General features: G+C 43.5%; 1 protein-coding gene across 2 annotated transcripts; it reads left to right on the top strand.

Moving 5' to 3' along the window:
• Positions 1-32,673: 32,673 nt before the first annotated feature.
• SNX31 (sorting nexin 31) lies at positions 32,674-109,817 on the top strand. Of its 2 annotated transcripts, XM_021675738.2 has the most exons (14): positions 32,674-32,888; positions 32,989-33,063; positions 45,277-45,391; positions 51,653-51,717; positions 65,707-65,817; positions 70,016-70,106; positions 71,333-71,420; positions 75,948-76,017; positions 83,910-84,002; positions 87,471-87,674; positions 94,646-94,759; positions 99,371-99,448; positions 105,947-106,003; positions 108,731-109,802. In XM_021675738.2, exons 1-14 carry the CDS (start codon positions 32,823-32,825, stop codon positions 108,824-108,826), a joined length of 1,323 nt encoding a protein of 440 aa, XP_021531413.2. In that variant the 5' UTR covers positions 32,674-32,822; the 3' UTR covers positions 108,827-109,802. The 2 variants fall into 2 exon arrangements, with proteins under 2 accessions (XP_021531413.2, XP_064240199.1); XM_064384129.1 differs by lacking the exons at positions 32,674-32,888; positions 32,989-33,063; positions 45,277-45,391; positions 51,653-51,717 and adding an exon at positions 65,037-65,107 and having other exon boundaries at positions 108,731-109,817.
• The last annotated feature ends 3,543 nt before the right edge of the window (positions 109,818-113,360 follow it).

The following is a 113,360-nucleotide window of genomic DNA, read 5'->3' as shown; positions in this document are numbered from 1 at the left end:
CCCACCTCAGCCTCCAAAAATGCTGCGATTACAGAAGTGAGCCACTGCACCCAGCCGCAAACCCCTGCTTTCACATAGACCCTGTTACCATCGTGCCAACTATTCCTATCTTCTGCCTGGCCCCAAACTGGACCCAGGGCCAAAATTCAAGAAGCAATAAGGTAGAAAAGAATGTTTGGAAGGCACTGTTTTGCACAGTAGCTCAGCCAGCAGACTCTGGAAACAGACTGCCCAGGTTCAAATCCCAGTGCCACCACTTAGCAGCTGTGGGGCTTTCAGTAAGTTATAGCTCTTTGCTAGGGCTCAGTGTACCTGTGTTAAAATGGGGATGAGGATGGGTGCAGTGGCTCATGCCTGTAATCCCAGTGCTTTGGGAGACCAAGAGGGGGTGATAGCTTGAGCTCAGGAGTTTGAGGCCAGCCTGGGCAACATAAGGAGATCCCATGTCTACTAAAAAAAAAAAAAAAAAAAAGGGGGACGAGTATAGAGCTACCTCACAGGTTGTTGTGAAGATTTGATGGAAATAACAATTATGCAGAGCTCTTGGAGCACCTGGCCCACAGCGAGCTCCCATACACATTAGTTCTTATTACTAAGTAGAGATACCATAGCAAAGATAGCACTGCCCTGGAGGCGGCTGCCAACGCTGAGGGTGGGCTCGGGCCCAGAGACCTGTTCCACAGGAAGTACAGAAACCACCAACTTGGAAATGCCATCCGTTTACTTAGTACTAAAGTATTAAGTAAAAAACCCCAGTATTTCCACCAGTTTGGAGAGGATTGCAGCCAGCTTTATTTGCCATTCTACCTCTGTGGCAGATACCCAGGGCTTTCCTGATTTGTTATTGTGTAGACAGTGTATTTTCTTTCCCTGAGTTTGCTTTTTTTTTGACTGCTTAAACTATTTCCAACAGATTTTTTTTTCTTTTTATGAGACAGAATCTCGCTCTGTCACCCAGGCTGGAGTGCAGTGGCGTGATCTCAGCTCACTGCAACCTCTGCCTCCCAAGTTCAAGTGATTCTCCTGTCTCAGCCTCCCAAGTAGCTGAGATTACAGGCATCCGCCACCACGCCCGGCTAATTTTTGTATCTTTAGTAGAGACGGGGTTTCATCATGTTGGCCAGGCTGGTCTCGAACTCCTGACCTCATGATCCTCCCACCTCGGCCTCCCAAAGTGCTGCAATTACAGGCCACTGCGCCCAGCCCTTAAACAGTATTTTTTGGGGGAAAAAACCAAGCAAGGATAGAAGTCGACCTGCCAGATAGAGCATCTGACTTTGTACACGTCCTCTCCATGACAAAGCCTGCAGCCCCCCTGCCCCTTTACAAGAACTCAGCAAACCCTCGCAAGTCTGCATCCGTCACTGGATACGTGAAAAGTGGCACTATCATTTTCTTAGACAAACATCCTGGGCAATTTGGCTTCTTTTACTTTGTCATTAATACAGCCGGTTTGGCTGAGTACCTTAGGGCACCTTGAAAGACCAGTTCTTATTATTCTAACTTCCTCCCTGGCTTATCATTTTGGTTTATAATTCAAAGATATTTGCCAGTGGCCTCTAGGTACCACTGACAGAAATTCCTAAGATAAACAAAGACCATCTTTTCTTCTTAGATCATCATCTCCATGTCATGATGGGGAAAGATTTTAAGAATGCCAAAGAATGCCTAAGTGTGTGTCTTTGTGGGTCTTCATGCAAAACTAGTTCCTGTGCAGAATGACAGTAGCTCCTCCTGCCACTTCCAAGGCTGGCTGAAACCCTTGGAACTAATCCCTCTGCCCTTTTAGCCTCCGATTCAAGCTGGGGCCAAGATGCCACCTGGTTGGCCACCTCAGGGGCCAGGGAAGTGGCTGAGAAGAGTAACAGTGCCCCTACCGGTGAGTGCTTACGACAGTGAACTTGGCAGCAGGAAACTTCCCCCGGGGGCTCCTGAAGCAGCCGGACTGTGACCCTCGGTGTCTTGCCCTACGGCATAGGCAAACTGATGTTTAATGGCAAATATCGATGTAGCACATACTGCTAGTATCCCAGGGCGGCCAGAGACCGGCCACTCTGTGTTATCCCGGCAGTGGCTGTGGTAGCTACAGCTGGGATCTCTTCAGCCGGGTTTCCCGTTTGATGAGCCGCAGTGCCTGATCCTGTCCATAGGGGCGAGAATGGGACCCAGCCAGGCCAAACTTAGTCCCGCATCCCTTTGGACATTGCTGAGTAAGCTAGAAAGCTGCAGGTTATCCTGGACAACAACCTCTCCCTTACCTGCCCTATCCAAGCTCCCCCATCTGCCAATTTTGCCTCCTGGATCTCTTTCCCGTCCATCTCCTCAATCACTCAAGTCCCAGCTGTTATCATTTAACTCCTGAACAACTGGGTGTCCTCCTAACTGATGTTCTCATGTTCGCTCTGGGCCACCTCCATGCAGCTGGAGTCATTCTTTCAAAGGACAAATAGGATTGTGTCACCTTACACCCCCAATTTTGTTCTTGGCTTCCTACGGCCTTAGGATAAAGACAAAATTCCTTCATGTGGCCCACAAGCCCCATGGACTGTCCTCCTGCCTCTCCTGTCCCACCTTGTCCTGCTCTCTGCTGTTTAGCTACCAGCCATGCTTGCAGCCCCAGTTTCTGGTGTTAACTTGCTGCTTTGTGCATAGCGGTTCTTCCATCCCATGCTGTTTCCCTAACCCTCCGCCTAGGTAACTCATCCTTTTTGTCTTAGTGCAAACATCATTTTCTTAGGGAAGTTTTCCCCACCTTCCAAGGTCAAATCCTCCATGTACACTCTCAAAGTACCATCTGCCTCCTTTGCAAAGCACATGCCACAGTGCAGTTTCACACTGGCTGGCTACTTGAGCTATGTTTGTCTCCCCAGTGATTATGAACTCCGTGAGGCTAGGCCTAGTACCATTTTTGCTCATATTTGTTGAATGATTGGCAGCGAATGAAGTGGTCCAAGAGGTGGGCATCCAACATTAGGCCAACTGGAGCCTTTCCCCCAAATTTCCCAAATCAAAGTGGGAGGAGAGTTGCTCTCCTTTCCTCTGGGATCATAAGATACAAGGAGGCAGGTTCTGGGTTGCATATGACTCTCTTTCCTGCCTCATGTGCTCAGCTGTCTGCAAAATAAAACCTGGCAAGTGGAGAGGAGAGAAGGCCCTGCCGGGTAGGGGCCCTCATTCCATCCCCGGGTCCCCTGGGCTCAGGAGCTCCTCCTGCAGTTCTCCAAGCCTCCCAAGTCATTCCCAGTTGTGAAAGCCAGTAACTCTCCAGTTTATGCAAGTTGTTTGAGTTGGGATTTTGTCACTCACAAAAGAAAGATCTCTGGCTAAGGCAAGTCAATGCAGTGGCCTGAGCCTAGAGATCCAGGACTGGAGAGACATTAGGTTAGGACATTAGGAAAAAATTGGCTTAAAGGTAAGTTAAAAATTGTATATGATGTAGCTAACTTGGCCTACTACAATTAGACTGCACAGATGCCCATTGCTATCTGCCATAGGAAAGGTGTTCCTAGCCTGCTGGCAAGCATTTGTGGCATGGCTGCAATATTTCATTTGAATACTGAGTACATGAGTGGCAACAAACAAGGAGCCACGTGTCTAAGCAGTCATCCAGTGATGCAACACACACGCATTGTGCACCTATGAGCAACACAGATGCTACAGGAAACAGTGAATACGCTTCAGTCCCCTGGAGAGGTTGATAGCATAGTTTGTTAGGGAGTGTGGCATAGACATAAATAGAAAGACAAAAAGTGCCCAGACCTCCTCTCAGGGAGCTCACTCCTGAAAGGCTGCAGGGGGGCGCCACACAGCATGCTCGGGAGCACAGGCTTCGGAGCCAAGAAGACCTGGGTGTGAATGTTGGCTCTGCTGCTCACCGCCACTTGGCCTTACCTCGTTTCCTCTGCTGTAAAATGGGGACAATCATGCCCTTGTGGGTAATCAGGAGAATTAACAGAGATAAATACATAAACTGCCCAGCAGAGAGGCATTCGGCAAATTGAAGTAAGTGTTACTATGTGCCCAGGTGATACTTTGCAGACCCCCTGGAAAGTCCCCATCCCAGATCGTACTGTTTCACGGCCATGAAAGACATAGCTCTTGAAATCTCAGTATTAGGGATTCAGTTTGGGGTTTATGTTTGATTGCTGGAAGACCCCTGTTAAAATGCATACATGCTATTTAAAAGTGCTAATACTTTCATTGGTATTTTTTTTTTTCTCTTTGAGACAGAGTCTTGCTCTGTTGTCCAGGCTGGAGTGCGGCGGCGTGATCTCGGCTCACTGCAACCTCTGCCTCTCAGGTTCAAGCGATTCTCCTGCCTCAGCCTCCCGAGTAGCTGGGATTACAGGCATGTGCCACCATGCCCAGCTAATTTTTGTGTGTTTAGTAGAGATGCGGTTTCACCTTGTTGGGCAGATGGTCTCGAACTCCTGACCTCAGGTGATCTGTCCACCTCGGCCTCCCAAAATGCTAGGATTATAAGCATGAGCCACCCTGCCTGGCCTTTATTTGTGCTTTTTAATTAGTCATTGGGAGACATGAACACTTATCAAGGGTCAGTTAAATTGATCAGCAAAGAGCAGAATAGGACTTGGAGAACGAGGGAAATGATAACGCAACCCTGCTGCACACCATGCACTGGGGCGTGTGATTCTCACACCCAATTGACCTAAGCTCTTGGTGGCCCAATTTCCTCATTCGAGGTCCCTAAGAACAATTTAGCCAGGTATGATGGCACGCACCTGTGTTCTCAGCTACTCAGGAGGCTGAAAAAGGAGGATCACTTGAGCCAGGAGGTCAAGGCTGCCTACTGCATGGGTGGCAGAGTGAGACCTTGTCTTAAAAAAAAGACCCAGGCACAGTGGCTCAAACCTGTAATCCCAGCACTTTGGGAGGCCGAGGCAGGGGCATCACGAAGTTAAGAGATCGAGACCATCCTGGCTAATTTTAGTAGAGATGGGGTTTTAGTAGAGATGTGGATATACTAAACCGCATCTCTACTAAAAAATACAAAAATTAGCTGGGCATGGTGGCGCACACCTATAGTCCCAGCTACTTGGGAGGCTGAGGCAGGACAATTGCTTGAACTTGGGAGTTGGAGGTTGCAGTGAGCTGAGATTGTGCCACTGCACTCCAGCCTGGAGTTGGACAGAGCGAGACTTCGTCTCAAAAAAAAAAAAGGAAAAAAAAAAACAACCCGGCTCCTCTCTCATAGGATTGTTTTGATAATTAATTAGGATAACGCACGAAAAGCACTTGCCACAGTGCTTGATCAAGTCAGCCTTGGAGCCCAGGTCTGTCTGAGTGGTTAGGAAGCACCTGAAGCCAAGGTCCATTTGGTGAGGGAACAGAGAACAAAAGAGAAGAGAGGGCACTAAGGTTCCACTCCGCCAGGAGCAGGTAAGGATGCTGGGCTAACACCGGCATGTTGTGCTGCGTCGCCAACTGAAAAGCCCTCTGATGCAGCTGGAGCCTTTTACAGTGGCGACCTGAAAGAAAACAGCGTGACCAGACCTCACTTACCTTCAAGAAATCTGTTCCTGAACTTTCACCAGTTCTGGGAATGTCACCTCTCAAAGTGCGTTCTCTCCTCTTGTGCTTTCCGAGACCTAAGATGTGCTCTCTATCTGGATTCTAAGACCACTGAACTGATGGTAAAATGATGCAGGCAGGAAGGATACTTGGTTAAAAGATCTAAAAGCAATGTCAGCACTGGGACTTCTTATTGCAACAGTCCACAGGGGGGCATTGCATGCCAGTTCATAATGTGTGGAATTTTCCATTGCATTGCTAGACACCAGAAAACGAAAACAACTCCTGCACACAGACAAATGACAACTCCATTATTACCTCAATGGAGAAACTTCCTGGTCTTCATGAATTTATGCTTCTCTTCTGACTAACAGGCAAGGGTTGATTAAAAAATAAAGAAATAAAGATTAGTTACTGAGTCTGAGTCACTCCCCGGGTTAGAGGAGGCTCCCCAAATGCATCAGGGTCCTCTGGGGAACTGTGACATGTGCTCAATTCCCAGGGCCTGTCGCTTGGAGAACCTGATTCAATAGGCCTGAGGCTGGAGGTTGGGGCTATGGTAGAGACATTTTTTCTTTTTTATTTTGTCGGTAAACAACTTTATTAAGATACAATTCACATACCATACAATTCACCTATCTAAAGTGTAAAATTAAATGATTTTTAGTATATCCACAGAGTTATGCCAACAGCACCATAATCAATTTTAGGACATTTTAACCACCCCCAAAAAGAAGCCTTGTGACCATTAGCTGTCACTCTCCATTCACCCCGTCTCCCCAGTCTCTCCAGGCCTAGGCAGGGCAGCCACTTACCTACACATTTTTTTTGTTGAGACAGAGTTTCACTCTTATTGCCCAGACTGGAGTGCAGTGTTGCAATCTTGGCTCACTGCAACCTCTTCCTCCCAGGTTCAAATGATTCTCCTGCATCAGCCTCCCGAGTAGCTGGGATTACAGGTGCCCACCACTATGCCTGGTTAATTTTTGAATTTTTAGTACAGATGGGGTTTCACCATGTTGGCTAGGTTGGTCTCGAACTCCTGACCTCAGGTGATCCACTCGCCTTGGCCTCCTAAAGTGCTGGGATTACAGGTGTGAGTTGGAGTTTATGTTATTAATCCAGGTGAGAGAGAATGGTGGTTACACAGGGTGGGTGTAGGAGAAGGTGAAAGGGAGTGGTATTCTGGATGTATTTAAAGATAGAGCCACCAGGCTTTGTCAATGCATGAGTTATGGAGTATGTGTGTGAGAGAGAATCCAGCCTGTCTCCAAAGCAAATGCTTGCTCCCTTCTACAACACAGTTCAAGTCCTTTAAATACTAATGTCTTAAGCTATGTTTACACATTAAACATATTCAACTTTAAGCTTCTCAAATGCTGGGCTAAGAAGCTTTCCCAAATACTTAAACTACCATAGAAAAGCTAATGAATTAAGTGAGTAACAACAGTGATTTGCCAGTTATCTCAACATTACAGTATTGTTAATAAACTTGAATAAATACCATTTTATTTTTCAACTTAAACGTTAGTCTACAACTGAATACTGAATTACACATTTTATGCTGGACTCACAAGGCTAGTATGTTGCATACCCTAACATGCCAAGTCCTCTTAAATAACACAAACATTGCATCACTGTAGGTGCCTATTGATAAATATTATGTAGACCAATTCTAAATGTAACACAAAAACATTGATACAATGGATATATCTTTATTATCTCTAAGACTAAGTCTAAGAGTTTCCAGGGATAAAGTCACATACCCAGGAAGGAAACATTCCAGGCAAACTAGGGGGTTCCTTCTAATGACAAGGCTAACATTTCCGACCAATCGGATAGTTTTGGCCAGGACACAACTATTCTGTATGCTGAACATCTCTGTATTCTGAAGATACAGAGATGTAAACAGAGTTTTGTGTGTTTTTCTTTCAGTTTGATTTTTTTTAATGACAAGGAGGAGCAAGTTGAGTCTACAGGGAAGGATTTCTTGCTCTCCCAGAAGGTTGTAGTGGGTTGGAGTTTAACAGTCCCCAAATTAAAATTACTCAAATACTCTTTGCTTAATTCTTTTGTAACTTTTGTTGACTTTATCCCCAGATTTGAGGAGACAATATTTTATAACTCCACCCAGGTTGCTGTACCACTTGATGGAATTCAACTATGAGCATGGTTCTCAAACTTGGCTGCACAGTGGAATCAATGGAGCTCTGTAAACACTGAGACTGGTGTCCCACCCAGAGACCCTGAATTGATCGATCTATGGTGAGGTCAAGGCATTGGCATTTTAACAGCTTCCAGGTGATGCTGATGTGCAGCCAACCTTGAGATCTGTTGGTGGAAAGTGGTACTCTTGTTAAGTGTGAGACCACAGCTTCCCAAGTCCTGATCATGTGGTGATTCAGAGAACTCTTTAGGGTCTTGGAGTATCTCGGGGATCAGGGCCAGAATATTCGCCAATGTTGAAATGAAGCAGGATATTTTTTATTACTGCTTTGCCAGCTGGAGACCTCTATAGCTGGCAATGCCCCTGCTCACTTGGACTGCTGGACTGCACCTGGCTTGCACTCTTGGGTGGATCCCATGGCCTCTGGAACTCCACACTCAGCCTGCAGTGGGAGGGAATGTGTGAGCAAGTGAATGTAGAGTCTGGCTGGCTGTTCCAAGCACCAGCACAGGAATGGGCTCCATGCAGAGCTTGCGACTGGACCAGGAGTGTTGTAAGCGACTTCCATAGTGGACTCCAATGTCTAGAAGAGAATGCAGTATGCAGTGGCACCTGAACAAGGATGCCCACGGCCCCAAAGCTCTAGAGGGGGTGTTACAGCATGCTAATAGCTCTTTTAGTCCTGCCATCTATGGCCCGACAAACAGGGGCATATTAACACCTCTGTCAGTCCCGTTGTTCCACTCCGGTCCTAGGCTCCAGGACTGGCCCAGCCCCACCACTGCTTCCTGCCATGTAAGGCAGCTGCCCTCTGCCAGCAGAGGCCAGGAGGGTTACAGTGTTACAGACTTCTTCATATCCATGTTTGGTGGGTCTTAAACTCTTGTCCTGCATCCAAGAAGAATGAGATTTATGTTGACAACTGGATGGTGAGGAGGGCAGAGAAGAGTTTTATTGAGTGATAAAACAGCTCTCAGTGGAGAGGGGACTTGCGGGTGGTCTCTCTCAGTGTGGCTAGGTCTGGGGCTTTTATGGGCTCAGAATCAGAGAGTCCTTGCTGATTGGTTTGTGAGTATGCAAAAAAGGCTAAAACAAAACTGCCACTCAAAGGTGGGCATGACAGTTAAAAAACCAATTAGGGAAGGGCAGGTATGTGTAAAATAGGTGAAGAGTGGGGATCAATCAGAGGAAGGCATGCCAAACAGGAAGAAAGGTTCTCAATCCAGTCTGTGGATTTGTCTGGGACGTGTAGCTAGGATTCAATCTGTCTTCAGCTTGAAGGTGGGTCTCACTGGGGACCTGTCCCTGTCTGCCTAGAATTTGTCTGCCTCCTGCCACTATCCATTCATTCCTCTAGGGTATGTTGAGTACTAACTCTGTGCCAGCCACTCCCCAAGGCACTGCAGGTACAGCAGTGGAGCAGCCAAATCTCTGCCATGTTGGAGATTATATTCTAGAGGGGAGGTAGTTGGCAGCCAAATGATGTCAATAGAATAGTGACAATGTGGAGAGCAGCTGTGGAGCCTGGTGGTTCAGAGCCTGGACCCAACCTAGCTGGAGTCCAAACCCTGGCTGTGTGTGACCTTGGGCAAGTTACTTAGCCCCTTTTGCCTCAGTTTCCTCTTTTTTTTCTTTTTTTGAGATGGAGTCTCGCACTGTCCCCCAGGCTGGAGTGCAGTGGCATGATCTTGGCTCACAACACCCACCCTCTGCCTCCCTTGTTCAAGCGATTCTCCTGCCTCAGCCTCCTGAGTACCTGGGATTACAGGTGCCTGCCACCACATCCAGCTAATTTTTTGTATTTTTAGTAGAGATAGCATTTCACCATGTTGGCCAGGCTGGTCTTGAACTCCTAACCTCATGATTTACCCACCTCGGCGTCCCAAAATGCTGGGATTACGGACATAAGCAACTATGCCCGGCATCCTCATTTGTAAAAAGAAGATGATGAATATACAGCATTAAGAGTGAGCTCTAATATAAACAATGAACTTTGGATGATAGTAATGTGTCAGTGTAGACTCATCAATTATAACAAAAGTACCACTCTGGTCAGGGAGACTGTGGGTGGGCAGCACAGTGTATACGGATGGAAACTCTCTGCACTTTACATTCAATTTTGTTGTGAACCTAAAACTGATCTAAAAAGTAAAGTTTGTCAATTTTTAAAAAATTATTTACCTATTTATTGAGACAGGGTCTTACTATATTGGCCAGGCTGGTCTCAAGCTCCTGGCCTCAAGCAATCCTCCCAACTTGGCCTCTCAAAGTGCTGGGATTTCAGGCATGAGCCACCACACCCAGCCTATTATTTTTTTCAAAAAAGATAATAAGAACAAGTCCAGTACCAACTTATAAAGTTATTAGGGGAGAGTTAAATGTTAATGCCCTTAATTAGCTGAGTATGGTAGCATGTGCCTGTAATCCCAGCTATTTGGGAAGCTGAGGCCAAAGTATCTCTTGAGCTCAGGAGTTCAAGGCTTCTGTGAGTTATGATTGTGCCTCTGCACTCCAACCTGGGTGACAGAGTGAGACCCTGTCACAAAAAAGAAAAAAGAAAAGTTAATGTGCTTAAAACACAGCAATTTCAGATACACACACACACACACACACACACACACACATATATATTTTGAGACGAAGTTTTGGTCTTGTCACCTAGGCTGGAGTACAATGGTGCCATCTTGGCAACCTCTGCCTCCCAGGTTCAAGCAATTTTCATGCTTCAGCCCCACGAGTAGCTGGGATTACAGGTTTGCACCACCTGCCTGGTTTTGTATTTTTAGTAGAGATGGGTTTTCACCATGTTGGCCAGGCTGGTCTTGAATGCCTGACCTCAGGTGATCCGCCCGCCTCGGCCTCCCAAAGTGCTGGGATTACACGTATGAGCCACCGCTCCTGGCCTACATAGAAAATGTTTAATAAGAAGTAACCATTATTTTAACATAAGATACTGATAATATTTTCTTCTCCAGCTTTATTAATGAGACTATTTTGATGAAAAATCAAACTAGGTTAGGGGATAAAACAGGTGGGAATAAGAGAATAAGGGCTGGGAGGAGAAGTGAGAGGAGTTCTTTTAGCTGGGGTGGTTAGAGAAGAGGAGGCCTCTGTGGAGGTGGCAATTATGCAGAGACCTGACAGAAGAGAGGGGTGGACTCATAAAATATCTACGGATGAGAAAACAGCCAAATACAAGGGCCTGAAGTGGGAGTTGGCTTGAAAGGCCCAAGAAGGAGAGGGCAGCAATGCATGGGGTGGAGTGAACGCAGAAAGAGCCCACGATGCCCCCCAGCACTTCTGCTGGTGGAACATGGTCTCACACTAGCTGTGAGTCTCAAGTCTTTTTATCACTTGGTCCTGTACCAGGCTATGGAATATGCTGTATTAATGTTTACTGAATAAAGAAAAAAATAATGATTAACCTGTATAGCCCCTCCATCAGCCAATTAGAATATCAATATTCTAAGCTCAAATGTTTACTCCCTAGCTCCGCGCACAACCCAACTGAAAGAAGTGATATTTATGGAGCTCTCTTAAGGTTTTTTTTTTTTTTTTTGTAAAAAAATATAGAGTGTAGCCCACAAGGAGGACGTCCAGATGGGCCACCAGTTGATGAGAACAACACAAATCCTTTGCTTGATTCTTCCAAGTGAGTGGATACAATTCCCTGGAGTGCCATTATTATGTACAACTGTTTATATGCAGTCAGGGGTTACCAAAATTAGTGCTCTGCTAGCGTTTCCCGGCGACTGATTCAACATTCAGCCAGAGCTTGGCTGCCAAGCCCCACTCCGGCATGGCCATCTCCCACTGTGCACAGCATAGCTGGAATTCCTGCCAGTCCTAGGCAGGACGCTTTGTTATTGTTGCATCAATGATGTTGATTAGAGGGGATCGTGGCTTTCCCTTGCAGTTTTCTTGCATTTTAATGATCATTTTCTATTTCTCTTCATCTTTAGCAATTTGGTGCGTTGTGGGTTTGTTCTGTAAGCCCTGCAGGCTGTGGTAGGGAATGTTTTGTCAACACTTTTCCATTTCTTAGGATTCTAAATCATGTATGTGTTGGGTTTTTGTGCATAATTGTCACTTTAGCCTGTCCAGCTTTCCTTCTGCCTTCATGTGGTAACAGCACCCCATTTTCCCTTTAGGGAGCCCCTCCCCACTCCATGTTGCCTTGAGGGCCTATGTATCTTGGGGTCCTGCCTGTTCTGCCTCTCTCCTTACCCCTTTCCCAAGGGTGCCCCACTAGCCAAGCTAGCCAGCAGCACTTCCTTTCCTGGTCACAGAGAAGACCCTTGGGTTCCGGGGTGGACTATGATCCACACTAGACCATTGGGGCCATCCTTGCAAGTTGGCAAGGTGATGCTCATTGGGAGGGAATACACAGCCCTCTTGCTCTAAGAAGACAGTGGTTCTAAAATCTAATGCTTTCTTTTTATAAACAAATATATTATTATCCTTTTGATATACTGAAAGCTAATTCATAATGTACATGTTATTTAAAACATCAGGCAGGGCGCAGTGGCTCACACCTGTAATCCTAGTACTTTGAGGGTGAGAGAATGGCTTGAAGCCAGGAGTTTAAGGCCAACCTGGGCAACAACAAAAAAAAGACCCGATCTATACAAAAAAAAATTAAAAACCGTGATGTTTTAACTGTAGTACAACACAAATTAAAATAGCTTATAATAAAAATCATTTCCAAAATAGCATATAGTAAAATAATAATGCATCATGTGTAAATGCATTGTTATGCCCACACTAGAAGACACAATGAGGTGTCGGATGCTTGCTCAAAAGTGTAGAATCACCGTGAGTGTGACAGCCACAGATGAAGCCACATGCAGATGTGCTGTCTGATTCCTCCAATACATATTCATAAGTGGCATTGCCATCGGCGATATGTTTTCTGAAACAGTGAAATAATGAACAGCCCTTGGCAACATTTCGAACAAAGAAAATACAACTTTCCCTTGTTTTACACAAGGTAGTATTTATGGACAATTCAATGTATATTAAAACTGAGCAAGAATACTTTATATATAAAATGGGGTTAAGTCTAGGCTCAGTGACAAATAGGCTTTCCACCTACATAAATGTCCAGTTGGACATTAGAAATTTGTGTGGGACACAGGATAATTCTTTGTATATGAATGTTCCATGCATCACAGCATGTCTAGCATAAAATTTAAGCAATAGCTTTTCACCATCATTGTGACAACCAAAACCATTCCCACAAATTCCCAAAATGCTCTTCAGGGGGCGCTCCTGCCCTCCCCTTCCCCACATGAAGAAGCACTGTTCCCGGAATGAGTGACTGCAACTGCTGGTAAACCGGAGCTACTTGAAGTCAAGCAGCCATCTATAGAAAAAGCAAATGAAGTCAACATGGAGAGGAAGGCAGAAATGAGAAGTGGTAAGAGAGGCAGAGCCCCGAAGATACTGAGTTCCCAGATCCATGTATGCATGATGTCAGATTACATCTGTATTTCCCAGTTTGCATGTGTTCAATTTCCTTTTTGCTTGAGTTACATTGAGTTTAGTTTCTAACATATGCAACCAAAAATAAAATCAGACTAATACATATTTCAAAAGGCTGCTGTACATATAATTTAATCTTTTTTGTTTTGCTTCTTTAATGATATTTTATTATTATCGCAAATACGTCCTAGCAGGTCAGACTTAATAAAGCCCGTGAGGGCACATGGCCCTACCTTTTCTTTTTCTCATGGAACTGCTATACACACACACAGGCATATTCATGTAGGTTGGCCACATTCTCTGCTGATTAGACCATGCATGGACAAATCAAATTCTCTTTTCCAGGAACTTCAAACCAGGGTGCTAGCAGACTGAATCACTCTCTAATGCTGGAAATGTTACAGGTAACATGAAAACGAGGATAGAGAAGGGTGAGTGTTAGATAGTGACTGAGTCTGCCACGTAATTTTGGGAAAAAGAGAAACGGATTAGCAGGTGTACAGAGAAAAGGGATACAGAGAGTTTCAGAAACTTTCCAGTTTCAAGATTCATCCCTTCTCAAGACTCAACTATATATATATATATATATATATATATATATATATATATATATATATATATATATACTACAGTTCTTAAAAGAACCCCCCCATGGGCTAAGTACATTCCCCTTTTTATTCTGGATATCTCTGCTGGGGGCAGTGGCTCAAGCCTGTGATCCCAGCACTTTGGGAGGCCGTGGTGGGCAGACTACTTGAGTCCAGGAGTTTGAGACCAGCCTGGGCAACATGGCAAAACTTCATCTTTACAAAAAAAAAAAAAAAAAAAAAAGGATATTTCTAGTGAGTTTCTATGACTAGTGTCTAAAGAGTTCTAAGCTCACACCTGACTTCTTTTTTTTTTTTTTTTTTTTTTTGAAAGAGAGAGAGAGAATAGGAAGGAGGAAAAAGGAAGAGAAAGAGAGAGAGAGAATGGGGAGGAGGGAGAAGGAAAAGAAAGAGGGAGAGAGAATGGGAGTATTGCTTTCTTGCCCAGGCTAGAATGCAATTTAGTAATGGGTATTGAAAACCTCTTTTATACTGATAATTATACTTAATGATGTAGTCAGGAAGGAATAAGGGAAGAAGATAACAAACAAACAGCCAACCAATATTTCATTTAAACCTATGAAATGCTATGCGATTACTGAGGAGTGATTTACTTCCAATTATATAGTCACCTTTGGAATAGGTGTGAGGTGGTAATGTATGTTTTGTGTATTTGAAGTGGAGAGTTCTATAAATGTTTATTAAGTTTACTTGTTCCGGGTCTGAGTTCAAGTTCTGAATATCCTTGTTAATTTTCTATCTTGTTGATCTATAGAATCGTTAGCTCTTCTTGTTACATTGATCCTTTTGCCATTATGTAATGTCATTCCTCGCCTCTTTTGATCTTTGTTGCTTTAAAGTCTACTTTATCAGAGGCGAGAATTGCATCTCCTGCTTTTTGTTTATTAGTTTATTTTTACTCTCTGTTTGATTGGTAAATCTTCCTCCTTCTCTCTGAGTCTTTGTGTATTGTTGCATGTAAGATGGGCCCGGATGCAGCATACCGATGGGTTTTGGCTTTTTATCCAATTAAAATATATATAAGTTTAATACCGGCGTTTGATGCTAGCTGGCTGTTTTGCTCATTAGTTGATGTAAATTTTTTATTGTGTTAAAGTTCTTTGCTTTTTGATATATTTTTGGAAAGGCTGATATTGGTTGTTCCTTTATATGTATAGTGCTTCTTTCAGAAGCTCTTGTAAAGCAGGCCTGGTGGTGGTGAACTCTCTAAGTACTTGTTTGTTCGCAAAAGATTTAATTTTTCCTTCGCTCATAAAGTTTAGTTTGGCTGGATAGGAAATTCTGGGTTGAAAGTTCTTTTCTTTAAGGATGTTAAATATTGGTCCCCACTCTTTTCTGGCTTGTAGGGTTTCTGCTGAGAGATCTGCTGTAAGTCTGATAGGTTTCCCTTTATGGGTAACCTGACCTTTCTCTCTGGCTGCCCTTAGTATTTTCTCCTTCATTTCAACCCTAATAAATCTGGCGATTATGTGCCTTGGGGTTGGTCTTCTTGAAGAATATCTTTGTGGTGTTCTCTGTATTACCTGGAGTTGAATATTACCCTGCCTTGCCAGGTTGGGAAAATTTTCCTGAATGATATCCTGAAGAGTATTTTCCAACTTGGATTCATTCTCTTCATCACATTCAGGTACACCTATCAAACGTAAATTAGGTCTTTTCACATAGTCCCATATTTCCTGGAGACTTTGCTCATTCCTTTTCATCCTTTTTTCTGCATTCTTGTCTTCTCGTTTCATTTCACTGAGCTGGTCCTCGACTTCTGATATCCTTCCTTCTGCTTGATCAATTCGACTGTTTAAACTTGTGCATGCTTCGCGAAGTTCTCGTGTTGTGTTTTTCAGCTCCATCAATTCACTTATATTCTTCTCTAAATTGTCCATTCTCGTTAACAGTTCGTCAAACCTTTTTTCAAGGTTCTTAGTTTCTTTGCATTGGGTTAGAACAAGTTCTTTTAATTCACAGAAGTTTCTTATCACCCACATTTTGAAACCTACTTCTGTTATTGGAACACACTCGTAATCTATTAAGCCTTGTTCCGTTACTGATGAGGAATTGCGATCCCCTGTAGAGGGAGAGGCATTCTGATTTTGAGTATTCTCTACCTTTTTACGCTGGTTTCTTCCCTTCATTATATGTTTGTCCGTCTGTCGTCTTTATAATTATCGGCTTTCCAACTGGGTCTCTGATGTCCAAATTGTTGATTCCCTGCGCCAAGATCTGAGCAATCCACTGAGCCGGCCAAAACAGTGGTGTTAAGATTGATGGTGCTTTTCTGCCCGGGAATCTCCGGACTCTGCACCAAGAACTGGCGTGCTAAGGCACCAGCAAAACCACCACGCCGGCCACAAGAGTCGCCCTGGCGACCCGTGGGGCTCCTCCACTGGGAATCTCCTGGTCCGTGAGCAACAAATATTCGTCTGAAAGTGTGGCGTCCTCTCGTTCTTTGAGATTTCACTGGGAGGTACGTGCCCGAGCTGCTAATCATCAGCCATCTTGGATCTCTCTGCTCACACCTGACTTCTATAGGTATTCTAAGTTTTCTCCTCACATCAAATTAGATAGAATTATATCATAAAGCCACACCACATAGCAGGATCAGCTTCTGCAAAATTGCCTTCAAGGGGTTTGGCTGGGGTTGGGCAGGTAATGTGATGCCACTGGGTTCAAATGTCAACACAAGAAACTATCAGAGCTGTGGTTCCAATTCAGGCTCGGACTCTCATCAGCTGTGTTTCTTTAGGTAAAATTACTTCAGATTCTTCTGATCGTTAAACTTAGGACAATAACAACCATGACAGTTAATTGAAATGAAGACAAATGTGCTTAGCACAGCACCTGGCCTAAGTCAGTGTCCAAATATTGCTTCTCCTATGCCTTCCCCTTTCCTCCTTACCACATTTCAAGAAAGGGGAAGTGGGCCAGGCGCAGTGACTCATACCTGTAATCTAGCACTTTGGGAGTCTGAGGAGGGCGGATCACTAGAGGTCAGGAGTTCGAGACCAGCCTGGCCAACATAGTGAAACCATGTCTCTGCTAAAAATACAATGCAGCTGGGGGTGGTGGCATGTGTCTCTAATCCCAGCAACATCGGAGGCTAAGGCAGGAGAATCGCTTGAACCTGGGAGGCAGAGGTTGCCGTGAGCCAAGATCATGCCACTGCACTTCAGGCTGGGTGACGGAGCGAGACTCCATCTCAAAAAAATAGGAGGGGAAGTGGGGAGGTGAACTCTAGGGTGTATAACTATAACCAGTTATTCTCGAAGCATTAGCACAATAGGCAGTATCTTAGATCTGATTTTTTTTTTTTTTTGAGATGGAGCCTCACTCTGTTGCTCAGGCTGGAGTACGGTGGCACAATCTCGGCTCACTGCAACTTCCGCCTCCCAGGTTCAAGCAGTCCTCCTGCCTCATTCTCCCAAGTAGTTGGGATTACAGGCACGTGCCACCACACCCAGCTAATTTTTTGTTTTTAGTAGAGACAGAGTTTCACCATGTTGGCCAGGCTGGTCTCAACCTCCTGACTTCAGGTGATCCGCCCGCCTCAGTCTCCCAGAGTGCTGGGATTACAGGCGTGAGCCACTGCACCCAGCCTGAAGCTTTCTTACATTTGCTGTTTTTTTCTGCCCAAACTCCCTTTGTTACTGATCACCAGCGGTTCGGTCTAGGTCCTGTTGCTTGCTACACAGAAAACCAATGAGAGGGACAGCAGTATTGCCAGGTAAGAAGCCTTCGTTGTATTACAGGTAACGTCAGCCAAAGAGATAGGAGCTAAACCTCAAATACATCCCACAGTTCCAGTGAAAGGCAGGCAAGGACGTGGCATTGGCCAGCAGGCAGCGGGTAGTTGAATGAGGGGTCTAGAGTCTCACTGTAACCGTGTATAGGAAAACAGGAGTTAGGGAGGGGTGAGGAAGGGGAGTGGGTCAACAGGCAGCAGGTGCATCTCACTGGGTGACTGTGCAAGTTTTTCAAGCTTCAGTTCTATGGGTAACCAGCTTGTTGGAAAATTGGACTGGTTTCACCTTTGCTCTCACCTTCTACGGGGGTTCTTCATCTAGCTAATCTCGACTCGTGCTTCAGGCATTGGTTAAATGTCCCTAGCCCGGGTAAGCCTTCCCTGTCCTCAGACTCAGGGCTGACCCCCCAGAGCTGCTCCCACTCTGTGCTCTGTGCTTACCCTTCATAGAATGCATCATGCTTGGAATCTAATCCACTTATGTTCTTTGTTGATGAGTATCTGGCTTCCCCATAAGACTGTACAAGCACAGAGATGTCTACTGCAGGACCCACAGCCCATGCACAATGCCAGACCCGCCGTAGCTGTCCACTATATATTCATTCTCCCCTCTCTTGGCTGAATACCAGGCCACCTTGCTTGGCCAGCTCACTGCCAGCGCCACCAGCTCAACCTTGCTACAACTCCCTGACCTGAGATGCAGAAAAGCTGGTTGTCTCCAAGTTCATGTTTACTTAACCAAAATAAAAGTCTGGTAGCTGAATAGTAAGACAAGCTCAGCAGGCAGGATGTACCCAGGCACATTTTTATTTACAGTTCACCCTGGTGTGGCTGAAAATGCCTTTCCTTTATTCCCCAGCCATGGACCGTGGCTCTCATTTCTGCTGAAGAAACAAAATCTTCTTTATAGGACCTTTTACTCGATAGGGTTTCCAGAGGATCCCACTCTGACTGCTTCAGAGCTGGGGGACATGGCCATCATCATTCACACGATATCCTCGCAGCTGAGGAAGAGGAGCCAAAAAGAATCAAAAGCAGAAACAAAACAACTCTGAAAAAGCATTCCTCAAAAGCCCCGCACATTCAAAAAAGTGTTGGTTGGGTTATTTCCAGTTGTACTGTCAAGTAAAGAGCTATTTCTGTCTTCTAACTCTCAAAGACAAAGATACACTCAGTGGCAATCAAATATTCCTGATTTTCATTTATTGTTTTTCTTTATTTTTATTTTTTTTTTTTGAGATGGAGTCTCACTCTGTCATCCAGGCTGGAGTGTAGTGGCATAATCTCTGCTCACTGCAATCTCCACCTCCCAGGTTCAAGCGATTCTCCTGCCTCAGCCTCCCGAGTAGCTGGGACTACACGCATGCGCCACGACGCCTGGCTAATTTTTTGTGTATTTAGTAGAGACGGGGTTTCACCGTGTTAGCCAGGATGGTCTCGATCTCCTCACATCGTGATTCACCCACCTCAGGCTCCCAAAGTTCTGGGATTACAGGCGTGAGCTACTGTACCCAGCTATTTCTTTTTTCATTTTAATTTTGATCGGGGGTACCTGTGCAGCTCTGTTACACAGAGTCTATTGCATGAGGCTGAGGGCTGGGCTTCTCATGATCCTGTCACTCAGGTAGCAAACACAGTACGCAACAGGTAGTGTTTCAACCTCAGCTCCTTTTGGAGGCCCCAGTGTTTTGTCGTTCCCACCTTTGTGTCTGTGTGGACCCAATGTTTACCTCCCATCTACAAGTGAGGACATGCGGTACTTTGTTTCCTGTTCCTGCGTTAATTCGCTTAAGATGATGGCTTCCAGCTATACCCATGTTGCTTCAAAGAACATGATTTTGTTCTTTTTTTTTCTACAGCTGAGCATTGATTTATTTTCAAAAGTCAAAAATATATATTTTTAAATTAGGCCAAGTGTGTTATGATACTCTATTTTTGGGAACAAAAATTTCTAATGCTGAGCAAATTCCTACCTCGAAATGTTCTCCATTCAAGCAACAGCTGAAACAGATGTTTTAGAGGGGACTTACACATCTGTAGGACAGTTTAGATGAGACAGTATGGCAGTTATTTATTTTTATTTTATTTTTTTGAGACAGAGTCTCACTCTGTCTGAAAAAAGGCTCACTCTGGCTGCACTCTGGAGTGCAATGGCATAATCCTGGCTCATTGCAACCTCTGCCTCCTGGGTTCAAGTGATTCTCCTGCCTCAGCCTCCCGAGTAGCTGAGACTACAGGTTCCTGCCACCATGCCCGGCTAATTTTTGTATTTTAATAGAGATGGAGTTTCACCATGTTGGCCAGGCTGGTCTTGAACTCCTGACCTCAAGTCATCTGCCTGCCTCCACCTCCCAACGTTCTGGGATTACAGGCATGAGCCACCATGCCCGGCCCAGGATGGCAGTTCTTAAGAGCTTGGGTGCTGCAAATACATGGTACAAGTGCCATCTCTCCCCACCTCTCCCCCTGACAGGCGTTGCTAAGTGATCATAGCAGTTTAGCATGACAGTTGACAATATTGGCTCTAGAATCACACTGTCTGGGTTCAAATCCTGGCTCTGACATTTAACAAACAGCTGCATAGCCTTGGGCAGTTTTCTCAATCAGGCAGTTCTTCAGTTAGCTCATCAATAAAGGGAGGAGCAGAAGAGTACCTACTACATGTCAAGAGGTTAAATGATTTAATATGGCCTAGCACGGTGGCTCATGCCTATAATCCTAGCACTCTGGGAGGCCAAGGCAGGTGGATCACTTGAGGCCAGGAGTTTAAGACCAGCCTGGCCAACATGGCGAAACCCTGTCACTACTAAAAATACAAAAAATTAGCTGGACGTGGTGGTGCCTGTCTATAATCCCTGCTACTCCATAGGCTGAGGCAAGAGAATCACTTGAACCTGGAAGTCGGAGGTTGCAGTGAGCCAAGATCACACCACTGCACTTCAGCCTGGGCAACAGAGCAAGACTCTGTCTCAAAAAACAAACTAACCAAAGAAAAAACAGTGGCTGGATGCAGTGGCTCACACCTGTAATCCCAGCTTTGGGAGGCTGAGGCAGGAGGATTGATAGAGCCCAGGAGTTTGAGACGAGCCTGGGCAAAATAGTTAGACCTTTTCTCTACAAAATTAAAAAAAAAAATTGGCCAGGTGTGGTGGTGCATATTATAGTCCCAGCTACTTGGGAGGCTGAGGTGAGAGGATGATGAGCCCAGGGGGTCGGGGCTGCAGTGAACCATGATCGTGCCACTGCACTCCAGCCTGGGTGACAGAGTGAGACCCTATTAATTTTAAAAAAAGAGAGATTAGCTATCATTGTTTCCCACTAACCTCATTCTTTTTAACACAGGGCCTCAGGTGTTAACTACCTGAATCAGAGTCAACACTCCGTTCTAGTCTTGTTGGTTATCCCTGGTTGTGATAGACTTTTCTGATACTCTTGCATTTATGAGAATTTATGATTCTATAACTTTCTAGTCCTCTGAACCTCTTTGGGCCTTAGTGTTTTTCACCAGTAATATGGAAATTATAAAATCTACCTGCTTTTCTGGCAGGTAGGATTGTTCTGAAGATTGAATGTTCATCAAAATGCTCCTAAGAACTCTGTGGTGTCAGGAAAATATGAAGGGGTGGATCCACGCTGCATTAGCCCGAAGGTATGTTTGCCAGGGCTTGGTCTGCCAGCAGACTGGGATTACAGGTGTGAGCCACCACTCCAGGCCAAAGCAGCCCTTTTGAAAATATTATTCAGATTTATGATTTTAGTGTAAATGCCATTGTGAGCTCATTTTATGGCTAATCATTGGCATCTGTGGAGAGGAGGGATTCAGAGCAAGGATGCTGGAGTTTGACAGGCCCAGGCCAGGCTGCTAGGAGAGGCCAGGCCAGTGTTAGTGGGGCTGGATGAATATAGGAACTTTCTGGGCATTGAGTTTGACCCCTACAGAACCTTCTCCCATCGGGTTGGGGACCCCTGGTCCTTGAGTTAGAGCCCAGTGCTGAGTGCTGCTGTAGGACCTGGCTTGACCGCTTGTGTAATATAGGATTGTTTAGTATCACTCTCAAGAGCCTCGGGCATGGGTAAAACATTGTGTTTACAGGAAACAGCATACATGAGTCTCTAATAACTCAAATGAGGTAAATTTAAAATAAATAATAAAAATTACTGTGACGAGTTTAGGCTTAAAGAGCCTGGATTCAATTTCTGGCCCTACCACTTTTAAGTGGACAAGCTCACCTCTTTCTGCTTCAGTTTCTTAATCTGAAAATCAGCATTCTACTGATATTACTACTGCTAATACCATTAGCTAATCTGTGGGTAGGTGTGAAAACTGAACACAGTAGTTCATGTAAAATGGTTCTCTGGAAGATGGTAAGTGCTCAAAGAAAGGTAACTAATAATCATAATAACTGATATATAATTTAAGCAAAATCATTTCCACTGGTATAATTTACCTTCAGCCAAAGAGTGATCTTAATTATATTTTGATTCTTTTCCCCCCATGGTTCCTACATCATTTTTCTATTGTTAATCCTTCTATTGTTATTTTTTTCATTATATGGGAGAAATGGTACAGTAATCAGTACATCAAAGAGTTTGTCTCATTTTACCTGTGAAAGCAGACAGAATAAGGAGAAAAAGGAAGAGGATTATTAAGTGAAAAAACAAAACAAAAACAAAAACCAAGTTCTAAAACCGTATGTCCTGAAAGACTTCATTTTGTGGGTGGGAGGTAACTTATAATGCCAGAGTTAAAAAGACTAGAAAAATACAAACTAAAATTGTACCAAATGTTTGCCAGAAGGTCCAAACCAAAACATGAACAGTAGCTACTCTTTGTCTTGGGGTTGGGGAAGCTTTTTACTCTCTTCTTTTAGTTTATCTGTATTTTCTAAACTTTATACAATGAGTGGATATTGCTTTTATAAAAAGAACACTTAAAAAATAGTTCTGATGTCTCTGGAGTTGCTCCCTTTGTTCAGAAAAGCAGGAAACATTCTTGTGACTTGTAACCAATAAAGATAGCCATCAACTGTAAGCAACAAAAATAATTAAAATGCCTCAACCAAATATCTTAGGTATCTGTCTCTGAGGCCTGTACATGGGACAGCCTCAACAATGTCCTGCTGTGCTCCTTGACCAGTGATGTCCCCTCATGCCTTCTTTTATTTTTCTTTGAAACAGAGTCTCACTCTATTGCCCAGGTTGGAGTGCAGTGGCACGATCTCAGCTCCTGCAACCTCTGTCTCCCAGGTTCAAGCGATTCTCCTGCCTCAGCCTCCTGAATAGCTGGGATTACAGGTTCCCACCACCAGGCCTGGTTAATTTTTGTATTTTTAGTAGAGACGGGGTTTCACCACGTCGGCCAGGCTTGTCTCGAGCTCCTGACCTCATGTGATCCACCCACCTCCACCTCCCAAAGTGCTGGGATTACAGATGTGAGCCACCGCGCCTGGCCAGTCCCCATGCCTTCTTATGTCCCTTACTTAATTCTTGATCCTGCTCTGTAATCCATATATGGATCCTACATGAATCTAAGTTCTTCTTAAATCAACATATTTCCCACCCCAAGCCTAGCAGCCAGTGGGCAGAGTAGGTCCCACCAAGAGTGATCAAACAGCAGTCACTGGTTCACCCCTAACTGAGACCTTGACTCATCACAAAGAACTTCTTAAAAAGTATGGTGATCTGGGAAGCATCTCACGTGTGCTTACGCAAAGTCCACATTGGCCACGCCCCACTGGTCCTAATGTCCCACAGATTACTGCAGAGGCTGGGCACTCAAGTTTCAAATCCTGGCTGTGGGACTTACCAGCTGTGAACTTTGGGCAAGATACTTAACCTCTCTGTATCTCAGTTTCCTTATCAGTAAAGTGCACACAATAGTACGTATTTCATAGGGTTGCTGTGCGGATCAAATGCAGTAATATTGTAAAGTGCCCTGAATAGTGCCTGACACATGGGAAGCATGACTAGAGGTTAACTATTCTTGTTAATGCCGGCTAATGCCTCTGCAGCAGCATTTGAGCATCCACTCACTGTCGCTCAATAGGTTCCTAGCAGTACAAGAAACAAACTTTCATTCTACAAATGAATGAAAAAGGGTTGGAATAAAATCCCAGCCAATGTTTCACAGACTGTAGTTTTGTCCCTGCAAGCTACTTGGATGAGATTCTAACACAGCTTCCCAGAGAGGCATTTTGCCAACAGCAGCCTCCATCTCCTGGACAGCAAGCTGGAGCCAAAATTGCAGCCTTCAGAATCTTCAGAGCTGCGAGGGGCTTTGACCATGGTGAGTTTTATTCACTCTCCAGTAGCTCTCACACTTGGGGAGCATTAGCATCCTGATGCCCAGGCTATCCTCCAAAAAACAATTAAATCAGGATTCTCGAAGGTGGGACCCGGACATTGGCATTTTTTTAAAGCTTCCCAGGTGATTCCCGCGGGCAGTCCAGGCTGGGCTGAGTGACCTGCCGAGGCCTAAACAAAATGCCAGGGATTTGTCATTTTTCACAGTGGTAACAAATCACAGGTGGTGACCAGTTTTTTAGTTTATTTTGTTTTGTTTTGTTTTTTGTTTTTGTTTTTTGAGACGCAGTCTCCCTCTGTCACCCAGGCCAGAGTGCAGCAGGGTGATCTCGGCTCACTGCAACCTCTGCCTCTCAGGTTCATGCGATTCTCCTGCCTCAGCCTCCCAAGTAGCTGAGACTACAGGCACACACCACCACGCCTGGGTAATTTTTTTCTATTTTTAGTAGGGACGGGGTTTTACCATGTTGGCCAGGCTGGTCTCAAATGCCTGACCTCAGGTGATCCATCTGCCTTGGCCTCTCAAAGTGCTGGGATTACAGGCGTGAGCCACCGTGCCCTGCCATGGTGACCAAGGTTACTATTGAAAAACATCAGCAGATGTTAGTTTCATAAACTGACAAGAATGAAGGGCAGAAAAAGCTCAGATATGAGACGCTTAAGACACCAAAGCTGCATGGTATTCTCGGCCAGGCACAGTGGCTCCTGCCTGTAATCCCAGCACTTTGGGAGGCCGAGGCAGGTGGATCATGAGGTCAGGACTTCAAGACCAGTTTGGCCAATATGGTGAAACCCTGTCTCTACTAAAAATACAAACATTAGCTGGGCGTGGTGGCACGTGCCTATAATTTCAGCTACTCAGGAGGCTGAGGCAGGAGAATCGCTTGAACCTGGGAGGCAGAGGTTTCAGTGAGCCAAGATCACACCACTGTACTCCAGCCCAGATGACAGTGTGAGACTCCATCTCAAACAAAACAAAACAAACGAAAAAACAAAAACACAAAAGCTGCATGGTATTCTCTTGCCTTTGTGAAAGACACATAGTTTTGAGGGGTCCCCAAGTAGTAATACTTGTGTACTGGTATTTTACAGAGTTTTAGAGGAACAGCGCCTTCCATCTGCCTTACTCTCAGTAGAATCCCCCAGGAGTCCAAAGAGAAGACCAAGCTGGGTGAGCCCCACATCTCTGAAGAGGCCCTGCTCTCTCAGGTCTTCTGGTGTCTCACTGAGGGGAGTTGATGGATGAAAGGTAAATAACCAGCCTCCAGCGGTGCTGAAGGAGAGACAAGAAGCCAGGCCCGGAATCATGGAGCGGGGAGCTGTGGACAGTCCCAGAGGAGCTGTGGAGTGGCGCAGGGGAGGCCACCAGGGAGGGAGAGTAGGGAATGTCCCTGGGGAAGCTCCTTCACCTCACTGTGCTTCTGTTTCTTCAAATATAAAATAGGTATAATAGTACCGATTTCAGGGTCACTGTGAGGAGTGAATGAGTCAGTACAGAATATGAAAAGCAGGTAGTGCTTGGCCCTGAGAAAATCTTCCAAGGGTTAGCTGTACTTACTAAGATTATCAAAAGTAGCGATGATGATTTAGATTCTTCTACATCTTGGCTGAAATTTTCCTCAATAACATTCCCATCGCCTTTGGGAGGCAGAAAACTCCTTTCCATTATAGCTTTTGGGTAATGTTTTGAGTGGTTTTTAGAACGATGGTCAAGATTTGTATTTATAACCATGACTGACATTCATATGACAGCAATAGCATGTGTTCACTTTTATCTCATTTCTTGGAGAAAGGTCATCTGTCTTGTATCCTTCTCGTTAAAACCATTCATCTTTTCACACACACACAAAAGCCTGTGCTGCCCTTTGGGCAGCTACCATAGTGGGTGCTTGCTTCCTGCCCGCTCTGGGGAATAGGTCAGGCTCAGAAAGGACATATGGACCAGGTTCCCAGGAGGCCTATGTGCCAGCCAGGCTCTGACTCATTAAGGTGCCAGGAGGATGGGCACTTTCCGTGACAGGATATTCCTGTCTGGGCTCTGCAGAGCACACCCCCTTCCTGGTATTCTCAGGAACCCGAGTGATTAATCAGAGGTTGTTTGGTGAACATCAGTTCAAAGCAGAGAAAACTGGATGGTCATGAATGAAATTTTACCCTGGCTGTACAGATGCCTGCTGAACTTTCCCTGCACCCATACTAAGGACTAGAATCCCCGTCTACAAGATGCACCTCCTCCTCTGAACAGACCTCGGAGCAGCCTTGGCTTATTGGGAGCCCCTCCTAGGCACTCCACCGACTCCTCAGGACCCTGAGTATTCACGTCCTTTCCCAGACACTCACATGACAGTGGCATTGGCTAGAGCACAGGTTTAATTGCACTTCGCTCCCAAAGAAGTCTTCCGGTTGCCTTGGCCACACCTGGCAGACTTTGACCAAGCCTCAAGAGCGTAAGTCCACTTCATTCCTCACCTCTGGGTCTTCGCCAGGTGACTGCACCCTCTCCTGTGACCCTGACCTTCACCCATATTCCCAATCCCAGTCTTGTTCCTCCACTTCAGATTGGCTCCCAAGCCCTCCAGCTGGACCTCCTTCCTGTGCATCCAAGCTCAGTCTGGACTCCACGGCTACCCCTGCTGCCTCCCCAAATGAGGCCTCAGCAAGCCTGTCCACCCAAACTCCACAGGCAGCCTCAGGGCTCCCTTCCCTCCATTTTCTTTACTTCCCATGCCTGATTAATTCAAGTCTTGTGTCACTTTCCCTCCTCATTTTTTTTTCCACAATTATATTTTAACAAAATATCAATTTACTGCAAGGTTCGCTCTCCAGTGGCATGCCTCTTCCTGTGTAAGCTTCACTAGCATGGTGAATGACTGTCCAATGTTTGCTCTTGCTCCTGTGTTTCTTCAGGATTCAGTGCCGGCTTCAGTTTTTCTATACTTCTTCGCTGCCAGACTGGGACAGAGCAGGGTCACATCTGGGAATCATTGTCGAAAGCCACCGTTAACGCATGAAGAGAAGATCCGAGAGAAAGGACATGAAACCTCCAGAATGTGGATCAAGTACAAGTAGCCAAACTTTGCAACACTCTGTGAAAGGATCACAAAGTGATTTAGGGTCAAACAAATCATTAAACCCTAAATGGTTATCTTTTGGTTTTTTAAGGACGGGAGTCATTTCCAGCTAATTACATAGTTTGTGCTGTGCTCTTTTTTTTTTGAGACAGAGTCTTGCTCTATTGCCAGGCTGGAGTGCAGTGGCGCAATCTCGGCTCACTGCAACCTCTGCCTCCTGGGTTCAAGCGGTTCTTCCGCCTCAGCCTCCCGAGTAGCTGGGACCACAGGCACACGCCACCATGCCCGGCTATTTTTTGTATTTTTAGTAGAGACAGGGTTTCACCATGTTGGCCAGGATGGTCTCGATCTCTTGACCTCGTGATCCACCCGCCTCGGCCTCCCAAAGTGCTAGGATTACAGGCGTGAGCCACCGTGCCCAGCCTGTGCTGTGCTCTTATATATTAGTCTTTGATTTCTTTTCCCAACCATTTAAAAATGTAAAAAAAATCTATCTATCTATCTATCTATCTATCTATCTATCTATCTATCTATCTCTATATATATTTGAGGCAGAGTCTCACTCCGTTGCCCAGACTGGAGTGCAGTAGCATGATCTCGGCTCACTGCAACCTCTGCCTCCCAGGTTCAAGTGATTCTCCGGCCTCGGCCTCCCAAGTAGCTGGGAATACAGGCACCCACCACCACGCCTGGCTAATTTTTGTATTTTTAGTAGAGATAGGGTTTTGCCATGTTGGACCAGGCTGGTCTCAAACTCCTGACCTCAGGTGATCTGCCTGCCTTGGCCTCCCACAGTGCTGGCATTACAGGTGTGAGCCACTGTACCCAGTTATTTTTATTTATTTTTCAGAGCAGGAGTGGACATTTCTTAAAAAGCTTTAGATTAGTAAGGAAAGAAAAAAAGGAAGGAAAGTAAACTTGGAAGAGGGGCAAGAGGGTGACCTGAGAGACAAAGTGTGCTTCTTAAATATTTTTAAATCCGTCCCTTTTGACACTGCCCTAGCCTAGCCTCTGTCTTCTGTTGACAGTCATTCCTGGGACATTAGCCCCTGTGATGTGAACAGGAATATAAAACAGAGACCCAGGTTTCCTTGCTGCAGACAGCTCAGAGCCCTGCATACACTAAAGCTCTTCGTGAACATCCAAGAGGGGTCATCACAGATGATGTCACCCAGGTGTCTCACCCAGTTTTTGAGGAGCACCTTACAAGATTCATGTTCTACAATCTTTTCTCTCAAAAAACTTTCTTGCTGGTCTGACTACCTCTAGTTGATCCAATAGCCTCTGCACATAGCCACAGTGATCTCCATCTGGTACGCACACTGCCCACACCTTCTCCCATATGTAGCTCTTCTTCATCTAAAGGGCAAAATCCAAGCTTCTTGGCCCAGCAGCAGCAACCTTAAAAAGATCAGGCCACTTCCCTCCCCAGCCTCACTGTCCACTTCTTAGGCCTCACCTGTGCTTCTCCATAACAACAAACCCCTGCTGATAAAGACATACCTGAGACTGGGTAATTTATAAAGAAAAAGATGCTTAGTGGACTTACAGTTCCACTTGGCTGGGGAGGCCTCACAATCACGGCAGAAGGCAGAAGGTGAAAGGCACTTCTTACATGGTGGCAGACAAGAGAGGCTGAGCCAAGTGAAAGGGGTTTCCCCTTATCAAACTATCCAATCTTGTGAGACTTATTTGCTGCCACGAGAACAGTGTGGGGAAAGCCACCCCATGATCCAATTATCTCCCCCAGGTCCCTCCCACAACATGTGAGAATTATGGGAGCTACAATTCAAGATGAGATTTGCGTGGGGACACAGCCCATATCACCTGACTTTTTGTTTTTGTTTCTTTTAATCATCCCAGGCCTTTGCTGTGTTGCCTTCCTAAAATGCTCTTACCAGTTAACTCATCCTGAAGAATCTCTCTCAAACATCACCTTCTCCAGAAAGCCTTTCCCGCCCCCTCCTCCCTTCATGCCTGGTGGGTCAATATCCCTCCTGTGTGGTCGTGGCAGACTGGACGTCACCGTGCCCCCTCCACAAGGTGCTGGTATTTAGCAGTTTTTGAGTATTGTCTGCCTCCCCTTACTAGGCAGTGAGGCTGTTGTAGCTGGCCCCACATTCCATCTTCACTTTTTTTTTTTTTTGAAATGGATTCTCACTCTGTCCCCAGGATGAAGCGCAGTGGCACAATATCAGATCACTGCAACCTCTGCCTCCTGGGTTCAAGCGATTCTCTTGCCTCAGCTTCCCGAACAGCTGGGATTACAGGCATGTACCACCACATCTGGCTAATTTTTGTGTTTTTAGTAGAGACAATGTTTAACCATGTTGGCCAGGCTGGTCTCAAACTCCTGACCTCAAGTAATCCACATGCCTCGGCCTCCCAAAGTGCTGTGGTTACAGGCGTGAGCCACCACACCCAGCCCCATCTGCACTTTTTCCATCTTCATCTTTCAATTCCCGCATCAAATGCAGTGCCTATACAGAGGCCCTGGCAGCGATGCGCGCTTCTCAGCTGTGTATTCCCAGGTCCTCTGGGGCGGGGGTCACTTCTGCCATGGCTCAATTCCCAGCAGTTTCATTTCCACAGAGTGGTATTTTCCTGACGTCATCTCCTAAATCTGGGGACTCTTGACTTTCTAGAATTTCTCACATGAGTAAGTACGGACTGAAAAGTTATTTTTGTTTGGAGAAGTGATTAGGGAGCAAGGGCTTTGGAGATTTTCCAGACAGCCTGGATTTGAACCCTGATTCTTCTATTACAAACTGTGTGACTTCAGGCGAGTTATTGATTTCCCTCAACCTCAGTTTCCTCTCCTGTAAAATAGGGATAACAATCACATGAAAGGCCGGGGCGGTGGCTCATGCCTGTAATCCCAGCACTTTGGGAGGTTGAGGTGGGAGAAGTTCTTGAGGCCAGTGGATCTGAGACAGACCTGGGCAACATGGGCAAAACCCCATCTCTACCAAAAAATCAAAAAATTAGCCGGGTGTGATCGTGCATGCCTGTAATCCCAGCTACTTGGGAGGCTGAGGTTGGAGGATCACCTGAGCCTGGGAAAGTCAAGGCTGCAATGAGCCATGATCACATCACTCCACTCCACCCTGGGCAACAGAGCAAGGCCCTGTCTCAAAAACAAAAACAAAACCCACCAAGCGCAGATGGTTGTTGCAAGCATTAACTGAGTTTGGGCAAGTTACACAGAGTCGCGTCTGGTCTGGCCCAGAGGGAGTGCTGCGTAGGATTGGCCAGTCTTGTTACTACATTCAGGACACTGTCCCTCGGATCGCAGGTCTCCTTTCCTCTGGGCTGCTCTTTCTCTGTTCCATTCTCCTCCCAGATACACACGCAGCTGGGGGCTCAGCCCTCTGTTCTCTGGCATGAGGCTGACTGTGGCCACAGTATCAGAGTAGGTTTTTCTCATGGCTGCCATAACAAAGTGCCACAAACTGGGTGGCTTATGACCACAGAAGCGAATTCTCTCATAGTTCTGGAGGCTGGAAGTCCAAAATCAAAGTGCCGGCAGCGCCATGCTCCCTCTCAAGGCTCTAGGGCTGGCTCCTTCCTTGTTCTCCTGAGCTTCTGGTGGCCCGAGGTGCTCCTTGGCTTTTGGAAGCATAACTCCAGCTCTGCCTCCGTCTTCACGCGGCCTTCTCCTCTGTGTGTCTGTGTATCCTTTTCTGTGCCTTATAAGGACATGCTAATTGGATGTAGAGCAGCCCTAATCCAGTAGGATCTCATCTTGAGCCTTACCTTAATGATGTCTGCCAACATCCTATTTCCAAATCAGAATACTATTCAACCAACTGCAGTCAGTCTCTGAGTTGAGGTGTTCTGGACCAGAAAATCCTCCAGGAACCATGGACATTTTAGAACCACTGGTGTGATTTTGTAGTTTTCCTATGTATTGTATAGTTTTGTATATTTCCTCAAATTCCCAAAGACCCTAGAGCACTCAGTGCAGACCAATACAGGTAAAGACAGAGAAAGACACACATCCCAAGTCCTCCAGCCTTACCCTTCTGACTCACCGGTCTAAACCTCAAAGGAGTGAGGAGGACACGGGCAGGTGAAGAAAGACACACAGGATGTGAAGGCTTAACTCTGCATGCCCCACCTTCCAGCTCCTCTCCCTTTTGGGATTTGCTCAAAATAGGTGTCCACCACCCAGGAATCTCTTCCATGTTTGCTCAGTACCCTTGTTTTCATATGGCCACAGCTTTGACTCTTGGGGTGATGTACCCAAAGCCTGAGCTATAAGAAAAGATGCAGCAAAGGACACCCATAATGCACATCGGCTGGGCTCCTGCGGTGTAAAGCACCAGCCATTAGGATCCACCTCCCTGGCTCCCTCGTGGACCCCACTGCCTTCCCCATCCCAGAGCCCCAAGGGTGGGAAGGACTCAGGAGAGGTGGAAAGTTCGACAACAAGACAGAGCCATACCTCATTATCCATACCTCCGAAAGAATATGGGTACCAGATATCAAAGAGCCAAAAAGATTACACACCAGGAAGATGAGAGGTGACATGCAGATAATGCCTAAAGGTTTGAAATTGGTGAATAGTGCACTTGTTCTGTATACTATGGACCACATCACAGAAATTGCCTCTTTTTTTAATCTGTAAATAAGCTTAGGCTCTCCTACTACTAGATGATACAGCTTCCCTAACTTAATGGCCCTATATCTCAATTCCCTTTTCTGTAAGACCAGAACTGTTAATGGTTCCTAGCCCACAGGTGATTGTGAAAGTTAAATGGCATAGCATACATCAGGTCCTGGCACACAGCAAGCATGCAGGAGGCACCGGTGTTTGGCTGGCGTCGCTTCTCCTTCCCTAGTCTCAGATTCCCGTTTCAGGCATGCAGCTCTGAACCCAGGGATGACTGGCATTTGAAAGGACTTTCAATGATCCTGATGACATCCTGCAGTAAACGACTCAGAACCATGGAAAAAAAAAAAAAGCCCCGTGAGCTTGGCCAAGTTTCTCCACTCCCTGGGCCTGTTTTGTCCATGGTAGGATGTCCTCTGTTTACCTGGAAGAGTTATGGGTGGATTAAAGGAGAGAAGGAAGAATGGAGCCAGCCCAGGGCTTGCTACCAACAGAACAGGCTGGCGAGAGCTGCAGCATCACTGTGCTTACTGATCACTGCAAGGCAGGAGGAATTCCAATCTCATTTAATTAAAATAAGAGAATCAGGAGGATTATTTTCCACAGCAACTAAAAATGAGAGACTGTTGAAAGAACTTGGGCTGGGTAGCCCAGAGAACCAAGTGTTTATGTGAATACACCTGTCCAAAAACTAGGGCTTCTCAGGGATCCAGAGACCCAAGTCATTTCCATTTTGTGTGTGTGTGTGGGGGGGGTGCTGGGGAGGAAGTGTTCTGGTATTTTAAGGGGAAAAAAAAAGATTGAAAGAATACTAAAGCAGGGTTGTAGATATTGCTGCATGTCTTGTGTTACATTTAACAAATGTCAACGCAAAAAACTGACCAAAAGAATTCTGCTAATCATAAGGCAGTCACTACTTCTACGTAATTAAAGAAATCTTATTTAGTGCCCTGCAGGCAGTGTTGGCAGGTAATGAGACACAAACTGTTTTCAAGCCCCTCCTGGGCCTCCTTGGAGAAAATGCCAACAGTGGCCTATGGGGTTGCCGTGGGCGCGCCCCAACCCCGGGCGCCACCTGTCCCGAGACCGAGGGGCGGAGCTGGATGGGGCGGGAACTGGGAGGCCGCGCGACGCAGCCCCGGCTCCACCTGTGGACGCCACGGCCAGGGCGAGCGGGCTCGGATATTCGCCCTGAGTCGCGTGGCGGGCCCCGCAGCGAACACCGCTGCCGAACTCAGAACCGCGCACCGCGCCACCGCCGCCGCAGGTCGGGCCCCCAGCGCTGCTCCGGGGCCACGACCCAGCCATGAAGATGCACTTCTGTATCCCGGTGTCCCAGCAGCGGCTCGACGCGCTGGGGAGCCGCTATGTGGTGCGCCCAGGGCCGGGGTCGGGCTGGCCAGGGAGGGGGCCGGTGACCATGCTCACCTATCCTTCGGCTCACCCGGGACGGGCTGTCTGTGTGTTTGCAGCTGTACTCCGTGTACCTGGACGGCTTCCTCTTCTGCAGGGTGCGCTACAGCCAGCTGCACGGTTGGAACGAACAGGTGAGCGGGTTGGAGGCGGGTATGAGCCTCCACTGAGACGGGTCGAGAAAGCTGTCTTCAAAGCGCTCTGTTCCCGTGACTCTGGCAAGACACTGAGCCGTTCAGGGCCTCGGGCTTCCTATTGTGAAACAGGGTCGTGGTAAGGATGAACTGAATTGCTTGGCATACAGTTGGATGAATGCGCGCTGCGGCTCCGGGTCGCCTACAGCTGTGAGATGAGAGAACCTGGTGCAGGTGATTCTCCCAAGCCCCTCGCAGCCGGGTGACCCCCACAGCCCTGCCTGGCAGGGCGCTGGGGCTATGCTGGGCCCCATTTCAGTGCCCGCTGTTCCCCAGGATGATGTCTCCCTCCAAAATGAGCAAACCGGGTCTAAACCAAGGCCTAGAGTCTTTGGCATCTTGTACATGGGTGTTTAATCTCCTTTGTCTCCAGATCTAAAGTTTGCCCCCTTTAAAAAGGCGTGTCTCTAGTTTTGCATGCGAACAGTCATGAGGCTTCAAGTACTGGCAGGTTGGGAACCAGGAAACTTGACTTACCAAGCTAGGATAGTTTCTCACCCTGCTGTATTTTCTCTGGGAGGCAGACTGATTTAATAGTCTGCTTTAATGGGTTTCATCGTTCTTACAAGGAGGTCTTATAAGTCTTCAAAATGGGTTAGAGAAGTAAATGAAAGTTTGGAAATAAACTTTACCCTCCTCCTCCACTCCCCGGTGAACAGTGCCTTTTGTTTTCTGTTTTAGATTTTAGGTTATGAAGAGCATATACCCAATGTTAAAGAAAAGTTTAGGCTAGGGACTGAAGCAGGAGGGTTACTTGAGTCTCAGAGTTTGAGACCAGCCTGGGTAACATAGCTGAGACCTTGTCTCTATTTAAAAGAAAAAAATTAGTAGAGAGAAAACAGGAAAAAAATTGCCCAGAGGCAATGGCTGTTAATGTTTTTTTTTTTTTTTTGAGAGTTTTTTCAGACAGTCTCTGGGTTTCTAGTGAGTTGGATACACCGTGTTTCATTTAACCATCTTCTGTTGACCCATGGCTTAGCTTTTTTTTTTTTTTTTTTTTTTTTTTTTTTTTTTGAGATGGTGTCTCACTCAGTCAGTCACCCAGTCTGGAGTGCAGTGGTGCAATCTTGGCTCACTGCAACTTCTGCCTCCTGGGTTCAAGCAATTCTCGTGCCTCAGCCTCTCAAGTCACTGGGATTATAGGAGCGTGCCACCACGCCTGGCTAATTTTTGTATTTTTAGTAGAGACGGGGTTTCACCATGTTGGTCAGGCTGGTCTCAAACTCCTGACTTCAAGTGATCCACCTACCTTGGCCTCCCAAAGTGCTGGGATTACAAGCGTGAGCCACCTCGCCCGGCCAGTTTGTTTTTTCTGCTATTGAAATGGTCTCTGTAGCAAGCCTTCTTGTTCATACATCATAGTGCATTGGAAAAGTCCATTTTCAAGGTGTGATTAAGTATCTTTGGAGTCAACCAAGAACAGTTGTAATGTCGTTACTAGTTAATTTGAGTAGTCATCTTGGTGACTAGTGCTGTGACCCAGTAGGTCCTCAAATGACTGAATGAAGAATGGCATGGATTCAGACTTCTGGAAGATAAGAAGCTACTTGTGACTGAAACACATGGGGACTCGTGAGGACTGCAGAGATCCTTCTCAAAGGAAGGGAAAGGATGGGTGTCTTAGGCATTGGCAGGGGGAGGCAGGGTATCCTCTCCTACCCTCCTCTGTCTTCCTGCAGCGTGAGGTGGGGAAGGGGAAGGAGCAGAGCAGGAGGCAGCGAGAGAGCCTGTAACTGACCGACTGCATCCTGGCTGATTGCTTCACCTCTTCTCTGACCTTCAATTTTCTCTTCAGAAATAATAAGCAAATAGGTCCTTATGGATGGTGCTTGTGAAGATCAGGTGCTTCACAGGGTGCTTGTGAAGATCAGGGGCCAGCTGCTCACAGAGCCTGGTACATAATATATGCTCAGCAAACATTTGTGGACTCAGAGGCTTCAAGTATTCCTGAATCTGGCTCTCCTTACCCAACAGACTCCGGCAAATGCTTATTTTCAGGAAAACTCAGATGAACCAAATCCTAGCAGGTCCAGAAGCAGAAGCATATAATGTGAACAAATTTTATTCTTGACCGTCTATTTAGTAAGACATGAAGTAGAAATTGTCTGTTATTTACTATCGGGGCCTTTATAAATTTTGAATTACCACAGCTCATATCCTCAGTAAGGTATACAATAGATTTTAATAAAATAAATTTTAATAAAAATTTCATATTTGTCCCAGATTTTTCAAAATCCTAAAAATGGAAATTTCTTTGTCTAGTTTCCAACTTCCATATACTTTATATTATTTATCATTTTCTCCCTTGCTATACAAACTGCTATATTTTAAAAGAAACTATTTAGATCCTAGATGGCTACTGGCATTTATTATTAATTTGAAATAATAAGCTGTTACTGTGTGCTGAGTTGGTACCAAACACTTTACCTGTGATAGCTTAACTTTTACAATAGCCTTTTGAACTAGCCCCTACATCCTTTTTGCTCTCAATCCCCTCTACTCACCCCTGACCCCAGGCATCCAACATCTACTCTTTGTCATAAGAGTTCCAGGCACAGGATTTTGCTCCAGCAAGCCCCAGTAAGGTCAGCATTCAATCATCATCGTCATCACTCTCATTTTATAGGTAAAGAGTCTGAGGCCGGATGTGGTGGTTCACACCTGTAATCCCAGCACTTTGGAGGCCAAGGAGGGTAGATTAGACTGCCCAAGCACGGGATTTCAAGACCAGCCTGGGCAACATGGCAAAACTCTGTCTCTACCAAAAATATAAAAAATTAGCCAGGCATGGTGGTGCTCCTGTAGTCCCAACTGCTTAGCAGGCTCAGGTGGGAGGATTGCTTGAGCCTGGGAGGTGGAAGTTGCAGTGAGTCCGGATTGTGCCACTGCGCTCCAACGTGGGTGACAGAGTGAGGCCCTGTCTCAGGAAAAATAAAAGAGTCCGAGTAGGGTTGCTAGATTTAGCAAATAAAAATACAATATCCCCCAGTTAAATTTGAATTACAAGTCAACAACAAACAAATTTTTTTGGTATAAGTATGTCCCATGCACCACTTGGTACATATTTAACTGGGCATCGTGTATTTTATCTGGCCACCCTAAGCCTGCTACTGAAAGGTTGGGTGCCCTCTCCCAGATACTTCTCAGCTAGTTTTTATTCCTCCTATTTCGAAACGGCTCAGAATTCTTAATCTGATTTAATATAAAGCACTATAAAAAAGGAAACAGAAAGGTCCCATCTGTGTGTATGTGTTTGGGGAATATGAGTTTATTTCCAGTTTATTTTCTGGGAAGTTCTAAATCCTGATAGAATAGTTTTCATCTGTAGAATTAACTGATCATTTCCTTAAGAAATATTTACTAAGTTTTTATTGTATGCCATGCATTCTGTTAAATTAGGACTATTATTTTAGCATGTGTAATCTTTAAGAATTAGACTTATATTTTGCATGTTGGATAACTGAGATGGAGGGGCAGTACATGGCACAGGTGAGGTGGCCTCCAGTCCATCTCAGGCAGGGTATGTGGAGAGCGAATGCACAAAACTGGACCTGGGTTGGCCAGATGCAGTGGCTCACACCTGTAATCCCAGCACTTTGGGAGGCCAAGGTGGGTGGATCACTTCACTCAAGAGTTTGAGACCAGCCTCGGCAACACGGTGAAACCCTGTCTCTACTAAAATACAAAAAATTAGCCAGATGTGGTGGCACATGCCTGTCATCCCAGTTACTTGGGAGGCTGAGGCATGAGAATTGCTTGAACCTAGGAGGCAGAGATTGCAGTGAGCTGAGATCCCACCACTGCATTCCAGCCTGGGCAACAGAGGGAGACTCCGTCTCAAAACAAAAACAAAAACCAAGAAAAACTGGACCTGGGGAAGAGGTGGGTGTGTTTCTACAGGCTCAGCTGTGACCTGAGTCCCCTGTTGTCCTCACCTGCAGTCCTGTGCCCAGTGAGGCTCTGTCGAGGACTGGCAGCTTGCCCCTCGGCTGCTCAGTGCTGCCCATCTTCCTGCGGTGTGAACTGGCTGGCCCAACCTTTTTCTGTGCCTTTAGATAAACAAAACCAGTTTGATTTAAGCCCCTGCCCTTGCCAGCACCACCCCACCCAAATAGATTTAAAGAAATCTGTGAGGGAAACATTTAATCAACTCATTTCGACCAAGTTAGAGATGAGGTCATCCTGTGTAAGTGCCATGGGGCTCTGTTTCTTTGCATTCTGCCAGCACCAGACATGGCAATGCGGACAAGTTGGGAAAGCTTGCAAAGGACTCGCCAGCAGGAGGGAAGGGCTGTGCAGCCTGTATGCACTGGTTCAGTTGTCCTCCCTGCCAAGTGCTGACCACCTGGCTGCTTCCCCTCTGACCTAACTTGATCTCCTCTTTCCCTACCCATACCTCCTGTTCCTATCAGGCTGGCTCACTCTTTGTCTCTGCCTGGCTCACTTCCTCTGCCTGGAATGATGCCTGGTTTTTGTCTACCTGTCAAGGGAGCAATTGTTTCTCAAAGCCCACCTCAGCCCCACCTCCTCTAGGAAGTCCCCTTTGATTGCATGAAATGCCTTTCTCTGATTCCTGTGCCACTTGGTGCTTAAACCTTGTCATGCTCCTTCCTCTTTTTGTGTGTATATTTTGTCTCCTCTGATTATTTACAAGCAAAACTCAAATATTTGAATGAAGGGACAAAAATGAAGGTTTGTGGGTATGGAATGCCCAGCATGGAATTCTGCCTTGGTAGTTGCTCAACAGAGATTTGGTGGAAAAGATGATGGTGATGATGACGACAGCAGTGAGAAGACAGAGTGCATCTTCTGCCAGTCACTGGCGGGGATGTCCTAGTTTTAAGTCACTTCATCTCTCTGAGTCTGGGGTTGCTCCTGCTCAAGGTGGCAGATGACAATGTTCATGGAGCTGATGATCTAGCTACCTCATCGTACTGTTTTGAGGAACAAATGGGATAATATACAAGCTCTAGGCCATGCTCTTGGGTACTAGACACCACCACACATACTCTTTGAGCTGTGGCCCTTTATCTGGTGAATTTGGGCTTTTAACTATAAGGGGACTTGGAGAGGTGGGGTGAATGAGTCGACATTAGAAACAAACACCGTTTGTGTCTATAATTCTACTTGTTCCAGGCCATTGCCATTTTGGCATAGGTGTGGGGGTGGGGCTGTGCATGAATGCAGTAAGATGGGAGAAGTAGGTGACATTCTCAACTGGCCTGTAAAGACCTCTTCATGTTAAAAGGCAGAGCTGTACAAAAGGGAAGTTCGTGCAGGAGATTGTTCAGGGATTTTTTTTTTTTTTTTTTTTTTTTGAGATGGAGTCTCGCTTTTTTACCCAGGCTGCAGTGAAGTGGTGTGATCTTGGCTCGCTGCAACCTGTACCCACGAGGTTCAAGCAATTCTCCTGCCTCAGCCTCCCGAGTACCTGCCACCACACCTGGGTAATTTTTGTATCTTTAGTAGAGATAGGGTTTTGCTATGTTGGCCAGGCTGGTCTCGAACTCCTGACCTCAGGTGATCTGGCCGCCTCAGCCTCCCAAAGTGCTAACATGACAGGCATGAGACACCACACCTGGACTGTTCTGGGATTTAAAAAAATATATTTTTATTCTTAAGCCCCTCAATACCCCAAACAAACAAAAACACCACATAATAAAAGAGCAGAATAGATATGTTTTCCTTTTGACCTCTTTAAATAGTTTTTTGAAAGACAGATGGGGCTTAACTGTAGTACCAGGTAATTCTCAGTACACTCATCGTTTTGATAGCTCAACTGTGTGCTGAGACTCACAGAAAAGGTCCTTTTTTGGTGGGGTTGAATTTGGATTTGATTGTTGACCTTTGGCATATTTAACTACCTAGTTTCCTTTATGTTCATCATCCCCCTTAGATTAGTATCAGAGAAGGGAGGGGAACGATCCCTTGAGAAGTCAGTTCAGGTTGCGAAACCTGCTGGGAGGGTTTCTGCTTGGTGATAGGTATTAGAACCATAATCCTTGTTGACTTTTCCCCAGATCTTGGCCTCAGATCTTCCCCAAGATACTGCCTTGCAGATGGATAACTCAGGCAGCCCTGTTGACTCAGGGCTGCTGTGATTAGAACCAATTCGGGAACATCTGTGACATTTATGAACACAGGCCAAGGAAGACAATTGCCTTTTAAAGACCACTTAATCAGTTAGCCAAGAAATAATTGCATGCAAAGAAGTTAAATTTCTACTTCTATTTAATGAAATTAGCAGAGATGGGTGCATCAGTCCCAGGTTGTTTCCGCAGCCCTGCCTGGGACGATGCTCCTACTGGAGTTCCTTTTGACAGTCTCTGGAATTTCCTTGAGTTTAAAAGAAACAGAATTATCACTATCATATTTTATACTAAGTTTAACCATACTCTAGCCTAGGCCACAGGAGTGAGATCCTGTCTCAAAAAAAAAAAAAAATGCCCAGCACTTTAAAAAAAAAAAATGCCCAGCACTTAAAAAAAAAAAATGCCCAGCACTTTGGGAGGCTGAGGGCGGGCAGATTACCTGAGGTCAGGAGTTTGAGACCAGCCTGACCAACACGAAGAAAGTCTGATTCTACTAAAAAAAAAAAAAAAAAATTACAAAATTAGCTGGTCATGGTTGTGCATGCCTGTAATTCTAGTTACTTGGGAGGCTGAGGCAGGAGAATCACTTGAACCCAGGAGGTGGAGGTGGCAGTGGGCCGAGATGGTGCCATTGTACTCCAGCCTGGGCAACAAGAATGAAACTCCATCTCAAAAAAAAAAAATATTAGGTTTAGATGAGAGATTACAAACTTAAATGGCTACAGGCAACTAAAATATATACATATTTTTTTTTTTTGGAAATAAGGTCTCACTCCTGTGGCCCAGGCTGGAGTGCAGTGGTGTGGTTTCGGCTCACTGTGGCCTTAGGCTTGATGTCACTAGCTAAGATTTTTCTCCCACCTCAACCTCCTGAGTAGCTGAGACTACAGGCACACGCAACCACACTTGGCTAATCTTCTGTATTTTTAGTAGAGACAACATCTTGCCCTGTTACCCAGGCTGGTCTCAAATTCATGTGCTCAAGCAGTCTGCCCACCTAGGCCTCCCAAAGTGTTGGGATGATAGGCATGAGCCACCGCAGCCAACCAGCAAGTACTTTAAATGAGAGATGAGGATCAGGTGAAAGACAGTGGAGCGTGGGCGGAATGGCGTACGTCCCCTCACAAGACAGTTGCCTAATGGGATTTCAGATCTTCTCAGTTTTCAAGAGAAGTCAGAACATCAGTTATTTTTTTTTTAAAGCTTTATTTTTTGAAACAATTTTATTTTGCAGAAAAGATAGTACAGAGGGTTTTCACATAGTCTACACGAGTTTCCTCTATTATTAAGGTTTTATATTAATATGGTACCTTTATTACAATTAACAAATCAGTATTGATACATTCTTTTTTTTTTTTTTTGAGACGGAGTTTCACTCTTGTTACCCAGTCTGTAGTGCAATGGCGCGATCTCGGCTCACCGCAACCTCCGCCTCCTGGGTTCAGGCAATTCTCCTGCCTCAGCCTCCTGAGTAGCTGGGATTACAGGCACGCACCACCATGTCCAGCTAATTTTTTGTATTTTTAGTAGAGACGGGGTTTCACCATGTTGACCAGGATGGTCTCAATTTCTTGACCTCGTGATCCACCCGCCTCGGCCTCCCAAAGTGCTGGGATTACGGGCGTGAGCCACCGCGCCCAGCCTGATACATTCTTATTAACTACGATTTATACTTCTTCAGACTTCCTTAGTATTTACCTAATGTCCTGTTGCTTTTCCAGGATCCCGGCCATGGCACCACATTACATTGAGTTGTTAGATCTCAAGTTCCTCTTGACTGTGACAGTTACTTGGATTTTTTTTTTTTTTTTTTTAATTTTTAATGACCTTGCTAATTCTAAGATGTACTTGTCAGATATTTTGTAGAATATCCTTCTTGGAATTTATCTTATATTTTTCACATGATTAGATGGAGGTTATGGGTTGTGGGGGATGAAGACCCCAGAGATAAAGTACCACTCTAATCACGTCGTATCAAGGGTACCTACTATCATCTGACTTACACTCTTGATGTTGATCTTCATCACCTGGGCGAGGTAGTGTTTGTCAGGTTTTGATCTTCATCACCTGGGCGTGATAGTGTTTGTCAGGTTTCTCCACAATGAAGTTACTCTTTCATCCTCTCCTTCCATAGTGTCCTCTTTGGAAGGAAGTCACTACATGCAGCCCATACTTAGAGTGGGGATTTATGTTCCCCCTCCTGGAGGAGTGAGTATCTATAGACATTATCTGATGTTCTTCTGCCCAAGAGATTTGTCTAGTTGCTCCTGTTTAATAACAAGTCTATAAGGACTCATGGATATTCACTTTATGCTTTGGGTATGTATTTCACTACTACTTGGTTGGTCAAATTGTTCCATCTTGTTCCATGGAAGCTCTTTCATTTTGCTCCTTTGTTTCTGGCATACTCCCATTCCTGGTTTTTTTTTTTTTTTTTTTTAAATTTGTTTTGACTGTTTCCTTACTTTCTGGAGCTACAAGGTACTCCAGGCTCATCTTGTATATTTCCTGTCTCAGTCCTAGAGTCGGTCATTTTTCCATGGATCCTTGGTTCTATTTATTGTAGAATGGTGTTGGAAACTAAGATCTGGGCACTGGAGATGTTCATTGCTACTGGAGTGTTGTTGCATCTAGGTCCTCTCAGCTGACAGAGCAAGGAAATAGATGTGTGTATACTAACCCGTGTATACAGACATATGTATAAATATTTCTGTATGTAATCATCTGTATCTATATTAAACTAAACACGAGGTTATACTAATATATTCAACTCTAGTGCGTTACCACGTGGATCATTCTAGCCTCTTCCCCTTATGTGTAAATTCCCACTGTAATGGTTGGAAACCTGACTCCCACTATCTGCCATTCATTTACTTAATTGTTTGATTCTGTATACACACCTAGTAGGATAGTGCTGTTAACCTATACTCCTGTGGGAAACAACTTTAGCAACCAGAGTTCGATGCCTGCATACAGTTACTTTCTTTGCCTTTCGTTTTACAGACTTCGCTCATTTTCAAAGTGACTTAGGTCAGCACTTTGTTCCTCACCACGTTTGGTGAGTTGGTTTCATACATTTGTAATATAGTTTTATCACATTCTACATTCCATCCTCAGATTCTCACAACCTCCTAAATTATTTCTAAAAATATTTGGAAACATTAAGCTTCTGTTGTAAAGTTCAGTTAATTTTGACTAATGCATAGTGTCATGTATCCACAATTGTAGTTTTATATACACTAGTTACATTGCCCTAAAAAATGCCGTGTATTTCAGCTATTCAGTACCTCCCTACCCCAAAAGCTGGTGGCTGTTGATCTTTTTATAAAGTCTCTATACTTTTGCCTTTTCCAGAATGTCACATAATTGAAATTGTATAGTATATAACTTTTTCAGACTGACTTCTGTCACTTAGCAATATTTATTTATGTTTCATTCATGTCTTTTGTGTTTTGATAGCATATTTTCTTTTTATTTCTGAATAACACTTCATTGTATGGGCATATCACAATCTGCTTATTCATTCACAGATTGAAGGATGTCTTTGTCGTTTAAGTTTTGGGGGTTATGAATAAACTTACCATAAACATTTGGGGGTTATGAATAAAGTTGCCATAAACATTTTGTATGGACAGTTTTCAAATCATTTGGGTATTTATTGCTGGATTATGTAGTGAGACTATATTTAGCTTTGTAAGAAATTGCCAAACTGTCTTCCAAACTGTTTGTAATATTCTGTATTCTCTTCAAGACACAAGTTTTTAAAATTTTAAATCACATGAATAACTGCTGGCACCAAATTCCAGTTATCTAAAAATCAAACAACCACCAAAAAAATGCATCAAGGAACTATGTTTTGCCCCCAGGCAGGCAGTTAATAACCTCTCCAGATGTTAGACCAATGTTTTCCAATGGAACTTTTGTGCTAATGGAAATGCTACATATCTGCTTTGCCCAACTCAGTAGCAAATTACAATATTTCGAGTGGCTATTAAGCATTTGAAATGTAGCTAGCAAGACTGAAGATAGAATTTTAAATTTTTACATTATTTTAATTAGGTTTAAATTTACTCACAGCTGGCAAATGCCCACCATATTAGATGGCACAGTTTTAGGTTATTGTAAGAATTTTGGGTTTACTTGAGTGAGATGAGAAGTTGAGGAGGATTTTGAGCAGGGCAGTGGAATGTTCTGACTTACTTATTTTAAGAGATAATAGAGTCTTGCTATATTGCCCAGGCTAGAGAGCAGTGGCTGTCATAGTGCATTACAGCCTTGAACTCCTGGGCTCAAGCAACCCTCCTGCCTCAGCCTCCCAAGTAGCTGGGACTACAGGTGTGCATGACTGCACCTGGCTGACTTAGATTTTTAAAGCATCACTTCAGGCTGGGTGCAGTGGCTCACACTTGTAACCCCAGCACTTTGGGAGGCCGAGGTAGCCAGATTACCTGAGGTCAGGAGTTCAAAACCAGCTGGGGCAACATGGCAAAACCCTGTCTCTACCAAAAACACAAAAAATTAGCTGGGAAATGGTGGCATACACCTGTAATCCCAGCTACTCAGGAGGCTGAGGCAGGAGAATCACTTGAACCTGGGAGGCAGAGGTTGCAGTAAGCCGAGATCATGCCACTGCACTCCAGTCTGGGGTGACAGAGCAAGACTCTGTCTCAAAAAAATAAAATAAAAAAATAAAGTATCACTTTAAATGCTGTGTTAGGAATAGACTGAAGGAGTCAAGGGTAGAAGCAGAGAGACTTGTTAGAAGAATACTGCAATAATCTAGAAAGGAGATGACAGTGGCTTGGACCAGGGTGATGGTGGTGGGCATGGAGAGAAGTCATCAGATTCTTGACTTTTTTGAAGTGAGGGTCTATGCAAGGTAAATATTTGCCAAATACTCACCATATTTGTGACAAAGGCCATGGAATTAAAAATTCTTACTGTTTGCAGCCTCATTTTTCTTATTCCATCTTTCATTTTCTTTAAACCACTGAGGATGGTGATGGTAAGATTTCAGCCTTCCTGCTTCAGAGGTACTATGTTAAAACCTGACTGGGTTTCTGAGTGGTTTCCTTTCTTTTATTTTCAAGACAATGATTCTGTGCCTTACCTTTAAGCTGCCACTGCAAGCGTGGGGCTGGTATAAAGAAGCACACTTTTAGTTCTTAATTTTAAAATTATTTTTTAACGCATCCACTTTTTAGGTTTCATAAAAATAATTACGACCATGGTCATGGGTCATATATGAGTAAGTGGGGAGAAGGACCTGGCTGGTTTCTACTGGGATCATATGTCAGCCTTATAGGAATTCTGTAACCAGCACTGTCCAATAGAAATATAATGCGAGTCACCTATGCAATTTAAAATTTTCTGATAGGCGTGTTAGAAAGAGTAAAAGGAAATGGATGAAATTGATTTTAATAATATATTTTATTTAATTCAATATATCCAAAATATTATTTCAACATGTAATCAATATAAAAAATTATCAGCGAGATGTTTTACATTCTCTTTTCTTTGAAATTTGGAATGTATTTTACACCTACAATACATCTCAATCCAACTAGCCATGTTTCAAGTGCTCATTCACCACAGATGTCTGGTGGCTACCGCAATGTTACTAATGTTACCACATTAGGTAACGCAGGTGTAAGCATTTGTCAAGTTCAGCTTTGGTGGAGGTAGGGTTGAGGAATTAATTTCCTGTTGTCATTGATATCACAGACACTAATGTGTAATAAATCAAGATAATATTGTATAATGTGAGCAGTGGCTAGTCTTATAAAACAAATGAAAAATAAAAATACATCTCAGCTCTACCAAACTTAGACCAGAGCTGCTGGTCCGTGATCTGTCTAGTAACATCTCCAGGATATATACTGAAATAAATTCCTCCTTAAGAAAATCAAATTGTCCTCTTTTCCTCCTTTGGGCCACCAGGAAGGCTTAATCTGAAATAAAGTGCTGGGATGGGGCTTGCCCTAAGAGAAGGCTTTAGTTATCTCATCAACTCTGAATTGGAGGCTTGCCTACCTTAACTGTATTTTTCTGGATCTTTCAGCTAAGGCGGGTCTTTGGAAGTTGCCTGCCACCTTTCCCACCAAAGTACTATTTGGCGATGACCACAGCTATGGCTGATGAGAGGAGGGACCAGCTGGAACAATATTTGCAAAATGGTATGTATTTGCAGGTTTTTTTTAAAAAAACAGATTTATTGCAGTGTAAGTAAAGCCACAAAATTCACCTGCTAAAGTGTACAATTCAATGCTTTTAAAATATATTTATATAATTTATTGTGCAACCATTACCATAATTTAATTTTAGAATATTGTCATCACCCTCAAAAGAAACCTCATACCCACTGGCAATCACTTCCTCTTTCCCTCCGCACCAGGCCCTGGCAACTACTACTCTAATTTCTATCTCTAAAGATTTGCCTATTCTGGACATTTCATATATAAGGGATCATATAATATGTGTTCTTTGTATTTGGTTTTTAAAATACTTTTTTGTATAAAAGAGATGAAATCTGGCTGAGCATGGTGGCTCACACCTGTAGTCTCAGCACTTTCGGAGACCGAGGCAGTAGGATCACTTGAGGCCAGGAGTTTGAGACCAGCCTGAGCAACATAGAGAGATCCTGTTTCTAAACAAAATTTAAAAAATTAGCCAGGTGTGGTGGTGCATGCCTGTAATCCCAGCTACTCAGGAAGCTGAGGTGGGAGGATGGCTTGAGCACAGGAGGTCAAGGCTGCAGTGAGCCATAATTACACCACTGTACTCCAGCCTGGGTGACACAGCAAGACACTGACTCTAAAAAAAATAAAAAGAGATGAAGTCTCACTATGTTGCCCAGGCTGGTCTCAAATTCCTGGGCTCGAGTCATCTTCCTGCTTCAACTTCCTAAAGTATTAGCATTACAGGTATGAGCCACCACACCCAGCCTAAATGTCTCAGCAGTTATATGTTTGCTGATTTGATTTGATTTGATTTTTTGAGACAGGGTCTTTCTCTGTTGCCCAGGCTGGAGTTCAGTGGCATAATCATGGCTCACTATAGCCTTGATCTCCTGGGCTCAAGCAATCCTCCCACTGCAGCTTCCCAAGTACCTGGGACTGTATGTGCAACACACCATGCCTGGCCAATTAAAAAAAATTTTTTTTAATAGAGATGGGGTCTTACTATATTGCCCAGGATGGTCTCAAACTCCTGGCTTCAAGCAATCCTCCCATGTCAGCCTCCCAAAGTACTGGAGTGCTGTGATTATGAACCACTGCACCCAGACAATATTTAATTTAATTTTATCATTATTACTATTATTATTGTTTTTAGACAGAGTCTCGCTCTATTGCCTAGGCTGGAGTGCAGTGGCATGATCTCAGCTCACTGCAACCTCTGCCTTCCAGATTCAAGTGATTCTCCTGCCTCTCGAGTAGACTGGGACTATTGGCACTTCCCACCGTGGTCAGCTAATTTTTTTTTTTTTTTTTAAGTAGAGATGGGATTTCACCATGTTTGCCAGGCTGGTCTCGAGCTGCTGACCTCAAGTGATCTGTCCACTTCAGCCTCCCAAAGTGCTGGGATTACACGGGTGAGCTACCACACCCAGCCTACTTTATGTTTAGAGTCATACTGGGTGCTGTATTTTGGCTCTGGTTGGGAGGTTAAAAAAAAAAAGTTTCTCAATTAGGAATGAACAAAATGATGAGATGAACCACTTACAGGAAAGCTCTTAAGAGACCTTGGAGGTCTTTCTTAGCAGTGCCAGAGCTTGTTCCTCCATCTTAGTCCTTACCAGGAAGCCATGCTAAGGTACCAAGGACATTCAGCTCTGGCCCCCGTGAAGCGTGGTATAACAGCTTGCCCATCACCTGGGTCCTAGAAATGCTGTACACAGCTCTCACGGAAAAGAGTATGTCGAGGGGAAATGGAAAAACTGGCACTTTTACTTAAACTTTTTAAAATTGGGAAAGTGTATACACATAATATATTTTTTTTAAATATAAATTACCCCAAAGAATATACAATGGGAGGCCAGGCACAGTGGCTCACACCTGTAATTCCAGCACTTTAGGGGGGGCAAGGTGGGTGGATCACGAGGTCAAGAGATCAAGACCATCCTGGCAACATGGTGAAACCCTGTATCTACTAAAAATACAAAAATTAGCTGGGCATGATGGCACGCACCTGTAATCTCAGCTACTCGGGAAGCTAAGGCAGGAGAATCGCTTGAACCACAGAGGCAGAGGTTGCATGAGCCAAGGTCACCCCACTGCACTCTAGCCTGGCAGCAGAGCAAGATTTTGTCTCAAAAAGAAAAAAAAAAGAAAAAGAAAAGGAATATACAATGAAAGCTAAGTGCCCCTTCCACCCCAGGCTGTTTGTATATTCCCTAGCAGTGATTTGCGTTTATGTAGGTCCCTTTTTGCTCAACACAAATTGAGGTTTACTATACATACTTTTCCGTACCTGAATTTTGGAGCTTTTTATTCTGAAAGTTTGATTTACAGAAAAATTGAAAAACATAATGCAAAGAATTTCTATATACTCCACTCATATTTCCAAGATATCCACATTTTACATTTATTTTATCATTCTTTTTTCCTTCTGTGTATATGTGTATATATTAATTCCTATATATCTTTTTTAAAAACTCACTTGAATGTTACATACCTCAGTCATCTTATTTTAAAATACTTTGTGACTTTGGGAGGCTGAGGTAAGCAGATCACCTGAGTCCAGGAGTTCAAGACCAGCTCGGCCTATATGGCAAAGCCCTGTCTCTACTAAAAGTACAAAAAATTAACCAGGTATGGTGGCATGTGCCTGTAATGCCAGCTACTTGGGAGGCCGAGGCTGGAGAATCACTTGAACCCAGGAGGTGGATGCTGCAGTGAGCCCAGATTGCGCCATTGCACTCCAGCCTTGGTAACAAGTGAAACTGCATCTCAAAAAAGTAAATAAAATAAAATACTTTGTGTATTTCCTAAGCTCACAGAGACTCTCTTGTATAACCACAGTGTAGTTATCAAAATCAGGAACCAACATTGATACAATAATGTTCAATGTATCAAAACTAGTAACCAACATTGATACAATAATGTTCAGTGTATCAAAACCAGAAAACAACATTGATACAATAACGTTCAATGTGTCCAAATCAGGAAACAACATTGATACAATAACATTCAATGTGTCCAAATCAGGAAACAACATTGATACAATAATTTATCTAGAGACCTTATTTAGACTTCACCAACTATTAGGCTGGGCATGGTAGCTCATGCCTGTAATTCCAGCACTTTGGGAGGTTAAGTCAGGAGGATCCCTTGAGCCCAGGAGTTCAAGGTCAGCCTGGGCAATATAAGAAGACCCCGTCTGTACCAAAAAATAAAAATAAAATAAAAATCAGCTGGGTATAGTGGCATATGCCTGTAGTCCCACCTACTTGGAAAGCTAAGATGGGAGGACTGCTTGAGCCCAGGAGTTTCAGGCTGCAGTAAGCTCTGATCATACCACTGCACTTCATCCTGAGCAATAAAGACCCTCTCTCAAAAAATAAAATAAAGTCAGCAAACATATAACTGCTGAGACATTTAGGCTGGGCATGGTGGCTCATACCTGCAATCCCAACACTTTGGGAAGCTGAGGCAGGAGGATCCCTTGAGCCCAGGAACTTCAGACCAACCTGGAAACATAGACCTCATCTCTTTTTATTTTTTTAAGAGTCAGTGTCTTGTTTGTGACCCAGGCTGAAGTGCAGTGGTGCAATCACAGCTCACTGCAGGTCTCTACCTCCTGAGCTATGATTTGGGCAACTGCACTCCAGCCTGGGCGACAGATGGAGACCCTGTCTCTAAAAATAAACAAAATGTCGCCAACTAGTATACTAATGTCCTTCATAGCTAAAGAAAGACTTTGTCTTGTAAGTTGACTTTTTCTCTTAAAATATATAACTTAGAGATCAGTCTACATCAGCAGTCATAGATTTATCTCATTATTTTTCATGGCTGCATATTTTTCTTAAACATAGTAAAATTTCTTGAAGCCATCTATTTCCCATTAATTTTTTCTTTTTCTTTCTTTCTTTTTTTTTTTTTTTTCCTTTTTGTCAAGGAGACCATACTTCTTTTTATACCTGCTGAGTGAGCTCTTTCAAAGTTCAAGTTCAAAATGCAATATCTTTTGAATTTTCGTTCTCCCTTGACTGGTTTTCTCATGTCTTAGCAAAATGCTCCTTTAATACCTGGCTTTTTTACAGATGATCACAGTGCTTAAGGGCTCACTTTTCCAGGCCTGGTCTTTATTCACATCATCAAGATGACTTGCGTACCATCTTTGACAAGGTCAAGTAAGGAGACGGTGCAGCTTAGCCTCATGACTCAGAGCACAGGTTCTAGAATCAGACCCAGGGTCAAATCGCACTTTAGCTCCTCATCAGCTGTGTGGCCTTGGGCAAGATATCTACCTTCTCTGAGCCTCAGTTTCTTTATTCGTGAAACAGAGATAATATTTACCTTGGAGTTTGTTATTAAGATTAGATAAGCTAAAATATGCAAAGTTTTTTATCCTGGTACTGGTACTTAATAGTCATGCAGTGAATACCAGTTGGGTGAATGCCTTTTTCAGCAGCTTTCCCCATTCCCAAGAATTTATGTTAATGAATATAGTTATTCATAGTTTGCCTATATGCCCCATTATATTTCAGAAAATAAGGCAAGGGCTCTCCCTGCCCCCCACCTTCCACCAGAATTACCCCTCAGAAAAGACAAAATGCCTTTTTTTTTTTCTTTTTGAGATGGAGTCTCTCACTGTCACCCAGGCTGGAGTGCAATGGCACGATCTTGGCTCACTGTAACCTCCACCTCCCAGGTTCAAGCGATTCTTCGGCCTCAGCCTCCTGAGTAGCTGGGATTACAGTTGCATGCCACCATGCCCAGCTAATTATTTGCATCTTTAGTAAAGATGGGGTTTCACCATGTTGGCCAGGCTGGTCTCTAACTCCTGACTTTGTGATCTGCCTGCCTTGGCCTCCCAAAGTGCTGGGATTACAGGCGTGAGCAACTGTGCCCAGCGTGGAAAGCTTTTTATAAATAATTTCTCGTGTTGCAGGGACTTTCTCTCTTAGTTTATTTTGAAAAGCATGACATCATTTGGGAAAGGCACAGCTTGCAGTGAAGTCAGTGATAGTTTTGAATGCTGGTAGAGGATGTTTGATGAAATTAGTAAAACAGGTCAGGTATGGTGGTGCATGCCTATAATCCCAGCTACTTGGGCGACTGAAGCAGGAGAATTGCTTGAACCCGGGAGGTGGAGGTTGCAGTGAGCTGAGATTGAGCCATTGTACTCTAGCCTGGGTGACAGAGCAAGACTCTGTCAAAAAAAAAAAAAAAAAATTGGTAAAACAGCAATGAAAACAGAAGGAAATTTGGGAGCATTTAGTAAGTATGTAAGTGTAGCTGAAGCACAGGAGATAGGAGAGGACCTGTGGCAATGGGGGTGAACCAGGAGGAACCAGGCTGGGCCATACCTTGTGGGCTTGCAGTTCTCATGGGGGTGTGTCTGCCTCATCTGCTCTTCCCATAGCTCCTGACTGTTTGTATCAGGAGCTTTAAAACTAAGGGTGAAAATATTTTCATTAAATATAGAAGAATGAAATATTTTAAATCTCTTTGACTGCCTTATCATTGCTTCTTTTCGGTAACGTCTTGAGAACTCTTATCATTCAAAGAGGTGCTCTCAGCCAGGCACTGTGGCTCATGCCTGTAATCTCAGCATTTTGGGAGGCTGAGGTGGGTGGATCACCTGAGACTGGGAGTTTGAGACCAGCCTGGCTAACATGGCGAAACCCCATTTCTACTAAAAATAAAAAAATTAGCTGGGCATGGTGGTGGGTGCCTACAATTCCAGCTACTTGGGAGGCTGAATCAGGAGAATCACTTTAACCCAGGGGGCAGACATTGCAGTGAGCCAAGATCACGCCACTACACTCCAGCCTGAGAGTCAGGGCAAGACTCCAAAGAGGTGCTCTCAATCGATGTTTCTTGGTTAAATCAAAATTTCAAATTACCCCGTGTCTTGCTAGGCTGGGAGTCTAGATGCAGGTTTTAAGATCTTTCTGCTTCTTCATATAAACTTCATTATCATGCTGGTAAGGCAGCAAAATGGATGTTGAGTAGTATGGGTATGTATAAATACAGTGAGATGCCTGGGAACACTGTCACCCTGAATGGGTGTCATGGGTTCCTGTTGGTAAGGCTGCCTGTAGGAGGCAAGCTTTGGGGGTTTTCCTGTATCTGAAAGGTCTCAACCTTCATCACTTCAGAGAGGAGACAGAGCACTGGCAAGGCATGGAGTGATCTCTGGAGGACACAGCAATTAATAGGCAAGGCCTCGCCCAGCCCATGCTAACCTGGCTCACCATCCATGTTTTTCAGTAACCATGGACCCAAACGTGTTGAGAAGTGATGTCTTCATTGAGTTTTTAAAACTGGTACAGCTGGTAAGCTTGCTCTTCCTTACTGGGGCCATCATTCCTCTGCAGGACACTCTCTTCATGAACCAAGTGTACATGAACCATGTGTGCACTCTGGCCACAGCCCCACAGAGCCTGGACTTGGGCCAAATATACTCATTTCAAGTCAATCGGGGGATGGTTCCTATTTTGTTCTCTTGAAGGTTTAGATTTTAGATGGAAAATGAAGTGTGTCACTTGACTGTTGGCTCATTTTATTAAGCAGATCCCTTTTTCTGTAGCCTAAGAATTATACATCTCAAAATAGGACGTGAAGAAGAGGACCTTAAAGTATAGTATGAGAACTGCAGCCTTTATCATGAAGGGATCTCATAGGATGTCTGTGACCCTGCTTCTGTAGCTGAGATTTCCAAGTGGGCCACAGTGAAGACATCAGGAGAGCAGGCCATGCTGGCGATTGCTTGTATATTCTCTGCTCCTACCTTTATCGTAAATGAATCATAGAAAAAATGCAGCATGAACAGAATGACATACAGCAACTCCCTTTCCTTTGTTGCTCTAAAGAATCATGGGGTCACTCGCCCCTAGGCTGAAACTGCTAAGTACATTTGTTTAACACAACACTCATTCTAATGACACGGAAAGAAACATTGTTATGTCTGTATGCATGAGCTTCGCTGGAAAAGCTCTGAAAGGATTGGAAGTTCTACAGCAATATGATACTAGTGAACTGGATCCTTAGCCAGGGAGAAATGATCAGATTTGCAAAAACTAGAACACATTTCATTCATTCATTTATTCATTTATATAAAAAAAATTCCCATCAGTTTCTCAGAAGAAATTTCATGTAGACGGGGTTGAAATGTGTTGGTATATTTACTGGCCCACTCAACCTGATAAATGGCCCTAGCGCCTTCTGTTCTGTGGTGGTTCATATTTTCACATTTGCTTGATGGTATATATATATACGCATACTTTCTTATTCTTTGAAAAGTTTGTTGTAGAAGTGGTCATGGTAGTAAAATTCAAATAGCACAAGTGTGTACAATGAAAAGTGACTTATCTTCCTCATGGTCCCCCTCCTCAGTGACAACTGTTGTTTATAGTCTAATGTGCTCTTCTACACATTTCAGCACATATATAAGCATGCATATGTATACATATATACATGCATACACACACACAACCATGTGTCATTTAACAATGGATTCGTTCTGATAAATGCATCATTAGGGGATTTTGTCATTGTGTGAACACCGTAGAGTGTATTACACAAACCTAGATGGTAGAGCCTGCCCCTAGGCTACAAACCTGTACACTCTGTTACTGTACTTAATACTGTGGACAATTATAACACCATGGTAAGTGTTTGTGTATCTAAACATAGAAACAGCACAGTAAAAATATGCTACTAGCATCTTATGGGACCACTGTCATATGTGCAGTTTGCTGTTGACTAAAATGTCATCAAGGGATATATGACTATATGTGTGTGCGTTTGTGTGTACACACACACATACACACAACCATATCCATTTTATTTTACAAACAAGCACACAACACTCAACACACTTTTTGAACTTGCTTTTTTTTTTTTTTTGAGACAGAGTCTTGCCACCGAACCCGGCCTGAACTTGCTTTTTAATGGCTAGGTGCTGCTGCTCACATCTGTAATCCCAGCACTTTGGGAGGCTGAGGTGGGCAGATCACCTGAGGTCAGGAGTTCAAGACCAGAGTGGCCAATATAGTGAAACTCTGTCTCTACAAAAATATAAAAATTAGCCAGACATGGTGGCACATGCCTATAATCCCAGCTACTTGGGAGGCTGAGGCAGAATTGCTTGAACCCAGGAGGTGGAGGTTGCAGTGAGCTGAGATCGTGCCACTGCACTCCAGCCTGGGCAACAGATCGAGACTGTGTCTCAGAAAAAAAAAAAAAACTAAAAACTGACCTTTTAAAAACTACGTCTTGCAGATCATTCTATATCTGCACATATAATGGTAAGTTGATTTTATTTTGGTCATCTTTCTGGGGTGCATTATGGGTTTTGCTTTCGATCATTCATGGGATCACTCAGTGTTTTCGAGCTTTGTTTTGCATATCTTATTTTCCTGATAATTTGAAAGGTTTTATACCTGATTTTAGTTCCTTAATTTTTTGGCTTTGTGACTTCATACAAAAACCTTATGCCTCTAGCTGTGTTTTTCAGTGTCTCTCTTTACTTCTTCTAATGCAATTTTCACTTTTGTAATAGCTTTATTTTCCTCTTCCATTTCTTCCATGAACTTTGCCAGCTCGCTTTTATATCTTTTGGTTATCTTCTTTCTTGAGGCTTTAATTTATTCTTTGAGGTCTTCATTCAGAAACACCTTCTTTTTAGCAACACATCCATCATTTTCATCTGTGTAATAATGTAATTTTTTTGGTATATGTTTTTTGCCTTTCATTGTCATGTTTCTTTCTTCCTTTCTTGCAGGAGTTTTACATAGGTCCCTTGCCAGTTATCTTTAGGTCATCAATCAGCTTTGAAAGGGGCTGCTGTTGTGAGCTAGCTGTTTGCTGACACATAGCATTGGGGAGGGGCTTGAGTTGAATTCATCGAATCTGTTGCATTTCCAGATCTTGTTTCTGTTTCTGAGCACTTTCTTATGAACACTCTTCCCTAAGGCCTGAGCAGACTGTCTAGCATCAAAGCTTTAAACTCCAGCTCCTCATATCATGATCTAGCCTTCTGAATCCTTTGATTAAGATAAGCAGCCTCAAATTTAGTTTAGGGGTTAAGAGTTCAGGCTAAGTAGTGAAAGGGCCTTGGTTCAAATTTTGCCTGTCCTACTTTTGGTTTATATGACTTGGGACAATTTACTCAGCCTTTTTGTACCCCAGTTTCCCCATCTGTAAAATGAGGAGAAGAGCTCCTGTTTCTTGGGGTTGCTTTGAGGATTAAAGTAACTGATACCCTTAAAGCATATCATCTGGCACAATGTTAATAGATATGAGGTAATCACTACCTCTACCTCTTGGGTTCAAGCAATTCTCCTGCCTCAGCCTCCTGAGTAGCTGAGATTACAGGCACGTGTCACCATGCCTAACTAATTTTTGTATTTTTAGTAGAGATGGGGTTTCTCCATGTTGCTTAGGCTGGTCTTAAACTCCTGACCTCAGGTAATCCACCTGTCTCAGCCTCCCAAAGTGCTGGGATTATAGGTGTGAGCCACCACGCCCAGACGAGACATAGGTTTTAAAAAGCAAAATTGTAATGCCAGTCCATTTTCTTTCCCCAGCCATGCTGAGAGATTGCTATTTGCAGAGACGGAGCCTCTTTACCTCTCTTGAGCATCCCCTGCCACTAGGTGATGTCCGATGGGGCCCAGAGTAGCTCCCAGACAGGCTGAGCACCGCGTGATTAACTGCTTTGAGGCATGAGGCGGCTTATGCATTGCTTGACTTCCATGCACCTTAAGACCTCTAATTCTATCCTCCCTGACCAGGTTCAATTTTCACTGCATTTGGCAGCCCTTCTGAAAACCTCGGGCTCAGGACTATTTGTAAGTTTCTTCAGAGATGCTTTCCTTTTCATTGTTTTCTATTTGCCTCTAAAGAGAGGGCAGGACAGAGGTAACTTTACTCTGGAAGATGTTGATAACGGACGTTTATATTACGAACGTGAAAAGGAAATTAAATCAGGAAGTTTGTCCTGTGTTCACTGTGCCCTGTCCTGTTTTATCCTGTCATTTACAGTCCATACATCCAATAACTGTGCATTGAATGGCAGCTGTGAGCAGATGCTGCTCTAGAAACAGGGCACACCAATAAGTCACTATCAAGTCCAGCTCATAAGAGTTTGCTGTCTTGTTGTGGGGATTGAAAGTCACCGGGCAAGTCAATTAACGTAACAGCCCTATGCCATAGACCCACTCCTGTGATACAGGACCTAGGACTCTGATACAGGATCATGTTCCAGGAAAGGGCTAGGGATGCATTGGGATTTTCATTCCCTCAGCCCTGGTGCAGCCTTCCTGGGCCCTGCCACCTCCAGTGGCTTCATGCCCACTTGCCCCAGTGTCTAGTACTGATATTGTCATTTTCTATGTGTGACCTGGTGAGAAGAGGGCTGGGAGGCACTGCCACAGGATGAGTGTGTGTCTGCAAGACAAGGGAGGAAGGGTGCCTGGGTCAGGAAGACCTTCTAAAGGGAATGATATCTAAGTTGGCATTTGAAGGGGTGGGTAAGGAGAGATTATAATATATACTCTAGCTTTCCTCACCCCATTGGGAGAAAAAAATCAATAAATGTGGTATCTGGAGGTCTGGAGACTGATTAGTGAAAGGGAAGCAGTAGCCACTTGTTGTTCAGAGTGAGTCTACTTCTGTGACCAGCAGACCCTTCCCCTGACCACCCTCCAGGGCCAGAGTGATTTACTGGCAGTAAACAGATGTAAGAAAAGCAGGAGAGAAATGGCTGGCTGCGCTTGCAGCAAGATTGCTCCTGCCAGGCTGTTGGTAGGCTGGGAGGATGGAACAAGCAGCTGTAATTGGTGGACTTGCTAGAGCATAAAGGAAGCCCAAGGAGCTGGGGTTAGGCAGTTGCCCCTGCCCCCCAGATGTTTTCACAGCAAGGGATAAGCCACATAATCACCTGCTCCAGGCCTGGCTCTCCAGGGCTGGGCAAATCCAAGAGCATCTTCCTGCCTCCAGGCAGGGACACGCTATGTTATAAACACGATCATGTGTGACCGTCCAGGAGTCCTTCCGAGAAAAGCCTCTATCAAGTATGACACCAAAGCCAAGCTGCCATAATAAATGGGGTTTTGCCTCTACATGTGTATTTCAACTGTGTTAGGGTCTGTGCTTCAGACACAGTATCTCATTTATTCCTCCTAACTTGTTGAGGGACGTGCTAGTATTATCCCTTTTTTAGGTTAAGCAGCTTCTCCAGGGACAAGCTTTCCTGTCATTTAGTGAGCAGAAGAGCTGGGTTCCAAATGCAGGGAGGCTGGGCCCAGAGCCCCTGCTCCGTGGATGGTTAAGATGTGACCAGACTGGTGGTGGCCCGCCTGCTGCTGCCTCCTGTCTCATCTCCCTTGCTTTGTGCATCTGGACCTCCTCTGACTCACCATGCTCTGGATTTCTTTGCTGTCATCACTTTAGAGATAAAGGGACTTTTGAAAAGACAAAGCTAAAATCTTTAGATGAAGTATTTTTTTAAAAAATATTCCTGGTTCTTAAACTGGAGGGTTCTAGGGCCCCGTGTGAAGCTGCATGTTTGAGAAGAAGACCAGGAAGGCATCTGGAGTGGCTTCTGTGTGCCTGGGATCTTAGCGGAAACTTCTTTATTTAGGAAGTTTTGCCCACTGCAGCTACGTTTGGGGTCTCTGGGAAGTGACTGTTTCCCCATTTCCTCTTAAGAATGTTTTCCATTTCCCTTGTAGAGAAATGACAGTGGCCCATCCTTGCATGTGATGGAGGTTTAGAGCCTGGTGAGTCCACATATAGATTTTCTTGGGTGGGCACCGTGGCTATTACACATTCCTCTGCCTCGGAGCAGAATAGCAACAAAGCACACCGATCTCCTTGAAAAACTAGATTTCTCCAGTTGTTAAATTCAACTCAAAAAGAGCACATATTCTACAACATCTTAAGACAGCCCATGGTACTGGAAGAATTTGAGTTTTTTTAAAAAAAAAAATAATGTATTTTTGATAATTTTCTAGTATGACTTGAGTTTTTTCATTCCTGATGCATCATAGGTCAGTATGGCGGCTGGGCCAAGTGTGGTGGCTCACACTTGTAATCCCAGAACTTTGGGAGCTGAGGTGGGAGGATTGCTTGAGGCCAGGAGTTGAGGACCAGCCTGGGCAACATAGTGAGATTCTGTCTCCACAAAAAAATAGTAAGAAGAGATACTTAGATGGGAGTGGTGGCACACATCTATAGCCCCAACTACTCTGGAGGCTGAGGCAGGAGGATTGCTTGAGCCCAGGGCTTGGAGGCTACAGTGAGCTATGATCAACCCATTGTACTCCAACCTGGGCAACAGAGCAAGACCCTGACTCAAAAAAAAATATAGCAGCTTATTTAATGTTTTGTTTTTTATACAATCCAATTCTACCAGGTTGACTTTCCCCACAATTGTGTTTTTGTATTGCTCTTACATTTCATGAATTTTATAAGAAATACATTAAAACATTCTAGTAAAATTCAAATATCACAAATAGAGCCAAATTGTTCTTTGATTTCCACTTTAAACTTGTTTGATCTGTTTTGTGCTTGCTTTGATCCCATCACACAAAGACCTTTTGATGCCATCAATTCTTCTCCTTCTTGTATTGTTCTCAAATGTTTGTTAACTTATCAAAGCAAAATGTGCTTATAGTTAGGGAAATTAAATAGATATCATGGAGGGAATAAAAGTTAAAAATTTTAAAATGACAGTAAACAATAACAATAAAAATCCTATAAAAAGGATTACAACATTCCCCTGTCCTCCAGAGGCAACGACTTTCAAATCTTAGGGCTTTCTCTTCAGATGCTTAAAAATATGAAAGTTAATTCTATACATATATGACTATCTCTTATTCTTTGTTTTATTTTTTCTAGATACAGGATCTCACTATGTTGCCCAGGACTCCATCTCCTGGGCTCAAGTGATCCTCCCTCCTCAGCTTCCCCAGGAGCTGGGATTACAGGTATATGCCACAGCACCCAGCTATTATTCTTCAATTCTTTTTTTTTTTTTTTTTTTTTTTTTTTGAGGCGGAGTTTCGCTCGTTACCCGGACTGGAGTGCAATGGCGCGATCACGGCTCACCGCAACCTCCGCCTCCTGGGTTCAGGCAATTCTCCTGCCTCAGCCTCCTGAGTAGCTGGGATTACAGGCACGCGCCACCATGCCCAGCTAATTTTTTGTATTGTAGAGACGGGGTTTCACCATGTTGACCAGGACGGTCTCGATCTCTTGACCTCGTGATCCACCCGCCTCGGCCTCCCAAAGTGCTGGGATTACAGGCTTGAGCCACCGCGCCCGGCCTTATTCTTCAATTCTTAAACCCTATCCACTGACTGTGATGGGGGTGAGGATTTCAGCTTTCTTGTGTCACTTCTTCTGTTCTTCCCTTCTCCCCAACTTTAATTTTTAAAAATTAAGTCCTTAGTCAATTATACAAGATGGATTGTTTCTTTACTGCAGAGCCAAATAATGTCTATGGTTATTTTTACTTTCTTGAACATCTTCCCCTTGCCCCACCCTGCACTCCCCTTGCCAGAGTTAAAACTGCATCACTTAAAAGAAAAAAAATATGCTTAGTTGTCCAAAGCATATGACTAACTCCTTCTGTACCTATAGCAGTGCTGAAAACAGAATTTTCCCCATCGTCAAGCACGTCAGCTTCTTTTCCTCGGAGATGATCTACCCAAAGTCTCTGACTTTCTGTTGTTTTAAATGACAGAGACTTGAGTAAGTTTGCCTGCTGGTGAGTAGGAGCCCGTAGAAAAGGAGAAGTGGAAGAAGAGAGTATGCAGGAGGGGCCTTGATAATCGGTGGCGCCAAGTCCTTCTGGGAGGAGAACTGCACGAGGTCTGGGATCAGGTAGAGGAAGGACACCTTTTAAATTGAGTGCAAGACAAGAAAGGTGGAGTAAGGCTACAGGCAGGGTCCAAGGCTGGGCCGTGAGTGGAAGTAGAATAAGTTCCCCTCTTGCTGTTTTCTCTGTGACTAATAGGAGGTGAGGTTAGCTGGTGGGAATGAGGGAGGAGGAGAGTGTGGCTGGAGTCTTGGGGAAAGTGGATGAGGTTGAAGATGAATGTGAGTCAGAATTCCACAGGGTGAGGCAACTGTTTGGATTTCTGTTTTTCCCCAAATCCCATGTTGAATTGTAATTCCCAGTGTTGGAGGTGGAGCCTGGTGGGAGGTGACTGGATCGTGGGGCGGTTTCTCATGAATGGTTTAGCACCATCCCCTTGTTGCTGTTCTTGTGTTGGTGAGTGAGTTCTCACGAGATCTGGTTGTTTAAAAGTGTGTGGCACCTCCCCCGACCCTTGCCCCTGCTCCGGCCATGTAAGACATGCCTGCTTGCCCTTCACATTCCACCATGATTGTAAGCTTCCTGAGGCCTTCCAAGAAGCTGAGTAGATGCCAGCATCATGCTTTCTGTATAGCCTGCAGAACAGTGAGCCAATTAAACCTCTTTTCTTTATAAAAATTACCCAGTTTCAGGTATTTCTTCATAGCAATGTGAGAACAGAGTAATACAAACTGGTAGGGAGCGATGAAAGGAGGAAGGAAGGTGAGGGCAATTGCCAACTGATTTGTCCATCTTGACCAATGGCTACGGGCTGGGTGGCTCTTTAACTTCCTGTTCCCCTTAATGTGCAGGTTCTCTACTGAGAGAAGGTTACATCAATCCAAACCAGTGCTGCAACATCAAAACAGAACATTGGAGGGTTTTGGTTTTTTTTAGATGAAGTTTCCCTCTTGTTGGCTCGCTGCAACCTCCACCTCCTGGGTTCAAGCAATTCTCCTGCCTCAGCCTTCCAAGTAGATGAGATTACAAGCACCCACTACCATACCTGGCTAATTTTTTGTATTTTTAGTAGAGATGGGTTTTTGCCATGTTGGACAAGGACAGGCCAGTCTTGAACTTTTGACCCCAGGTAATCTGCCCGCCTTGGCCTCCCAAAGTGTTGGGATTACAGGTGTGAGCCACTGTGCCCGGCTACATTGGAGGCTTTAACGTTAATATTCTGTTCTTACATATCTGTAGGATAAGTATGCAATCGTGGGCTAGAGAGGGAAGTTACATATATCAACACTCCATTTTTAAATGTCCCATTTTATTTTCTTTTATTTTATTTATTTTGAGAGAGAGTCTTGCTCTGCCACCCAGGCTGGAGTGCAGTGGTACGATCTTGGCTCACTGCAATCTCCACCTCCTGGATTCAAGCAATTCTCCTGCCTCAGGCTTCCTAGTATCTGAGATTGCAGGCTCCTGCCACCACGCCCAACTAAGTTTTGTATTTTAGTGGAGACAGGGTTTTACTATGTTGACCAGGCTGGTCTCAAACTCCTGACCTCAAATGACCTGCCCACCTCTGCCTCCCAAAGTGTTGGAGTTTACAGGCATGATTTGCACCCAGCAAATGCCCCATTTTAGACGCTACTATGCTAGTTCTTTTTCTCTTCTCACTTGGATTATTTTGAGAAATGTGGAACAAAGATTATTAAATGTTTATTTGTACAGGGCACTCTTCAAGATAAACTCACCACATGCATATATGACTATCTCTTAACTCACTATATAATCCTGCTCTGATGAAGCTTATTGTCTAGGCAGTCATCTAACCTGGCTTTAAGCATTAAAAAAAGCCAAAAACATTCTACAAATAAGTATTTAGAGTGGAGAAGGTAGAACTCAATTACTTCCAATTAGTCAGGTGGTTTTACTGTAAAGGCCAAAATCACAAAAGGGAAATTTGTTGATTTAACTAAAAGGTCATGGATGGTTGGCTGACTCCCACTTCTCACCCTACCCCAAACCCTGCTCCTCTTTACATTGACTTTATTCTCACAGAGCTTCCCTCCATTTGCTTCAAGATTAGCAGCCCCAGCTGAAGGTGAGTACCCTGCTCTCCCTTCCTCCTTCTGAGGGAGTAAGAATTCAACTGAGCATGGCCACCTGGAGGATGTGCTAGACAGGAGGGGGAAAGAAAGTCAGGGGCAGTGGCCACCAATTCCTCTCCTCCTGACCAACGGCAAAGAGTTGGGTGGCCTATGAATAATGTGAGGATGCTGGAGGGTTTTAAGCAAGAGAGGGACAATTCTAGGTTTGCTGGGCTGCTGTGTGAGGACTGCTTGGTAGAGGAGGGTAATGGAAGCAAGGAGACTTGTAAGGGGCCATTGCAGTGTGGAGTCTAGGGCAGAGGGGATGTTAGCTGGGTCCAAGGTACTGGTGGTGAGATGGAGATGGACTCAAGAGATTGTTTAAGATGGAAAATACGGACGTCTTCGAACCTGACTGAATATGAGTGTTGAAAACACCTTCCTGAATCTTTCTTTGACTCCGTTATTTCTTACCTGTTGGCATTAAGTCAAATATTAACTGTCTTCTACATGGAGAGAGGCAGCTTACCACATGGCAGCTTAGAGCTCGGGCAGCCATATAGCTTGTCCAAACTGGGAAGCTTTTGAGCGTGAAAAGAGTGATGCAGTTATCACACTGGGGTGCCAGGCTCCTGGGCCAGCTGGGAGAGATGTTGACCCTATTTAGAGCCTACAGTCACATGGAGCTGACCTTGAGTTTTGCCTCTGCCGTCAACTAGCAGTGTGTCCTTGGATAAGTTATGTTTTTCATTTTGTGTGTGTGTGTGTTTTTGAGATGAAGTCTTGCTGTGTCACCCAGGCTGGAGTGCAGTGGTGCAATCTCAGCTCAGTGCAACCTCTGCCTCCTGGGTTCAAGCAATTCTCCTGCATTAGGCTCCCAAGAAGCTGGGATTACAGGTACCCATCACCATACCTGCTAATTTTTAAAAATTTTGTTTTTATTTTTATTTTTTTTAATAGAGATAGGTTTTTACCATGTTGGCCAGGCTGGTCTTGAACTCCTGACCTCAGGTGATCCACCCACTGCAGCCTTCCAAAGTGCTGGGATTACAAGTGTGAGCCACTGTGCCCGGCTTGGGCAAGTTATTTAACCTCTGTGAACCTTCGCTTCATCTGAAGAAATAATGGGATTAGAAAGTGTATATATGCCTCATGGGGTTGTTATAGGAATTAAGTGAGCCACTATATGTGAAACAATGAGCCCAATTATCAGGATCATGATCTAATAAAATATTTGTATATAACAAATATATAGATATTTTATCCATAAATGATATACACAAATTCTTATATATGTAGATATAATACATAAATATATTGCTTTTTTTGGACTAATCCTTTGAATGTAGAAGAGAGCAAATTTTCTCTACTAAAGAACTTAGATTCAGAATCTTAGAAATTTAGTAATTGTAAGCGTGTCGGGGAAGGGAATTAAAATGTAAAGTCAAAGCTTGCCCTTTGATAACAAAATGATGAAAAACAATCCTGTTGCTAATGTGATCAGCCTTTTGGGGTAACTGAGCAATGTGATTGAGTTGCTGGGGTTCCCCAGGTCCCTACAAAGCCTGCAGCATCTGTTGTGTCTGAAAGGTCAGAGGGACTGAGGAAAAGGGAGCTGTGCCTGCGGTGGGGACAGGGTCTCACTTGGTCTGCTGACCTGAGCCCCACCTTTGTGATCCCCCAGTAATCTCCTTATTGGTCATTTGGATCTTCCGTCTCTCATCCTGAGACCTGGAAGGTGATGGGATCAATTGTACCCCAAACCTCAGCATCACACAGTAAACCCATGTAACAAAACTGCAAGTGTACCCCTTGAATCTAAAATGAAAGTTGAAATTATTTTAAACATGTTACAGAATGTGCACAATGGGTATCAGATTTTCACACCACAAATTCAAGTGTATACCATAAATGTATTAGTCTTAAAAAAAAGAAAGGAGGTTACTTCCCCACCACTCCCACCTGCGCTGCATGACTAGTATTCTGGCTTATATAGCAGTCTCTGAACAGGGAAGATGATGTGGCTCCTTTCTCCATTTTCCCAAGGTATGACAGTACCATTCTGCATGCCTAGGAGAGAAGTTAATTTATTGTATACTATAGATGCCTTGGGCATTAGAGTTTAATCCTCTTAGGGAATCTGGGATGAGAAAGACTGTGACCTCAATCAGCCAGAGATGAAAATAGGTCTGTGGACTGACAGCATCACCTTCAGAAGATGCGGAGGAATGGTCCACACCCAGATTGCTGCCCTGTGAGGCCCCATCTAAGCAGCCACTGGCCTCTCTGGACCCGCTGCCTCCTAGGGTCCTACCTCTCCCTATGACAACTGGAGCACCAGCTCAGCCAGTGCTTCCCTGAACTCTGATGGCCTGACAATGTCTCCAGCTCCATCCTGAGAATGTCACAGGTCCCCAGACTTGTTCCTGCTTCTAGCACACATCCTTCCCCTCGCAGGATGCTTAAGCCTGCAGAGCTGTGTCCGGCTGGGGCTGCTCGTTTAGATGGAAACTCACTCACCAGATGGCAACTCACGTCCCTTCACTGGCCTCGCAGTTCGTGCAGTTCAGATTTTTGCTGTAGCAAAATCATAAATTACTGCATATATGGCGTGGTAAAATAAAAAACCAATTTCATGGGAGGCCGAGGCAGGCAAAACATGAGGTCAGAAGTTCGAGACCAGCCTGGCCAACATGGTGAAACCCTGTCTCTACTAAAAAGATACAAAACTTAGCCTGGCATGGTGGCAGACACCTGTAATCCCAGCTACTCAGGAGGCTGAGGCAGGAGAATTGCTTGAACCTGGGAGGCAGAGGCCGCAGTGAGCCAAGATTGCACCATTGCACTCCAGCCTGGGCAACAAGAGCAAAATTCCATCTCAAAAAAAGAATTGATATTTGTCCCCACTTCCTGGCACAGAGCTCCTGGGAATTTCCTTGGTGTTAGGACTGCCTTTTATTATCCTTAATAAGCACCTTTCAGCATTGCCTGAGTTTATGCTGATGAGATGACTCTTGGCTGAAGGGCTTTGAGGTAGCATCAGGATGGGGACTGGTCACCTGAGAGACCACAGCATGATTAGAGGATTGGGACTTTCGGCCCCCACCCGTCCCCTCAACCCTCAGCCTCCGGGGAAGGGAGAGTGGCTGGAGATTGAGTTTAGTTACCAGTGGCCAATGATTTAATCAATTATGCCTATGTCATGGACTTCCATAAGAAACCCCTAAGCAATGGGGTTTGAGGAGCTTCCATAATGGCACTTCCATAAACAACCACCCCTAAGCAATGGGGTTTGAAGTGCTTCCAGGTTGGTGAACACGTGGCGGTGCTGGGAGGGTGGGGCACCCAACGAGACCATGGCAACTCCACCTGCACCCTGCTCTGTGTGTGTCTCCTCCATTTGGCTGTTTCTGAGTTGTAGCCTTTATGATAAGGGAGTAATAGTAAGTTCACCATTTTCTTCTGCTTTGTGAGTTGTTCTAGCAAACTATGAAACCTGTGATGGGGACATGGAAACCAGAATTTGTAGTCATCTGGGCAGAAATGTGGGTAACTTGGGCCTCATATTCGCTGCTGGCATGTAAAGGGGGTAGTCTTGTGGAGCTGAGCCCTTGAACTTTTGGGATCTGAGGCTAACTCCAGGTAAAGCATGTCAGAATCCAGTTGAATTGTTGGACAACCATTTTGATGTTCAAGAATTGGAGAATTGGTTGCTACAAGGAAACACCTCCCCCCTACCTTCCCCCTACCTCCCCCCAACATATAGTATCAGAAAGAATCAGGGATATGGGCTTTAGGGATGCTGGAAATACTGAAAATTGGGCAAGTTAATTCTGAGACTGTCAAGGATATGGACTTTATCAAAAGCTGTTTTCTCCAACATAGATACTCAGTTGTTTACTTGGGAATTCTTTAAGCTTCATGTTACTGCTTTGCCTTGCCTCCACTATGCCCCAAAAAACAACCCTCCCAATCTCTGCACGTGTCTCTTGGGAACTTTGGGTACCATATGCTAGAAGAGCACCAAAAAAGGAAGCTATGGATTGTTCACTTGCTGCAATGGTACAGCTTTAAAAAATGGTGAGGAGGCTGGGCGGTGGCTCACGCCTGTAATCCCAGCACTTTGGGAGGCTGAGGCAGGTGGATCACCTGAGATGATCAGCCTGGCCAACATGGAAACCCCGTATCTACTAAAAATACAAAAAATTAGCTGGGTGTGGTGGTGGTGAGCACCTGTAATGGCTCAGCTACTCGGGAGGCTAATGCAGGAGAATCGCTTGAACCTAGGAGGCAGAGGTTGCAGTGAGCCGAGATCATGCCATTGCACTCCAGCTTGGGCAAGAGTGAGACTCTGCCTCCAAACAAAAAAAAAAAAAAAAAAAAAGGTTTGGAAATTAATTTTGCTTTTCTTTTGCTTACAGAATACATTTGACATCGCCACCAAGAAAGCTTCTCTGGACATATTTCTGCCCAATGAACGGAGTATTCAAGTCGAAATTCTAACATCAGACACTGCTGAAAGAATCCTAGAGGTAAGCTTTGTTTAAACTCCAGCCCAGAACTGAATCTAGGGATAGTTCTGTTTAGAAAGCAGAGAGTGGGATACGGTTACCTTCCAGAAGCTTCTGACCTGTTGCTTTACTCCGTGAATGACTTACCTGCCGAGGTACTGGTATTTCCTGGGAGATCGACCAAGGAACCTGCGATACGGCCAATCCTCGAGGGCCTCTTTGGTTTCGCCCTCCCTGGGGGCACCCATTTTCCAGAGATCTCTTGGAAGGCTGCTGTCACTTCCTTGGCACTTAGCCAGGGCTCTGGCCTATAAATATGTAAATGCTTTATTATTTGATGCCCTGCAGTTGGGGGCAGGAAGGAAAGTGGAGCTTGGCAGAGTCTGAAACAGGCCATATCTCGGTGTGCTGGTGACAGGTCCTGGCAGAGGGTGGCAGGGGAATTATTGAAGGTTCCTGTTCTCCCACAGAGAAAATTCTTGAAACCAGGGCTCCATCAGGGCTAATTCTGGGTGCAGAGGATCCAGATGTGAGTGGTGGTCCACTCTCTGAGGACTAACAAGGCAAGACCCAGAAGGCTTTTCCCTTCTTCAGCAACTCTGCCTCCCAGACCCTTTCTCCATCTGCTGAGTGGAGCTGCAGAGGGGACGCTGTCTTCTCACACCCACATCCTGCTCCCAGGGGGCCAGCGCCAGGCTCTTTTCCTTTGGAAGGTCTTAGTTCTAATCCTCCAGAGAAACATACAAGAGAAAATGCAAAGTTATAAACATGAAGAAGAGTCAGAAAGTTTCTAGGACCTTTCAAAGGACAGAAAGTTCTTGTGCTTGGGTTATGGTGTCTGACCCTTTCTGAGCTGAGAAATGGAAGCACTCCCATTTTGGCTGCTGGGTCTTCAGGCCTGCCTTGACCTAAGCTATTTCTGTATCTCCAGCCTCTCTCATATTCATCGCCTCTCCATTTCTTCCTCTCCATCCCACATCTGGACCTTAGTCCAGCCCTCATCATTTCCCAGCTAGATCTCTACAGCTACCCCTAAACTAGCCTCCCTCCTTCTAGTCTTGCGAATCTTCGTTACTGATTTCCAGCATAGTCTTTCCAAAGAGTGTGAAAGGTCCTTGATGCTTGAGGGAGTTTGTACCCCAAAACAAAAACCATAAAAACACAGTTCCCTCAATTGCCCGGGACCTAGAAGTGAAAGACAGATTCATAAATGAAGGAGGAGTAGGAAGGCAGTAATAGAATGGGAGCCACAGACTGCATGCGTCTGGGGCCAGGCAGGTAGCTCTGGGGTACGGCTGCAGGAGGGGAGATAATTTGGAAATGGATGGAATTGTTCAAAACAGGAGAGCACCTGCCTTGCCCAAAGCCATCATCATTGACTTTTTTTTTTTTCACACATTGGCCTTGCTGACCAAACTAGACATACCTGCAGCTGAAGGCAGTGGTGGTGGTGGTGTGTGCGGTCCTATCTTCTGAGTTTAGGATGAGTCGTAGATTCAAACTACAGTCATGTGCCACATAACGATGTTTTTTGGTCAACATTGCACAGCATGTACAATGGTGGTCCCATAAGGTTATGATATAATATTTTACTGTACTCTTTCTATATCTAGATATGTTTAGATACATTAATATTTACCAATATGTTACAGTTGCCTACAGTATTTAGTACAGTCACAAGCCTACTATGCTACTACAAAACTGGGCTAACAGCGGGCCATACCATCTAGCCTAGGCATATAGTAGGCAATATCATTTAGATTTGTGTAAGTTCCCTTTGCAGTGTTCATACAACGAAATCGCCTAACGATGCATTTCTCAGAATGTATTCCTGTCATTAAGCAACACACAGCTGTATAGTGCTGCTGCGTAATGGCCATGTCAATTTGGGTAAGTTACTTTACAGACAGAAATAGTTCACGTTCCAGAGACGATGGCAGTTGTGGTTATTGATCATTCTTGGTATTGGTACTGATATCGGAGGGAGTGCTGCTTAATATGGAGTAGGGAGATACCTCTCGGGTTCTGTGGTACCATCTGTTTTGTCCATTTCCCTTGAAACTAATAGCATACATTTGATGAGATACATTTGCAGTCAGAAAAATGTGCTTCCCCTCTTCCAATCATGTTGGCTTGTGAGAAATTCAGACCCAAGACGTTGACATCATTGGATCAGATAAGTTTAATTGGAGGTTCTACCCTAGAAGTGGTAGAGTTTCCATAACAGGTGGAGCGATCACTTGACCAGCCACAGGTTTGAATTTCCTTCCAGGAACTGGGACATTCTCTAGGTTGCATAAAACCGTAATTTAAGTTTTATAATTAATAATCATCTCTGCATCTTCTCCAGCACACTTGCTGCCATTCTCACTTTGCTTCCCCAGGTTTGCCTCACCCACAGCCTGCCTTTTACTTTTCAATGGGTTTTTTTGTTTGTTTGTTTTGAAATGGAATTTCACTCTTGTCACCTAGGCTGGAGTGCAATGGCTCTATCTTGGCTCACTGCAACCTCTGCCTCCTGGCTTCAAGAGATTCTCCTGCGTCAGCATCCGAGTAGCTAGGATTACAGGCACCTGCCACCATGCCCAGCTATGTTTTTTTTTTTTTAGTAGAGACAGAGTTTCACCATGTTGGCCATGCTGGTCTCGAACTCCTGACCTCAGGTGATCTGCCTGTCTTGGCCTTCCAAAGTGCTTAGATTACAGGCATGAGCCACTGCACCAGCCTCAATGGGCTCTTTAAAGGCCAGCAGCAAGCTAAAATCTAGAACTACTGTGGTGCTAGTGATGGCGTTTGTGTTTTGAATCATCATTAACATTTGCTAAGCAGAAAAATATTATGTATTTTTTGCTGATGCTCACTCCTTTCAAAAGAAGATGTTTATGTCTTTATGAATGTGAAAGGCTTCTTCATTTTCCTTTTGCCCCCACACCTCTCCTCTGTCTGCCTTGGCATGTAAGCTTGTTGATTTCCCTAAATTAGACAAAAGAAAAAAATCTCATTTGAGTGGACCTGGGTCAGGTTTACTCTGGGAAAGATGTCTTTACTGTGCTGTTACCTACCACACACTCACCCACACACAGAATAGTCCTGTGTTTGGCTTTTGGGTGTTTTCCAAAACATGGGGCAAAGGGAGAGACAGAAAGAAGGGGAAAGGGAATTGCATTGAAAGTGTTGAAACTATTTCTGGGCTGCTCTTTATTTTCAAAGCTATGTTGAGAACACCCACTCATACCAGCCACCTAATCAGACTGTTTCCTCGGGGTAATTTATGGATCTCTGACAAGAGAAGGCCCCTTTTGAGCCTGGTATTTGTACAACTGCCACCTAGAGAACTGGGAGCCATGGGTAAAGCATCTCTCGCTGGCAGTGCCTGGAGGCAACTCCTTGAGTGTTACGGAAGTGATTTAGGGAGTTAAAACCAGGAGTCCGAGGAAATTACTGGAGAGCCTAGTGTTGAGGAGCTGTGCTGGGTGGACGGCAGGGAGGTAGTCTGTGGTCATGCAGAAGTTTCTGCTAAGGGAGGGTGAGTAGATGCCCAACGCTGAGAAGGGACAGCCTGATAGACTGATGGTAAAAATGAAGCCACTGGTGTTGAAATAAAAGCCGTTTGTTATAAAGGTCAAAGAGGAATGTGAAGGAAGGCAGCCTATGCCCGGGATCTGAGGTTTTCATTTTGCAAACATCGTAGTAAATTACACGTTGACCATCGCAGGAAACATCAAGGAGAAGCAGGCCTGGCGTGTCAAAGGTGGGCAGTAGCGCATGCACGTTTGTATGTCAGACAAGCGGTGGGGAGTGATCCTTCTCCAAATATCTGGTAATGCAGCCCACAGGAAGGTAAGTTAGTGTGCAGGCTCCAGGGACAGACGTCACAGAAGGACAGATGTTCCTGGAGCATGGCTGCTGCCCTCCAGGGGAAAATAAAGACCAACCCGATCCAGGAGTGTGTCCACATCTGAGATGGGATGACCAACCTCAACTGGGGCCAACCTCTGTCTGTTGGGGTGGGACTGATTTTTATTTTCTTTATTCTAATTTTTTGTGTTTTTAAATTTTTTAAAATGAGTGCCATTTTTGGATTCCAAAAAGCTGAGTGTTCACTAACCAATGGCAGCACTTTTTATGGATGTGTCCAGCCCATTTCCAATTCTGCAAGTCACAGGATGCACGGTGGGCACAGCTAACTTTTTCCCCTTCTGCTTGTTTTTGGTTAAAGGTGGTGTCACACAAAATTGGACTGTGTCGGGAGCTCTTGGGCTACTTCGGCCTCTTTCTTATTCGGTTTGGCAAGGAGGGCAAGCTCTCTGGTAAGAAGGAAGGAACAGATGAATCAGCTAGGAGATGGGGTGGACAGGTATGAGCAGGGGCTCTATGCAAGAGTCACAGCTGAGGGGCTGGCCGCCCCCGGGGTGTGGTCCGTACTGCTGTTCTCAGTCACTGGATTAAGGGTTTGGGGAATGGGAGGTTGTATCCTTGTTAGGGGAGAGTGGAGGCAAACCGCTTATACTTTGGTGGTCCAGTAACTGCACTTGTGCACCCCCAGCCCTAATCCTGTCCCCCTTCCCTTTACCCCAGGCCCAGGCCTGACCACTGACCCCCCGCTGGCACCCTTTCCTGTGAATGGAGTGCTAGACTCCAGGTGTCAGGGCGCCCCACCACAGCATCATTTCCCCTTGTTTTTGTTTTGTTTTGTTTGTTTGTTTGTTTTGAGATGGAGTTTCCCTCTTGTTGCCCAGGTTGGAGTGTAATGGTGCAGTCTCAGCTCACCGCAACCTCTGCCTCCGGGTTCAAGCCGTTCTTCTGCCTCAGCCTCCTGAGTAGCTGGGATTACAGGCTCCTAATGACACCTGGCTATTTTTTGTATTTTTAGTAGAGACAGGGTTTCTCCATGTTGGTCAGGCTGGTCTCGAACTCCTGACCTCGGGTGATCCACCTGCCTCAGCCTCCCAAAGTGCTGGGATTACAGACATGAGCCACTGTGCCTGGTCTCATTTCTCCTTTTTAAGGAACATTTGTGGATGATATCAATGAGTTAATAGATTCTTTTTTTCAAGTGTAATGAGATAGTGTAAGAAGACGGTCCGATTTTCATCTTTTGTTTTCTCTACAGTATGTTTCTAGATATTACAAAGTTTTTTGTGTGAAATGGTATCAGTTATATTAAAGTAGTTTATAAATGTCCTCAAGAAGCCGGGGGAGGTGGCTTTGAGTTGGAAGCTAAAGGGTTTGTGTAGTGGGTTGGCTGCTAGACACCGTGGTGATGTATGAAGGCTCTGGATGTCTCTGGACCTGTTTTTTCATCTATATCACAGTGTAAAATATCTCCCACTCAAGGGGCTGTATTTTATGAGGATCAAATGATATTTATTTTTTGAATGAACTTCAGAAAGTTAAAATTACATATAAATACAGAGGATATTCTTACTGCGATTTTATTATTTCCAATAAGGTTTTATTTTCTCATTTGAAAGCTGCTATATACAAGCTGTCTGTGCTGTTTCAACCAGTAAGACTGGCTTTCCTCTTTCTCTAGTTGTAAAAAAATTGGCGGACTTTGAACTCCCTTATGTTCGTCTTAGAAGTTCTGAAGTGGAAAACTGTAAGGTTGGACTCCGAAAGTGGTAAGTAGGTACTGAAAGTGACAGAAGGCATTTGAGGATGTCTTGCCATTGCCCATCAGGACTTGTCAGAGTCACGTCACATCCTGCTCACAGCCTGATAGCTGGAGACCAAGAACTTAGGGAAGGTTGTAAGAAAAGCAGTGAAGGCCAGACACTGTGGTCTATGCCTGTAATCTCAGTGAAGGCCAGGCGCTGTGGTCTGTGCCTGTAATCTCGGTGAAGGCCAGGCGCTGTGGTCTGTGCCTGTAATCTCGGTGAAGGCCAGGCGCTGTGGTCTGTGCCTGTAATCTCGGTGAAGGACAGGCGCTGTGGCCTGTGCCTGTAATCTCGGTGAAGGCCAGGCGCTGTGGCCTGTGCCTGTAATCTCGGTGAAGGCCAGGCGCTGTGGCCTGTGCCGGTAATCTCGGTGAAGGCCAGGCGCTGTGCTGTGGTCTGTGCCTGTAATCTCGGTGAAGGCCAGGCGCTGTTCTGTGGTCTGTGCCTGTAATCTCAGTGAAGGCCAGGCGCTGTGGTCTGTGCCTGTAATTTCGGTGAAGGCCAGGCGCTGTGGTCTGTGCCTGTAATCTCGGTGAAGGCCAGGCGCTGTGGTCTGTGCCTGTAATCTCGGTGAAGGCCAGGCGCTGTGGTCTGTGCCTGTAATCTCGGTGGAGGCCAGGCGCTGTGGTCTATGCCTGTAATCTCAGTATTTTGGGAGACCAAGGCAAGAGGATTGCTGGAGCCCAGGAGTTCAAGGTCAGCCTGGGCAACATAGCAAAACCTCATCTCCACTAAGAATCGAAAACCTTAGCCAGGCGAGGTGGTGTGCATCTGTGGTCCCAGCTATTCAGGAGGCTGAGGCAGAAGAATCACTTGAGCCCAGAAGATTGAGACCGCGGTAAGCCAAGATTACACCACTGCACTCCAGCCTGGGCTGTATCAGTGCAAGACCCTGTCTCAAAAAGAAAAGAAAAGCAATGAAAATGAGAGGGTGAAATGAGCTAGTTTCTGAATATTTGTCCTGAAGAATAGGATGTTGGCTGCGTGTGGTGGCTCAAGCCTGTAATTCCAGCACTTTGGGAGGCTGAGGTGGGTGGATCATGAGGTCAGGAGTTTGAAACCAACCTGGCCAACATAGTAAAACTCCGTCTCTACTAAAAATACGAAAAAATTAGCTGGGCATAGAGGTGGGTACCTGCAATCCCAGCTACTTGGGAGGCTGAGGCAGGAGAATCACTTGAACCTGGGAGGCGGAGGTTGCAGTGAACTAAGATCGTGTCACTGCACTCCGGCCCCAGCAATAGTGTGAGACTCTGTCTTCAAAAAAAAAAAAGAATAGGAGACGTTGACTTTCACTAGTCTCAGGTAAATATTCAGGGTGGGGTGGGGCATTAAAATGAGGAGGGCGGCCATCTTTCTGCATCTCTACTAATAGGTGAACAAGAAAGTAAGACTTGAAAACTATGGGTGGGGCTAGGACACGTGAACTGAAGTAGGTAATTGCGGGAAATGGCTGGCCTTGGGTTGCTTTGCAGTGGATTACTGACTGTATTAATGGAGGGACTTTGTTGGTGATTACAAGCAGATCTGATCCATCCGTAGAAGTGTGGTGTTCCCTGAAGGCGAAGGGTGGATTCAGCCAGTTTGCAGTGAATTTGAACTTTAAGTATTGGGCTTACACATGTCTAAAGGATGTGTACCAGGGCCTTCCATATTCCTAGATCAATAGGACACAAATGTCCCTCTGCAGGAAATATTGTCATTTCCTCCAGTAACAGGGGCCTGTGGAGAACAAAATATTATAGAAAATAGCACCGAGCAGCAGGACCTTACACACCCCCTGTCCTATAACCTGCAGTTCCCATGTTTATTACCGTGGCTGCAGGGGAGTGCTCCTTAGGCTCCTCTCTCCCAGCCCATTTATTCTGTTATCTGAGTACAGAGGCTTTAAAGAAAGGTATTTTGAAATCTAAGAATTCCCTTGACCTTGCGATGCCTTGCTTGAGAACTCCAGTTTGTGACTTTGAATTGTGGAAGGATATTCTCAGCAAGGCAGTTCATAAACTGCTGTTTAGAAGTATACTGAGGAATGGTCAAAATCTTGAGGTGGCCAGGCGCAGTGACTCATGGCTGTAATCCCAGCACTTTGGGAGGCCAAGGCGGACAGAGATCGAGACCATCCTGGCTAACCTGGTAAAACCCCATCTCTCCTAAAAATACAAAAATTAACTGGGCATGGTGGCGCGTGCCTATAATCCCAGCTACTCAGGAGGCTGAGGCAGGAAAATCACTTGAACCAGGGAGTCAGAGGTTGCAGTGAGCTGAGATTGCTCCACTGCACTGCAGCCTGGTCACAGAGCGAGACTCCGTCTCAAAAAATAAAAAAATCTTGAGGTGTGAAACCCTGAGAACGGGAGGAGGACTTGGTTCCATCCAATGGTTTAGAGAACAGCTGTTCTGGAGGCTGCTCACTGTAGTGAGTGGCTGAGCACAGTTGTTCCTGGAATCAGATTATGTGAATCTAAGTCACGGCTTGTTCAGATCTTAGCTGCATAAACTTAGCCAAGTTGTTTAAGCTCTCTAAGCCTTAATTTCTTTATCTGTAAAATGAGAATAATAAAAATAGTGTCTACATCATAGGACTATTGTCAGAGTTACGTAAAATAATCCCATATACTCAGGAAGTTTTGGTCATGTTTGTGACTGCTATATTGATGGTGATGGTGATTACAGGAAGAAAAAAAAAATCATGGGGCTTAGATTTTCACTCATGTACTCTCCTGAAAACTTGAGATCAAAGGAGAGATGAGGATCCTGCTTCTTACCTTGAAGCTTGAATTAGAAATTAGGCCTTGCCTATGTCTTTATTAAATAGGTAAATTCTAGATATGTTCAAGAGAAAACATCTCCCCCAAATTATAAGCCAGCATCTCAGATGCAGGCAGACTGCCTCTGTTGATGGGAACTGGGAAGAAAGGAAGTTCCACTTCTGTTGTTAGAGCTGAGGATCCTGTCTCCAGAGGGGAGATTCTGGCATAGGCTCCTGCAGGGGCACCATCCTCTTTCCAGAGGGAAGTCTTGCCAGGTGGAAGCTGGAAGGCTTGCTCCAAAAGCTGAATGATTCCCAGAAGGTGAAGCCTCAGTGAGGACTAGTGGCATCTTAAGTACTTTTCTGTATGCCATGAATTGCCTGGGTGCGTCTCTTCAATGATGATGAAATGGCTTCCTCCAGGCCAGAGGGTGCCTGTGCTGGCCTGTGGGAGCCCCAGTCTGGGATGGGTCTGTTCTCTGCACACGGGGCCTCTGGGATGTGTGTGTGCATAGTTACCTGGAATGTAAGTAGGGATGCTTCAGTTACTTCTCCCTACCCCAGAATGAAGTTGACCTTCAGGCACAGTATTTATGCTTTTCCTGCTCTAAGCCAACCCCATTGCTCTATTCACCCTATTCTTCTGAGCATAGTGACTCTGCTTCCCTCTGCTTACCTCTGCCTTCTAGTTGGTAGAGATCAGCCATAGGTACCCTTTCCTGCCAGTTGCAGTCCCTTCTTAACATGCTACTGTGTGTCTACGGTCATTCATTTCAGTTCCTCGTGATTCTGGATCTGATAGGCAGACACAAAGCCTCTGCGACTTGCAAGTCACTCTACCAAGATGCAGAGGGGCAACTCTGGATAGGACCCAGCCCCTGGCCTGGGGGTTCTTCACAGCTGGTGTTAAGAAAACTTAATCAGAGCGATGATTGGAATAAACTCAGGGTGCAGAGGAAGCACAGCGGACAGGCGGCTAACACAGCCTTGGGGAGTAGGGACCAGCGGAGGGGGCACTGCATGAGGCTTACAGAGAAAGGCCAATCCATCAAGGAAGGAGACTGGTGAGGGCCTTGGTCTTCCAGGCAGGGGGAGAGGAGAGAATAGATGGTTAGAATGTAGTGTTGGTGGTGGGGTTGGTGAGAGATGGAACTGGAAATGAAAGCGGGGGTGGTCCTGGGAAGGGCCCTGGAAGCTAGAAGAATAAATATCAAACTCTGGGAACAGTGAGAGTCTGAAAAGTTGCACAGGAAAGGCCATACTGGTTAGAATGTGGAGCATGAGATTAAGGGCACACGACTGAGACACAAAGCCTGGGAAGGAGGTTCCCAGAGCAGCTCAGGCAAGAGATGAGGGTGGCCCTGGTGCAGGGTGGTAAATACAAGGGTGGGTCCGTAGGGGGCCGATGATTACGCCAGGTATTGTGCGGTGGAGAAAGGACATCCAGGGCTCGTTGGCCAAGAGTGAGGCTGAGTGTGAACAGGGATGCAGACCATTCCCCTAAGGCTTTATTTTTGTGCCTCTTTACTCTCAGAGCCCTCCAGGCAAGAGCTTACAGTGTAAAGAAATTAGGAAACAAGAGGTAGAGGGGCCGAGTGAGAGCCAGGCTGGTGGAGGGTACGGCTTCATTGAAAAGGGAGCCCTCGTTCATAGGGTGGAGGGCCATCACTTTCCAAAGCACTTGCCAGGTGTGCCCATGAGCCATGTCACAGGAATGAATTACACATTCCTGAATTTTGCAGGTATATGGATCCATCCCTCGACTCCATGCTGATGGATTGCAAGGCGGCCGTCGATTTGCTGTACATGCAGGTGAGGGTCACCGAGAGCTCTGACAACACCATAGATCACTGGCCATGTTGGCCTGGAATCACTTAAAAACATTTCGTGGTAGTTAATAACTCTACCTCCATACCCAGAATAGGCAAATTCATAGAGACAGAAAGTAGAACAGAGGTTAGCAGGGGCTGGGGGGAGTGAGGAAGGAGAAGTTGTGATTGTTTGATGGGTACAGGTTTTTGTTGGGGGATGACGAAAAAGTTTTAGCTCTGAATAGGGGTGGTGATTATCCAACATTGTGAATGTATATAATGACTCTGAATTTCGGGAACAGTTAGAATGACAAGTTACGTTGTATATATTTTACCACTATAACAATAAAATGTAAAAAGTAGAGGAGTTTAGAGAAAGAAAAGGAATTCCATCTATGCTTTAACAATCCCTCTCTGAATTTGCAACCGATACACTGTCATCATGAGCCTAGAAAGGATATCCCTGATACATTAAAGCCACGTATGATCCTAACTCTCACTCTAACATAGCCTTCTTGCCTCTCAGCCAACAAGCAGCCTGCCTGCCCTTGGCTCCAGCTGGGTGGGTGTGTGGCCTGCACAGTTGCGCTGGGCTCTGTGCTCAGAGAACCCACGCTTCTATAATGATCGTTGTTGCCATCTTGAAATTCTTCATTTTATTTTTATTTTTTATTTAAAAAAAAATTAAATTTTTGGCCAGGCACAGTGCCTCATACCTGTAATCCCAGCACTTTGGGAGGCCAAGACAGGAGGATCGTGAGGTCAGGAGTTCAAAACCAGCCTGGCCAACATAGTGAAATTCTGTCTCTACTAAAAATACAAAAAATTAGGTGGACGTGGTGGCGGGTGCCTGTAATCCCAGCTACTTAGGATGCTGAGGCAGAAGAATCGCTTGAACCTGGGAGGAGGAGGTTGCAATGAGTGGAGATTGCGCCACTGTACTCCAGCCTGGGCGACAGTGCGAGTCTTCATCTCAAAACCAAAAAAAAATTAAATTTTCATTGGTACATAGTAGGTGTATAATATTTATGGGTTATATGAGATATTTTGATGCAGGCATGCAGTGTGTGATAATCACATCAGAGTAAATAAGGTATCCATCCCCTCAAGCATTTATCCTTTACATTACAGACACTCCAATTATATTCTTTTAGTTATTTTTAAATGTGCAATTGAAGTTTTTTTGACTATAGTCATCCTGTTGTGCTAGCAAATACTAGGTCTTATTCATTCTAATTTTTTTTGTGCCTATTAACCAAAATTCTTAATTTTTGAACAGCATTTTCATTTTGCACTAGATAGACCCTGAAAATTATGTAGTTGGGGGCCGGGCATGGTGGCTCACACCTATAATCCCAGCACTTTGGGAGGCCGCGGCGGGTGGATCACTAGGTCAAGAGATCGAGACTATCCTGGTCAACATGGTGAAACCCCGTATCTACTAAAAATACAAAAATTAGTTGGGCATGGTGGCTTAGCCTGTAGTCCCAGCTACTTGGGAGGCTGAGGTAGGAGAATTGCTTGAACCCAGGAGGCGGAGGTTGTGGTGAGCCGAGATCACGCCATTGCACTCCAGCCTGGATAACAAGAGTGAAACTCCGTCTCAAAAAAAAAAAAAAATTATGTAGTTGGCCTTACCTACTACCCCTACCCCCATAAATTTCGAGCTTGGCCTCAGCTCCCTTCTCCTGCTTCATGTGGTAAAGCTTCTGCCAAGCAGTGGAATGGTCAGCCAGTGCTGCCCCCAACATACACACCCAGGTCACCAGCTGCCCCAGGTGTTCACACTTACCACGCTGCCATCTTCAGAGACCTGATCTTTTCCAAGCTTGGCTCGACAATTCTGGGAAGAAAGCTCAGAAACTTCTTTCATTGAGTTCCCTGAGAATTCCCACAGTCTATTCTCAGGCAGCAGGCAGGGTGGTGGGTCACAGCCCTGCCCTGTTCCAACCCCACCCAGGCTTTCCAGCTCACTCAGACTAAACCCCAAATCCCAATGCCCTTGTTCTATTTCCTCCATAGCATTTCTACCATCTGACTATGTAAGAGAGTGTGTGTGTGTGTGTGTGTGTGTGTGTGTTGTGTGCATTTGTTTACACTCTCCCTACTGGAATGATTTTTCCATGAAAGTGGGTATTTACTTGTTCACTGCTGCATCCCCAGAAACTGGAACCGTTCCTGGCACGACATCAGCATTAAGCCCTGTGGTGGGCCTGGTATCATATTAATTAAGTGCATTATGTCACTGGAGCTTCATAACAGCTCTGTAAGGCAGTTGGTACCATCCACATTTTCAAGAAGAAAAATAATAGGAGTGCTGACAAAGGATTGAGTAGTGGGTTTGGATTAATACAGGATGTAGATAAAGAAATTTAACACCACTTATTTGTGGGTGGCTTTTATTTAGCGTGATTCTAAGCTGCTATGCTCAGTAGCTTTCATAAACTCAGGAGAGAGGAGAGAGATGGTGGATAGGTTATTACTTTTAATGAGCTTTTCCAGGGGAATGTTAATGAAATCTACTCTAGTACTTTGGGTATAGCAAAAAGGTCGGTGGGTAGGTTTTGATACTCTGGCTTCCTAGAGGGCGTAGAAGAGGGAAAGAAACTTAGCCCATGCCTCCTTAAGTGACTTTTAGAGATCAAGACCCCAAAGCTCTTCTAAATTCTTTTTTTTTTTTTTTAAGATGGGGTTTCACCATGTTGGCCAGGCTGGTCTCAAACTCCTTACCTTTTTTACCAAGTGATCAGCCCACCTTGGCTTCCCAAAGTACTGGGATTTACAGGTGTGAGCCACCATGCCCAGCCAGCTCTTCTAAATTCTAAAAGGGCAAACCAAAATATCATTTATTAAACATTTAGTGTTCACTGTTGTGTTTTTATGGCTGGAATATAGCTTTGAGTTCATTCTATATTATACATTAATCCATGTATAATCATGTTCAGCCTGGGCACGGGGGCACACGCCTGTAATCCCAGCACTTTGAGAGGCTAAGGCAGGTGGATTACTTGAGCTCAGGAGTTCAAGACTAGCCTGGGCACTATGGCAAAATCCCATCTCTGCCAAAAATACAAAAGTCAGCCAGGAGTGATAGTATGTGCTTGTGGTCCCAGCTACTCAGGAGGCTGATGGGGGAGGATGGCTTGAGCCCAAAAGGCAGAGGTTGAAGTGAGCTGTGATCACACCACTACACTCCAGCCAGGGAAACATACCAAGAAGCTGTCTCAAAAAAAAAAAAAAAAAAAAAAGTTCAGTGTACCTGTGTTATGTGAGTTAGAGTAGAATGTTCTACTTTAAATGTTTATGGAGGCCCATCCTTGCTACTGTTTCCTTGCTGCTATAATGCATTGTTAGCTATGTCTGGTTTGATACCAAGTCCTTGGTTGAGATTGCATCACATCATTCCAATATCATTCCTGTGGGAAGCATTATCTTTATGGCATGTCTATTGCTTCTCATTGTGATGACAGGTCAGAGCTTCAAGCATCATAATGTGACTTTTTAAATCTGTCTTCATTAAGGAGTTATAAACCACAGGAAAATGGATGATGATACTACCTCTGCTCACAGCTAGAAAAAAAGGTGGCTTCATGGAAGGCACACTGAATTGCAGTTTCAGAAATGAATTCTGTCCCTTGCTCTGCCACTGGCCCTCTCTCTGGGTGACCCTGGGCCAGCCACTGCATCCTTCTGAACCATGCCACCTCCCTGTAGAGATGAGGTAGAATTAACATCGTCTCTAAGTTTTCCATAAGCTTTAGTAGACTACTATTCAAATATTAGCTCATTGCCTGGCAAAGTCTCCAAAAAATTGGAGTTGATGTCATAATAATCTTTATCATCATCATTATCGTTCCCTGAATCTAGGTAGAGGAGCTAAGAAGTCAAAGGTGGCCCCAGGGTCAGCAGGAGAGTCAGGACCACAATTGCTGCCTCTTTTGGGAGGCCTGCCTTGGCTCTCCCCAGAAGAAAATGCCTGACTTCCTCCCAGTTCTCCCAACCAGACTCTGAATGGCCAAAGGCAGAGACTGTCTCGTTCCTCCTGTGTCCTGGGTGGCTGGAATATGTGAAAGACTAAGAAGCAGCCTGGAGCAGTGGCTCATGCCTGTAATCCCAGCACTTTGGGAGGCTGAGGCAGGCCATCACCTAAGGTCAGGAGTTCAAAATCAACCTGGTCAACATGGTGAAACCCCATCTCTACTAAAAATACAAAAATTAGCTGGGTGTGGTAGTGCACACTTGTAGTCCCAGCTACTTGAGAGGCTGAGGCAGAAGAATCGCTTGAACCTGGGAGGTGGAGGTTGCAATGAGCCAAGACTATGTCACTGCACTCCAGCCTGGATGACAGAGGGAGACTCTGTCTCAAAAAAAACAAAAATAGGTAATGAATCAAAACAGTTACGTTACCTTTGCTGTAGGCCATCTGCATCTCTGTCTGAGGATCCAGTTGCTCTGATGGTGAATGGCATGTCTTGGGTTAGCACTTACTGCCGTGACTCCTGTTTATCTTTACACAGCCATCCCTTCTCTTCGATATTGTTGCCCTGTGCTAACAGCCCTTGCCGGGCACTACCATCAGGTACAATTCAGGAAAGAAAGCAGTGTTTAGTTCTTCACACTCATGCTTTCTCGATGGTCTGTAGGTTTGGTTTGAAGAATTGCCAACAAGGAGAAAGCCTTGGGGTGGATAGCCTACCTGGTAAGAATTCAGTGGCTTGGGCAAGGGTAGGAAGGCTTGGTGTAGTGCCCAGTCCTGGGTTTGCTCTAACTCCTGCCACTTACTTGCTGGGTCATCTTGAACATCATAACCTCTCGGAACCTCAATTTGCTCATCTGTAAGATGGTGGTATTGTTCCTTCCCACAGAATACAGTAGGCACCCCTTATCCTTGGTCTAGCTTTCTGTGGTTTCAGTCACCTGCGGTCAAGCATGGTCTGAAAATATTCAATGGAAACATTTCAGAAATAAACAACTTTTAAGTTTTAAATTGCATGCCATTCTGAGTAGTGTGATGAAATGTCTTGCTGGCCTGGAACATGAATCATCTTTTTGTCCAGTTGATTCATGCTGTCTGCATCATCCACCTGTCAGTCACTTAGTAGTGATCTCAGTTATCAGACCCACTGTCCTGGTGTCCCAACACTTGTGTTCAAGGCCCCAGTTTTACTTAACACTGGCCCTAAAGTGCAAGAGTGGTGATGCTGGAATATTGTTACCATTGTTCTCTTTTCTTATTAGTTATTGTTGTTCATCTCTTCCTGTGCCTCATTTATAAATTATTTTTATAATTTATTATAGGTACGTATATGCAGGAAAAAGCATAGTATATATAGAGTTTGGTATTATCCACAATAATACCAGGCATCCCCCCAGGAGTCTTGGATAGTATGCCCCGAGATTAAGGGGAACTGCTGTAGTTGGGAAAAAGTCAACGACAAAACTGATCTCAAACAAGTTTTCAACAAATATTAGTTATTTTTCTCCTCCTCTCTAAATCCCATGTCCTTTTCCCCCAGCCTAAACAGCAGTATTTAAAGTGTGTTCAGCTTTTTATTCTTCTCTTGGAGATAAAGCTTAACCTGCCAGTATCACTGAGGGATGTAATAGACAGGCTTATGTTCAGACTAAGGTGAAAATAAGCTCCTGATAATTGACAAAGAATTGCTGGGCATTGCCGTATGTAGGACACTGGGCAAGACACAGTGAGACGAAGGGCACAGGGTCTTCCCTTGAGGGCTTGACAGCCTAACTGAGGGAGAGTAGCCAATTCTGCCGCATTATGACAAGTCAGAGCAGCACAGGCCGAGTAGGTGGACAGCTGATACCACGGCCTCCCTAGGGCCAGACTGGCTAAAGGGGAAGGAAGCTGGGTGCTGAGAGGAGAGGGGAAGAGCGCAGGAACAACTGCCTAGCCCAGGAAGGGAGGCTGAGACCACAGGCTTTGTTACTTCCATGTTTCACGTTGCTTCACCACAGTCCTGACGTACTTCCACAGTAGGCAGTTGCCTTCCAGGCGATTTCTGCCTTTGAGTCCAGTGTCGTTTTGCTGAAACCTGCAGTGGATTAGGAAGCAACCAAGAAGTCCGTTAGGGATTTGGAGTTTGGGAATGCTTGCTGACGGTGGTTACCCCAGGCTGACCAGACAGAATCCAACAATGTATTCAACTTTAATTTTTTTTTTTTTTTTTTGAGATGGAGTTTCGCTCTTGTTACCCAGGCTGGAGTGCAATGGTGCGATCTCGGCTCACCGCAACCTCCGCCTCCTGGGTTCAAGCAATTCTCCTGCCTCAGCCTCCCAAGTAGCTGGGAATACAGGTGTGCACCACCGTGCCCAGCTAATTTTTGTATATTTAGTAGAGACGGGGTTTCACCTTGTTGACCAGGATGGTCTCGATCTCTTAACCTCGTGATCTACCCGCCTTGGCCTCCCAAAGTGCTGGGATTACAGGCGTGAGTCACCGCGCCCGGCTCCCTCAACTTTAATTTTTTTTTAACATAGAATTAGTTTTTATCTTATAAAAAGTTTGCAAACGTGGAAGAGTTCAAAAATGAAAGTAGATTTCACCCCAAATCTTAAATCAAGCAGACATATAAACTATTAATTAACTCTTTGGGTATATTTATTTCATATATATGTCATGTATTTGCACATTCATTTCCTTGACTCGTAAGTATCCATAGGAGGATTTTTTGTTGTTTATGTTTACTTTTTTTTGTTTTATAAAAATTAGGGTCTGCTACTAGACTTTTACTTGGCAATTTGATATTTTTCATGTACATTGCACACATTTCCCATGATGTTAAATATTCTGTGTAATTTTTAATTATCGCATAGCCTATTATTTAGTCATACCCAAACCCAATTACCTATTTTGGGGCATTTGATAACAGTACCTACATCACAGGGTGGCTGTAAGGACTGACTTTTGTTCTGAAGCGATTAGAACATTGCCTGACACATAGTAAGCATTATGCATGTGTTTGCCAGTTAAGTTGAAAATGTTTCATTATTATAAGCAATAGCAGTAATGGCCTATCAACATATTTTTTCCCATATCTATGTTTATGATTCAAATTTATTATTTGCAATTTCTTTTTGTCAATTGCCAATACATAGTTGTCCATTTTCCTGTTGAGAATGCTTACATTTTTCCTATTGCTTTATATAAACATTAACTGTTTGCTGTGTAGGATGCAGTCATTTTCCATGGTTTTCCATTTGATTCTTAGTTTTGTTCTTGGTGGTCTTTATGTGCAGCAGTTTTATATTTTCACATAATTATATATGACTATTTCTTCATTATGACATTTTGCTTTTGTATCTTAAAAAAGATATTCCCTTGGGGGTAGGGGGCTAGGGGAGGGATAGCAGGGGTGGGAGGCTAGGGGAGGGATAGCATTAGGAGAAATACCTAATGTAGATGACGGGGTGATGGATGCAGCAAACCACCATGGCACGTGTATACCTATGTAACCTGCATGTTCTGCACATGTACCCCAGAACTTAAAGTATAATAGTAAAAATAAAAGAAACTCAAAAGCCCCCCCACAAAAAGATATTCCCTACCTCAAGATCAGATAAAAATATTTACCTTTTTTTCCCATAATTCTTTTATGGTCTTATACATTTAAATCTTTATCTGGAATTTAATTGATTGGGCAGTGTGGGGAAATAGGTCATTTTATTTTCTTTGCCAAGTGTTGCCAATTTCCCCCCAAACTGTTGAACAACCTCTTCTTACTAATTTAAAAAATAAAGTTTATAACATGCTAAATCCCTAAATATATATCCACTTGGGTTTGTTTTTATAGCCCTTCATGCAAGAGTATGTTTTTGTCAGATTGATTAATTTCTGCTAAGGCTGCTAATTTTACCACTTATGTTATTTTAAGGCAGTACAGGACATTGAAAAAGAATGGGCCAAACCCACACAGGCGCAGAGGCAGAAATTAGAAGCTCTCCAGAAAGAAGACAATCAAACAAAGGTGAATCAAATATTGCTTCAAGAGAAATCCCTTGAAAGGGAGTTAAAGAATCATGTTAGAATTGAACTGCTTCTGTCATTTATAAACCTACCAAGCACTAAAAGTGGGGCTTTTTCTTAAAAAATAAGAATACCTTCATTGATTGTTCTGAGTACAGAATTAATAAAAACTTATTGTTTAAAGATTCTTGAAAAAATACAGTATATTGTGAGTCTTCTTCTAAGTTAATTAATATAGATCCTCTGCATTGTTTTTAGTGACTACAGAGTATTCCATTTTATGGTTATATTATCGTTTGGCTAACCACTTATCTATTATTGGAAGTCAGGTTGCTTCCAGCTCTTGCTGCTATAAATCACTTTGGCAGCAAGAGCCATGAGGCCCAGGGCTGTGTCTAATTTATACATACTCTGTGTATTCACCGCACCTGGTACAGTTCCTGGCTGAAGTCCCCGAACACTGCAGCCAACATCCGCTGTCTTTGAGTATGTGTTCTATTATTCCTTAGAATAGATTTCTAAACATTCATTTTTAAAGCTCCCACAAAGGTGTTACCAATTCACATACCTCCTGCCCCCAAGCAGCGAATGTGAGTCTGACAGACAGGACATATTTTAACAGAAGAAATGGCCTCTGTTTCGTTGTGTTGTCTTTTTAAAAACTCTTTTGACTTTGCCAGTGTTCACAATTGCAACATCGATTTTTGAACAAAATACAATCAAAATTGAGAGGACTCATTTATACTTAACAGAAAATAATTCTTCAAAGGCTCAGACACGTTGAGATTTTTATTGATGGACTGCAGAAAAAGAAAAAGGAAAGGCACATACTGCCACAATTTGGTATTCCCCTCTCTGGTGTTCTACCTCAGCTTTGTCACGACAAAAGGAGCTCGTGTTCTCTGTGTATTTGTGAATTTTGACAAGTGCAGCTTCTGTTTTGATGGATAGAGTATAGCTGTTACTTTAGATGCAATTACAAACTGCGTATACCACAACCAAATCTTCGCACGTATCTGCCCTATAAACCTCTAAATTTAGTAAGAATGTTGTTCTTACCATGCTCTGCCAAAAAATGTATTTGTAGATTTTCCACAAAATAAATTTTATCTTCTATGATAAATATTTTACCTGAATTTACCATACTATTTGTAATAATGCTCTTTTAAAAAGCTTTGCTTTGAGTACATAAATTGAATGAAAAAATTAATTATTATTGAAACTTACTTTCTCTCAAAGTGTCTGCATGTACTGATATGTAACCAACATTATTTGTTTATGAAGTTCTTCTGCTAATGGAGCAAACACATTAACAACTACACTTGTACAAGAAAACTTGGAATTGAAAATGAGTGAAATTAACTTAAAGAAGAGTCATTTGATCTAAATCAGAGAAAGGCTGTGGTCCATGGGCCACTTTTTTTGTAGACAAAGTTTTATTGGCACAAAGTTATTCATTCATGTATTGTCTAAGGCTGCTTTTGTGTGGCAGTGGCAGAGGTAAGTAGTTGCAATAGGGACCATATGCCTGTACAGCTGAAAATATTTACTACATGGTTCTTTAAATAAAAGTTTGCAATCCCTGATCAAAATGAAAATATATTAATATAAACATACTTTCGGCAGCTGTGTGTGTTAAATTGTCTTTTTTAGGTACAATCTTTTTTTTTTTTTGAGATGGAGTCTTGCTCTGTCACCGGGTTAGAGTGCAGTGGCACGATCTTGGCTCGTGGCAACCTCTGCCTCCTGAATTCAAGTGATTCTCCTTCCTCAGCCTCCTGAGTAGCTGGGATTACAGGCATGTGCCACCTCGCCTCCCTAATTTTTGTATTTTTAGTAGAGACAGGGTTTCACCATGTTGGCCAGGATGGTCTCGATCTCTTGACCTTGTGATCTGCCTGCCTTGTCCTCCCCCAAAGTGCTGGGATTACAGGCATGAGCCACTGCACCTGGCAAATTGTCTTTTTTAGGTACAATCTTAACTAATTTTCAAGCAGATAATACTTGTAGATTTCTATCTTCTGGTGTTCACATAGTAATATCACAACACCCTTTTACTGAATGTCAAATATCAACAAGCATTTTACATAAGTTACTTACTCATCACCAACTTTCTTGCAAAATAGAACTTTTAGTTCATTTCAGCCAAGAGATTATTACAATTTTAAAAAGTATCATCAAACAATAAGATAAACAATAATAGGTTTTTACCATATAAGTGAGAAAGTATCATAGCAAAGCATCACACTATTCTCTGTATGCTCTGTGACAAGGTGATTCAGCCCCTGACCCCAATCACTGCACAAGTACCATGTACTCACAACCTGTTCTTTCTGATGTTTCTCACTGACCCAACTGAAGGTCAGCCTTAATGCATCTCCCAGGCTGAAGCCTGGCCCATAGCACAATGAGCTGGCACATGTGGCTGGATGGATCAGTAGCTTTGAATACTTCTGCCAACATGAGATCAGGAGTCAGCTGTCCCTCACTGCTTCTGTCTCCGCCTGTTTTGCTCTATCTGAGAACGTCTCCAGAGTCCTTGAAAAGGAGGTGTGAGTTACCTTGCTTTAGGAAAGGATCACAAGTTGTCAGTGGGTGGTCTTCTTTCTGATTTAACCATGTGCTAAAGTGGGAACTCTGTTCTCCTAACGCACATCTCATGCCATTAGACCAGGCCCATGGCGAAAGCTGGAATGAAAGAGTGGAGGTCACCAAACCTACAGCAGCTTATCTAAATGCAATCAGTAATAAAATGAAAAGCCTGGATAGACGTTAATGAGACAGGTTGCCTTGATCAGTGGTGTGACTGCAACTGTCCTCAGTTCTTAGGTCACTTCAGAAGCAGAGGGAAAAGCTAAATTTTAAAAGTCACATAAAAGTGTTCCCTTGGAAACTGGGGGCTCTCTGGAATTCTACTTAGAAAGCAGACCAGCTCGTGCCCTCATTTCATTGCCATTTCTAAAATGTCTTTCTCTGGCAATTAATACCACCATCACATAAAGCAGCCTGCAAAAATGAACTGCTTTTCTTCCTACATAGATCTCAGCTTAGTTTTTTTAAAGCCAGCATTTTAAATATACACTTTTTTGTTTACTTGCTATTATAATCTGCTGAGACAGAATCATATCTGTTCATTCATTTTATGGACTCTTTTCTTCATTTACTCATGGAATATTTTTATTCCCGCTGTGCACCAAGCACCATAACAGGGACAGAGACACAACAGTGAAGGAAGTAGGAATGGTCCCTCCCTGGAAGGACACTCCATTGATTTCCCCCAATTTCTGGCCAACACCGGGGCACTGTCTCCATTTGTAGAGTCAAGAAGAAAAGCCGCTTTCACTGTGACACTTCCATGTATTCTTCTAGAATGGCAGTAGCTTCTGACATGACGTTTTCATCTGTTTCAAGTGGCCCTTTGCTTCCTCTTGCTTCCCCACCCCCCGCCCCATCACCCTCTTTGGAGCAGTTTTTGGAGCTGGCCCAGGAGGTACGGCACTATGGATACCTGCAGCTGGATCCTTGTACCTGTGACTACCCAGAACCGGGCTCTGGAGCTGTTCTTTCCGTTGGCAATAATGAGATCAGCTGCTGCATCACCCTGCCTGACGGCCAGACCCAGGACACCATTTTCCAGATGAGTGGAGTGAAGTGCTGGCAGGTCACTTTCCTTGTGAGTATCTTGGCATCTCGCTTTGCCCGTGACTTAAAATCCTAGCACCCTTGGATGACAAAGTTGACACTAGGGAGATAGGTTTGCCATTTGAATCTGTACTTCGAGTGGACTGACATCTAAGCCACATTAAATATCACCTAGTGGTGAAACCTATCTTAGTGCGGTACAGTTCCCCAGCCAGAGAAGCAGAGATACTGACCTTCCCACCTTCCAACAGCTGGCGTCCCTACTGCTTGAAGGGTGGCTGTAGTAATAACAGCAGATGGCAGTAACAGCTACTATTTGTTGAGCGCTTACTATGTGCTCAGTGCTGACGAGGTCTCTACCCTTCAAGGCAGGCATTGATTGGCAGAGCTCTTCTTACAGCACCTTAGCATCATGCTTGCATTGCCAGCTCCTCACAAGAGAAACCTTATCAGATTTATTGAGTGCCCACTTTGTACCAGGGCCTGTGCTGCACTGTCTCATCTGTTATTTAACTCAGCCCATGAGAACCCAGTGAGCTAAGTGGTGTTATCCTCTTCATACAGGAAACTGAGGGTAACTAATAGAGGACAAAAGCTATCAGAGCATGATGCCTACTTGTTAAATCCATGGAATCCCTGGGGATTTTTCTAGCTGGGCTCCTATTTGACCACTCTGTGGCATTCGATACTGTCAACCATTTCTTCCTTCTCAAAAGTCTGTCTCCTTCCTTCTCTACCTACTTTTGTGGGCCACTTCTCCCTCTGAGCATTCCTGAAATGCTGGTGTTCCCTGGCATTGCATTCTAGCATCTTTCCTCTACATATTATCTGAAATCAATCACCCAGATCCTTCTCAAAGGCCTAGTTTTTTCTACCTCTGGATGCCTTCACCAGGTGTCTCACAGACATCTCAAACACAGCCTTTCCCCAAAGCAGACGTGTCCTTTCCGCCTTCTGCCCGTCATGGGGTTCTTCTGCCTGTGTTCCCTGTCTTGGTCAAGGGAACTTCCACTACCATGGATTAAATTTTGAAGTTATCTCCGACTTTTCTTTCTCTCTCACCCTACACATTTAGTGCTAAATATACTTTACTTTCCCTCAAAAGTCTCCCTTACCAGCCTGGGCAACATAGCAAAATCCCATCTCTACAAAATAATACAAAAATAAGCCAGGCCTGGTGGTGTACACCTGTGGTCCCAGCTACCGGGGAGGCTGAGGTGGGAGTATCCCTCGAGCCTAGGAGGCAGAGGCTGCAGTGAGCCGAGATTACACCACTCCACTCCAACTTAGGCAATAGAGTGAGACCTGTCTCAAAAAAAAAAAAAAAAAAAAATCCCTCTATCTCCCCATTCACAGCTTGGTCTCAACGTGCCCAGAATGGATGGATTGAACAGCTTCCTAACCCTTCTCACCACACCACTCTTTCTTCCTGGAGGTCAGAGAAAATACACTGTATGATCTTAGCCTTTTGAAATGGATGGAAACTTGTTTTGTGTCCCCAGATTTGATCTATCTTGGTAAATGTTTCACATGTATCTTAAAAGAGTGTGCGTTCCATTTTGGGTAGAACATTCTATAAGTATCAATTGCCGTAGGGATAGGCTCGCTTTTGCTCTGCACAGTTTGTTGGACGTTCATCCGGGTTGCTGACTATATCAGTAGTTTGTCTTTTATCGTGGAGCAGCAGTCCATGGTCTGGATGTGCTAAAGTTTGCTTAACCATTTACTCATTGAAGAAGCTCTGGTGTTTATGAATAGAGCTGCTATAAATCTTCACATACAGGTTTTTGTCTGACCATGAATCTTTATTTTTCTGGAATAAATGCCCAGGAGTACAATTGCTGGGTTATATGGTAATTGCATGTTTACTTTTTAAAGAAACTGCCAAACTGCTCTTGAGAATGGCTATATAATTTGCATTCCCACCAGCAGTGTGTGAGTGAGCCAGTTTTCTACATTCTCACCAGCGTTTGGTGTTGTCGCTATTGTTTTATTGTAGTCATTCTAATAGACGCATAAAGGCGTTTCATTGTGACTTAAGTTTGCATTTTCCCATGGCTTATGATGCTGAGTATCTTCATGTGCTTATTTGCCAGCCGTGTATCTTCTTTGGTAAAATGTCTTCTCATATCTTTTACCCGTGTTTGGCTCTTTACCGTTGAGTTTTCAGAGCTCTTTATGTATTCTACATACGAGTTCTTTGTTGGCCATCTGGTTTCCTCCAAATACTTTCTCTTACTCTATAGTTTTGGTTGTTGTTGTTATTATTGTTTTTTAGACAGAGTCTGTCTCTGTCGCCAGGCTTGAGTGCAGTGGTGCGATCTCAGCTCACTGCAGCCTCCGCCTCCCAGATTCAAGGGATTCTCCTGCCTCAGTTTCCCAAGTAGCTGGGATTGCAGGTATGTGCCACCATGTCCAGCTAATTTTTGTAGAGACGGGGTTTCACCATGTTGGCCAGGCTAGTCTCAAACTCCTGACCTCAAACAATCTGCCCGCCTCGGCCTCCCAAAGTGCTGGGGTTACAGGCGTGAGCCACTGTGCTCAGCCCACTCTATAGTTTTTCATCCTCTTAAACAGGGTCTTTTGCAGAGCAAAAATTTTCAATTTTGATGAAATTGAATTCGTCAATTTTTCTGTTTCGGATTGTGCTTTTGCTGTCAAGTCCAAGAGCTCTTTGTCAAATCCTATTATAGATTCTGAGGTTTTTCTATTTTTTTTTCCTAAAAATTTTATAGTTAGGGGTTTTACATGTAAGTTCATGGTCCCTTTTCAGTTAATTTTTGTATGGAGTATGAGACTTAGGATAAGGTTATCGTGCCAGGTGCAGTGACTCACGCCTGTAATTCCAACACTTTAGGAGGCCGAGGTGGGTAGATTGCTTGAGGTCAGGAGTCTGAGACCAGCCTGACCGACATGATGAAACCCCGTCTCTACTAAAAATACAAAAATTAGCTGGGTGTGGTGGTGTGCACCTGTAATCCCAGCTACTTGGGAGGCTGAGGCAGGAGAATCCCTTGAGCCCAGGAGGTGAGGGTTGCAGTGAGCTGAGATCACACCACTGCACTTCAGCCTGGAAGACAGAGCAAGACCCTGTCTCAAATAAAAAAAAAAAAAAAACAGAGAGAGAGAAGGTGGTTACCCCCTGCTCTCCCCAGCTTTTTTTTTCCTTCTAGAGGTCCAGTTGCTCCAGCACCATTTGTTGAAATGGCTGGCTGTCCTCAATTGAGTTATTTTTACATCTTTGTCAAAAATCAGTTGGGCATGTGTGTGTGGGTCTGTTTCTAGGTTCTCTGTTCTGTTTTGCTGATCTGTGTGTATATTTCCCCCTCAGTATCATACAATTGTCTTTCTTTGCAACAGCTTTATTGAGATATAATTCATATACCATACAATCCACCCATATAAAGTATACGATTCAATGGTATTTGGTACACTCACAGAGTTGTACAGCCATCACCACAATCGATTTTAGAACACTTTATCACCTGCAAAAGAAGCCCCATACCCTTTAACTGTCACCTCCCTATCCCCCCACCGTAACAAACACTAATCTACTTTCTGTCTCTATAGAACAGATCTGTCTGTTCTGGACATTTTATGTTAATGGAATCATATACCTTGTGATCCTTGTGACTAGCTTTTTGCTTAGCACATTTCCCAGGTTCATTCTTGTAGCATGTATCATCAGTACTTTACTCTTTTTATGGCCAAATAATATTCCACTTGACGGTTATAGCACATTTTACCCATTCATCCACTGATAACATTTGGGTTGCTTTTGTATTTTGGCTGTTATGAATTATGCTGCTGTGAACACGTGTGCACAAGCTTTGGTGTGGACATATGTTTTTCTGTCTCTTGCGTATGTACCTAGGAGTAGAATTATCATTGGGTCAGATGAGAATTCTGTGTTTAACTCTTTGAGGAACTGCCAGCCTAGTTTCCAAAGTGGCTGCACCATTTTATGTCCACACCAGCAGTGGAGGGTTTTGATTTCTCCCAGTCCTGGCCAGTACTTGTTATTAATTTTTTATTATAGCCAACCTAGTAGATGTGGCATGGTATTCCACTGTGATTGTATTTATCTCAGTATTTTTTTCTCTCTCTGCTTTATTTGGGGTAGTTTCTATTGCTATAGCTTTAAGATTATTGGTAGTTTCCCCTGTGATGTCTAACATTGCTGTTTATCCCATCCAGTGCAATTTTACTTCGTGTTGTATTTTTCATCTCTAGAAGTTCCATTTAGGTCTTTTACATATCTTCTATTTCTCTTATGCTTCTATTTTTCTCCAAATTCCTGAGTGTATGGAACATACTTTAAATAGCAGTTTTAATATTTTTGCTACTAATTCCATCATCTCTGTCATTTCTGGATCTAATTCTACTGATTGAATTTTTTTCTTTTTCCTTTGTTTTTATCACCTCACAGTGAGTTTGCACTATTGATTGATTTTTTTACTGTTTGCAGATCGTATTTTCCTCCTCCCATGCATGCCAGGTAATTTTTTGTGATATGCTGAACATTGCAAATTCTACATTGTTGAATGTTGCATTTTACTGAATTCCTTTAAAGAGTATTAGATTTTGTCTGACATGCAGTTAAATTACTTAGGATTGGTTTTACTTTTTTTAAAAAAAATTTAAGACACAGAGTCTCACTCTGTTACCGAGGCTGGAGTGCAGTGGCACAATTATGGCTTATTGCAGCCTCCACCCCTTGGGCTCAAGAGATCTTCCTGCCTTAGCCTCCCAAGTAGCTGGGACTACAAGCATATGCCACTATGTCCAGCTCATTTTTCTTTTTTGTAGAAACAGAGTCTTGCTATGTTTCCCGGGCTGGTCTTGAACTCCAGGCCTCAAGCAGTCCTTCTGCCTCATTTCCCAAAGTGCTGGGATTACAGGCATGAGGCCCTGTGCTCGGCCAGTTTTACTTTTTTGATGCTTGCTTTTAAACTTTCTTAATGAAGTTGCAGAGCAATCTTTGGTCTAGGGGTAATTTAGCCCTTTATGCTTTAGCTACTATTCTTAGGACTCTCCCTAACATCTTGTCTATCGTCTCTCTGCTCTGGCTGATGGGGACATGAACTCTTTCCAGCCTTGTTTGTCAGGTCCTGCAATTGTCCAACCTACTGCTTGTCAGATGTTCTTTCCCCAGTCTCATATAGGTTTACTATATACACGCACAGGTCATTATTCAGCCAAAGGTTTGTCAGAAACTCTCTAGAGCTCTCGTTGTGTATAAAGCTCTAGTCTTTGGTATTCTGCACCACAAATTCATATCTCAACTTCTTGAAACTTTTACCTCTTTCTCCTCCACTTGTTGAGAGCTCTGGGCTCTGTTTGGGTTCCCTATCTTTGTGTTATATCCTGGAAACCCCTTCAGGCAATAAGCTGGGATAATTATGGGGCTCATTTCATTTGGTTTTCCTTCTCTCTGGGTTAACAGTACTGCATTATCTGTTGTTCAGTGTCTGAAAACAGCTGTTTTCCAATTCATGGTTTTTGTGGGGTTTTTTTTGTTGTTTGTTTGTTTGTTGTTGTTGTCGTTGTTGTTTTGGAGACAGAGTCTTGCTCTGTCACTGAGGCTGGAGTGCAGTGGTGCAGTGTCGGCTCATTGCAAGCTTCACCTCCCAGGATCAAGCAATTCTCCTGCTTCAGCCTCCCGAGTAGCTGGGATTACAGGCACCTGCCACCACACTCAGCTAATTTTTTGTGACCATGTTGGCCAGGCTGGTCTCAAACTCCTGACCTCAACTGATCTGCCTGCCTCAGCCTCCCAAATTGCTGGGATTATAGGTGTGAGCCACTGCACCTGGCCTCCAATTCATGTTTTAATCAATGCTGCCAGACCAATATTTCTAAAATATAAATCTAATTCCTGTTGTTTGGAGACCAGGTCTTTCTATGGTTCCCAGGCTGGTTTTGAACTCCTGGGCTCAAGGGATTCTCTTGCCTCAGCCTCCCAAAGTGCTGGGATTATAGGCATGAGCTACCACACCTGGCTAATCCATTGCCCTTAGGATAATGTCTGTTGCCCCCTAGTGGGGAAAATGTCCTTTTTCTTCTTTCTGTACTGCATATGATCTGCAGGAAGGGATCCTTAGCTTATAAAACCTGTAAGAGTTAGGGCTCTTTGATGGCAAGCAATAGAAACCAACACATTGGACTCTAGTGGAAAATGGGATTTACTGGGAGGATATGGAGTAACCTACAGATTCAAAGGAAAAACTGATGCAGAGGCTTGAGAAAGTTAAGAACCGAAGGAGCTCAAGCTTTCTAAGAAATAGGAACTCTGTCAGGACCTGCCGTTTAGGTCTCTCTGACTGGAATAACAAGAGGAGCACAGAGAATTACTTGTCCAATTAACCTGAAATTGGGTCATGTGCCACGCTCTGAATTCATTCCCTGACAGTCCGACACAGATAGCCAACAGCAGAAGAGGGATGGTTTTTCCAAGGGTATTTGAGACTCCATTACTAGGAGAAAGAATGATAGATGCTGCAAAGCAAAAATCACGCATGTTTCCCACCAGGCTTTCAGGATCTGGTTGTAGGCCTCTTCTCATACCACCCTCCATGCCTTTGAGCCTATGCTGCAGCCACACGGATGGTTCCTCGCAGTGTCTGCAACATGCCTCAGGACATTTGCACTTGCTATATTTCTTCCTCCAGAAATCACCTCTCACCTCCCCTACACACTGATGAAAGAAAACCACCACAACAAACTTGGGTAGTTTTTACCTCTGCTCTGATGGCTCTCCCAGGAAGCCTTCCTTTACCCTCCTAGCCTGGGTTAGGTGCCCATCCTGTTTACTTCCATAGACCTGTGCTTGTTCCCTAACACGACTATTAATATATCAAACTGTGGTGATTCATTTCAGGGCTCCTCCATAGACTGATACCTTCTTGGAAATAGAAACAGTCTCCCTCATTCTGATATTTTGCCCAAGATACTAATGAGCATTTACATTTATATTGAATACAAAATTATTTTCCTTTGTAGGGAACTCAGCTGGATGTGGATGGGCCCCAGAGAACTCTCAACCAGAACTTAGAGCTCAGATTTCAATACAGTGAGGACAGTCGCTGGCAGTGGTTTGTTATTTACACCAAACAGGTGAGTTCTCAGGGCAGACCTCGAAAACCCTCTGTGCTGAAACGCTGTCTGGCTTGCTGGGGTGGACAAATGCATGACCCTAACCCAACCAGAGCAGGACACTAGAGTATTCTATGCACTCTTGTTTTGGACTGTAATACCTTTTGTTTTATGTTTTGTTTTATTTTACAAGTCACCATGGCCTTTGTATCAGTTAGAAATGAATTTAGTTACCAAGTAATAGAAAGACTCAACTAATAGTGTCTTAGACCAGGAGTCCATAGACTTTTTCTTAAAGGACCAGATAGTAAATATTTTAGGATTTGAGATCCACACAGTCTCTGTTGGAACTGCTCAGCTCTGTTAAAGGCAGCCATAGGCAGTGTATAAACAAGTGGATCGGGCTATGTTCCAATAAAACTTTATTTATAGAAACAGATGGTGATCTGGTCTTATTTGCCAACCACTGTCTTAGGCAATACAGATGTTTATGATCTCAATAAGAATACTGAAGGTAGATGATTGACATTCCTCTTATTCTCTTGACCTTTTTCAAGCAGATAAAAAGCTACTGGTTGAGTAGCCCTTATCCCAAATGCTTGGAACCAGAAGTGTTTCCAACTTCAGATTTTTTTAAATTGTGAAATATTTGCATATACATTCATGTGGTACATAACAGTTTGGTCAACGATAGTCTGTATATATGGCAGTGGTCCCAGAACATTATAATACAGTATTTTTACTGTACCTTTTATTTTTTTTTAAGTTTTACTTTCTTCCTGCAGTACCTTTTCTATGTTTAGATGATATACATACTTATCATTGTGTTACAGTTGCCTCAGCATTTATTCAGTACAGTAGCACACTGTACAGGTTTACAGCCTAGGAGTGGGAGGCTCTATCATCTAGCTTAGGTGTATAGTAGGCTATACTATCTAGGTTGTGTAACTACACTCTATGTTGTTTCACAGTGACAAACTTGCCTAATGATGCATTTCTCAGAACATATCCCCATCATCATTAAGTGATGTATGACTGTGCATAATGAGGTATCTTGAGGATGAGACCCAAGTGTAAACACAGAATTCAATTATGTTTCACATATACCTTAAACACATAGCCTGAAGGTAATTTTATATAATATTTTAAATAATTTTGTGCATGGACATTGAGCCATCAGAAAGCAAAGATGTCACTACCTCAGCCACCCATGTGGACCATCTGTGGTTGTTGGGCATCACCATCATTCCTGACTCTGAATTTATATGCTACCGATAAGCAATCCATTTCTTATACTTATTCACATGTAAATAATCAACAGTAGAAAATATGACATATCCTTGATACAGTGAAAAACTGTGTGTTCAGGGTAACTAACAGCACAATAGCATCACCAGAATACCTATATCGGCTGTGAAAAAACAGCAGCAGAATCTGTGCTGTACACCTGCATTTTTACTGTTACTAGTCACGGGAGATCAAGTGTGGAATTTCCCACTTGTGGCATCATGTAAGTTCTCAAAAAGTTTCACATTTTGGACTTTTGGATTAGGGGATGCTCAACCTGTATCTCTCTTATCTAGAAAGCAAAAGCTTTACCCCAGAAATCCTCCAGTAGACCTTCTGCTATGTTCCAATGGCCAGAACTGGATCATATGACCACTCCAAGCTGCAAGGGAGTCTGGGAACCAAGCAACTAGCAAAGAGGAACAGGATTTAAGATTGGCTTAGAGTAAGCATGAATCATTGCCTGGGGCTGAGCACCTTATCGTCCCAAACAAAATCAGGGTCTCTTACAAAAGAAGAAGGGGCAATGGCTGTTGGGTAGCTAACTATTCATGTCTACCATAGGCTTTCAACTAAAATTGGAGTAGAAATGCTAAAAAAGAGAAACATTTCTAAAAACCAAATCCAAAAAAGCCCTTTTTACTAAATTAAGCCATTTCAAATTGGAACCAAAACTGTAGATGTTCTGAAATGCAATTCAAATAGTAATCTTTGTATTAATGTTATATTGAACTTGAATCTCTGGTGATCATGCTAAGTTCCATGGAACCTTCTGGTTCAGGTAACCAAGACCCCTTTCAACTCTTTACTTCTACTTCAACTCTACATTATAGCAAAGTCCCCTGAAAACATGAAGTATTAAACCAAAATCCTAAGTTAAAGGTGGGAGTCCTTAGGTTCACTTTAAATATGAAACATCTTTAGGAAATGGTCGAATGGTTTGCTGAGGCAATTTATCAGTCACTTGGAGAGACATTTGGGTGGTAAAACTACCTCCCAACCTCAGAACGCTAATTGCAGTTAAATTTTACTGTGATTTTTAAATCTAGTCAGTAGCAAATGAGTACAAACCACCATAAAGAGGTGAAATAAACATTCTTTCAAATGATTCCTAGTAAGGTCTTATTTCCTCTGGAGTGTGAGTTTTATTGATGTGCACCCAAGGGATACTTTTTAAAAATGTTATAATTTTTATGGCTACATAATAGTTGTACATACTCAAGGGCTATTTTTGCAAAAGGTGGAAATGTGACTTGTGTGCCTTGCAAACACAAATGAAGGCTTGGGCCTGAATCTTTTCTAGGCCCTTTAAACAAAATCTGAATCCTTGGCCAGGCATGATGGCTCATGCCTATAATCCCAGCACTTTGGGAGGCCGAGGCGGGCAGATCACTTGAGGTCAGGAGTTGAAGACCAACTTGGCCAACATGATGAAACACCATCTCTACTAAAAGAACAAAAATGATCTGGGTGTGATGGTGGGCACCTGTAATCCCAGCTATCTGGGAGGCTAAGGCAGGGGAATCCCATGAACCTGGGAGGCAAAGTTTGCAGTGAGCCGAGATCACACCATTGCACTCCAGCCTCAGTGACAGAGCAAGACTCCATCTCAAAAAAACAACTCTATCCTTTTACTTTGTCTTTTTAAAATGTTTTATTCATTTTCAATCTTTTCATATTTAATAAACCTGACTTAGTTTATAGCAGAGCCCTGACCTGTGTATTTGTGTACATTGTGTAGGAATATGGAATTGGTCTGCATGTTATTGGATATTATTAAACATCCTTCCTAGCTGCATTTGCTCAGGGTTTTGTTGTTTATTTTATTATCCGGTTTCACATAGCTCACATATGAGCACAGGTAAACAGGGCTAGTTCTTAGCAAAACTAGGAAGTCAAAATGTTTGCACAAATGTCACTTCTGTTAACTCTTTTAAAAATTGACGTTAGTCCCTTTTTCTCTCTTCCCTCTTCCCCTTTTAAATAAAATTAATTCCGGTCATGCTCTACACCCCTGCAGGACATTGAGAGCTGTATGTAGCTCATTTTCCCTCTAATTCTGCTCTCTGTGTTCTCCTCTCCAAGAACTTTCTGCTTGGGCCACCACCCCAGCCTGTGCTTTCTCTCACTCTGTCCTCCCTTCTCCTCTCCATCCCCTCCTCCAACGCAGTGACCATCCCTGAACACAACACCGCGCTAAGGTTCTGTAGCCTCAACTTTGAGCGTCAGTTGTCCCAAACCTTAGTAGGGCCAAAGGAGAAAACAGCAAGTCAAAAATTCAGAGCAGGACAAGAGAGAAAAAGGATTAGTGGGAAAGGAGCAAAAATCATAGGGAACATTCATTTTGCCTCATAGCAGTGAAGAGCCTGGAATAAGGAAGCAATTTTTGTGTAGCAAGATGTACAACAATGAGTGTCTTGGCACTAACGATGATTACGCCACGAATGATAGTGGAGGCGACTATCAGTCTAGAAAGTGAATGATTAAAGATACTAGAAAAATAAGAAGTGGGGTGGGTGAGGTGGCTCACACCTGTAATCCCAGCACTTTGGGAGGCCGAGGGCGGTGGATCACTTGAGGTCAGGAATTTGAGACCAGCGTGGCCAACACAGTGAAACCCTGTCTCTACTAAAAATACAAAAATATTAGCTGGGCATGGTGGCAGACTAATCCCAGCTACTCGGGAAGCTGAGGCAGGAGAATCACTTGAATCCAGGAGGCAGAGGTTGCAATAAGCTGAGATGGCAGCCACTGCACTCCAGCCTGGGCGACAGAGCAAGACTGTCTCAAAAAAAAAAGAAAAAAAGAAGAATGTGAAGAAAAACAGCTAACCCTTTTTTTTCAGTTAGTAGAAGCAATAAGGTGCTAATATATTCTTTCAAACAATCCAGTTACTATTTATGCTCAATATAGGTCTCTCAGTAATTATGTATACAATGTATGCAATTAAATATAGGATTGACCATCATCAGTTCATCTTATTGTAGTAACAATAATTAGTTTTTATCATTTGTTGCTCATAAAACATGATCTGCTTACAAAACAATAGAAAACATGGGATGCAAGGGGGTGAGTTTTCAGAGGAAAAATATTAATAGTGAGAGCTTGGCCATTTTTCATGTCTTTAAAAAATTTACTGTAAATATATCCACATAACCGAGAAAATTTATAGTTACTTGCTAATTGCATCTTATGTAAATTTCTAGAAGTTAATGAAGAAATCTAAATTCTTGAAAGTGTGCTATTGGAGGGCAGAGCTCAAAATCTGCTTTGTGGTGTGAGGAGGGGAGGAAGAGAGTGCAGATTTCTTCAGTTACAAGAGTTCTTTATTCCTGCATTTCTTAGGCTTTTTTGCTGAGTAGCTGCTTGAAAAAGATGATCTCAGAAAACATGGTAAAGCTAGCTGCTGAGAATTCAGAAATGGTGAGTGCTCTTATCTGTGTATATTTTTCACTTTATGTTCCCACCATAAGCCAATAGTTGAAGACCACACTACACTCAGGAGCTCCCTGGACCAGCAAGTTTGTCTCTAGAAAGAATTCATAGCCTCTTGATATTTCCATTGTGCCAAATGAAAATGCCTTTAACAGTTGGGGGAAGGAGTAAGATAAACTCTCAAGGCTATTTTTTTCTTCAGTATAAAATTAACCTTTATTGTTCTAGTGTACATTTGTTTATTAAAGGCCTAGTAACTCATCAAAAGGGTTGGTGAGAAGGCTGTGAAAAAATTAAATCCTAAATTGTTTTAATTACCTAGTTATCATCATGATGTAAGTGTGTCCCAAACAGGACAGTATGATTTTTTAAAAAAATGATTAGAAATACCAATGTCTAAAGATGTCATTCATCCTCTTAGACTAAATTTAAATGAAATTAGTCTAAGGGGCCAGGCATGGTGGTGCACACCTGTAATCCCAGCACTTGGGAGGCTGAGGTAGGTAGATCACTCGGGGTCAGGAGTTTGAGACCAGCCTGGCAAACATGGTGAAACCCCATCTCCACTAAAAATACAAAATTAGCCAGGTATGGTGGCATGTGCCTATAGTCCCAGCTACTCGAGAGGCTGAGGCAGGAGAATCTCTTGAACCCAGGAGACGGAAGTTGCACTGAGCCAAGATCATGCCATTGCATTCCAGCCTGGGTGACAGAGCAAGACTCCGTCTGAAAAAAAAAAAAGAAATACCAATGCCTGACTGACATTCATAAACTTTATTCTTTTGTAGAATATTACACTGATCTTTAAAAATATAATAAAAAATATTGGGAAACTTTCCTCTTGTTTTTATTTACATTTAGTCTCAGAGGATGGATGATGTCTTTAGTTAACGTTGATCCTCACTTGACTTTCCAGCTTTTTTCTAAGAAAATAGTTGTGTTTTGTACCTATTTCTCTTTCTTCTAGAACTGAACATACCTTTTCCAGGGAAAATAAATTCACTGCCTCTGGGTGATTGAACAATTCAAAATGTACTAGAGAGTAGTAAATCAAAGCAATAAAAGAATCAAGGAGACTCTTTTTAAAAGACTAGTAAAATAAAATCCAACGTCTCAGGCAAAATGGGCCCTCTTAGGCTGAGATTATTACATGTATAAAAAAGAAGAAAGAGAAATTAATTAACTGAAGTAGTCTCATTAAAAAGGAGAAGTGCTCTCAAATGTAGATGAATAAAATGAAAGGTACTTGAAGCGGGAAGTACTTGTACGATGAACAGCTGAAGAGTTAACTCAGTAAAGTAGAGAAAGTAGTAATCTATTTAAAATTTTCAAGAAAAACAACCACACTATATTCCTTAAGTTTGCACATGAATTGAAGTCCATAATTTATCTCTGAGGTTAGCAAAATCACATTAGTCAGTATTCTTGTATTGCTTTATCCAACTATTTAACAAGTTTTATTTCCAGAAACTCTTTTTTTTTTTTTAACTTACTTTGGCTCTTGAGAAAAGTTCAGACCTTTCATTTTGAAAATTGGGTTTCCAAGAGGATTTTGTAAGGATAGCCTGCATTTTAATCTAGAATTTTATCTACAAAACTCTGGGTAGAGGTAGAGAGAGCAGACAATTCAGTTATTTGAATTCATCCTGAGTACTGGGCCTCCTCACAAGTACAGTCGATTAAAGTCATTTTGTGGCTCAAAGGAATCATATAAATGTACCATGGTGACATTCCCTTGTTTTCTAGGGAAACACACAAAGTCAAAACTGACACATAGCACTTGTAGAAGGCTTGTATGGACGAGGCGCAAAGGTCTCTATTTTGCAGGGCAGATTCTGAGTCCAAGATTTTGATCACCTTAAAGACCTGGAGCAGGGTAGAGAACTGTAACCAAATGAGCCCCGTAAATAAAGCAGATGGTCCCTAGCAGCAGACTACATAGTTCTGGTTTTATCCTCGTAAGAAGAAATGAGGGAAAAGAGAAATGTATTGTTAATTTAATTAGCTTAGTTTGTGCTCTGTTTATGAAGACATCATTAAAATTTGGGTAAAGCAAATACACTAAAGAATAATGTAAACATACAGCCACAACAAAAATATCATGTTAAGTTCTTAAATGCTATGTGTGTGTGTGTGTGTGTGTGTGTATCAAAGAGAGAGTCTCACTGCCACCCAGGCTGGAGTGCAGTGGTGCAATCATGGCTCACTGCAGCCTCAACCTCTCAAGCTGAGGTGATCCTCCTACTTCAGCCTCCCAAGTAGCTGGGACCACTAGCATGTGCCACCATATCCAGCTATTTTTTATTTTTATTTTTGTAGAAATAAGGTCTCCCTATGTTTCCCAGGCTGGTCTTGAGCTCCTGAGCTCAAGTGATCCTCCCACCTCAGCTCCCCAGAGTGCTGAGATTACAGACATGAGCCACCTGTACTTGGCCCTTAAAGGCAATATTAACCATAAGCCAGAAGAAAAAAAAGTGTAACAGTCTTCTTAAAGCTATGCTCCTATACAAAAGCCTGAATCAATTTCCTTAATATTTGCTGCTCTTAATTAGAGCAGAATTATAAAGGATTGCTTTATGTAAAAATAAAGTATGTTAGTTAGAGTTAGGTTTTGCTACATATAATAGAAAACAAAAGATAAAACAAGTGTCTTAGACACAATAGAAGTTTGTTTCTCTCTCATCTGAAAGAAGTCCAGAGGTAGACAAACTGGGGCTGGATGATGGCTCTATATCAACAGAGACCTTTCTGATGCCATCTTCTGTGTGTGGCCTTCACCTCATGCCCGAAACGGCTACCAGAACAACCATCATTACATTCACATTCTAGGCAGCAAGTAAGAGGAACATATAAAGAAGGGCTCACTTCTTTTTTTAAGGAGAAATTTCAAAAGTCTCACACAGAATTTCCCCTACACCTCACTGGCCAAGAGATAGTCACATCACAGGCCCACACCTAGCTGCAAGGGAGTCTGGTGAATGTGGTCTTTTAGCAGGCTATGTTGTTTATTCAAATAAAACTGGGTGTAATTACTAAGGAAGAAGGGCAGAATGGATAATGGAGCAGACTACCAACAACCTCTGTCATTTAGAGAATTCCAAAAGACACCAAGAAAAAAAGTAGATGTATTTTATGCAGCAGATGTGTTCCTAAGGAATTTCTGAAACTGCATTGTTATTTTGTTTATATTGAACCATAATCTGGATATGTGAGATATACATCAGGATATGCTGGTGAATAATTTTCTGACTTAAAAACAATTTCCTTTTTTTTTTTTTTTTTTTTTTATACAGGGTCTGGCTCTGTCTCCCAGGCTGGAGTGCAGTGGTGCAATCTCAGCTTACTACAACCTCTGCCTCCCAAGTTGAAGCCATCCTCCCCACCTCAGTCCCCTAAATAGCTGGTACCACAGGCACACACCACCATGCCCGGCTAATTTTTGTATTTTTTGTAAAGACAGGGGTCTCACTATGTTGCCCAGGCTGATCTCAAATTCCTGAGCTTAACCAATCGGCTTGCCTTGGCCTCCCAAAGTGCTGGGATTACAGGTGTAAACCACCATGCCTGGAAAACAGACAATTTATATTTCTAATAATCTATACTTAATTTGTATATTTTTTCCTTTGATTTTCTTAAAAGTAGATCTGATCTCAAAATTAGTTTCCCTCAAAAAATGGCAAAGAACATGATGGCTTTCTAATTCTGATTACCTTATAATCTATACCTAGTTTGTGTATTTTTTCCTTTGATTTTCTTAAAAGTAGATCTGATCTCAAAATTAGTTTCCCTCAAAAATGGCAAAGAACAAGATGGCTTTCTAATTCTGATTACATCATACCTCTCACTCCATCCTCAATTACTATCATGAGATGTATTTCCCCCTCCATTCTTCTTTCATTTTAGGCAAGGTGAAACTATTTAAAAGGCAACTGGCACTTTTAAACATGTTTCTATTATATGGTGAGGAGGGGAAACACCAAGGGCAATGGCCTCTGATGTCTGAGGAATGTTAGGCTTTTGAAGAGCTGGTCCAATGCAGAAAATGGAAAAACTGTGTATGGCATTCAGGAGAATGATCTGAGCATAGCAGGAGAACACAGTTTTAGAGAGCAAGGGGGAAATTACTGTACAGATAAAAGTGATTATGTTATTAACAGAAACTACTCTATTGATGAAAAACAAAGTGTAGGAATACTGCATTATGAAAAAGGATTTGCTTTTTTCCCCAGCTTTATTCCCCCTAGTATATAAAGTATTGAAGGTCTGATTGCAACAAGTCTAGGAAATTGCTTAACATTTGTAGTGGTTCTATTTTATTTACTTTGACATAGGGAGCAGAAGGGGAAGATTAGGAGAGAGAAAAATTCTGAGAATTTTCCTCCAAGTTCTATATTTCATGGGTGCAAGACTATTTAAAGACTCTAATGTAACATTGTAAAATAATAATAACAGTAGCAAAACACATAAGACATCAGAGTGTTAATTTCTCATTTACCAAGACTTAACTGGTTTTTTAGAAATTATTGAGGCTGGGCGCAGTAGCTCATGCCTGTAATCCCAGCACTTTGGGAGGCAGAGGCAGGTGGATCACTTGAGTTCAGGAGTTTGAGACCAGCCTGGCCAACATGGTGAAACCCATCTCTATTAAAACTACAAAAATTAGCTGGGCATGGTGGCATACACCAGTAATCACAGCTACTTGGGATGCTGAGGCAGGAGAATCACTTGAATCCAGGAGGTGGAGGTTTCAGTGAGCAGAGATCATGCCACTGCACTCCAGCCTGGGCAACACAGTGAGGCTCTGTCTCAAAATAAAAATAAAATATTATTGAAATAGGCTTAAATATGTGAACATTTCCATTAAGAATACTAACCTAAAGGAAGTCTTATGCATACCTCCTTAAAGCAATTGATTTTACAATGAAGTTAACCATAGTTAAAAGGTAATGCTTTTTTTGCAGTGACATGTTATTTAGCCCACTGGTTTTGAAGTGTCTCAGTCTATGTTCTCATGAGTAGTAAGCCATAATAAACAATTAATCCACTCTTTCATTCTGTCATTGACGAATGCCTGTATTTACCATGTGATGGCTAAACCTGAGGATCCGGGGTCAAAGAGCTAATTTGTTGAAGGAGAAAGGCAGTTAGTACAGAGATGTTGACAGTCGTAGGGTGAATAAATACTGTGCCCTGTTTGACTTATGTACCGAATGCACAGTTGTTTAATAGCAGTTCTTTTCTTTCCCATTAAGAAGAGTCTAAGAGCTCTTTCTCCCCAAGCCCTGGGTAGGCGGTGTTTATTAGGTGTGCCAGGTGCTCTGCGTTTCCAGGTTCACCCCCACTCTGCTCTGTGCCCTGGGAGACTGTGTCCTGCGACCTTGCCCTCAATGGGATAACTCAAGCTTGCCCAACCCACAGCCTGCAGGCTGCATACAGCCCAGAACAGCTCTGAATGTGGCCCAATGCAAATTAATAAGCTTTCTTGAAACACTGAGGTTTTTGTTTTATTTATTTATTTATTTTTGCGATTTTTTTTTTTTTTTTTTAAAGCTCATCAGCTGTCATTAGTGTTAATGTATGTTTTGTGGGGACCAAGACAATTCTTCTTCTTTCCATGTGCTCCAGGAAAGTCAAAAGATAGGACACCTCTGGATAGTTCATTGGGAAACCCAGCAGGAGACTGGAGGGTGGGAGGAGAGTGAGAGTGGGGTGTTTATTTCTCCATGTTGGCCCCTGCTGGGTCTCTGTGGCTGGAATGCCCCTCTACTGAGGCTGCGGCTCCTGTCAGGCAATCTCTCCTCCTTCTAGCTGCAGCTACTCTCTGGCTCCAGTCACAGCTGCTCCCTTGCTTCCTCAGGCCTAGAGGTTGTAAGAATCCTTCAGAAATCCCCTTCACTGCTACTCCCTGGGGGCCCCAACATCCCTTCATGGATTTGATTTAATCCTGCCCACACCTCCATTAAATAGTTAAATGGTTCCTTCCTAAAATTCTCCTCAATTACCCCAGATTGCACCATCTGTTTCCTGCTGGTATATTGGGTTTACCTTATGTACATGAGGTATATTCAAGTATCTTGAACTTCGCTTTGATTCTTCGTTTGATTAACGGTGCCTTTTGATTAACCAAAGCCCCGCTGGGCTTTGAGTCAGCATATGGATTGCAACCCCGAGAATTATTTCAGGATTTAGAAAGACATTTCATTTCGTGTGATGTTCTTTTAAAAGCCTTCTTAAATCACAAAATCCATTGGCAACCTCTAATGCGAAACATTAAGTTTTACTTAACTTTTGAGGTCTCTCTTTTGGTAACATTTAGACCCTGCCACATGAAAGAGTAATGCACAGATGACAAGCAGGTGTACCTGCTGACCGGCAGACTTTGGGACCATTAAGAGGATTATCGTGGGAGGGAAAATGTGCTAGCTGAATAGACTGTGTGCTTGCTTCTCTGGGCTGAGCTGACTGACATTTCACTAATCTGTTTAGCAGATTGAAGTTCCGGAACAAAGCAAAAGTAAAAAATATCACATTCAACAAAGCCAGGTCTGTGAGTAAAATTATGTAATTGATACATTATAATTTGGATAAATCTGATGTTTTTTCCTCTTTAACCAAAGTCATCCCGCTTTCAAGAATAAGCCAGAATTCTGTTTCTCAGAAGCTCCTCTTTGTAGATTGGGCCAATTGGAGGGCCACTACAGAAGTATAGCATTTTTACTGTAGCATCCCACAGCGCTTCGAAGAATTTTTACATAGAAAATTTCCAAGAAGATCACAAAATTCTTTGGCGATTTTTCTGTACACCCCATGCATTTTTTTTGGAGGCAACTCTCTTTCTACTTTGTATGTGTTAGTATATCTAGTATATTGTGGTCTCATAGGTTTTCTGCAGTATACTCTGTATAAAGCAACTTTTAAGTTTATAAAATACTTTTTTGAGTATTTAGGTCTGCTGTGCAGATAATAATAGGAAAAAATCACAATCAATGACATTTCTGAGCACTCATTATTGCCAGGCAGTATTCTAAGCACTTTATGTGAATTAACACATTCCTTCACAGCCCTGTAAGTAAGTTGAGGAAATTAGGGCACAGAGAGGTTATGTGACCTGCCCAAGGTTGCACAGTAGTCACTGATGGAAGGAAGCAGGCAGTCTGACCCTGGAACTGTGCCCTTAACTAGCTGTGCCCTCGCTAACTCTTCCCTTCTAAGTCCAAATCCTAGTGTAGGTGAATGAAAGAAAAGTGGCTTATAAGTAGCATTTGAATGGGATTTCTTATTGATCCAGCACCTGTCACAGGGACTGGCATGTATGTAATGATCCTTAGCATCAATGTACAGTATTTATAACTCTGTAAGTATATAAAGTCCTTTCTTGAGTGAATGCAGTCAGGGAAAAATAAACCAGTATAAATGCAAAGCATTCTCCTTCATAATAACAGCATTTCTGGCTGGTTGGACCAGAGAGAGGAGATAGAAACTCCACCACTTACTGGCAATTGTCACAGATCTAAAACCTAACTGCATTAGGGACCCTGGCATTGCACTTCCATTTCTTTATCTGTAAAGTGTAGACGGTAATGAATTCTTCATTTTAATGCACCCATTTTAGCAGCATACTGACAGCATGGAGCTGTGGTTCTCAACTTTGGCTGCACATTGGAATCACCTGGGGAGCTCTAAAAACTAATGGTTGGGCCCCACCCTGAGAAATTCAGATTTAAGTGGTCTGAGGGGCCTGGGAAATGGAATTTTTGAAAGCTCCCCAAGTGGTCCTAACATACAACCAGAATTGGAACCATTATCCTAGAACACCAGTTCTCAGTGTGTGGTCTCTGGACCAACAGCATCTGCATCATGTGGGTCTTATTAGAAATTCAAATTCTCAGGCCCCAAACCTACTGGATCAGCAGCTGTGGGGGAAGACCACAGCAATCTCTAACACGCCCACCAGACAAATCTGGTGCATGTTCAAGTTTGAGAGCCACTGTCCTAGAACAACGGATAATACTCAGCACAACTGTGATCAACTCAGTTGTCCTCTCAGATGACTCTAGTACAGGTCAACCTGCTTCATGCAGGACCAGCAGGTTGGAAAGAGGCCAAGTGTCCAACTATATTGAGTTTTAATTTATTTTGCAAACTCTTATATAGACCTTATCCCAAGCCATGAACTGCTATAATTACTTTTTATGTATAACTCATTTAATCCCTATAAACAACCAAAGCACCATTATTATCCTTGGCTTACCACATAGAGAACTGAAACGCAGAAAGGTTAAGTCACTTGCTCAAGGTCACACAGCCAGTTAATATCAGAGCCAGTACTTGATATAAAATAAAATTAGTTTGTCCCTTTAACCACTTTGCACTGAGGCCCCTCTATCAAGGCAAATCCCTTGTAGAAAAAACTCTGTAGCCCATCTGCCCATTGAGGGGCTCCACATCTTTTTTTCACTTTCCACTTTCCATGGCCAGTGTTTGAGATTTCATAAGTACTGAAGGCAAATTACTTATTAAAGATTTGTGGTAACCATAACCTCTAAAATGTTTTAAAATAAGCATAATACTTTTTTTTCTTTTTTTTTTTTTTTAATGAGACAGAGTTTCACTCCTTTGCCCAGGCTGAGGTGCAGTGGTACAATCTTGGCTTACTGCAACCTCTGCCTCTCAGGTTCAAGTGATTCTCCTGCCTCAGCCTCTGGAGTTGCTGGAATTACAGGTGTGCACCACCACATCCAGCTAGTTTTTGTATTTTTGGTAGAGATGGGGTTTTGCTATGTTGGGCAAGCTGGTCTCAAAGTTCTGGCCTCAAGTGATCCCCCTGCCTCAGCCTCCCAAAGTGCTGGAATTACAGGCGTGAGCCACTGTATCTGGCCTCTTTTTTAAAGTTTGTGTTTGTGTGAAATGTGCACTAAAGATTTTGGGCAAAGTTAAAAATTGAAAGCCACATGGCTTTAAGAGGGAAAAGAGGCAAGACAGGTAGAGTTAAATGTTACCTGGGGTACATTCCAGGGCCTTGAAAGATAGTCAGGACACATCAAACTCAGAAAACCAGTAGGGGGCGCTCTTCTCAGCCCTAACGAGTGTATTTACACTCACCCCAAAATAAAGCTTCTACAGGATAAAACTGTTTAAAATAACCATTGCTTGTATAAACATAAGCTTTCTGTTGTCCTTTCAGAACGGTTTTAACCTCTTTAACTTTGTTATTTTTATGGAAATGATTTCCTCTTATTTACATTTCTGACCTCTCTGTTTACTTCACAGCAGAAAGACTATTCTAGTTTTCTATCAAGAAAAAGCAAGATTAAAATAGCTAAAGATGACTACGTTTTTGGGAATATAAAGGAAGAAGATCTCTGAAGAAAACTCTCATATTTCAAAATGTTCGTGGAAGCTATCTCAAGTCAGTGAAAGAACTTGGGGATTCAGGTGGGCTACCTACCATCAATGGAGGAAATTTAACCTCTTCCCATTTTTTTGGCATTAAGAAAGACTGTATTCATCAAGATATTATACAACAGCACTCTATGGAAATCTCAAGATTAGAAAAAAATAGGAACCAAGTTATAGAGATAATTTGTGTTTTATTTTTGCACTTCATCATGACAGTATAGCATTAGTTTTTAATGGCTCATAAAATGACAAGTGGCAAATTCAAATCAACTGATATGAAGCCCATTCTATTTTTTTTCTAAAATAGATGTTTATATGGCTTCATGAAGTCTCTTATGTGTTCTGAATTTACATAAATGAAAGTTTAACTATAAAATATCATAAATATACTTGGGGTCAATTTCTAAAGATGTGACTCATCAGTGGAGAAAATACGGCTCTAAGAAGCAGAATCACTGAAAAAGAAACCTGGATTTCTCTGACCTATCCACACAGAACTAGAGCAAGGAGGTGACGAAATGCTGATTTGTTTTCTTATATAATTCTGAGCCTACCAATATGGATGTACTCAAAGTAATAGGCTACCCCGTTCTCTGTTTGACCATGTTATAATTGTATTCTGTCCTTAGAGAACTGAAGGCAGTTCAGTAATCAACATGCTATTTTGAATGTTTTAATTTGGGAATCATTAAGGCCCTGCACCTGATGTCAGATACCTTATAAGTCTCCTAGCTTTAAAAACGTGCATACTTCTCACTAGGTTTTTCCTTATTTAGATTCATTTCTCTCATGGTAATTAATGTAATTTGTATAGAATTAAGACCACAGTAAGGGGGATGGTCAGAGGAATCTGTATACTGTAATTAGCAAAAGTGCAGTATTCTAATGTTCTAACTGAGTTGTATACCTAATTATATAATAAATACAAAATAATCCTTGTAAATATAAAATTTGTTGATTAAAATTCTATGAATAATCTTTTTGAAATGTATTAAAAATCCTACAATATTTATAAACATATGCCTATAGCTGTAACTCCTAGTACTGGAAGTTTTTATATTTAAATTTTAGGCTGTAGTAAGATATTTTTGCAGAGAGACTCACAAACATCTCAAATCATCCTAAGTGAATGTATTAGTGAACTAGGATCCTGTTCAGATTAAAATGGAAGTTTATCTACTATTTTGCCAATTTAAGAGTAGTCAAGCTCTATCTCTTTTTAATAACAAACACCTACACAATGGAAGAAGCTATCAGAGACAACAGGAATGCAAAGAATTGTATTTGGGGTAAGAAGACACATAAATTGAACCATATATGACTGCTGTCCTTGTAGGCCAAAAAGAGTTTTATGTTCATAATTTCATGTTTCAACTTGATATATAAGAGGGTGAATAATCCCAGACCACATGTAGTTGGTGTCAAAAGTTTGGGCCAGGTACAGTGGCTCACAGCTGTAATCCCAGCACTTTGGGAGGCTGAGGCGGGCAGATCACCTGAGGTCGGGAGTTCGAGACCAGCCTGACCAATGTAGAGAAACCCCGTCTCTACTAAAAATACAAAAAATTAGCCGGGCGTGGTGGTGCATGCCTGTAATCACAGCTATTCAGGAGGCTGAGGCAGGAGAATCGCTTGAATCTGGGAGGTGGAGGTTGCAGTGAGCTGAGATCACATCATTGCACTCCAGACTGGGCAACAAGAGAGAAACTCTGTCTCAAAAAAAAAAAAAAAAAAGTTTGGTATATGGGCTGGGCATGGTGGCTCACTCCTGTAACCCCAGAACTTTGGGATGCCAAGGCAGGAGGATCACTTGAGCCCAGCAGTTCAAGACCAGGCTGGGTAACATAGTGAGACCCAATCTCTATTAAAAAAAAAAAAAAGGTGTAGTGTGGACCTGCATGTCAAAGGAAGTCAGGGCTGTCAGGAAAGCCCCAAGGGGAAGAGGGACTTTGAAGAAAGAGTAGAGCCATGTGGTCAAAGGTGGGAGCACCCTAGAGAAAGGGAAGGATAGTTACAGATGGGAGAATAAGTGTGGCATTGCAGAAAAAGTGAGTAACCTCGCTCTGGGCTAGCAAAGTTTTAGGTTAAGGGAGCGGTTAGGAGATAAAGCTAAGAGGTGGGAGGGATCAGAAATACATGCATATCCTAATGCAGCGTCTCCACAATATATGTAGAGCAGTTTATCCTTTGAGGATGAAAAAACAGAAGCACTTTATTTAATAGGTTTTTTCCAAACACTGAGATTATTGTCAGTGTCAGAATATGAGAAGAAAAATACAACTGATGACATGCATTCCACTGTATATAAATATAACATGAAGAATAAAGGAACTGGGATAGCAGAAAACAAAATTCAAAACTTATTTTGTAAAATGATACATTTCTTAGTAGTTATGTGAGAGAAGAAGGGGCTATTAGCCTTTTTTGGGGATTACTGGGCCTATTTTTATCTAGAAGTTTAGGTATTTAAATCGCCTCTGGATCAAAACACTTGATCATTGGGTAAAAAGTTGGAACTTCGACTGCCAGAGTGAGCTCCCCAGCTGCAGGTGCTGGGAGAAGATGGCGAGTGAGACCCCCTCATCACTCCAGGAGGTGAGGACCTCACTCTGTGGCAGCCCCTGCCATGGCACAACTGCGCCAGCACTGGAGAAGCCATCAGCTGGTGAGTGGCTTTATCAGGTAGGTGACTGTTGATATCCTTCAGGAACTGTTAATCCTAAGGGATGTGGCATGGCTTTGCCAATTACCAGCGTATGCCTTTGTCCACAGATTCACTCCTCATACCCCTGCAAAAATGGTCCCCAGGCAGCTACATTTTTCCTGCCATGCCTAAATCTACCAACATCACTTCATTTGCTTCCTTAGTAGAAGATGAAAATGCTCCAAGCACCATAAAGAAACCAGAACTGAAGACATGCATGGATTTGCACAGACAACTGTCATTTCTTCAGACCAAGAAACAATGTACAAGCCATAATGTCCAATGATGAGTAGAGAGATACCGCCTTAGAGTAATAGTTTAGTAATAGAGAAGCGGAACGAGTATAAAACACTGGTTGTCTAGAAGGGGAGATAAAGTATGAAGGGCTGGCTTACACGCCTTCACAGGTAGGTGCTCACACTCAACATGAATGAACTAAAGGAGTGTCCCCGTTAGATTTTTCTGGTTGATCTGGGGAAGGAGGGTTGGGGAGGATGCTGATATGACTATGCAATTCTTGCCAAGGGAGGAGTACACTGGTATAATGACTATAATTTTCTCTTTCTTCCTCAAATAACCTCAAAAAATTTTTTTCTCTCCTCTACCTGATGCAATGATCCTAGGACCAGGGCTACAGCTACATGTGCTGGAAACAAGGATGATTTCTAAGCAAGAAGATGTAACTACATTTTTAAACTTTGTATCTGAATTCCTAAGGAGATAATGGGGGTGGGTTGTGCCTTCACCCCATCTAAGAAATTGAGATCAAGAGTGGGCCAGGCATGGTGGTTCACACCTTTAATCCCAGCACTTTTGGAGGCCGAGGCAGACAGATTATGAGGTTAGGAGTTCGAGACCAGCCTGGCCAATATGGTGAAACCCCATCTCTACTAAAAAATACAAAAATTAGACAGACTTGGTGGCACGCGCCTATAGTCCCAGCTACTTGGAAGGCTAAGGCAGGAGAATTGCTTGAACCTGGGAAGCGGAGGTTGTAGTGAGCCAAGATCGTGCCACTACACTTCAGCCTGGGTGACAGAGTGAGACTCCGTCTCAAAAAAAAAAAAAATAGTGAATGCAGCTATGTTCTCTGGTGGCAAAACTAGCTCACTAGTTCTGCACCTGTGTTACCTTACGCTATCTGAAGAGCAGTGGGCTAAGGAGGAGCTACTTGCTAAACTAGTAATGCCGCCCACGATCTAGACCAGCACGGTGGCCATTCTAATGTCCCTTCCAAGGGTGAGAAAGTTTGGGTATTAATGGAGAGAAGGAGAAATAGTGGCTGAGAGTAAAGAAAAAAATAAATGGTTATTGATTGGAAGAAATTCAATATTACATTAACACCTCAGAAGAGTCTCAGAGCAAGGGGTGACATTATGTCTCAGCTCAGTTATTCTAGATGTCTGAAAGAGTGAAGCTACATAGTTGCCAAGACCACTCCTGTTTTTGGCACCTAACGAGATTGGGAGGAAACCTGCAAACCTGAGTAACTTTACTCTGGGAGACATTCATACACTATGATGAACTGAACTAATTATTAATGACTACACGAGGTTCTAGTAATGAGGCAGTATCTTTTGAATTGTATATATTTTTTAAATTATTTTTTTGTAGAGACAAGATCTTGCTATGTTGTGTAGGGTGGTCTCAAACTCCTGGGCTCAAGTGATCCTTTTACCTCTGCCTCCCAAAGTTCTGGGATTACAGGCATGAGACACCATGCCTGCCCTGCATATTCTTTTGATGTAAGGGATTTGTGTTTGAAAACCAGGGGGTGGCCAGATAGTTTAGAGTAAT

This window comes from Aotus nancymaae, unplaced genomic scaffold (genome assembly GCF_030222135.1).
Source record: "Aotus nancymaae isolate 86718 unplaced genomic scaffold, 86718_ANA_hifiasm-v0.15.2.pri h1tg000036l, whole genome shotgun sequence".
NCBI classification, from domain to species: domain Eukaryota; kingdom Metazoa; phylum Chordata; class Mammalia; order Primates; family Aotidae; genus Aotus; species Aotus nancymaae.
This window is presented reverse-complemented; position numbering and strand designations above follow the sequence as displayed.

Bases quoted from the DNA above. Each gene is read 5' to 3' on its own strand.
- SNX31 (XM_021675738.2), top strand. From the start codon at position 32,823: ATGAAGATGCACTTCTGTATCCCGGTGTCCCAGCAGCGGCTCGACGCG. The intron at 33,064-45,276 runs GTGAGCGGGTTG...TGGATCTTTCAG, and splicing joins TGCACGGTTGGAACGAACAG to CTAAGGCGGGTCTTTGGAAG. The intron at 106,004-108,730 runs GTCTGTGAGTAA...TTTACTTCACAG, and splicing joins ATCACATTCAACAAAGCCAG to CAGAAAGACTATTCTAGTTT.